A 144,179-nucleotide genomic window follows, 5' to 3' on the forward strand; every position below is an offset into this window, starting at 1 on the left:
CCCTTGGACAGGAATGAAAACAAAGACTGATACTAAGGAGGCCCTCCATTGTTCCCCTTTCATGACTCACTGCTGAGAAAATCCACAGTCCCCAATTTACAACCCTCTTCCATAGTGTTTGCTTCCCCTAGTGACTCACAAGAGACTAAAATCATAATCCCCTGCAGCTGAATTTGTTATTCTTTAGTTTTTCTGCCCTGGGTGGGAAGAATATCAGATTAGATCACCTTTCAGGCTGGAGAAAACATACTTCATTTTTCCCTGAAGCCCTGTATTGGCTGTGTGTAAGCTGTGTATGGGATAAAGGGTGGTAGAGAAGGAAGGAGGGAATGAGGGAAGAAAGGGAGGAAGGAAGAAAGAAAGGGAGGGTGGGAGGGAGAAGAGGAAGGGAGGGAGGAAAAGGAGGAAGAAAGGGGGGAGGAAGGAAGAAGGGAAAGAAGGAGGGAAGGAGAGAGGGAGAAAGGAAGGAGGAAAAGGAGGAAGAGAGGGAGGTAAAGAAGGAGGGAAGGAAGGGAGGGAGAGAAGGAAGGAGGGAGAGAAGAAGGAAGGGAAGGAGAGAAAAAGGGAGGGAGGGAAGGAGAGAGAGAAGGGAGGGAAGGAGAGAAGGAAGGAAGGAAGGAGGGAAGGAAGGAAAGGAGAGAGGGAGGGAGAGAGGGAAAGGAGGAGGGAAGGGAGGGAGGGAGACAAGGAGGGAAGGAGGGAGAGAAGAAGGAAGGCAGGGAGGGAAGGAAGGAAGGAAGGAAGGAAGGAAGGAAGGAAGGAAGGAAGGAAGGAAGGAAGGAAGGAAGGAAAGGAAAGAAGGAGGGAAGGAAGGAAGGGACAGAGGGATGAAAGGAGCAAAGAAGGGGAGACAAAGGGTCTCCAAAGGCTGAAAATATGTTTTTTAGACAAGACTTCTTTCCCACATGCCATGCCTGTATGCTACCGGCTCACTAAACATTTCCCCTTGAATGTCCCTCCAGAACCTCAAGCTCAGTAGGTCAGTTCCAAAACAAAATCTGTGCCCCAATATTACCTTGTATTCACTTCATGTATCTTTAGTGTCTATTTACACATGTTCACATTGTCTCCCCTTATAGAATACAAACTCCTTGAGAGCGGAGAGTGTTTTGTTTTTGTCTGTGTCACCAGAGACCTGAGCATTGCCAGGTACATAGTGCTTTAAAAAGTGCTTAATAAATGCTCTTTGATTGATTCTTTCCTAAGCTTTCTCTCCTCCCCAGCATCCTCCCTATTTCTGTCAATGGCATCACCATCCTCCCAGTTACACAGGCTTGAGATCTTGGTGAAACCTTTCACTCTTCCCTCCCCCTTGGACCTGATGTCCAATGAGCTGATAGTCCTGTGGACGCTATCTCCACAACATCTGGTGATTCCAGTCTTTCCACTACAGTTGCCATCAGGCCTTATTTCATTGCCTCTTCCCTGGACAATCATAGTAGCTTCTCTGCAAATCATCCCTCATGTACAACCTCCACATCTTTGCCTGCTGAAATCCTCCTCTGCCTTCAAGACTCAACTCACATACCTTGTCCTTGGTCCTCCCAATTGAAGGTGATCCTTGCCTCTGAAATTTGTTCAGAGAACTCTATATCTAAATCCTTCTTACTTAGGTCCTTTTGCATTCTACCCTGCATCATATTTGTGTACATATATTATTTATGACTCTCTGTAAGATTGCAAGTTCCCTGAGGGTAGAGACTCTGTCATTCTCCATCTTTGACACCCCTGGACCTGGTATAGTGCTGAGCCTTGCATTTTTTTTTAAACCACACCTGTGATTTAATCATCACTGGGAAATGCCTGGTAAAGAAATCCTGTCCACTAATGCAGATCAGTAATCTCTCAGCAATTTATAGTCTTAGAAACTGCTTGGGGCAGTAAGACATTGTGACCTATTCAGGGTCCTAGAGTTTATATGAGTCATTGGCAGGACTTGGACTCAGCTCTTCCTCACTCTAAAGCTCCCTTTCTACGATACCATGCTACCTTGCAAATAGTATCTTTCAAACATATACTGAATTGAATTGAAGTTTAGATTCTTCATTGACTTGACTTTTGTGTCAGAATTATAGGAAATGGGTTTTTACACTCACGTTCTCTCCTTGTGAAATGGTAAAAGTGACAAGGATGCTGTTTAGTCTGTGTTGACTTTTATTAGAGGCACTATGTGTGTGTGTGTATCTGGGAAAGAGGGGAATAGCCACTCATTTGGGCTATCTCTGTGCATCCAAGTTCAAAGCTCTCTCCAGTCTCCAGAGGGGACCAAAGGAACCGGGGACAAAGTGGGGCTGTGAAACCACAGAGGAGTAGAGAAACATCTAGCAGATTCATCAAGGAAGAAGCCTGGGGCTCTGAGGGCCCTCATAACCTCCATGGCAAGGAGCTACCCAGACCCTTTTCTATTTCCACCGACCAGTGACTTTGGCCTTTCCTCGGGTCTTGGAGCTGTAAGGAAAAAAGCAACACTGAGACATAGAATGAGCTGGAGTGAGCTTCACCAGATGTGGTTCTGGGGAGCAGACAGAGAAGGGAAGTTGGTCCTAAGGAAGGGGGAATAAGGGTTAGAGAAGCTGCATTGAGGGTGAAAGAGGGAAAGGGGGAAGAATCAGGAAGAACTTTGTAGAGGGGGAGCAAAAAGAGAAGCATGTGGGCCAAGAGGAAGGGACAGGAATCATACAGAGCAGATTAAGTAGGAGGGTTGGGAGCGAGAGCAGTGGACACTTACACTTTCTGGTTATCATTGATCCTGTTTCTGAGAACATTAATCTGCAAGAGAAATAGGATTGGGTGAGCAGAGCCTGAGCCCAAACGGCAGAGCCACAGGACCAGAAAAGCCCAGGAACAGGATAGAGCTTGGCCCAATGGAAAAGAGAATAGGCAAGAAGGTGAGCCCAATTGCCCCATATCTGCATTGTCTTGTATTACCTTATAATTAAAGTTCAGCTTCCTCTGCTACCTTGGTGCTGCCTTGCTTTTTAGACCTAATCTCATATTACTTCCCAAACACACGTTATACTCCACCAACCTAAGCAATTCTCTGGACCCCAGACATAGTCTTCACTATCCTGCCTCAAGACTTCTGTTTAGTCTGTTCTGAAACTCAGGTAGTATCTATGATTTCTTTGAAGTGGGAACTCCCTTCTCCAGTGGAGACTTTCACAGACAGTCTTAGTTGCCTGAGGATGTGAAGGGTTAAGTGACTTGCCAGGGTCATATAGCCTAGGGCAACAGGTTACTTTGTATACATTTGGTAATTACCCACTTCTCTATTCCCAAGGAAATAGAAGCTCCTTGAAGTTAGGGACTATTTTATTTAGTCTTCCTTTTTCCATCCCCTGGCACTGCTGGTACAGCCAATTAATAAATACTGGCTGAACTGAACCCAATGACAATAATAAATCCCATGTATAACTTTCTGATGGTCTTCAAGCTGGTTCATTTTGGCAGACTTAAGAGAGGGCATGAGTGAGAGCTATACAGTTTCAGCCACAATCTGCCTTATTGGAGGGGATGCCCATATCCCCATATTGAAGAGATCCCAGATCCAAGGGCGTGGGGAAGGGGAGGTATTTACATACATTCCCTGATTTCATATTCACAACAACTCCACTGAGGTAGGGAGGTACAACATACATTATTACACACTTACACAGCTGAGGAAAATTAGCTTAGAGAGGTTTCTTAGATATCTTTCCCCAGGTCACACAGCTACCTAGGCAAGAGTGGAACCTCCTTCCTCACTTTTACCCACTGACCTTTTACCCCTCTTTCAAATCCCCATTTAAATGCCACCCCCTCTCTTTCCCTCAGACCTACATAGTCCTTGGTTTTGTAACCATGTAATAATACACTCATGTGATATTGTGAATTATGCCTATCCGAGTTGGTGTCTAAATTCCCTACTAGACTTTAAGTTTCTTTAGGGCAGGGGCCATAGCTTAAATGGACTTTTTTTTCTCCCTCAATAAACATCACATAGTACTCTCCTTACAGTGGGCATTCACTAAGTGCCGGGTTATACTGTAAGACTTCAACCAGGTACGAAAGTTGGGATTCTGGGGCCACCCTGAAGTCCAAGGAAGGGTGTCTGGTTTTTTCATATTCACACTCCAGGATTACAGGATAACATTAGACTAAAAAAAAGGGTTCTAATGATAAGCCTGTATCAGGGGTATGCTGGTAAATATTTAATAACCAGCTCTCCATTTAAAAAATTTATATATAGGACACAATTTTGAGTTTAACTCGCATTATTAACATTTTCTCCATCACTTTCTCAAGTCTGGACCATCAACAAAACAATAAATCAAGCCCAGATCTGTAGCATTTGTCAATTTCCAAAGTATAAATGCTCATGCTGAAAATTTAACAGTCAGGTCAGCAGTTGGAGCTGACTTCAGCACACCATTGTATCCACATAGTTTACTTGATGGGGAAGCTTCTAAGTGTGTGAACACAAAGTTCTGAAAGGGCAGGAGTTGGGGGTGGTGGTGGTAAGAGAAGTGGGTTCTATGGTTGTCTGACCCCAAGAACTCAGACTGATTCAGGTGGCTGGGAAATTTTTTGAGATCAGAAGCACTAAACCTAGTCTTCACTTTCGATTCAGGGAATCCCTAGTTTACTTCATAGTTTATCTCAAGGGTTAACTTCTACATAAAGCCTTTCCTGATCCTTCGAGCTACTTAAGGCTTTCCCTGAAAAAAATATTGAATTTATTTTGTATATATTTATACTTATATCTTCTCTAATGAAAATGTAAACTCCTTATGAGAAGAGATTGTCCCATTTCTGTCTTTGTACTCTAGTCACCTAGCACACTGTCTGGTACATAGTGGTTCTTTATTAATTTGTTGCTTGATAGGAGCAGTGCAAATAGCCTGGTTCATTCAAATCATTTACCAGAATTCAATAGAAAAGACATTGACATAGAATGCTAGATCTAGAAAGTGACTGAGTCCAAGGAGTAAATGAACTGAGCCTATGTTGCTCCCACTGCTTATGGGGATCAGCAATATATTCCCAAGGCCAGAGCCAGAAAGAAACTCCATTTCCTTGGGTGGTTAGTGGCAGTGATTCCCAACATTTCATCTTTAACATGCATTTGACTTCACCTCCTATTTGAGGCATCCCACTTTCTGGCCATTCTGTGCCGCCTTAATGTGTCTCTTCTGCTGGGTGGAAGTTCTGAAATCACGTGTCTGTGTATGTGTGCCTGTCAGTGCAAGTGAGGCCCAATTGAAGAGGGTAGTGGCCCCAGAATTCTCCCTGGGCATCACCCAACTTCAGCCCAGGGAATAATTTAGTATTTAATCAAGTCTTTGGCAAGAAAAGAATGATACTAATACCTTATATTTATATTGTACTTTAGAGTTTGCAAATCCTTTACATTCCCTGACCTCACTTGATCCTTAGAAAAATCCTGGCAGTTAGAAAGGACTAGGATAATTCCCCTCATTTTACGAATAATAAAACTGAGGTTCAGAGAGGTCAATACAGCTACTAGTAGAGTTGGAACTCAAACATAAATTTCCTGACTTCCAGGTCAGAGATCTTTTCACTATATCACTGTTATTGGTGATAGTAAGGGGTGAGCAGGAGACTGAAGGACCTTGGAAGGACTTCAAAAAAGGATTTTGAAGAAGATATAGGGGGACTAGATTGGGGGTAATTAGGGGTTGCAGAGCAACCAGAGGGAGTGAGGCATGCTGGGAACTCAGGGGATCAGTCAGGATAACAGAAGAGATGATAAGAACTGGGAGGAATGTGATCCTCTTACTTCATATTTCTGTTGCTTGAATCTCTCCTGTAGGTCAAATTTCTCTGCCTCCAGATTGTAGATTGTTTGCCATAGATCCTTAGCCTTCTCCCTGTGGTGGAGGAAAGTAGGAGGCAGCAGAGATAGGAGGGAGGCAAGTCAGAGCAATGGAGTCACCGAGCCCACTCCTGTGGACTCATTACCAAAGTTCCAGGCCACCCAGAAGATTCTCACCACAACCCTAAGCCAAACAGCAATCTTGATCTCAGGTACCTCAACCACTCTTTCCAACCCTAGAGACACTGGGAATTTCTCCAGTCCATATTAAGGGCCCATTGCCCACCAAGGGGGTCAATGAGCTAATGCTTCCTAGAAGATCATAGAAGGCTGAGCCAACCCTTTGGGTATAAGGTCCAGTCTCATGGCTTCCACTGATCCCAGGTTTAGGCTAACTCTAAAATGTCTCTTAGGGATCTCTAGGAGTGAGGCAGAGTAATAGGGGAAGGCTCCCAGGAGGAAGCACCTGACATAAGCTGGTGGTGGTGACCAGTGGTTCCTTGGGGAGGTAGGAGCCAATGGAATTTCTTAGCTCATGGGGTCACCCCATCTCCTTCACCCAACTCACCTTCATTGTCAGCAGGGATCAGCACCCTCGCTTCAAGGGCTCAAGGGACCCCCAAGTGAATCTTCAAATGGGGCACTCCACATACAACATTCTTGTCCACTTTTCAGGTATAACAAAGGTCATGCATGGGATGCTGCTGCCCCCTAGTGGTACTTGTTGAGAATGGTACCTCCCCAGCTAAATCTACTCAGCTTTGGGTTCCCCTTCAAGCCAGCTTGCCATCTCTCTCACCTCAGCTGATCTTCATTCAGATGGTCGATAGCCAACACCTTCCTCCTCTCCGCCAAGATCTTCTTTTTCTTCTCCCTTTCTGTCTGCCTTTTCCCAGTCTTTCTCTCTGTCTAGAGTGAGAGGGAAGGGAAACCAAAGAGGATCTCAGGGAAGGGAGAAACTGTCATCCCCTGCCCCTCCACTAATATCTATCCCGGCCATAAGGACTGCAAAGGGTCCCTCACAATTCCCTTCTTGGGCCCCAGGCACCTGGAGTCCTTGAAGAAGCTTAGACTTTCTGGAAAGTTACTACTGAGGGAGGGCTCTCCTGAGGAAAAGAGAGGGCATGCGGTACAGGGGGAAGAGAACAAATCTGAAGTCAGAGGACCTGAGTCCAAATCCCATCTCTGCCATCTGTATAGATGGGGGCAAGTCACTTAACTCCTCTGGGCCTCTGTTTCCTTCTCTGTAAAATGAGGCAGTTGGACTAGATGGCCCCTGAGGCCCCTTCCAGCTCTTGATCTGTGATGACATTACAACTGATTTCCTCTTTGTCTTAGATTTCTCTCTACTCCTGTCCCCCCAACTCTGGATCTTTTTCTTTTAATAACCCATTGACATTGGGACCCTTAAATCACATAATATCAGAACTTAAGTGGCTTCAGAGGTTTCCTAGTCTGACCTGTACCTAAACGAGGGTCTTCTCTACAGTACCTTGGCAAGTGGTCCGCCAGCCCCTGCTTGAGTAACTCATGGTGGGAAAGCCATTACCTCCAGAGGAAGGGTCCTCCGGGGTCATTTAATGCAATAATAACCTAAAGCATCAATCCCTCAATCATACCCCTAACCCTGTCTGCCATTATCCTTCTGTGGTCCTTCAGCAGAGACACTTCCTCTTCCAGGGAACATTCCCAGATTTATGAATGGACTTCAAATGTTGATACCTACCTGAGCTTGCTAGACCAGGAAACCATGAGAGAAAGACCAAGAGAAAGACAGACATGTAGACAGAGACCCAAGGGAGATGTAGGGAGTGGGATGGGGGAAGAAAACGGAAAAAGAGAAACACAAGGAAAGGGAGAGAAGGAAAGGAAAAAGCAGCAAATGTTAACTGTTTCTGTCTATTGTGACATAAGTCTCTGTGGGACAGGAATGGGAATTCTCTTTTCCAGAGAGAATGAATGTTAATTATATTTGGGGCATGGGGAACAGGATGGCATTAACCCTGGAGATTGCAGACTTTGGAAATCAGAGAGACAATTTCTCCTGCATTGTGGAAAACAGCTGCCTTTCCCACCCCCTAGACACATGGAAGTTCCAATCCATCAGGGCCTTGGGATGACCTACCCCAATCCCTGGGGCATCGAAACATAGCCCTATAGCATATGTTACTAGATCCTATTAAAAAGTGAGGGTATATTGGGTGGCAACTTAGGGAGGCAGAGCTGTTGCTGTTGTCCTATTGAGTACCTTTAGGTACCTGTTACTATCTATCCTACAAATGTCAGGGGTGGTGGGGATCCTTGGGGCAATGGGGCAGGCTTGGCTTGCTACTATTGGACAAGGAGAAGTATCCCAAGAGATGCCAGAGGCAGCTTCTAAGGGAATATAGATGGCTGAACCCACTGTGGGGTTGAGAGAAGGATATCTATGCTTTGGAGATGTCTCAAACCTAGATGTCTTGAAAGGGTGAGATTTATAACCAGTAAATGGGAGCTTCTTCCTGAAGATCCAACCTAAATCCTTCTAGTCTAATGGAAACTTCTTTCCTCATGGATGTTGCTGACCTATCCTCGTTTATTAATAATGTCCTACTCAGGGACTGGGCCCCTATCTCCATGACATGCTCTTCCTACCTTTTGAATGTAACCACCAAAATGCATCATATTGGAGAGAGCTTTCTTTTTCCGAGCATCATCTTCAGCCTTCCTCCTGTTCTCTTCCTCCTCTCGTCGGGCTTTTTCTTCCTGTGTGGTTGTAGGGTGAAAGGGAATGGAGTGGAATATAACAAGTTAGTAGAGAATCCAGGGAGAAGAAACCAGCTGTTGTCCTTGGGGAAAACATTTGTCATGGGGTGGGAGGTACATGGTTCATAGAAGACCATGGCTGGTCTGGGGGAGTTCCTGAACATATGTTTTTGAACACCAGTACAAATGTTCACATTTATCCCAGTTAAACCACTTGCCCAAAACGTCATATGGCAAGTAATGACTCAAACCTCTTTCTTCTGACTCCCATCCCAGTAATCTTTCCAACATAGCACAACAGAAAGGGCTATGTTACCCTACTATCTTTACCCTTTATCCATGAAACATAATCTCCAACTAAATTGTTTTACCCAAACATCCTGACATGTACATACACACATGTACATATATATGTATGTGTGTATTGCATGTACCTAGTTAGTATTCATTAGAATGTGAGCTTTGCAAGGACAGCAGCTATTTTTTGCCTTTCTTTGTATCCCTAGCGCAGTGCTTGGCTCATAATAAATGTTTAATAAATATGGGTTGACTGACATATCTAGTGGGGTATAGTAGAAATATTACTTGATGTAGAGTGAGGAGATCTGGGTTCTAGTTTCAGCTCTGCTACTAAGAAACTGTGTGACCTTGAGCAAGTCATTTTGATTACTAATGCCCTTTTTCAGCTCTGTGACCTATAAGGCTTCATTCCTTTCCCTAAACCTTAATGAATCAGGAGCAACCAATTTTCCTTCTATCTAGATCCTGGAGGGAGCTTGGACATTGGTGTTTGTGTATTAAGGAGTGCAGCCTGGTCGGAAACAATGTATTATTAGGGGCATACCTGCTGTTGTGGCTGTGGGTCAGACAACAATAGAATGGGGGTGGTGGTGGTGTCGGGTGGTAGGAACACCACGGAGAAGGGGACTATTGGTCACTCACCGCCAGCCGGTTCTGACGCTCCTTCTCTCGTTCACTCCGGATGCGCTGCTGTTCTGCTCGCTCAGCCCTCCGATTCTCCTGCAAGGAAAAGAGTTATGGCCAGTGTGGAGGTGGGGAGGGGGTGGAGAGAGAGAAGGAGGAGCTCCTTCAGCAAGGGTCATCAGGCAGCAAACAAGCACTGGAAAAATGCAAGAGGAGCAAATTCAACACAGAGCTTCTGTCTGATCTCGCTTTCATTTTCACCTTTCAAATCAATCCTTGACCTACATGCCTGATAATTAATCTTCTCTATGATCTTATCATGTCACTCCTCTGCTCAAAAACCTTTAATGTTCACTATTGCCTATAAAATCCTTAGCCTAGGATTCAAGTCCCTCTTGGGGTGCCATTTTTTCTAGCTTTCCTCATACCACTCTCTTCCACGTACACTCCACTCCACCCAAGCTAGACAACCCACTACCCCTTATTCATGTTAAAAGCACACTGGATTTGGACCCAAAAGACATGGGGTTCAAATACCAGCTCTCTAAGAGTAAAAGGTACAGAGCAGTTGGTGATCTGTACTAGTAGAGGGAATTTCCTCATCAGGAGTTCCCTGCATCAGTGAAATCGCAGGTAAGTCAAAACAAAAGCAAAGGAACTAGCTTTTATATACCATGACTAGGTTAGGGCTGCTCTTTCTATCAGTCTGGGAAGGCATCCTGGAGGTTCCAGAATTGACTCATTGGGAGAATGGGATTGAGATGGGCAGAACGGTTAGGGGGGCAGTGAGGGTAGGATGCCTAGAAAGCAAGGAAGAAAAAATAGTGATAGCTAATAATTAGCACTTTACGGTTTGCAAAATGCTTGGTTTGACATGTATCACGTCATCGGATCTGAGTACAAAGTACACCAGACTTAGAAAGATGGCCATTCAGATCCTGGCCCCCATCACTAAGTAGCAACTGGGTGGCACAGTGAATAGAATAGTAGGTTTGGAGCCAGGAAAACCGGGGCTCAAATCCCCTCTCTTTATGTCTCTAGGTAAGTCACTTATGCTTTTTCTGTCTGTAGGTCACTTAAATTTCCTCATCTGTAAAATGGAGATCGTAACAGCATTTAAACTGTTATCTGCCTCAGTTTCCCCATATGTACGATGGGGATAATAATAGCATGAGGATCAAAGGAAATAATATATTATATATTCCATATTTATGGTACTCTGCAAATGCTCGAAGCACTATATAAATGTTATACCTCATTATTAATTGTGAACACTGCACAAATCCCCCAATCTCTCTGGGTCAGCTTCCTCAGCCACCAAACAGCAACAGCAATACTGAGCCCACCTACTTCCCAGGGTTGGTTTTGTAAACTGTCAAGAGCTTTGCAAACATGACCTGTTATTCCTAGCACTGCGTTGTAGGTTGTTAGATGGGATGAGACTCAGAAGTGCCCCAAACTTGAACCCATCACCCAGAGGAACAAGCCTCTAGTCCCCAAGTCCAGCCTTGCAGGGCTTCCCGGAGATTTCCTACTTACAATCCTATCCTTCAGTGAGATGAGCTCCTCTTCTTCCTTCTTTCGATTCTCAAAGTGAGCCTCGATCAGCGTCTGCAGTTCATTCAGGTCCTTCTCCATGCGCTTCCGGTGGATGTCCTGCCAGAGAGAAGGATACGCTCATGGCATCAGAGATTTACCATTGGAAAGGAACTTGGAGGTCATCGAATCCAACCCCTCGTTTTGTAACTCAGGAAGATGAGGTCAATAGACTTGTTCAGGGTCACACAAGTTGTAAGTATCTAAGAGAGGATCTGAACTCAGGTCTTCCTGACTCCCACTCCAGCACTCTATGTACTTCATCAAACATCTAACAAGGCCTCTAGTCCTAAGTTAAGATTGCCAAGCCTGGAGTGGGGATAGAACAGTGGTGAGGAGGGAGACATCTCCAAGTGGACAATCAGACAGGATGGTGGCCAATGGAGGAATCTGACTTTGTCCAGAACAGTCCCAAGCAGATGTTGTCTAGGGACCCTGACACTATCTAGTGGTCTGGGCATGGGTCTGCCTGTACTGGAGGACAGAAGATCATCCCACCCAGATTGACTCCAGCCCATATAGAGCTCCTTTCTTCCTCAAGGAGAAGAAAGAGTTCTCTTGACTTTCTGGTCTGCTCTTTGCAGACTCAATACTTACATCAAAATCCACTCTCTCCCCATCAGGGATCTTTGGTGGTATCAAGTTGGGCATGAATAGCCTGTAAGGAAGAGGGAGATGGAGTGAGTGAAGATCACCCTCATCTGAATCATAAGGTTTGTAGCTCGGGGGGCCCATCTAGTCCAATCCTCCCATTTTACAGATGAGGAAACTAAGACCAGACTAGGGGAGTGGCTGACTTGTCTAAAGTCCCAGGAAGTAAGAAGCAAAGCTGTTTTATAGGAGGCCAGAGTGAGCCAGCAGCATAGAAGACCTATTTCCTTTCTCTGAACTCCAAGCCTCTCCTACAGTCAACTCTCAGCTACAGTTGACAGTTGTCCAGGTTGTAACTTCTCCAACCCCAGCCTTCAAGACCTTTTCCTGCTTGTTTACAGGATCTGGCAATGAGATCAGGGGAATACAAGCCTGTCCAAGGTGGTTATAGGCTCATGGGGCACTCATTAGAGCTGAGAAGGACCCCTTTACATTGTGAACTCATTAAAGACAGGAACTATCTTTTACTTTTTTTGTGTGTATCCCCAGCATTTAGCACAGTGCCTGGCACATAGCAGGTGCTTAATAAAAGCCTGTTGACTGACTGACTGACCTCACATCCCCCTGGTCTAATCTCCTAATTTTTTTATGTGAGTTCTTTGTGGTCAGCTCTGATGAAGGGAATGGAAGGGAAAGTGTCAGAAGCAAAGTGTAGGGAAGAGGTTAGGGTTCTCTTCAGGTTTCAATCAATCAGTAAACATCTATTAAGTGCCCGCTTTATTTCAGGCTGAGGACCCAAAAAGAGGCAAAGGCAGCACCTGCCCTCAAGGAGCTCACAATCTAATTGGGGAGACAACAAACAAATATATACAAAGCGCTCCATATAGAAGATAAACAGGCAATGATTAACCAAGGGAAGGCACAGAATCAAGAGCGGATGAGGAAGGCTTCTTGTAGAAGGTGGGATTTTAGTTGGGACTTTGAGGTTTCTCTATGTTCTTACAGCACAGAAGATAGAGTGCCAGGCCTGGAGTCAGGAAGATCTGAGCTCAAATCTAGCCTCAGACACTTACAAGTCATGTAACCATAGGCAAATCACTTAACCCTGTTTACCTCAGTTTCCTCATGTGTAAAATGAGCTGGAGAAGAAAATGGCAAACCACTCCAGTGTCTCCGCCAAGAAAACCTCAGATAGGGTCATGACTGAAATGACTGAACGACAAAGGTTCTTCCCATACTCCATTACTACCACAGATGGAAAGAGTCATAAGATCTTAACCTCATCGGGTTAGATGGAAGGGACCTCAGAGGCTTTTTAGTCTGACCCATTCACTTTACAGGTGAAGAAACCAAGATGGACTAAAAGAAAGATACTGCCGTTGCACAGACATAAGGAAGACAGGATGATATGGCGGAAAAGGCACTAGATTTCAAGTCAGAAGATGTGGGTTCAGCATCTTGATCTGCTGCTTACTAGCTGTGTGAATTTGAACTTGTCCTTTTACCCAGCTGAACCTCAGTTTCTTTATCTATGAAATGAAAGGGTTGGACTAGAATCCAATATCTAAGAACCCTTCCAGCTCTAAACCCCGGGATCCTATGTCCCTATAAGGAATGAGGATTGTAACTAGGACTAACCTCCATTCATTTTCAGAAGGTCTCACTGAAATGGGAAGAAACTGGAGGAGGTATCGAGACTCTGGCTGTGCTGTGTGTGTTTTCCCCTTCATCCCCCTTCTCTCCATTCCATCTCTAGGCAACTTCTGAAGATGGGTGAGAGTTGAGCCCTAAAGAACCTCTGATCAGGCACCTCATTAAGGTCTCACTTTATGAAGGCTAACACAGAACCCCTGACTTGTGTATCATCCTCACACTATGGAGTGGTCAAATTTCTCCTCCTCCTTCTGCTTCTCCAGGTGTGCCTCTCAGATGTCCCAGTGATCTAGACTGACATAGCCTGGAAAAAATGCTGGTTGGAATGTTCATCCCCTGGAGCCAGAGATTCTACTGCCAGGGCATACACCTGAAGGTGCTCATTGATAAAAAAAAAAAAGAAGGGCTCCATCTACTCCAAAACATTTATAGTTTTTGTGGTAGCAAAGAACTGAGAAAAAACTAAATGCTCATTGATTGAGGAATGGCTTGAATAAATTTTGGTACATGAATGTAATGGAGTATTATGGTACTGTAAGAAATGATAAATACAAAGAAGTGTGAAAAGACTTACATGAACTGATGCAGAGTGAAGTAAACAGTCAAAACCAAAACAATGCACCCAAAGATTACAATGGCATAAATGGAAAGAACAACCACCACAAAGCAGAAATGAATGTTGCAAAATTACAAAACATGAGCTTGGCCCCAAAGAAGGGATATGAGACATATCCTCCCTACAGAGAGATGTTTGTGGGGGGCAGGGCGGTGGGGGAATGTAGGTATGGAATATTACATATATTGCCAAATTTTTTCAATGTATTGATCTGTTTTGCTAATTTTTTTCTTTAAAAAATTATTTGATATATGAAATGACTCTCTGGGAGAGGGAGAGGAAAGGATACAAGGGGATAGTTAGACTTATGTAAAAACAAAATAAAATCTGTTTTTAAAAATAAAATCCTCTTTGAGTAATACCTAGGTGCCCGGTCTTTCCTGTTCCAGCCTCAGCTACAGGGAAGGCCCCTGAACTAACTCTCCCTTAGAACACGAAAGGACTATCTATGCTTTCCCTCTTCCCACATGCTGCAACATTCTACATTTTCTCCACTCCGATCTTTGGGGCAAGACCTTAAATCTCCCATCTTGTATCACCCAATCAAAAGGGTTTCATACTCACTTGGGCTTGGGTTTAGATTCCTCCACTGGGCCATCTAGAGAAGAAAGAGGAAAAACACATATGAGTTAAGAGACCTGGGTTCTAGTCCTGGCCTGCACCTGACCCTTAGAACCTGTATGAGCTTTTGAAAACTGCTTAAACTCTCTGAGTCAAGCTCGGTTTTCAACTGTGATAACCCAGGCAAGTAGCATCGGCTCTCTGGGCCTCTGGGCCATTTTACTCTGACAGTAAAATGAAGGGGCTGGGCCAGTTCATCTGTTTCCTTTTATCTATAGGATTCTGTGGTTTTTAGCAGACAGGGGGCGCTGCCAGCCAGTCACATTAGACTTTTTCCATGATTGCTGGCAGTCTCCCTTTCACCTCAGCAGTTATATGCTCCTCTCACCAGCAGAGGGCACTTAGGGAAGAAGCCAAACTCTCCAGGACTCTCAAACAGTACACAAGCTCTATCTCCTCCTCTAGGTCTCCTCCTTTTATGGGTAGCAGTGCTCACCCTATTGGTCTCTGGATGTGGTCCGTGTGGACTTATCCAATTACTATCTTGACTTGGCTCAGCTACCACCCTCTGGGAGAACTCTGCCCTCCTACGTTTGAGCTGTATAGGCATTGAACTCTAATCATATGAACCCAGCATCATGGAATCAGTCACACCAATATTGTTTATTGTCTGTGATCTTTACTTACAATCGTAGAGTCAAAGGGATAAAAATCAAAATAGAATAGAAAAAAAATTAGGAGTAAAATCAAAATACATTATAATGAGCACAAATGAAGCTTCTCCTATACCCAGATCACCACAGGCTATAAAGCAGCAAAGTATTGATAGACTACTCAGAGTCAGGGTGTGTGTGCGTGTGTGTGTGTGTTTCACTCATGTCTGACTCTTCATGACCCCATTTGGGGTTTTCTTTGTAAAGATACCAGAGTGATTTATGATTTTCTTCTCCAGCTCATTTTACAGATGAGGAAACTGAGGCAAACAGGGTTAAGTGACTTGCCCAGGGTCACACAGCTAGTAAGTGTCTGAAGCTGGATTTGATCTCACAATGAGGAGTCTTCTTGACTTCAGGCCCTGTGCTCTATTCCCTGTGCCACCTACCTGCACTAGAGTCAGGAAGACCTGAATTCAAATTTTACCGTGGGCAAGTCACTGAATAGTCCTCAGCCTCAGTTTCCTCAGCTGTAAAATGGGGATAAAAGCACCTATCTCACATGGTAATTGTGAGGATAAAATTATGTCATGTTTGCAAAGGGGTTTGCAAACCTTGAAAGCGCTATATAAAATATCAAGGAGCCCAAGGGCTCCTTGATACATTTCAGGTGCTTACACCCAGAACATAAGTATAACTCTTGCTATAGTTTTAAGAAAGGGCAGTTCCTCAGATACTCCCCAATCACTAAGGATTTCAATTCCTATTATCTTTTTCTCCTCTAGTCAATCAGAACATCCCTAGAAGAGGAGGAGCAATGGAGAAGTAGGTCCCCATCTCCATCCCCTTCATTACCCTCTCATCCCCAACAGGGGAAGGTGAGCCTGAGTTCCCGTATGAAACGCTGTAGGTGGGTTGGGATTGAGGGTTCAGGGGATCACATGAGCTAGAAGTCCATGGAGTTTTTAATCTTTTTTGTGTCAGCAACTGATCCCTTGGGCAGTCGAGAGAAGCCTATGCACCTCTTCTCAGAATAATGCTTTTAGATAACGAGGGAAATGCTAAATTTTAATTCGAAATTGGTGAAAATAAAGATTTTTTTTTCCTATCCAAGTTCATAGAACCCCTGAAATCTATCCATGGACCTGTTGAGGGACAGGGGTGGGCTATGGACCCTACTTTAAGAACTACTGATCTACCAAGAAATTCCAAAAGACTCCTGATGGAAAATACTATCCATATACAGAGATAGAACTGATGGAGTCTGAATGCAGATCAAAGCATACTATTTTCACATTTTCCATGGCTTTTTCTTTTTGTTCTATCTCTTGTTTCACAACATGACTAATGTAGAAATATGTTTTACATTATTGCACATGTATAACCTATATCAGATTGCTTGCCGTCTTGGAGATGGGGAGGGGAAGGAGAAAGGGAGGGAGAAAAATTTGGAACTCAAAATCTTTCAAAAAGTGAACTGTCTTTATGTGTACTTGGAAAAATAAAATACTATTAAATTTTTTTAAAAAAGAACTCGATTCATTCCATTGATTATAATTCTTCTTTACAACTGGACTATTGTGTAAATAAGTTCAATGTGAAGGTGTATGTAGATCCTATATCAGATTACATGCCGTCTTGGGGGGGCAGGGGGGAGGAGAGGGAGGGAGAGAAAACTTGAAACTCAAAAACTTGTAGAACTGAGTGTTGTTAACTAAAAATAAAAAATAAATTAAAAAAATTAAAAAAGAACTCCTGATCTAGGGCAACCCCCTCATATTACAAATGGGGAAACTGAATCTCGGAGAAGTTAAATGACTTGCTCAAGGTCTCAAAGCTAGTTAGTATCAAAACCAGGATTTGAACCATGAGTCTTCTAACTCCCAGTCCAGCATCTTCCCTCCTGTATCATGTTATATGTATTTAATACTAAGATCCCCAGACTCCCAGGCAGATGTAGCATTGCCCCCGCCACATGACTCCCTACCCCCACTTCTGAGTGAGAGAGATCTTTGATAAACAGCCTTCCAAAGCTGCTACCCCAGAATTCCTCCCCTCTCACATCCCCCAATCTTCTCAGATTACTCCCCCTGGACTCTATGCAGGCCCACAAGGGTGAGTCACCCAAAGCTAGGGCAGCTGCTGGTGATGTTTCAAGCCCACAGTAAGCCTCTGGCCTCTCTTGCTTCCAAACTATCTTCAACACCTGCTTTTTCTGCTAACCCATTCATTGTATATGCTCAAGGGACCACTAAAATGGGCATTGAAGCCGAGTTGCATTCATCAGCCTGTAGATTACATATAGTGGGAGTCAGCTACTTCTTCCCGTCTAAAGACTACAAAATAATTTGAGTGATTTAGCTTAAAGGAATATGAATCCAGAAAAATATTTGGTCTCCCCACACCTCCTCAGCCCCACCCCCACCGCCACCATCCAGATCATCTTGTCTATCAAAGCTGCATAGAAGTGTCTTTTTCATTATCTGCTATTTTGGGTTGTCAGCTATTTGGGACTGTCTGTACCCAGGAGTATCTTAGAAAGGCAAGGGATAAGTGGGTACTGGGGAGACACGTCTTCCTCTGCATGCATGTCCATCCTCCTGTCCTTCTCCTATCCTCAGCTGAATGGAAAAATACTGGCTACAGCTCGGGACTCCATTGGCTTAATTGTGGCTCTGGGAAATCTGGGCCAGCTAGACAGTGCAGTGGCCAGAGTCCAGTCAGGAGTCAGGAAGACTGGAGTTCAAATCTGGCCTCAGATACTTACTAGCTGTGTGACCTTGGGCAAATCACGTCACCCTGTTTGCCTCAGTTTCCTCATCTGTAAAAAGAGCTGGATGAGGAAATGGCAAACCACTCCAGTATCTTTGCCAAGAAAACCTCAAACAGGGTCATGAAGAGCCAGACATGACTGAAAATGACTAAACAACACCAAATGTGAGGTCTATAATAAGGTATTTGGAGTACTACATGGGATCTTTTTTATCTGCCCCAGATTTGATTTATCTATGTGTAACCTGGGTAAATTGTCAGGGATTTGGAAGGTGCAAATATTGAGATTTCAACATCCCAACCATGTGTCTTCCAGAGAGAGTTTGGCCCTATCCGCCTACTCATGCACATCTTTCCTCCTCACTTCACTCATCCCATTTGGAGTCTAGAGCATCTCCCTCAGAAGGAGAAATATAAGCAAAGCTCCCCCTCTCCTTCCTTTCCCAGCTATTAGAAACCTCCTCCTCCCTATAGCCCCTGTCCCTCATGTCCTGGCTCCCCACTGCTCAGATCTACACCACCCCCAAATTACCTTCAACTTCTTTAACTTCTGTTTCTAAAGAACAAAAGAAAAGGCAGGTAATGGATACAGTCCTGAGCTCCAAAAGTCCCACATGAATATAGCCCTTCCCTTGCTACTTGTCTGTCAACCACAGAGAGAGTTCCAGCCTGTTCACTGGACTATCTCAAGCTGTGGTAGGTTATGAATGAGAGACAGAAGGAGCAGCTCCATTCATTCTGATCCTAAAGACCATCATTCCATGGTGGAATTCTCTTTGAAACAAAAATAAGAAAGGGAACCTTCAAAACTAGCCAGGCTATTAAAAAAAAACTTTTAGGTTCATCTAGGTATCTAACTTTCACTTCCCTCATCTTGATTATCAATTTCACCCACCCCTATCCCACTGTCCTACCTTCTACCTTGCTCTCCTCGACCTCTGGCTCAGCCTCCTCCTCAGCAGCAGCCAGGTCTTGTTCTGGATGATGGGGAAAGGGCAGTGAACAACTGAGATTTCTACTTTCCTTGATAACACAGATTCTAGAGTAGACAGTTAGGACTAAGGATAGAGAAAGAACCTTGGAAATAGACTCACAGAGGCACAATCAGAACACAGACAAATTGGAGAACCTATTCTAGATAAAAGAAGCTATTCATGTCTTCACCTAAGACTCCAACCCAGGAAATAGCCAGGTATTTGAGAAGGAACACTTGGAAGTGAATTTTCATTTCATTCATCATGTTCAGTTACAGTCAGCACAATTTTGGGGGGTCAGGTATTAATGAACTACAGCATGGAAGACAATCCAATGGAGGCAGTCAAGGTGGTGAGGAGAATGCTATATAAAATCTATCAAAGGAACAGCAGATGCGTAATGAGACAGGGAGAGAAAAGGACGAGAAGGGAAAGGAGAGGAGAGGAAAGGAAAGGAGAGGAGAGGAGAGGAAAGGAGAGGAGAGGGGAGGAGACGAGGGAAGGGGAGGGGAGGGAGGGGAAGGAAGAGGAGGGGAGGGGAGAGGAAAGGTTGAGGGAAGGGAGGGGAAAGAAAAAGAAGAAGAGGGAAAAGAAGGGAAGGAAAAGGAAAGATCAAGAGAAGGGAGGGAAAAGAAAGGAAAGGGAGGGAAAGAGAAGGCTCATTCTAAAAAATAAATGATTGCTGTCTTCAAACATTTGAAGAGCTATCAGGTAGAAAAGGGATTTGACTTGGTCTGTGTGGTCTTAGAGAAGAGGCAATGAGTAGAAGTTGCAGAGAGGCAAATGCTGGTTCCAAGTAAGGAAAAACTTGCTAATAACTGGGCCTATAGCAAAGTGTAATGGATTGTCTCAATAGACAGTGGGTTTTCTATTAATGTAGGTCTTTAAGTAGAGACTGGATGATTACTTGTCAGAGATTTTGAGAGAAGATTCCTGTTCAAGTATGACTTGGGCTAGATCCAATGCAATTCAACTCAGCACACGTATATTAAGCTTCAACTATCTGCAAGGCAATGTACTAGATGCTGAAGATACAATGACAAAATGAAAAATTCCCTGCCTTCAGAGAAATTGCATTCCACTGACATTCCTTCTGACTCTGAGATTCCATGATTCTGGTATGTTGGGGATAGAGGACGAAATCTGATTTTTTTTGAGTTAGGGGATGGGAGTGCGGCAGGGGCTTGATATCCACTAAGATTTTTCTAAAAGTATACAAAAACTGGAACAGAAAGGTGTTCTGGTCAACACCACAAAAGAATGCTGCATCCAGACTTACATTGCTCTGAGTAGGAGACAGCGGAGAGAGATGACCGCAACATCTCCAACGAGCTGGATTGAACTGGGTCAGTCTGCCATATTTCAAAAAGGTAAGGGAGCAGCAGCTAATTTGACCTTTCCTTCCCCCTCCCTTCCTCAATGGCAGCAAAAAGGATGTTACCAGTAGAATTCAAGTTCCTTAAGGGCAGGACTATTTCTTTTTTGCCTTACCATCCCTAGTGCAGGCCTTGAACATAGTAGATAATTAACAAATGTTTGTGACTTTGAATCAACAACTCCTCAATTTTTGTTATGAAAATTCCATCCATTGACTTGATATCATCTGAAACTATGTACATTCTTGGGCTAGGGGAATGCAAGGAGGAAAGAGGAGTTGTTCCACCATGCAATGCAATTGTCCATTTCCTGTATGAAATTGGTACCATCTTTGAAAGTAAATCTCTTAAGTCTAGAAGGACTTATTCATATGGAGCAGCCATGGTAAGACTGTGAGCCTACACCAGGCCTGCACAACCTGCAGCCCACCAAAGGATTTTGAGTTGCTTGTGAAAAATGTAGAGGAAAATATTTTTCTATGTGGAGGAAATCCTTTGGTGTGCCACAGATTGTACAGGCCTGGCCTACATTGTACTCAAAATATCTGTATGTTTATAAGTATCCAGAAAGTTAGCCAATTATTTCTGTTTTCATCTATATATTTGTATAGAAATAGTCCATCCACCTTAGAGTGGACAGGTGGAAGACCCTGTACCATCTAGGGTAGGAATCCTATAATCTCAATGGATCTATGGTCATATGACCAATGATGGAAATCTCAGCCCTTCCACCTGCTCATCCTGGGTGACTCTTGTCCACATACTCTCATAAATGCACCACCAGAGTCACCCAACAAGATAAGTACTTTCCTCTAGGCTGCTTGCCATTGTATGGACAGCAGTGGAGAATTTGATGTGAAGTATTCATATCCCCCACTCTTCCTAACTGACTAGCTGATCTTTTTATCTCATAATATATCTGATGACATCCTTCAGTGCCACTCCTTCTAATCAGTTTGTAATGCAGCACAATAGCATGGATATATGCTTGTTAGTTACTGATTGATAAAGTAATTGGATTCTTCATTGGATAGAAAGGAAAGTCTTGGTGACTGAAAAAGACTGGTTAGGAGGCTTAGACACAACATTAGAACTACAAAGAGCTTTAAGTGCATTTAGTCCAAAGCCTCATTTTACGGGTGAGCAAGCAGGCCAAGAGAAGTAAAGTGAAGTGTCTATGGTCAGGCAACTAGTTAGGGGTGGAGATGGGACTTGAACCCAAGTCTCTTGACTTCCAACCCAGTACTCTTTGCAATGTATCATTCTGAGGCCATGACCCAGTATTTTAGAAGCTCCTAGCCCCTCTGATTTTCCATGACTATGCAGATGGGCCTCTCTGACTTTCTCCCACAGCAGCAAGTGGAGGGCAAGCTTCTTCTCTAGTAGCATGTATGCCTCCAGCAGTTGGTGACCTCTTAGACCTTGTAGACTGATGGAGAATGTGGGGAATGAAGCAGCTATGAAGTAAAGAGGTTGGGAGGACCCCAATTATCCAGGTCCCCAAGAGAAAGAATGTGGGACAAGTAAAAAAAGAGTGGAGGGCCTTGAAGAAGGCAGAATTCTAGAACCATTATCAGATGCCATGGAAGGGCTGACAGAAAAAGGACAGAGACAGAAAGACACAAACACTCTGATAAACCCCTCTTCTCCTCCCCCCACCAAAAAAAGTCTGGGATATATCACAGTGGCAAGTTGTAGGAAGTGTAGTAAAATGAAATATTGTACTACCGTCCTCTTCCTCTATCCAATCTTCCTCTTCTGAGGCACAGGGAGTGGCAGCAGCAAAGGGGAAAAGTGAGAAAGGTTAGTTTGGCAGCAGAAAGCCAAGGATAAAAGCGGACATTGTACCCTTATGCTCCATTATCTCCTCTATCAGCCAGAAACTCAAAGTCATGATTGTCCCAACCCATTTCAGGCATAAACATTAGTAGAGCTGTAGAAAATTTGTTAGGCCACATAAGGGACAGCTTATGTGGTAGGGTGGAAGGAGCTTTGAATTTGGCATTAGGAGACCCAGTATTCAACCAGCCATGTGGCCAGGGACGAGTAATTTTGTTTCCCTGAGCCTCTGTAGGTTGGTTTGGAAATCCCTTCATGGCCAACATAGCAACATAGCTGCTAAAGAAGAAGCCATTAAATCACACAGTTCTTTGATGCTTCTTTGAGCTCAGGACGCCACCAAACAGGAAAGCATTAAAGGCAAATCCCGGTACACACAGCAGACACATTGATCCCAAAGCCAAGAAACCTAAGCCCCACCCAAGACCCTGCTGTAAAAAGTTGGCACATCTCCCAGGAACCAAGCCCCACGGGTGACCCACCTTACACAGATACTTCCTGAAATGCCAGTGCAGGTCTGAGTCCAGCTATAGCGATGCAAGAAATTCCTCAAACAACTCCCAAAGCACTTGGTGGTATTCCAAATAACCTCTCGCCCTCCTATGCTCACCTCCCCTCTTCTTCTTTACCCTGCTGTCCCCAATTCAGTTTCTCCCATAAGAAGAAATATATATTATCCCAAAGGCTATTTGGCCTGTGAAGTAGCCTGAACAGGGGAATAGATTATTTGGCAAGGAAGGACATGTGATAATTTTCACCTCTGACCCACTCCTAATGTCATCACACAGGACATGACCAAACCCTGAAAAATCCTCCCTCCATAGAAAACTCATTTCCTGACTTTAAAAGCTACATGTAATGACTTAACCAGAGAATTAGCTTGGCCTATAAAAAGGAAAATTGTCTGACTTGGTTTACGAGTATCATAGAAATGCTTTTTCAGACATTCTGATGCCTTGAGGTCCTGCTTGTCATTCGGGGGCTGTGGTGGAGCAAGGGCATCTTATCTCTTAAGGATTTCTATCATTTTATCATTTGAAGCAAACTGAAATGCTAAGTCCTGTGGTCATCCAATGAGATATCAGCACATCCATTTATACTACCTAGATCTCGCAGCTGCAATTTTTCCCCATGCTTTTCTCCCATTAGAATGTGACCTATTTGAGAGCTGGGACCATGTTTTTGCCCTTCTTTGTCTCCCCTGCACTTGGCACACTGCCTTGGAATACAGTAAGTGCTTAATAAATATTTGCTGACTACTGATTCACTGAGGGAGCTGGAAAGAGAATAGTTAATATGTTAGGGAATGGTTATGGGAAAATGGCAGGGAGAAATGGGCAGTTTCTTTAAACAAGAGAAGAGAGGTTGAAACATTTCAGCTAGATCCCTTGGGGAAGCCAACTCTACAAGATTTGGTAGAGGGAGGTTCTTCACCTTGGAATTCCACTACCATTGAAATCACAGGTCCAATCCCTAGACCTAGACCCTACGGATGGGGGAGGAAGGTTTGTGATTGGTCTGTTAAGAATGATGATCAGTTTTGGCTTTCAGATTAGAATCTACCTGGTAGGGAAAGTTAGACTGGAGAATCTAATGGTTGAGAGATTACCGGCTGTCTTGGATTCAAAGGACCCATCTTTCTTCTCCCCATTATGTACTCTGAAATGATTCTAGATACTTACCTTCCTCAGCCTCTTCTATGTGGAGGAGAAAGAGAGAAGAGAAAAAAGGAGAGATGAGTGAGTTTCAAGACAAAACTTCTTCTGGCCCAAAAGATGACAAATCTCCTGCTCTTACCTTCCTGCTCCCTGAAAAGAAAAATGAAACATTCCGTGGTGAGCCAACATATAGTCCTTCACAACCTTTTATTCCTACCTACTACACATATACACATATGCACACATACATGGCACATGAACACACAAACATGCACATGCACATATGCACACAAACATGCCCTGTCTGAGTTTTCTATGTGACTGACTTTATTGGAGTCTTTATTTTTCTGACATCAAGTCCAAACTCCTTACCTGCCATTCAAGCCCCTCAGCAATCTCCTTCCAACCTTTCTTTAATGGTTTCCACCACTTCCCTAAATGCATTCTCTCCCCTAGCTACCCCACTCCCAGGAAGGCTTTCCTCAGTCCCAACTTGGTGCCATTTCAATCATGTTACTTCTCACCGATGCTCCACGCCCCCTAACCTCCAACTATGAAAATGCCTTTCTCTCTTCTCTCCCCCGTCCAAATCCTGAGTGTCCTTCAGGGCCTTGCTTACGTCCCATCACCTCCCTAAAGCTTTCCCTGGTTATTCCTGCCCACAAGGATCTCTATCTACCTTTTCTGCCTACAGTATTTGTAATATTTATCCTACGGTATTTATCCAATAGTGTTTCTATCCTATAGTATTTATGACTCAATTTCCCTATCTGTAAAACTGGGATAATTACAGCACCTCCTTCCCAGGATGGTTGTGAGGTTAAAATGAGACAATACTTGTAAAGTACTTTGCCAACTTTAAAGTGATAAACATATGGTATCAATTGGCATTGTTATCATTAGTGTGGTAGTCAGGGCCACTCGAGTCCCCTGAAGGCAGGAACTGGGTTTCCTACTTCCTTTTCTCCCAACATGCCTAGTACTTTGTAGGTGTTTAGCAAGGTTTTGATTAATTTCTGCTACTTACGTGTCATGAGTATTGCAGGTGAGTTAGGAAGCTAATAGTAACATCCCAGTATCTTTGGATGAGCCTACATCCCAGTGCTCTCATCTAATTATAAATCATCCATCCACCTGCTTAATAGTTCACAGAACATCAGAGCAGGGGCTGTCTTTTGCCTTTTTTTGTATCCAATGATTAGCACAGTCCTTGGCACATAGTAGGCACCTAATACTTGTTGATTGACTGACTTTCATTAAATAGGAAAGAATAATAACAGGCTAGTGGTATGTCCCAGGATCGTTGCTCTCTGAACTCCATCAAAAAACATAAGATTGCTAACAATGATGACAACGCATTTATACAACACTTTCTGGTTTACAAAGTGCTTTCCTGTTGAAATGGGTCTCTTCCCTCTGACTTGTGCTTTTATCTGAGTGAGGAAACTCTCTTCCCCTGAGAGAGGCAGCTGGGTGGTACAGTACACAGAGCCCTGGGCCTGGAGCCAGGAAGAGCTGAGTTCAAATCTAGCCTGAAATACTTACTAACCACGTGACCCTGAGTAAGTCACTTAACCTCAGTGTCCTGTCTGTAAAATGAGGATAATAATAGCATCTATCTCCCAGGGTTGCTGTGAGGATCAAATAAATAGATAACAATTCTTTCATACAGTCCCCGGCACATAGTGCGCACTATGTAAATGTTAGTTATTGTTATTATTATTAATAGTATCTATTTCTCAGGGTTGTTGTGAGGGTCAAATGAAATCATATTTGTAAAATACTTAATAAAGTACCTGGTATACAGTAGGGGCTTAATAAATACTTTTTACCTTCCCTCTCCTAATGCAGGTCAGGAATTCCCCTGTAATTTATTATCCCTGAGAACTGCCGGGGGCACTGAGGTAAGGTCGTCCCTGTTGCCAAAATCTGATTGCTATTAAACTAAGCTATTTCGTGATGAGGAGGTTCTAGAGCCTAAATTGGCAGTCTAGGCTCTTTCGGGATGACATTGCCTATGTAGCTTAGCATGACCCGTTTAACCTTTTTAAGGCTTGGCCTCTCAACAGAATCACGTTCCCCGTTGACTTGGGAACTTGGATCATTTACCAGCCTCTTGCACAGATAGAATGTTTGTACCCTTTCCTCCCCACCCCACCCAACCCTGCCATGATCCTGAAATCTGGTCCTGCCAAACTTCCAAATCCATCTCCAGCCCTAAGACTGGGAATGAAAAACACAGAGAACACAGAAAACCAGGGAGGGGAGGGGGCCCCCCACTTACTCTTCATACTCCTCCACCACTTCTTCTGTGTCGGACATGGCGTCTGCTCCGCCTCCAAAGAGAAAGAAAGTCAGTAGCTGGAAAATAATCAAGCACAGCCCTTCCTCTTTCCTCCTTCCTCACCTCTGTGAGAAAAACTGCGGTGGTGGATGGGGGCTTGGGAAGGGGCAAAGTCAGGGCCTTTTGAGGGTTCTCTCTCAAGCCTCCCATGAGAGCTTCACATGATTCTTCAGGCTCTGCTCACTGCACTCTCCAAGTCAAACACCCTAGGAGCCCTGCTCTTTGACAAGCTTCACTGGTAGCAGTAGGAGTCAGATGATCTGGGTTCTAGTACTGCTTCTTCCAAGAGTTTGCTCTGTGTGTGTGTGTGTGTGTGTGTGTGTGTGTGTGTGTGTGTGTGTTTGTGTGATAGCACTGGATTTGGAGTCAGAGAAACTGGGTTCAGATTCACTTACTACCTGTGTAATAAGTACAAGCCACTTAACCTCTCTGGGCCTCGGTTTCCTCATCTGTAAAATGAGGAGGCTGAATCAGGTGAATGAATTCATAAATGAATGAAGATATTATGTTATAGAAATGATGTTTTATTTCTTAAATTCAGAATAAAATAATATTTTAAAAAAGAAAAAATCACAAGTGTAATTTGTCTCCTCACCAAAAAAAAAAAATAAACACAAATATAACATCTAAAAAAATAAAAATAAATGAAGAAGTGTTTATGAAGCAGGTATTAGTAACAGGCACTGTGCTAAGGCCTGATGACACAAATATAAAAATGGAGCCGATCCCGCCCTCAAAGAGTTTACATTCATATGAGAGAAGATAACATATATAAGGAATTGCAGCTAGCAAGCGAGCGGTAACTTTATAAGAGAAATTATAGGGATGGTGAGTGGAGTCATAAGGCAATTGGTTGATACGTCCTTTTCCAAGAAGAGTAGGTAAACACTGAGTCTAAAATCTGAGTCTAATCAAAGCAGCATTTCAAGAGTTTCCAGAAGCCATGTCCCTCAGAGCAAACAGTAGATGTCCTTTCTATCTCTCTAGCTAGGTGGTGTGATGAATACAAGTGCTGGACCTGGAGTCTGGAAGATTTGAGTTGAAATCTAGCCTTAGACACTTACTAGCTATATGTAACCCTGGAGAAGTCACTTAACCTCCATCTGCTTCAGTTTACTCAACCATAAAATAGTATTCATAATAGCACCCACCTCCCAGAGTTGTGAGGATCAAATGAGATAATATTTGTAACTTAACACAATGCTTGACACATAGTAGGTACTTAATAAATTCTTGTTCTCTTTTCCTGTTATCTCTCTTTCCCTTCATCTCTCTGTTTCTTCCTTCCTTTTCTCTTTCTCTCCTTCTTCTTCTTCATCTTCTTCTTCTCCTCCTCCTCCTCTTCTTCCTCTCTCTCTCTCTCTCTCTCTCTCTCTCTCTCTCTCCTCTTCCCTTTCTACTCTGCTTCTATGTCTCAGTCTCAGTCTCTGTGTCTGTCTCTCTCTGTGTGTCTAGAAAATTTACTTGGATAATGACACATCTTACTCTTGAAATTTGGACCAAGTTTGTGAGCTACCTGGGTGATCTTGAAGACCCATGCATGAGTCACACATCCAGAACCACTGATTTGGGGTGTCCCTTTTCGTGGCAGTCTCATTTGGTCCAAAGTGGTTCCAAGAGAGACTGGTTCCAAATGTGCCACACTTCTGGGTGCTATTTGACTGGCTAAGGTTCCCTTGCTGTGTGTGTGGTATGTGTATGTATGTGCAAAGAGTCCATTGGGCTCTGAGGAGTTCTAGTCCCTAATCTATACTGATCCTACTCCCACCCAAAAAAGCACAGAGAAATGAGCCTAGCCTTGGGAACTTAGTGAGCTAATCATCTGTATATCTCTGGGCATTTGGCCCTACGAGGGGCCCATCCCCATAGTGTGGTCCATCCCCCCTCCCCACCAGCATGAGTTGGAGAAAAGAAGGGTTTTGGGGGGAAATTTGAGCTTTTTGGGACCCCTGAAATGTTCTGTTGAACAGCCTGCCTGCCCCACCCCCACATGCCTTCATGTTCCCTCTGCTCTTTCTGACTGTAGGCCTTAAACATGAGGGCTGTGGGACAGATAAGGGAAAGTCAGGCCCTTCTCCACGTACGCTGGCACCACTATCCATCTACGGAAATAGCAGGCAGGATATGAAGTGGGTGATGGGGTTCTGACAGTCCCAAGATCACAGCCAAGCTAATCTCTCACTGAGGAACAAGACTAAAGGGAGAAGAATGTGTCTAGCAGTCCCCAAGAGCTAGGAGTCTGACCTCCCTGGTGGATTAGATAAGGACCTGATAGAGACAAGGCATGAGGATCCCAAATCTCCTCTATTCCTAACACTCAAGCCACCATCGTCTATAGAGTCCTTCAGTGACTATTGAAGGTCACCCCAAACTTAAGTCCTCCCATCATTCAGTCAGTCCATAAGCATTTATTAAGTGCCTACTAGTTGCCAAGGAAGCAGTGACTATAATTGCCATCATTATCCATTGAACTGGGTGATCAAGAATCATAGATAATCACATATTTTGGTAGCACTTTGAGGTTCACAAAGCCCTTTCCACACAACTGAAAGGTCAGTAGCCAAAGTATTATTATCCCCATTTTACAGACAGAAACTGAGACTTGTCCATAGTTACCCAGCTAGTAAGTGTCAGAGCTGGGACTGGAATCCAATTGTCCTGGTGCACTTTCCTCTACCACATACTGGCAGCAGAACTCCTCCCTGGGAGGGGTGGGTACAGTGAGTTAGTGTTAAGCCCAAGGTTAGAACTCATTCCTCAGGACTCTTAATCCAAAGCTTTTTTCTGCTGCTCAAAGCAGTTTCCAAGGTTCTTCCCAACTGTAAGATATTATGTAATGTTCATTTTTTAAAAATCACTCTTAAAAGGATGTTGGGCGAGGACAGTCCAATGGGGCAGGATTAAAGGGAGTGCGTTTTAAGGAGGTTGGGAGAAGGATCCAAATGGGCTCCAAGAAACACTATCTATGTGACCCTGGGCAAATCATTTTCCACCCCTGGGCCTCAGTTTCTCCCTCTGTGAAATGAGGGTGTTCCAATCAGATATCTCCAACATTGGGTGGTGCCAAGGGGAAGGCACACCAGAAAAAAGACTTAAGCGTCTTTTCTGTCTCAGTCTTTTGCCTTCAGGTTCCTGCTTTGTCAAGTCAACAAACATTTAAGTGCCGACTATGTGCCAGGCACTGTGCTAAGCACCAGGAATATAAAGAAAGTGAAAACAGTCCTTGTGTCACCCCCCCCCTGCCAAGAGCCCACCATCTAATGTGGGGAAAACCTAACATTTATATAGAGCTTTAAGGCTGGCAAAAAGCTTTACATATGTGATCTCATCTGACTCTCACAATGAACCTTTGAGATAAGTGCTCTTATCATCCTCATTTTATCGATTAGGAAACTGAGGCTGAGAGAGGTCAAGTAACTTGCCCAGGGTCACAAATTTTAGTGTCAGAGGAAGGATTTGAACTCAGATCTTCCTGACTCCAAGTCCAACATTATATACTGCATCACCTTGTTTCTCTTAAGCCTGCAGTTGCCCTTCTATCGTACCCACTGCAAGGTTGGAGTAGAAAGTGGTTCAGGAGGGGGAGAAGGGACAGGGATCAAGGCTGAAGTTTAGCTCCTGACCCTTTCAATATCTTGATGCTTCCTAATTCCTTCCCTGCTCTTTCTCTGAACAAAGAAATGGTCCTGTGAGGGGACAGTAGAACGATAGTCAGTAAGACTTCCTATAAAGCACGGAAGGTGAAGACATCTTGGGGTGTTAGGATCTCCAGCTAAGTAGACAGCTAGGTGCTGCAGTAGATAGAGCACCAGGCCTTAGACACTTACTAACTGTGTGACCCTGGGTAAATCACTTAACCTCATTTGCCTCAGTTTCCTCAACTGTAAAATAAGCTAGAAAAGGAAATGGCAAACCATTCCAATGTCTTTGACAAGAAAACCCCAAATGGGCTTGTGAAGAGTCAATTGAAACAACAGAACAACAACAAAAACAAACAGTAGGATCCCCAGAGAAGCAGAAATTGCCCTGCCACACTTATAGTGCCTGGCACATAGTAGGTGCTTAATAGATACTTGTTGATTGAATGATAGAAGTAAACAGAAGCTGACTGACCATTTTCCTGAGATACTGTGGAGAGAATTCCTATATCGGGCAATCCAGAAAGCTCAGCCCTCCAAGGGCTCTATGGACACTAACATTTTGAATACCTTATGTTTCCCAGCTCCCTGAGATGTTTCATCAGTCCTCTAGGAGGATTCTGAGGGGGGAGGGGGGAAGCCACTTGTCTAAACTAAATAAGGGAGTCTCACCAACTGCTACGACAGCATAGACATCAGGAAATAGTTGTGGGGACAGCTGGACTTGGTGTTAACCCCTTCCAATTAATGGGAGAAGACCAAACCTCAAACACACATTATTAAAAGATCTCCCTAGCCTGTCTCCTCACCCACTAAAGTGCATTCCCTAAAACTACAGAAGGGAATGAGCCAGACAACTAATCCCAAGTTGATACTGTCTCCTCAAAGTGTTAGCATGGATGGAAGTTTCAGAGGTCATAGTATAAATCTTTTTGCCTGTGGATTTTTTCCTTTCTTGAGTCACCATGACATTTCCCATGTCCCCAGAAAGAGGTTTGGCACACAAGGATGGAGATGAGAAGTGCTCTCAGGGCTGAGATTTAGGCTTTCAGAATTAAGATTTCACTCCATTCATCACTCCCTCCAACCCCCTTTCCCCCACAGAACTGAAAAGATCTAGGATGGCATATCCTTGCCTAGAGGTGGGGGAATGGATCTACTGAGTCCTGGTGGTCCCTGCCAAGTCCTAGAATTAGATCTCAGCCCTCCTTCTAGAGCTTGGGTTTGCAGTTTCCCACCCAAATGTGGTGACCTTGACTCTGGTAAGTCACCTAAATCTACAACTCCAATCTGTCCATAGCAGGACCCAGACAGACCAACAGCCTTTCTCTGGGCAAAGGTGTTGAGCATTTCCCTCCTCTCCTCCCATCCCTGGTTCTGCCTTCCCCTTTTTAGAGACTCAGGCTTGACGCTTACCTTGGGCCGGCCTCAACAGAGATCCTGGTTAGTGTCTGCTCGTTGGGAACTAGCTGCAGGCGGGGGGAAGGACAAGGTTTTAAGTGGGTGAGCGTGAGAGACCCTGGTCCCAGGAGCCAAGTCCCGCAGTAAAAGGAATGTGTCGACACAGGCAGTGGGGCGGGGAATGGGTTGCTGCTATTTTGGCAGGTGCTGAGGACCAGGCTGGAGGAATTTGTCCCCCACGCCTTATATGCCCAAGCTATTGTCCAGCTGCTGAGACAGGCTATTTTAAACTAGGGAAGATATGGGGAGACTTGGTGGGGAGGTGGGTGGAGGGCAGAGGGATGTGACATAAGCCAGCTGTCTCTCTTGAGAACTCTGATAAGCAGATGCTGAAGGCTGGGGCCCCAGAAATTGGGAAAGCCAGGATGGGAACAGGTTAGTGGGGATGGATAGATTTCAACCTTAAAACTCAGTCACTGCCCTTGCAATCTGTGACACAGCTGGCCCAAGTGCCCTTCCTTTGTTGGGGGGAAGGGTGTGTGCAAGGTTACATTCCTGAGTTCTGTATCATACTTGAAATGATATTATGTCATCTGGTCCTCTCAGCTCCCCCATAACTGGCTGTGTGACCTTGAGCACTCCACTTACTTTCTGGACCTCACCTTATAGGAGTTAGGGTGGTTGACTGATGGATTGGAAGGGTCCATAAAGATCATCTCTTTTGACATCTCATCCACAGAGAAGGCAACTGAGTTTTTCCATTTGTAAAGCTGGATTACAGGGTCTGACTCTTCTGCTGGGATTTGTGATGTGGTGAGGAGTGGGGTCCCCGGGGGAAAGAAGAGTGGGTGGGGAGTGGCTTCTGATGAAAGGGATTGGAGTTTGGACACAGGGGAGACCTTTTGACCAGTAGAAGCAGTTGGGCCACAAGCAGAACAGACAGCTGGGGAGGGAAGGGGTGGGGTTTGAGCACCTGTTTCCCTGAAGGTCTCTACAAAGAAAGATACACAGGATTGTGGTTGTCAAAAACCTTGATGGGGCTGAACAAGAACTCTTTTGTGGAGAGAGGCAAGGACAGGTGGGCGAGACAGGGCCTTTAGAATGATGGGTTGCTGGAGCCCAGCTTTCCTCTCCGTCCTGGCCCATCTCCCTCGATGATCTCTGCCAGAGCCCAGAATGCCAGATAAAACAGTTGCAGCTTGCATCCTAGACCCTATGTTCTCTGTTGCTGGCATTAAAAGTACCTAGCTCAAAGGTAATCAGGGATATATATTGTAGAGTCAGAAACAATTTTATTTCAGCACTGGAAAGACACTCTTAGAGGAATTCTGGGATGATTGGAACAAGGAACCAGGCAGTTTCCATCAAGGTCTGCCAAGTGAGGAGAGAGAATGATCAGAGAGAACAGACTAGAAAGGGCTCATGAGACCAGCTCAAGCTTGGGGTCTACTTCAAATTCTGCCTCCTCCATGAAGGCTTCCCAGCTGGAAAACACCTCTCTCGTCTCAGCTCGCAGCACTTTATATCATTATATTATATCTTCTTCCCTTAGAGGAAAAGCTCAGTGAGCAGAAGAGCAGATCTTAGCTGTCTTTGTAAGTGTTCCCATGCCTGATTTGGTGCTCCCTGCACCTAGATCAGTAGGTCAGGGGCCTGTAACACCTCTGGGGACCTTGGAAGCCAGCTGAAGGCAGGGACCTTCATCACACTACAATGTGCTACAATGGAATAAGAATGGTGGGTTTGGGCAAGTCACAATCTCTTTGGTTCAGTTTCCCCATCTATAGAATGAGGGAAATTGACGAGGTAACTTCTAAGTTCCTGTCTAGTTTAAAATGTATGATCCTCTGATCTCTCCTAAAGGCCCTAGCTGCATCCTAACTTGGGTGTGGGGAGGGTTCAGATGTCCCCTACTAATTCAGCCCAATTCTGAGAGTGAAACAAGGAAAACTCCTCGAGTCAGGCAGGAATACCTCTAGATCTAAATAAACTCCCTTTCTCCCACAACCCAGACAGTCCTGGCATACAATGGACACTGAAGAAATATCTGGGGATAAACTGAATGATTGGGTCAGTTCTGCCCCTGCTTGGCACAGTCCTTGTCACCCAGGGGGTGCTTAGTGTTTATTGCCTGACTGCTTCCACCAGGGCTCTGAGCTGCTCCCAGGAGTCACCAAGGATCCTGGCCAGTTACTGAGCCCAGCACAAGCACCAATCTTACCCTTGCCAATCTAGTCTTCCTCAAGGCATCCAAGGGTTATTATTAACTTTTGATTTTCCACAGAAAGGCACATGAGCCTGGATACTCTAAAACCACAGATAACTCCAAAAATCAATGCCAAAGCATCTGGAAGATGCCACTGGATTTGTAGAAGGCTATAAATTGAAATGAGGCTTCTAAATGATTTTGCTTTCCCTGAGTGCATAGGGGTTAATGTATCAGGTTAATAGGAGTTTGTTGGTTAGCAGTGAACACAAGCTCTAGAGAATCCACAAAGTGAACAAGCATCACAAAGGTCATAGAAACCTAGCATTAAATAACATCAGCTTTGTAACCTGAGCAGGCAGGGGTGACCCTATGGGGTGACTCTGGCCTCCAGGTCTCCTCACAGCAGACAGTGGAAGCGAAAGGGCTCAGCCTACATTTGACTTGAGAGAGAACCAGAAATGGGCAATAATTTAAAGGGCACTGATCTTCCATACCTGGTTTCAATCTTCATAGTTTAAAACTTTGGTCCCTACTTAAAACCAAATCCCCCTGGGAGGGAGAATAGTTGAAGCTATCAGTCACTTATACCTTCACATGAATGCATTTATCAGGTCCTTTGCTGAAAGCAGATTTTGGCAGGGGAGATTAGGGAAAGAGCGTGAGCAAAGTGGGCAGCTGGAGGGATATCAAGGGGCTGCCTTGGGGGTGGGGAAGAAACCAAAGAACGGACATCTGGGCACATGAAAGTCAAAATTCCATTGCTGACCATTTGGCCCTGGGCAGATAAGAGTGGACAGGATGTCTGGTCTTAACAGCCAATGAGGGAAAGGGGGGAAGGGTTTTTTGGGGGGGGATGTAGGGAGAGAGGTAAATCAGAGGCAGGTGGAGTTACTTGCAGAGGTGAGAGGCAATACCAGGGATGCAGTCCTTCCAGAGGGATGGCCCTGCTGGGAACGTTAATGATGAGCCAGGACTTAAGGAATCTTTTCAGACAGGATATTGAAATAACTCCTCTAACCCCTGTGGGGGCTGTTCTAGCTATCTCTAGTTCCTCCCCTTCCCTCCTGGAGTCTCCCCTAGGGATGAGCAGGATTGATTGTCTGCTCTTTGCTAGGTTGGAGGTGGCTTGAGTGGAGTGACAAGGCCTTTGGTCCCTGTCCAGTGTTCCCAAAGGTATCAGAGTGCCTAGGGTAGAATGTAAAGATGTCAATGTGTTCCCGGACCCAATGGCTTCAGCAAAGAAGGAGCTGGGTGAGATTCACCTGGAGTACCCAGCTCTCTCTCCCCTTTCACTCTTTTTGGCAGTGACACTTCTCTCAGGTATTCTTAGGTGTTCCAGGGACTGAGGCCCAATCAGTTCTGAGATTCAGAGGCTAGAAAGGAAGCTTTGCAGGGAACAGTGAGAAGTGAAGACAGCATTGACCAAATACCCAGGCCTGGCATGTAGGCTGCAGATCCAGGCCCTCCCATTTCAGCAAGTCCTGTCAAAGCTGTGGGGACAAAAGTGGTAGTACATTAGAAATGAGGAAGGGAAGGCTCAGAAGAAAAATCAGTTAGTCCTGCTATAGTTGGGGGGGATTTGGGGGGGGGACACAAGAACTTTAGGGTTGGGAGGAAGTACCCACTGCACCCCCAGTTCAATGCCCAAAGATACAGTGGCCAAGAACAACAAAGTGTCTGCTGGGAAGATGTGAAGGGGAATTGTAGGGTTCCAACTGAGGCTGAGAACACTGAAGAACTCAACCAACCATTTCTCTACACTGGCCCAAATCACCCAGACATAGCAAAAGGGGGAAGATTTCTGGATTTTATGTATTATACACAAATAAACATAATGGGAGTAAGTGGTGATAATAATAGCTAACATTTATATAGTGCTTTGAGGTTTGCAAAACTCTATGCACATATTGCCTCATTTGATCCTTACAACAACCTTGTGAAGTAGGTGCTACTATTATCCCTACTTTACAGATGAGGAAACTGAAGCAGTGAAAGATTAAGTGACTTGCTCAGGGTCATGCAAATCATAAATGTCAAAGTAAGGATCATACTCAGGATATCCTGACTCCAGTCCAGCCCTCCATCCATTACATCAAGGTCCCTCTTGACAGCTCTACTATACATAGATACACATGCACATATACATACATGTACATATATACACACACATACATGTGCATATGCACATATGTATATATACGTGTGTGTGTACACACATATACAGACAGATGCACCCCATCCTACTATTTCATTACAGAGAAAAGGAAAGGAGTTTGACTAGGCAGGCACCTGCTTTCCTAAGAAGACCAGGCAAAGGAGAAATCTCCAGCTGAAGCCAGTGAGATCCCAAATTCAAGTGGTCCTAGGAATACTTCCTGCTCCCCCTCACCTGGGTATCTGTGGGAGAGGTGGCTTGCTTTCCCCATGAGGTCTTCTTGGCAGATGCTGCCTCCTTCCTTGTGTTCTGATGAGAGAACAGTGACTGAGTGAAAGAGAAGGATTCTGGACCTGATGCATGCCCTGTGCTCCCGCTATGTGTCTGGGCATCAAGGGTCCCAGACCCAACGTCTTGCTGCTTAGGCTGGTCTTATTGGGAACAGTCCCACCCCCTTTAATTCAAAGCCCATCCCACTCACCCCACTGCATTCTGAATCTTTGCTTCAGCTGTTGACTTTTAACAGAGACCCCGAAGGCAGTGGCTTGTGGGTCACTCCATATTGTGGGTGACCATTACCTGGGAGTCTTGGTCTCCTCCAGTGTCCTGGGTTCTGCTGACCCACAGGTTGAGCCGTGAAGTCACCACACCTGAGAGTCTCAGGTCCTCCTAGACAGAGGGAGAGAGAGAGAGAGAGAGAGAGAGAGAGAGAGAGAGAGAGAGAGAGAGAGAGAGAGAGAGAGAGAGAGAGAGAGAGAAGGAGAGAGAGAAGAAGAGAAAGAAAGAAAGAAAGGGAGGGAGGGAGGAAGAAAGAAAAGAAAGAAAGAAAGGAAGGAAGGAAGGAAGAAAGGAAGAAAGAAGGAGAGAGAGTTCTAGGTCACAGAACAACAAGGTTTAGGGATACTGGGGACAACATATCCAGGCACTTTCAAAAGGAAGCCAGATTGATACAGGCTCTGCCTCTTCCTCCTGAGCACCTGAGCCAGGGCGCTCTCTTTCTCCCTGGCTCTGGCCCAGGCCACACCTGCATATCTAAGCAAAGACAGAATGACTACTTGTCAGGGACCTTGTAGAGTGAATTGATACACGGCTAAACAAGGACCTCCCCCTGTCTCAGATCCTACTTAGTACTTGATTTTGCCCTCCAGTAAACTTGTGTGATACTGTATATCACAGCTACTTGTGTTACTGCTGGACTGTACGATTCATGAGGTCAGAGACAATGTCTCATCTAAACTTTGTATCTTGCCCCAGTGCCCAACATAAGTGCTTCATTTTTTTCTAAATAACAAACATTTGTTATTAGTCCCTCTGTCAATTCATCCTCACCTAGACTATTGTGTTAGCCTTTTAGCTAGTGTCCCTACTTCAAGTTTCTCCCCTCACTAATTACTCCATCCTCCACACAGCTGCCAAAGTGCTTTCCTAAGATATGAAGACCGTGTCACTTTTTGATAAACCTCACTGACTGTCTTTTGCCTCTAGGGCCATATACAAATGCCCATTTGTCATTTAATGCCCATGTCTTCTCAACATGGTCCCAACCTACCTCCACAGGCTTATCATCTATTCTTCCCTTCCATGCCTCTATGATCCAATCAAACTGGCCTCCTCGGTGTTCCTCCCATCTCTTCCTCCTCACATTGACTGTTCTATAGTTCCTTCCTCTTCCTGCCTCTCACTCCTGCCTTACACTCTCTAGTTTTCTTCAAAGCTCAGCTCAAAGGCTACCTGCTACCTAAAGCCCTTCCTGACCCCTGGCCCCAGTAAATTTCTAGCACTTTTCTTCTTCAATTTACCCCATATTTGTTTTGTATGTGTATGTTTTGTTTCCCATGATAAACTGTGAGCTCCTTGAAGGCAGGAACTGCTTCATTTTTGCCTTCCCTGGGGCCTAGCACCATGCCTAGTTGGCACGTAGTAGGCAGTTAAACAAATGTGTGTTGATTGCTTTAATGATATCTGAGTGACCCTTCAACTCTCATATTTGGAGGTTCTATGAAACTGTCACTTGGACTCAGGAGGACTCAGGGCAAGGGCAGTAAATAGTCTAGTAAATAGTTTAGATGGGGAGGAATTCCAGGCTCTCCTGTTTGCAGGTGATACGCTCATTGGGTCAAAGCCTCCCAAATGAGATTCATGATGACTCGAAGTAGTTCAGTCTCCTTATCCATGCAGGAAAAGCCAAATGGATGAAGAATGTTTATTGTGCAGATTATGTTAGTCGATAAGCATTTATTAAGTACTTACTCAGGCAGCTAGATGGCGCCATAGTGCACAGAGCACCAGGCTGAGAGTCAGGAAGCCGCATCTTTGTGAGTTCAAATCCAGCTTCAGATGCTTACTAGCTATATGACCCTGGGAAAGTCACTTAACCCTGTTTGCCTCAATTTCTTCATCTGTAAAATGAGCTGGAGAAGGAAATGGCAAACTGCTCCAGTTATCTTTGCCAAGAAAATCCCAGATGGGGTCAGGAAGAGTCGGACACAACTAAAATGACTGAACAACAAGCACCTGTTATGTGCCAGGCACTATAGTAAGCACTGGGGAGATGAAGAAAGGCAAACAATAGACCCTACCCTCAGGGAGATCACCGTCTAATGTGAGAGACAACATGCAAACAATTATGTTATATATGAACAAGATGTAAATAACATAAATTGGAAATAATCTCAGAGACAAGGTATTAAGATTGAGGAGGTCTGGGAAAGGCTTCTTATAGAACATTATCTGAGCCTTGAATAAATCCAAGAAGTGGAGATGAGGAAGGGGAGCATTCAGGCCTGGGGGACAGACAGTGAAAACAAAATCGGATGAACGGTCCACAGAGCTGACCCATCCATAGCTATAGCTCAGGCAGATAATGCAGATGGATAAGCTGGGCCCAGACCTAAATGGAAGGAGATTGGGCTGGAGTGCCTTCGGAAATTTATGCAGAACTTTCAATAACTCCCAAGCTCCTCTCTGAGATAAAGGCCTATATTTTTTAATACTAATATTCTTCCTGAGTATTTGAGTAGTCTTCTGTGCTGCTCTGTGACTAAGAGTCTTGGCTGGAATGGCACAGTCTCAGAAAAATTAAATTCCCCAAACGTGAATGAAGAGGCACATTGTGGGGATGAGTAGGCTCTAATAGTAGATGTAACATAAAGGACGTGCGAAAGTCAGGATCATAGGAGCCTAGATTTAAAGCTGTAAGGGACCTTAGAGATAATGGAATCCAATTTCTTCATATTATAGATGAAGAACCTGAGGACCACAGAAGTTAAGTGACTTGCCTGAGGTTTATTTCACAGCTAGTAAATGTCTAGAAACCAGAATTCGAACCCAGATCTTCTTGACTCTCAGTCCAAACCTCTATCCAGTTACAGCTTAGTACAATGCCTGGTATATATAGCAAGCTTAATAAATGACTGACTACAGCATGCTGCCTGTACAATGTAGCAAGAGTGAAGTATGACCTGCCCATACACCGCACTGGTGAAATATAACCTACCCCAACACCCCATGGTGTTGACAGGGCTCTAGGTGTTGGGCCAGGGATGGTGTGTCTGGTTAGTGTCAGGAGGATACCTACAAACATATACCTAAGATGATTATATTTTGTGTACCAATAATTAGAACTCATGGTCTGATAAAGGATATTCCTTTTGCAAAACCTCCCTCTCCACGCCTGCCTTAGAATCAGGATTGTTGCAGAATATGCAGGAGGTTTGGTCGCCGTAGGCATACCACCCCACTTTTGGAGTTGTGGAAGGAAGGTATTTCTTCCCCTGCCTCCCCACTCCAGGAAAGAGCCCAGATGGAGGAGAAATCCAGGCAGAGAGAATCTCAGCATTGGATCTTCCTTACCTTCCTGCTCAGAGCTGGCTCAGCCCTGCTATTCCTGGTCTGCTCCTTCTCAAAGAGGCTCCTCTTACTGGCCACCCCAACAGGAGCCACAAAGAACTCAGTCCGGGATGAACCTGGAGTCCTGACAGATTCTGATCTCTGGGAACAGAGAGAACAGAAACCGCTCAGTCACCCTGAAGCAAGGGTGGAGTGGGAGAGGGTTAAAAGGATGGGGAGGGATGGAAGGGAGAAGGGAAAGGAAAATGAGCTCCATAAGTGCCAGGGACTTTGGCGTAAGTGATACCCCCCTTTCTCCAGTTTTTTCCCCACCTGTGTACTTGGATTACTCCTGGGCCCCTCCACCAACAGCTCTAGGAGAGGGCCCTTCCCTTCCCCCACATATCTAGGCCTGTTTCTGCCCACTCACCTGTATAGCTGTGTGGTATCTCTCCAACTTCTCCCCTAACTTGACTGTGTTGCTTGGAAGCCTCACACTGGCACTGGGAGGAGGAGGAGGAGGAGGAAGAGGAGGAGGAGAGAGGAGTTGGTTAGAAGTCCCACCAAGACCAAGTCTCTGTCCTGCATCCGTGGGAATGGGGGATGGAGGGTAGGGGTTCTGCATCAACTAATCCCTCTCCTTCCACCTCCCCCTTCCAGCTCCCCAAGGGGCTGGAACCATTAAGAGGGTAGTTGTATACCCATCCTGCCACCTGGTGCCAGAGATGGGCACTTGAGTGATTCTGTTGATTTATAACTCTCCACCTGAACCTGAAGATGGTATCTGACTCAGCTTCTTCCGGTTGGTCCTCCTCCCTCTGCCCAAGCAAATCTACTCTGAGAACAATGACTACATAGGAAAAAACATTGAGAACAAGGGACATTCTTGGGGGGGGGCCCCACCCAGAGCAAAGCTAACTGTGCTCAGTGGATTGTAGAGGAATCTGTTCTGTTTGTACTTTAGGAGTGGAGGAGAGGGAAGGATAAAGGGAACAAAGTGTCTTTAGCTTTTTCTTTAATGTATGTGCCCATCAGATTGGGAACACCTTGGAAGTGAGGACTGCAATTCCAGCCTCAGACAGGGAGCTTCCTAAGAACGATAGGATGGCCTCCATCAAAGTGGGAATTGTCTAAGAATAAAGGGTCATGCTCCCCCTTATTTTGCATCCACAACTTTCCATCCCTTAACTTGGTCCTCAGTACAGCAGAGTGACTTCCAGTGATCTGTCCTTACCCAAAATCCCAAATCCCATAGTTTCCCAGGACACTTGTCCTTGGGGCAGAAGTATAGAAGCTAGAAATGAATGAATCTTGGGCAGAACTCAGCCATCCTACCTAAGAGTCTTTCCTTAGCTGTCTCTGAGGCTTTACAAAACCTCCCACTCCCTGTCCCATTCCCGCCCAGTTCTCCTCAAAGTCCTCTTTTAGATAAGCCCTCTCCTCTTCCCATTTCTGTCTTGCTCTTCTCAAGGTCTCCTTTAGGTTGACCTCCTTACTGATCAAATCTACGGCCCTCCTGGTCTCCTCCATCCATCAGCCTGAGGGACTGCTGGGCTGCCAACATATGTTCCTCAAGGCAGAACCACAGCCCCACCTTCAAGCCATAACTTATCAAGCCCTTCAGTAAAGAAAGGAGCAAGGATTCTGTCCCAGATGGGAAAGGAAGGGCCCTGGGTGAAGAACATCAAGGCTAAGGAACAAAAAGAATATAAGTGGCAATAAACTCTGAGAATTCATTGGTTCAAGAGGTGCATCTGGTGCCATAGGCATACAAATAGGCTAGCTTTCCTTATTCACAGATCTGTGATTGCATCACTCCTCTGCTCAAAAACCTTTAATGGTTCCCACCTTCCAATGGAAATGAGAAGTCATCTAGTATGGAGGAAAGTCTAAAGTCTTGGACGCTAAAGATTGGGCTTGAGCTCTGGCTTTAATGAGTCAGCCTAACAGCTCTCATCCTCAGTTTTCACATGTGCAAAATGAGCATCACAATAATGGTACATTATGTGACTCACAGAATTGTGAAGAAATTGTATGAACCATGAACTGCTATATAAATATAGACTATTATTATAAATGAGCCACTAGGTGGTGCCATAGTGCAGAGTGTAGTGCCTGAAGTCAGGAAGATCATCTTGAGTTCAAATCCAGATGAAGACACTAGCTGTGTGACCCTGTGCAAGTCACTTAATTCTGTTTGCCTCAGTTTCATCATATGTAAAATGAGCTGGAGAAGAAAATGGCAAACCACCCCAGCATCTTTGCCAAGAAAACCCCAAATGGAGTCATGAGGAGTTGGACATAACTGAACAATAAAATTATTACAATTAAAATCCAGATTTTCTTTCTTTCAAGGCCTTCTATAAGCTGGCACCATCTTACCTTTCCTATCTTCTTTCATAAAATTCCCCTACATGCTCTGGCTACAAGCCAGGGGTCCCTCGAAGTATTGTACAATCCTGGATTCATATGTTTGCTCTCTGTTCTTGGAATGCCCTTCTCACCCATATTCCTACCCATCATTTGAAGCCTGGCTCAGATGGTACCTCTGAATCCCCTCCTCCTCCAAAGTCAGTAATGATTATTAGGATCAAATATTTTTATACCATCTGACAAACTGAAACCAAGTGAGGCTAAGTGACTTCCAGACTGTAAGCCCGTGAAGGCAGGCACAGCGTCTTGGTTAGTCTTCATAACCTCTATAAATTCTAGCACAGTTCTTATACATCCCAGGGCCTTAATAAATGCTTGTTGACATTACTGAAGTTTATTCAAAAAGAATTTCAATGATTTCATTAGTGAGAAAATCAGGGAATGCCTAAGAAATATACTTTCCCTTCAAAGTGTTCTCAGAGAGAACAAGCAGGTCCTCCCCTGCTCATTCTAGTCTGAATGGACCGCTACTCAGATCCAGGGTGGTCATTCTTGTGTTGCTATGTTCCACGGTATTCTCAAGGAGCCACCATTTACCTCTTTTATCCTGTGCTTATTCTGTGACCCTTCTCAAATGCTATCCAACTTTCAAGGCCCAGTTCATGTTCCACCCCTGTGCCCAAAGTCCTCCCAGAACATGCCAGCCTACATTGACCTCTCACCTTCTGTGACTTCCTTTAAGGTTTATTCCCAGAATCCCTTCTTTATCACTGTGAGCTTTGTCTCTCTAGATACATTGTAAAGTCCCTGAATATAGGAGTCACATCCTGGACTTCTCTTATAATCATATACAGAGCTGGGCACAGAGTAAGTGTTAAGTAGATGTAAAAGAGAGGGGCAGACCCTCCCCAAACCCTTACCTACGGGTAAACGTTGTCTCTGGGTTTTCTTTCCTGGTGTTCATCTGAAAAGAAAAATAAAAAATGTTAGTGGGCGAGCAGCCCACGGAAGACTCGCCTTAAGGGGTATGAGTCTCAAACCTTTCCATCTCTGGTAGCCTACCTCTTATTTCCATTACCTATGCATACTACCTCTTTGTTGGAAAGAAAGAAAAACCTGGCTAAATGTTCACAAAGCTTAGCGGGAGAAGCAGCTTTCATTGCCTCCACCTGGGTCCTAGGCTAATTAGAGAGTGAGGTTATAGGCCTTGGTTGGAGCTCAGGCAGTAAGGTGGTGCTGGGAAAAAGTGCTGCTGCCCTTACTCCTTACCTTCCTTGGGTCAGAGAGAGTTGTGTGGTACCAGGTAGGAGCTCTGTGTGTGTTGGGGTGGAGGAGAGTTCTGCGGTGGGGGTTATAAGGTGGAAAGGATCAATGATTTATTTAGAGGCCATCTGGGAAGTATAGGATATAGGGTGGGATTTGTTATTAGCTATAATTAATTCAAGAATTAATAATCCAATTACAGATTAAATTATCAAGCTTGGTTATAAATTATAAAATAATACTTTAGCAAACAAAAATTATTAATGATAATACTTGACATTCATATACTACCCTAAAGTTTGTGAAGCACCGTGCATAATCTCAGTCCCTCGATAAACCAGTGAGGTACCATAGGTACAACTTTACAGATATGAAACTGAGTCTTAGAGAGGTTAAGTGACGTTGTCACCGTCACACAAACAGTGGGTGGGATTTGAACCTGGGTCTCCCTTCATTCTATGTCTGACAGTCTTTGTACTACCATACACTTTCTCATAAGGTACAAGTTGGGAAATATGTGGTAATAGGCATGGGTTATATGATGAGGTTTATATAGTATGAGGGAGAGGGAGTCATGGCTTAGGAATTATATGGCTGTATGGTCCAGGTTGGGAGTTCTGTTATGTAGTGAGGGTAGGAATTGTGTGGTAAGGCTTAGCCTCAGGGAATTATGATTCCTAGAATCATAGGATCATAGATTTAGAGTTGATAGGACTTTAAAGGGCATCCAATCCAACTCTCATTTCACAGAAGAGAGAACTGAAGCTCTGAGAAGTCCAGTGACTTACTGAGGCTCATATATGCAAGTGAGTGTCAGAGGTGGCCTGGTGTGGGTGACAGTCACATTGCATATGGTGGGAATTTGGGGTAGGGATATGGGACTTGTTTGTCCTTTATTTTCTAAGAGGACCCATGACATCACAGGCTGACGTCTTGACTTGTGTGTGAATTGGACTGAAGTGAAGCAGAGTTGCACAAAGTTGTCAGCCTCACTCTCTCTTCCAGAGTTATCACAGTCCAGTGGCAGGACAAAAGTGAAGATGGTCCCAGGAGGCAGTGGATAACCTTGGTGTCTTCAGTGCCTGGCAAGCCTGCTTCAGCCGCCTTCATGGTTGTTGTAACAAATTGTTCTCATCTGCCCATTCCACCAGGCAAGTCTTCACATGACTATAGGTTTAGAGGCCACTTATCTCAACCCCCTCATTTTATAGATGAGCAAACTGAAACCCAGAGTGATTTCCAGACGGAAGATCTTTGAGGTGAGGAGTTGAGAGATGGAGGGAGAGAGAGATGGGGGGGGGGGGTTATGTGATAAAGGATAAAGTCAGCCAGACCCACATCAGCCACCCCCAAATGGGATCTGCTTAGCAACTCTGCCCTTCCTCATCAGGTGTGGCTGCCTGTGTTAGAAAACCCTGTACTTATCACTCAAGTGCCAATTTGGCCATTTAGGACCTCTGGGAGCAACTCATTGCTCATTTCTATTTACCTTAGTTTTTTTCTTTTCTTTTCTTTTCTTTTTGGTTTTTTTTTTGGAGGGGGGAAGGCAGGGCAATTGGAGTTAAGTGACTTGCCCAAGGTCACACAGCTAGTAAGCATGTCAAATGTTTGAGGCTGGATTTGAACTCAGGTCCTCCTGATTCCAGGGCCAGTGCTCTACTCGCTGTGCCACCTAGTTGCCCCTATTTATCTTATTTTTAAAGGGATTCTAGCCCTTCCTACAGTTGCCCAACTTTGTTCCCAACTCTCTCCCAACAGGAAGGTTTTCTTTGACCTTAACCTAACTCTATTGTGCTATTAAAAGTACCCATTTGACCCAGCTTCATCCACCATGCACGTGGAGACAAGTGGTCTGTAACTCTCTGGTATAGAGACTTTCCTCTCTCCCCGACTCTCACCCGAAAGGAGATGGTCCTGGGGCTGGAGCGTTTGAGGGAACTGCTGTAGGTGGCCTGGCTTGGAGAGGTCAGTTCTGTTTCTGTCTCTTTGCTTGGGATCCGCACCTGGAAGAGAGAACAGAAGGTTTGTCTGATCCTAGGGCCCTACTGGACCCCTGTCCCAGATCTTTGAAGCCTTATGTGTGTGCAAGATTGGGTCCCTACAGGGACCCTAGATTTAGCTGAATCCCTGATCTGGTGAGGAAAATAAGAAATTGTGGAGTTTGAAGATGAAAGGGAACTTAGAGATTACTCCCCATTGATTTCCTAGTGATGATAAAAGGGAGAAGTTTAGGGAGAATGATGTAGTGGAGGTGGGAGAGCTGTGGTCCAGGGTGCTCCCACTCTCATCCCCAGGCCAATACTCCTCCAAAAGGGGCAGTGAGCCACTGTGGGATGACCAGCCTCCAGGGCATGGGGAAATTACAATATTATCAGGTCATTAGGAAGACCTTTAGGTGAAGGTGCTCCTAGGTCACAAGTGCTTCTGGCATCAGGGTAACTGTTGGATGTTCCAGATGGAGTCGATGTAGAAAGCCTCAAGGAGAGGGGAGTAGCAGACTCTGGGGTAGGCCCACTCTGCAGCCAGGCCCCCTCTGAATTGTTCTGTGTCCCTTCCACATTGAGACACTCTCAGTCCATAAGAGTCTCTTCAATCCTCATATTGGCTTAGTTTAAAATGTAGTGTAATCTATGTTTTACTGTATTTTTATGTATTTTGTTTAATATTTCCCAATTTACATTTTAATCTAGTCCAGCGGCTGAACTCAGTGCATTTGGTACCTCTTCTCTAAGAAACATGGAGGGGAGAGAGTTCTCTAAGACCAGACCCAATCAGTGATGTCTGAAAACCCTTTCAAGGATTCCAAAGGCCTCTGAGGGAGGATTAATGAACGAATGAATGAGTGAGTGAGTGAATGAATGAATGAGTGAATGAATGAATGAGTGAGTGAATGAATGAATGAGTGAGTGAATGAATGAATTTAGCACTTATTTAGCGCTTACTGTGTGCAAAGTATAGTAATACTGGTTGAAGTCAGGGCAGGACAGGAAGTTATGAGGTGAAGGTGGAGGATGATGAATGGAAGTAAGGACAGAGGTATTACCCACCTGCAGGGTGAAGGGCTGGAAGCGAGAAGTCACTGCCTGAGGTTCTGACTTCCTCTCCTCTCTAGGTTCCTCTGAAGAGGGGGACTTCTCTGAAGCCTCCCTTATTTTCTGCTCCTTCTTTTCTGGTACATCTCTCTTAGAGTCCTTTTGCTCTTGAGCTTGAACTGGGGGCTGCTCCAGGTCCAGCTTCCTTGAGGCCATTACTTTTTCCCGAACTGTCCCCTTCTCTGGGGTCAGTGTTTTCTCCTGAGCTGATGTCTTCTCAAAAGCCAATGCCCTTTCCCGAGTGGATAACTTTTTTGGAGTTAAGGATTCCTCAGAGACTGACCCTTTTTCTGAAACTAATACCTTCTCTGGGTCTGATGTCTTCACTGAAGTCAATATCTTCTCCCCAGCTAATACCTTCTTTGGGGCCAATACTTCCTCAGGGACCAATGGCTTTTCTGAGAATGATGATTTCTCAGAAGCAGATATCTTCTCTGAAGTTAATTTTTTCTCTGGAGTTGTCTGGTCCTGGCCTGGTGTCTTCTCTGAACCTCTTCTTCTTTCTGTAGCTGTCTGGTCCTGGGCTGGTGTCCTCTCTGGCGTCGACACTGTCCTTTGGTCCGGTGTCTTCACATCCTTTGTCTCTCCTCCTTCTGAACTCTCCTCATCTCTGGCCCAAAGTTCCCTCTGCTTCTGGCTCAATCTTCGTCTGGTTGGAGGAACCACATCCTTCTGGGGCACTGGAGGCTCCTGGGTGCCTGACCCTGCACCCTCGCTATCTTTTTTCTTCTCTACCTCTGGCTGCTCCTGGATGGTGGACTGGGAAGCCTCCAGGGCTTGCCGCCGAAGCCGCCGTTCCTGCCTTGTTCTTAGAACTGCCTGGAAATTCTCATCCTCTTCCTCTTTGATGGAGGAATGACGCTTGGGAGCCTCAGCTTCCTCCGGGTTTGGGAGCCTGTAAGAGAGGAAGAGGGGATACTACAGACAACTGGGTCTACTTCTTGTTCCCTATATATGGACTTCTATCTCGTTTATGTGCCTTTGTTCCCTATGCCTGGAAATCTCACCCTATACTTATCTACTAAGCTTTACCCTTTGCTGTATTCAAAGCACAATTTGGGTGTTCACTCTTACAGGCAGCCTTCCCTACTCATCCTGATTGTTAGTTTTCTTTTTACTACAACAACCCTGAATTACTTTGTATTTACTTGGTATATATTTTGTATATTCTTATCTGCACACATGTTTCTCCCTAGTAGAAAAGAAGCTCCTTGAGGGTAGAACAGTTTTTTCCCCTCTTCGTATCCCAAGAGCCTTGTACAGTGCTTGGTACATAGCAGGCACTCAATAAATTCTTGAATTTAATAAAGTGGTTTGGGATGAGACTTATGTGGGATGGAAGTTATGTGATCCCATGGGAAACTGACAACTGTAGACTTACCACTGGGAGCAGCCTCAAAGAGCACCCAATTCCTGTTTTTCTAGATGAAATTGTAAAACTAAGGAGAGACTGGTTAAAGTGACTTGTCCGAAGTCAATCAGTGACATAGCCAGGCCCAGAATGCAGGGCTCCTGATCCTTATCCCTGTACTCTTTTCACTACACTGAGATTTTTGTAATTGGGTCATTTTCAGTTGTGTCCTACTCTTTGACCCCATTTGGGCTTTTCTTGGCAAAGATACTTGAGTGGTTTGCCATTTCCTTCTCTGGGAAACTGAGGCAAACAGGGTTAAGTGACTCACCCAGGGTCACAAAGATAGTAAGTGTCTGAGGCTGGATTTGAACTCAGGATGATGGGTCTTCATGACTCCAGGCCTGATACTCCAACCACTGTGCCACCTAGCTGAGATATTTTTGACTTTACTCTTAATTTTCAATTATGGAAAAGGAAGCAGTTTGGGATAAGATGAGGAGGGGTTCTGTGGAGAGCCTTGGGGCACATTTTCATCACATCAGTCTCACCTCCTTGCTTCCCTCTCTCCTCCCTTAGCTGGGTCATAGATTCTTAACCTCAAAGAGCTAGGGTTGGAAAAGACCTCAGAGGGCATCTAGTCCAAACCTCTTCTTTTAGGATGAAGAAATTGAGGAGCAGAGCGGTCAGTTGCTTTAGATCACACAGTCAAAGGCACTAAATGCCAGAGAGGGATTTAGACCCATCTTCAGACTCCAGAAGCAGTCACCTTTCCACTGCGATTCAGAAGGAAGCTGACTCCCTGCTCTCCTCCTCTCCTCCTCCATCTCTATCCACATGAGCACAGACACATACCTCTCCACTGACGGCTGATCTCCATTGTGGGCAACCTTCGGGGCTTCATCATCTGTGGTTGAACTCAGATTTCGGTGCCGCCGGCGTCGTTCTCGCTCTTGCTCCTCCTCATCCTCCAATGTCCTTTGTCTTGCCAAGCTGCAGTTTGGAAGAGGGAATCAAGGGAGATGAAAGAGGCTTCAGACCACATGAGATGCCAGGTTTGTAGGTTTTCGGGGTAGCCCAGTGGGAAACCCAGTAATAACTAGTTCACGTATAGCAATTGATGGTTTGCAAAACACTTTAAGTACGTTTTCTCATTTCATCTGGAGTCAGAGGGGACCTTATAATCTAACCCCTAATTTGACAGAGCAAGAAACTGAAACTGGAAAAGGTTAAAGGTCTTGCCAAGGCAAAAGACATAGTGGCAAAAGCAAAATTTGGTCCCAGATTCTTTGACTGTAAAGGCAAGGATTTTTCTACATGAGCATCCCAGTGTTCCCAAAAGGCAAATGTTATTATGCCATTTTACATATGAGGAAATTGAGGTTAGAGGGGTTAGGTGATGTGCCCAGGGTCATATAGTTAGTAAGTGTCTAAGGGAGAAACAGACCAATGTTTCCTGGCCCCAAGTCCAGTATCAGGTCCACTCTCCCAGCATCTTTCAAATAATCTGTGACTATATTTTTTGATTCTAAGGTGGTGAATAAAGATAAAATGATCTCTGGGCATCTCTACCCATAAGTGATCAGGATTACAGCTACGTTGAGGAGAGTGAGGTCAGACTTTACACAGAGAGAGCATCATTGTTGAGCATGGTTAAGTAATCAACTTTTCTGCAAACCATGGGATCCCAGAATCCTGGAATGAGAAGAAGCCTCAGAGGTCATCTAGGCCAAACATTATGCAGAGTGAGGAAAGCCACTCGTGAACAATCTAGAGAAATGATCCTCAAGTCTCTGCCTGAAGTCTCCAACAATGACAAAACCACTAACTCCCAAGGTGGCAGTCCATCCTAACTCCAGACAGCTTTCAAAGTCTTCTCTTCCCATATATTTTACCTGTTCCTCTGAAAGTTGTACCCTCCTGGGACAAGTACGACAAGCCTAAGCCTTCTTCCTTATGACAATCTCAAATATTTGAAGGAGGCTATCATGTCCCACCCCTATTCTCCCTCCGTGAGTTTTCTTTTCTCTAGCCTGACATCTTCAGATCCTTATAAATGATTAAGAATAATTTAGTAGGGTATGTGTGTACATGTGCATATGTGTGTGTGCATGTTTGTATGCATGTGCATGGAGCGGGGTCGATATAAGAAATAATTTAATAGATTTTTTACTTATCTAGTACTTTTCAGGTTACAAAGCACTTTCCTTCCAATAATATGCAGTACCCCTATAAGGGAAGTACTGCAAGTAGTATTATCTCCATTTTACAGATGAAAGCAGTAAGTTCCTGAGCAGTTAAATATTGCCCAGCATCATACAACTGGTAAGTAGCAGAGTTGGGATTCAGCCTGTCAAGAAGCATTTAGTGTTTATCATGTGTCAGGCACTGTGCTAAGAACCAGAGATACAAAGCAAGTCAAAAATCTGGCCCCTGCCCTCAAAGAGCTCACGTTATAATGTGGGAGACAATTTTTGCTATTGAGTTATTTCCAATTCTGTGTGACCCCATTTAGGGTTTTCTTGGCAAAGATACCGGAATGGTTTGCCATTTCCTTCTCCAGCTTATTTTAAAGGTGAGGAAACTGAAGCAAACAGGGTTAAGTGATTTGCCCAGTGTCACACAGCTAGTAAGTGTCTCAGGCTGGATTTGAACTCATGAAGATGAGTCTTCCTGATTCCAATCCCAGTGTGCCACCTAACTGCCCCAGGGGAGACAATATATAAGACATATACATAGTAGATGGAAGGTAATCTGAGAGGGAAAGCACTAGCAGCTTGTTCTTCCAACTCTGATCCCAGGCTCTTTTTCTTTTTTTTAAACCCCTTGATGCCTTTCTAATCAACTTTCTTTTTACTCTGTGATTTTACAATAATCCTCTCTAATATAGGAGATGATAGTGTGGGTGAGTGGGCCTTGATGGTGCATTTGGGAGGAATTTCCTCAGGAGGAAACTTTCCTCTAGGAGAAGGCTATCCAATCCCCCAGGGAGGATTTTCACTAGAATATTGTCTAGCATCTTGTATTTGTGAGGTCACCTTTCTTTTTTTTTTTTAAATCAAAGTCTGGAACTTTATATCAGATTAAAGTTAATCTTATTAGAATCACCCTATTGTTAGAGCTTGTCAAGATCTTTTTGTATCCTGGGTTGGTCATTCAGCATGTTATTTTTGTCATCTAAAAACTGGACAAGTGTTCCATCTGTACCTTTATCCAAATTATTGATAAAAATGTCAAGCAGCACTGGGCTGAGGAAAAATTCCTGCTGTACTCCCCTGGGGGCTCCAAGCTGACATTGACCCACTGATGATTCCTTGTTGAGTACTGTCACCAAAGATTTACTACATTCTCACCCAGAACACTACATTTTGTCCATCTGGACACCCCAAGAGGTTTTACCAAATGCTCTGCTGAAATCTAAATACACTCAACTTGGAAAATTCCCTTCATAAACCAATCCCTCAAAAGGAGAAATTACCTTAGTCTGATGTGGCTTGTTCTTGTTTAAATCTATTGGGTTTTAGTGACTAGTTTCCTCTTTCATTTTTAAATTTTATATTTATTCTGAACATAAATGCCAAAGAAAATGGGCATTTCCAAGTACAAAGTAGAATAGAAAAAAGGGGGATTATACATGAAAATTACAGATCTCTCTTATGTATAGCTTGCTTTTCTTTTCAAATATCTAAGTTCAATCTTTAATTTTCAAAGCTATCCTTGTCTAGGCTTCTCTCTGGCATTTCTTTTGTTCTCTTCTCTGTGTGTTTTTTTTAAGATGCCACATCAATCTTTTTTATTCCTTTTTTTCTACTCCTTCTACCTTTTTTGCTATCCTTATCACTCCTCGCCCTCCCACCCTATCCCACCTCCTACTAGAAAAAGAAAAACAAAGCCCTCATAACAATATGGATAATCAAGCAAAATAAATCCCCAAATTGGCCCTGTCTGAAAATGTATATCATATTCTGTATCTTTCTTTAATTTCATTTTGTCTCAATTACATGTAAAAATAAATTTTAACATTTATCTTTTAAAATTTTAAGTTCCAAATCTCTCCCTCCCTCTTCTCTCCCCTCCTTGAGAAGGCAAGCAATTTGCTATAGATAATGCATGTACAGTCATGCAAAACATATTTCCATATTAGCTATGTTGAAAAAGAAAACAGACAAAAAAGAAAGAAAATGAAGAAAGTTTTTAAGAAGTATGCTTTGATTTGCATTCTAACTCCATTATTTTTTTTTTTTTACTAGAGGTGAACAGCACCCTTCACCATAAGTCCTTCAGAACTGTCTTAAATCATCATATTGCTGAAAATAGCTGAGTTATTCACAGTTGATCATCGTACAATATTGCTGTTACTGTGTACAATGTTCCCTTGGTTCTGCTAACTTCACTTTGCATCATCTCATATGAGTCTTCCCAGTTTTTTTCTGAAAACATCTTGCCCATCATTTCTCATAGCACAATGGTATTTCATCACAATCATACACTGCAACTCGGTCTCATATTCTGTGTCTTGAGTCTGTCATCTCTTGGTCAAGAGATAGGTATCATCAACTCTGGAATGATAGGTGTTTATTATAACAATCAGATTTCTTAGTCTTTGAAGTTGTTTGTTTTTATAATACTGGTACTATACAAATTCTTCTGATTCAGTTCACTTCACTCTGCATCCATTGACACAAGTTTTCCCAGGCTTCTCTAAAACTGTCCATTTTATCATTTCCTAAAGCACAATAATATTCTATTGCATTCACATAATAATTTTTTTTTTTACAATTCCCCAAATGATGATCACTCCCTTAGTTTCCAGCTCTTTGATATACTACTAAACAAGCTGCCATAAATAATTTTGTACATCGAGGTCCTTTTCTTCTTTCGCTTCCCAGTTCTAAATGCTCATAAATGTCCTTAATTATGTGTTCTCAAATTTTGCCAGGAATAAAAGACAAACTCATTGCTTATAGCTCAAGACTTCATGGGGTTGTAGATTGGACTTGGAATCAGAGAGACCAGAGTTCAAATCCGCCGTGGATATTTTCTAGCTATATGACTCTGAAAGTTTTTTTTTTTTTAAATTATCTCTGCTTCAGGTTTCTTATTTGGAAAATGAGAGAGTTGCACTTCATGGCTTTGAGGTCTCAGCCAGCTGTAGGTCTGTGATCCAATACTCCACAAATGACTTACCCAAGGTTACATGACAAGTTAAGTGGCAGAACCAGGACTTGAACCCACGTCATCTGATTCCAAGTCAAATCAACAAATATTATTCAAACATTTCCCATGTGCAAAACACTAGGCAAAGTCCCAGGAAAGATATAAAGTTTAGCTAAGACATGGTGCCTGTTTTCTAGGAGTTAACAGAGTGAGAGAAGGAAGAGGGGAAGGGAGAAGAGGAAGAGGAGGAGGAGGAAGAAAAGGAAGGGAGGGGTGAGGAAGAAGAGGAGAAAGGGGGAGGGGAGGATATGTGAAATTTATATAGCTCTTAAAGATTTACAAAGTATTTTACCTGTATTATTTCATTTCACATGACAATGTTGAAAGGTAGGTACTACGATACAATATAGAACCTAAGTTCCTTGAGGACAGGGGCTGTTTTCTTTTTATCTTTGTATTCCCGCTGCTCAAGACAGAGCCTGAGGAATGGTACATGACTAATAAACACTTGTGGAATGAATGAATCACCATTTTCACAAATAAGACACTGAGATTTACAAAGGTTTAGTGACTTTTCCAAAGTCCCATAGCTGCACACAATAGTATTCATTAATTGCATTAGAAAGTTACTTAAAAAAAAAAAGACCTATGGGAGCGGGGAGGTCATTAATAAACAGAGAGATAAAGGGAGGTTTTCTGAACAAGATGGCCTTTGATTTGGGCTTTAAAGAAGATATAGGAGTTCAACTGGCATAGGGGGAAGGGAGATCATCCTAGCCGTTGGAGACAGCCTGAGTAAAAGCATGGAGGTGTAAAGAATGCAATCTTTGATTTCATGGGGACAGAGAGTCATCCTGTTTGGCTGGAATAGGATGGGAATTTAATTACATGAGATAACATTAGAAAAAGAGGGTAGGAATAAGTCATGAAGGGCTTTGAAAGTCAGGCAACATAGTCTGAACTCTATTTGGGAATCCATTGGAAGCCACTTATGACATTTTTGAACAGAAAAGTAACATGGCCAGATATTTTTGTAAGAAAGATTATTCTGGCATCAGTATGAAAAATGGATTGTAGACAGGGATCAAGATGTATGGGGGGGGGGGGGGAACCTATAAGAAGGCTATTGCATTTCACCAGGTGGGTAATATTAATGGATTGAACTGGAGGAGAGAGGTTAGAGAGGAGGAGGCAGATATAAGAAATGTTTCTAAGATAGAATTGGCAAGGCCTGGTATATGAGACTGCCTGTGAGAGGAGAGGAAGAGGAAGGACACTGAAAACCTGGAGTATATACAGAAGAAGGTGCCAAGGACACTGACAGGAGATTGTGCCATGCGATGATCAGCTTAAGGAGTGTTAGCCTAGAAAATCCAAGATTTTGGGGCAGGGTGGGGAATGGGGCTTAATGATTATCACTAGCATTTATTGGCAGACAAGTAGAGAAGTGAATAGAGCACTTGACCTCAAGTCTGGAAGACCTGAGTTGAAATCTTTCCTCAGATACTTACCAGATATGTGAGCCTGGGCAAGTCTCTTAACATCCATCTGCCTCAGTTTCTTTATCTATAAAATGGGGATAATAATAGCATCCACTTCCCAGGGTTGTTGTGAGGACAAAATGAGATAATATTTGTAAAGTGTTTTGCGAACTTTAAATTGCTATTTAAATGTGCTAGCCCAGGGTCACACTGCTAATAAGTGTTTAAGGCAAGATTTGAACTTAGTTCTTCCTAACTCCAAGTCCCACATTCTAGCCACTATGCTTCATAGCTACCATGGTGATTGTCATCAATTAGCAGGTCCGTCAAGTGGCGGAAGCAGGATTGACTTTTTCTACTTGCCTCCAGAGGTGCAGAACTAGGAACAATGGGCAGAATTCCAGTCAGATTTTTGTCTCTGTACAAGAAAAACCTTTCTAAGAATCAGAGTTGTCCAAAAGCAGAAGAAGCTGCTGCTTTGACATAGCGGGTCCCACATCTCTTCATGCTATCCACAATGATAGCATAAGAGGCTAAGCCAAAAGCTTTGCTGAAATCTAAGTATTCCGTGTCTGTAAGTATTTCCCCAATTATCAACCTAATTCCTATCCAAAAAAAGGAAATAAGGTTATTCTAACATGACCTGTCCTTGGTAAAGCCATTTAGGGTTTTAGTACTAATAGCTCCACCTTTTAAATGCCCACAAACCATCCCTTTAATAAGGTATTCTGGAATTTTGCCAAGCTAAAAGTTAAAAGACCTCACTGCAGGTTTCCAAGCATTGACTTAATGGCCACTTATTGGGAATGGGGTAGTAAGGATTTCTCTTCATGTTGGCCTAGGTGAAGGTCCTTCCAAGTCCAAGATGCTGGTTTAAGACAATCTGAAGTTTATAAATGCGGGATAGTGGATGAAGAGTGCTCATGTGGATGAAAGCCATAGACTGGAACTGGAATTTCAAAGGAAGAGCAGCTTTGAAGGAGAATAATAAGCTCATTCAGAGATATGTTGAGTTTGAGTTGCTGATGAGACATCCCAGTAGAGATGTCTTATAGCCAATTCAGGATATGGATCTGGAGTTCAGAAAAGAGATCAGAACTTTTAGATTTGGGAGTTGTCTGTGTTGGGGTTGGTAGCTGAAATCCTGGGAGTGAATGAAATTCTCCAAGGAAGAGAGTAGGGATAGAGAAGAGAAGGGAAGGGGAGGGGAGGGGAGGATAGGAGACGGGAGGGGAGGAGAGGAGAGGGGAGAGGAGGGGAGGAGAGGAGAGGAGAGGGGAGAGGAGGGGAGCAAAGAAGTACCTAGGAGAAGTAGGAAAACATGATGTTTTTGAAGCTGAGGGAGAGAGTGATTGCCCAACAGGAGTGGTCAAGAGTGTTAAACGTTGGAGAGAAGCTAAGGAGGATGTTGACTGGAGAGGGGAAAGGCCATTGGAATTGGCAATTATGAGGTCATTGGTGATTTAAAAGAGAGCAGTTTCGGTAGAGAGCAGGAGCCAGCCATCTGGCAATCAAGGGGTTGTGGGTAGTGAGATAAAAACAATAAAAGAAAACTTTTTCAAGAAGTTAAGGCAAGGAAACAGAACAGTATCTAGAAGGATTAAAGGGAAGGCTTTTTTTTAAGGGCTAGGAAAACCTGGACATTTTTGAAGACAGATAGGAAGGAATCGGCACAAGAATTACTTAAAATACATGGGGGGAAAGGACAAGGTGATGGGAACAAGGTCCTAGAGGAACCAGGAGCAAATGGTATCAAGGGAACAAGTACAGGAATTAACTTGAATAAAGAGTAATGATAGTTGCTCCTTCATGCTTTGCCTGAAGGAGGAGAGAACATAATAATGCTAAGAAAATTTAAGGAATGAAGGATCAGAGACTGGGCAAATTCACAGGTAGATGAATTTTTTTCTTTTTGAATTTTCTTTTTTATTATGAACTCAACAATCTTGAACATATATGAACATTTCAGTATGCAAAGGACTAAAAAAGTCACAATAACCTCTTTTTGCCTCAATTTTCTTATTTATAAAATGGGTATGATAATAATGGCATCTACTTCCTAGGGTTATCGTGAGGACAAAATAAGGTTTTGTATGTAAGGAGCTTTGCAAACCTTAAAGTACTATATGAATGCTAGCTATTACATGAAACCATAAACTACGGTTACATAGTTTTTTAAATGTGAATTAAATTTAGCACAATAGTGATATGGTTACATTGCTTATACTACCTTCTAAATTTTTTCTCTTATGTATTTTAAAAATGCTTTATTAATGTTTCCTTCTTTCCTTCCTTCTTCCCTCCCTTCCTTCCTTCTTCCCTCCCTTCCTTCCTTCCTTCCTTTTCTTTCTTCTCTTCTCATTTTCATTTTCTCTCTTCCATCCTTTTCTTTCTTCTCTTTGTTTCTCCTCTCTTCCTTTCCTGTCTTCTCTTTCTCTCTTCCATCCCTCCCTCCTTTCCCTCCCCCCTTCATTCTTTCTTTTTTCCTTCCTTCTTTTTCTTTTTTGCTTTCCAGCCTCAATCTCAGTAAAATGAAAGGTTAGGTCATTTGTTGCATTACAGAAGGGGGGCAGTAGTTGGAAGTAAGAAGTGAGAAGAAAAGATTTGGAAGCACCCCTGTGGGCTATGAGCTAAGGAACTGATAAGGGAATAGTAGAAGGCCTGGCCGATATCTTTGAGGTCCCGTCTAAGATCATATGCCATGAATCACCAGTGGGCAAAGGCCAGTGCTTTTCCACTGCCGCATGTTGCCTCTGATGTAGAGGAAGAGGAGAAAGCCAAACACAAATAACATTATCTTGTGTTGTGCTCACTGCCAAGAAACGCTGCTGGAGTCCAGAGGAGCAAGAGGTCACTGAGGACTGAGCAGGCTCAGTAGAGGTTTGGGGGCCACAGCATGGAAGGAAGAACTGAATGAGGGATAGGACTTTGAGAAGCAGAGATGGGACAGTGGGAGTGATGAGAGTATTCTGGGGCAATCGAGGTTGTAGGCAAAGGTAATGGGTGGGAGACAACTTTCCTTGACATGCTCAGATTGGAGAGATAAGGCTTGCAGAGGTAAGGCAGATTATGGAGGGCTTTTCCCTGAGCCACTGACTTTAGCTCTCCCAACAACCTCACCGAAATGTGTCCTAAGCCCCTGATTTGGGAATGAGGAGGGAGACTTTCTTTCCTCTTGCCAAGAGGAAAGGGGTGGGGAACCAGCAGCTTTGAGGCCACATGTGGCCTTCTAGGTCCCTGGGTATGGCCTTTTGACTGAGTCCAAGTTTTGCAGAAGAAATCTTTTTATGAAGGGGATTTGTTCTGTGAGGTCTGGATTCAGTCAAAGGGCCGCACTTGAGGAAGTAAAGGGCCACATGCAGCCCCAAGGCCACAGGTTCTCCACCCCATGTGTATTTAGCACCTATTCTAAGACCCTGCCCCTGCTGCCTTTCCTCAACCCAGTTCTCGATCACATTTCTCTCATTTCTCCCCTCCTTAGTTAAGATGCCCACATTTCACTAGCCGTATTCCTGATAAATCTGAGAATAAATCACATTTCTTTAAGCTGAATCACCTACAAAGCACATTTGAGAAGCTTGTGATTCGCTCTAGTGGACCAGTGATAAAGCCTGCATCCCATCTCCTGACAGAAGCAATGGACTCCAGGTACAGTATGAGACCAACATTGTCAGTCATGGTTGGCATGTGGATTGTTTTGTTTGACTCTGCTTATTCAGAACAAGGGAGGGCTTTTTTTTCCTTTTTTTGTGGGGGGGAGGAGGGCAGGGCAATTGGGGTTAAGTGACTTGCCCAAGGTCACACAGCTAGTAAGTGTGTCAAGTGTCTGAGGCTGGATTTGAACTCAGGTCCTCCTGACTCCATGGCCGATGCTCTACTCACTGTGCCATCTAGCTTCCCCGAAGGGAAGACTTTTTAAAAATAAAATTGCAGGTAGGAATTGGTGAGGGAAAGAGGATAGAGATAAGAAGGAGGAGGAGGAGGAGGAGGAGGAAGAGGAGGAGGAGGAGAAAGTCATTGAAGTTTGGGGGATTCTTTATTCACAGAAGAGAAAGACAAGCAGGGCAGCTTTGAAATGATGTTGAATTTATTATATATTTAAAAACAAGCTCTACGTAATAGAGACGGTTTCTTATACATTCCTTTGCATATGGAAGGGCTTACATTTATTGGTCATTTTCAAATTAGAAGAACAAAAAATAAAAACTATAAGACAGCAAAAAATAGAAATAAAAGAATCCTGAAGGTGCATCTTTTGTCAGGTAGAGAATCTTTCTTCAAATTCAGGCTGCAGGATTGGAGTGGAAGCTGGAGCGGGGGAGAGAAAGAGAGACAGAGACAGAGAAACACAGAGCCAGAGATAGACAGAGACAGAAACAGGCAGAGAGAGACAGAGAAGGAAAGAGAGAGCCGCACACTGTCCTGGGAGTAGAGTTCTGATCCCAGTACTATCCCTAACTAATTTTTAGCAGGCAGTCACATTCCCTTTCTATATCTGGAAAAAGAGGACCACTAAGGACCTTCCTCAGAAGCAGTTGCAAGACTCGGGGGGTCAGAGAACTAGACCGGGAGTCAGGAAGATGAGCTCAAATCCCATAGTCACTTAACCTCTCACAGCCTCAGTGTCCCCATCTATAAAAAGGAGGATAATAACAGCACCTAGATAAAATGAGATAACATTTTAAATCACTTTGCATACTTTAAATTAGGTGCTAGCTATTATTAACAATAATAACAGCTTAAACAACTATATAAAGGCTAGCTAACGATACTACAGATGAAGAAACTAAGGCTGAGAAGGGGAGAGTTCCAAGCTAACTTTTTGAGGCAGGATTTGAAACTCAGGTCTTCCTGACTCCAAGTCCAGCTCTCTGACCAACTGTGCCACCCAGCGGCCACCACCACCATCATCATCATCATCGTCACCGCCATCAAGCTCTTAAGTTCTATGATAGGAATGCCACACTCTTCTGCAGCAAATACGTATTAAGTTTGCCAGGCAATGGGAGGACAAAGACAAAAAGGAAATAGTCCTTGCTCTCAAGAAGCTGACATTCTATCTATCTGTAAATTCTTTATAAATACAGACAGCCCCGCCCCATTGTTTGCCTAAGGCAGACAGTAGCTCCCTCTCAGCCTCCTAGGGACTCAGACCAAATATGCAGGCCTTTTTCAGCTCCCTGTCTTACCTGCATCACAATTCCATAAAAATGTGGGGGAATCAGAGCCTCTCAGGTCACCAATGGTCATTGTGTCCCTCCTTCTGCCCTGAAACAAAAAGGTTCTATCCCATGCCATGGAATCTGCCTTCAAAGTTCTCCCATTGTCCCAGGAAGGAGATGCTTCAACTCTCTCCTTGGGACATAGGTCTACTCCTCTCCCTCTTTCCTTCCTCTGACAGCCAAGGAGAGATTTCCTAAGTCTCACCTCAACCCTCTCCATTACAGCTTGGATCCATCCGTCCTTGTCCATTTCAGCAGCTGGACATGGTCACTATCATTTCATCCCCGTAAAACACTTTACATTTGAAGGGTCCTTCAGGGATTGCCAAGGGCTTTCCTCCCCATTACCTCTCCCTGCTTCCTTATACTCACCCTGTGAGGTGAGCAATTATTGACTTAGGACTCTGACCTTATTGGTGGAGGGAGTTCCTGGTGAGGACATTCCCTCTACCAAAACAGATTGACAACTTCTCTGCAAAGGTAGATGCTTCAGTGGATAGAATGCTGGACCTAGAGCCAGGAAGACCTGAATTCAAATCCTGCCTCAAACATTTATTCATTATGTGACCTTGGGTAAGTCATTTCTCCTCTTTTGGCCTTAGCTGCCTCACCTGTAAAATCAGGATGACAATAACATCATCTATCTTGATGGTGTTGTGAGGATCAAATTTTATATATATATATAGATGTGTGTGTGTGTGTGTGCACGTATACATACATACACACATACACACATATATATGTATATGTATACATACGTACACATACACATTTACATTGTTCAGTTAAGCGGCACAAATGTTAACATCCCCCCTTTACAAATGAAAAAACAGAATCAGGGAGATTGCGATATGCCCAGCCAGTAAGTGTCTGTTTCTGGACTTAAAAACCAAGCTGTCTGTCTCCTAGTTCAGGGCTCTTTTTATTACCCCACAACTGTCCATCTTTGGACAATTCATCTCTTTCTATAGCCTGGAAGATAGGAATTAGGTAAGGTTCTGTCAGGCCCTGTTGTTGAGTCATTTTTCAGTCATGTCTGACTCGTCCTGACCCTATTTGGGGTTTTCTTGGCAAAGACACCGGAGTGGTTTGCCATTTCCTTCTCCAGCTCATTTTACAGATGAAGAAATTGAGGTAAATAGGATGAAATGACTTGCCCAGGGTCACACAGCTAGGAAGTGCTAGGCCCTGGTGGTGAGGATTTATGAGCTGCTGCCTCCCTTGAACCTTTAGTTCCCACTGAGGTAAGGGCCAGATCTATGGATCTCTCTGCACAAGACTAGCTGAGGGCCAAATGCTCAATAGAAACATTCCTCTAATGATGTTTTGAGCTAGTCTCCAAAAACCTGAAAGATTATTAATGCAGCTTCAAAACCAAACTAGACCCTGCACATTCATACATATCCAGGGAGAATCTTCTCCATGATCCGTCTTCTTTCCTCCAGACTAAGTAACTCTTAGTTCCCTGGACTTGTCCCTGAGGCTTCTTTCTCAGCCACCAAGCCCCCTTTCTCAGGCCAACTCTGGCTAAGAGGGATGTTTCCCAGGCCAGAGGTCATTGCTCATTCTAGGAAGGACAATGACAAGCTGGAGAGGAGGAACAGACCAGGACAGTGAGAGGACCAGAGAACATACCATTTGAGGCTGAGATTTTGGAACTGGTGATATTTAACATGGAGAAGAAGAGGCTTGGGAGGATATGATAGCTATCTTCCAAGGACTGGAAGGGATGGCAAAGGGGGAAAAGGGTTAGGTTGAGTCCACTTGCCCCCAGAGGGGGGAATCTAAGCAATGAATGGAAGAAGCAAGGAGGCAGATTTTGGCTCCATATAAGGAAAATCTTCCTAAAAATCGAAAGCATCCAAGTGTGGCAGTAGGCGGTAATAGGTTCCTCATCACTGGAGGGGGGAATTCTATCTGAGTTTCAGTAGGTCTAGATGGGTTCCTTTCAACTCGGATTCTGAGACAAGACTTCCTCTTGAGAACAGAGCTAGCTACGTCAAGGGAAAACCCTGCCACTGTCCAGGAAAGTCGCCTTTCCCAGGACTGAGTTGGACTAGAGTCTTCAAGGCTCCTAGGCCCTGAAAAGCCCCACTTCCCACAAGTTCTCCTCCCTAACTGAAGTAGCTTATTTATCCAGCCTCCCCTGGAGCCTTATATGGCATTGGTTTCTTGTTGATCAGAACCTAATAATGAATCACTCTGCCTGGCTAGTCCTAGTCATCTAGGCCCAGGACATCTGCAGCTCCTATTCTCACTTCCCTAGTCTTTGCTTTCATCACCCACTCAGGGGCATGTGCAGACTGATAAATACTGTTCCCCTCTATAAGAATATGAGCACCTTGAGAAAACAGGGAAAGGAACCTACATGCACAAAAATATTCATAGCGGCTCTTTTTGCGGTGGCAAAAAATTGGAAATTGGGATGGGAGGGAGAAAAATTTGGAACTCAAAATTTTGTTAAAATGAATATTTGAAATTGTCTTTACAAATAATTGGAAAAATAAAACACTATTAAAATTAATTAATTAATGCATTAATCTAAAAATATGAGCGCCTTGAGGGTAGGAGTGGCCTTTGATCTTTTATTTGTATCTACAACCCTTGGCACAAAGCTTGGCACATAGTAAATACTTAATACATTGTTGTTGTTTTTAATTTATCCATTCCTCCCTCCTGTGTCCAGCCCTGAAATCACTGGCTCCCTTCTTCTTTCTTCTTCCTAGCAAGATGCCAACCCTAGGAAAAGCGTGATTCCAGAGATGCTATAGACCTGAATAAAAGGAAATGGCTAAGACTCTAAAACCTCTCTGTGCCTCAGTTACATCAAGTGGGCATGTTGGATGAGAAGATCTCCACGTTGTATGCATCTGGCTTAGTGGATGGAGCCCTGGGCCTGGAGTCAGAAGGACCTAAGTCAAGCCCCATCTCGGATATTTACTAGATCTGGGATTCTGGGCAATAAAGCTTAACCTCTAACTACCTCGACTTTTTTATCTGTAAAATGGGAATCATAATAGCGCCTTCTGCCCAGGTTCGTGTTAAGGATAGGGTGAGATGATGTTGTCAGGCGCCTCGCAAACCTTGAAGCATTATAGGAACACTCTCAAAGCTATAATACGCTGAGTGTGCCTCTGCCGGGGGTGAAGAAGCAGGAGACCAGACGTATCTGGCTGGCAAATTAAGAGGCCAGGCAGGGCCCAGCCTGGGCAAATAAATCAGGGCAAGACTCGAGCTCCCATCACAATATTCAGGCCAATGATTAACCCAGAGCCTGGACTGCTCCGTGCCAGCCTCTCTCGGTTCCCTTTATGACCCCCCACGGACCAGCCTTGGCTTCTCCTGCCAAGGTGAGAAGGGAAGGAGGGGCAGAAATAGCAACAGGGCAGCAGAGGAAGCAGCGAGCAGGAACATCCACAGCCAGGCCTTGATGGAACGTGAGGTTGGTCTGTCCTCCCAGAAGCCTCTTTCCCAGAAACACTGAATGCTCTCCACCCCCCTCCAACCCCTTCTTGCTCCATCCAGTCCCAAGATCTCACTCTATCTTCTGAGACCATCCCCACAAGGTCCTGTTTAGGGTCCCCAGCAGCTGGCATAAGATAGTGATAAGAATATTGGGCTGGGAGTCAGAGGACCTGGCTTTGCTAGTTACTACCTATGTAAGCTTGCGTAAGTCCTTTGATATTTATGGGTCTCAGTTTTCTCATCTGTAAAAAAGAACGAACTGATCTCTCTAATTCAATTTAAAAAGCATTTATTAAGGTCCTCTCTATCTCTAAATCTATGATCCTATTAGCAGTTAATATCTGAAGATGCAGCTAAGACCTTTGTCCAGCTCCAGGGTGGTTTCCCCCTTGTCCTCTTCCGAAATAGGCTTGGGCTGTGGCTACACTTGCCCCACCCTCCGTCCTGCCCCACCCAGCAAAGAGCTGGGGGCCCTGCAGAACAAGAGGCTCGGGTTACGGTGATGGGTGACTCACAGATGCTTCCCACTGCTTGTTTTTTTAATACAACAAGAAGCTTCTCTCTGCTTTAGGTGTCTCATTCGGGTGATGATGGTCCACCAGCAACTGCCACTGCCCAGAGGGGGACTGGCTTCAGGAGGGGATCTAATTCCTTAAGGTAGGACAAGGCACAGTCAAATGTAGTGACTGCTAAGCCTGTTATAAGGAAGAGATTCCTGCGCGTTAGTCACATTCTGGAGCATGGAACTTTCATTGAAACAAATGGCAGTCTGACAACAAACCCGAGCCTCACCTCCAACCTTTTAAAGTCCCCATAAGTATATACACATGGGCTACGTGATAGTTGGAAAATATTGGACTCAAAGTCCATGCACCTGGATTCTTGTCATGTTCTGCTACTAACTATGACCTTGGGGCAAGTGACGTAACTTCTGTGGGCCTCAGTTTCCTCATTTGTAAAATAAAAGAGTTATACTAAATACCTTTTAAGGTCCTTCCCAGCTCCAAATACTAAAAATTAAAGTAATTTTACCTCTTAGAGCATCAATTTCCCCAACTATAAAATGAGAGTAACAATACATTGCCTACCCAAGTTTTGTTTAGTATAAAATGCTTTTTAAAAACTTTGAAGTGTTATATAAACTGAAGCTATCAGTATTTTTATAAATATATTCACACATGTAACACAGAACAATGTCATTGAACTGGAAGTCAGGAGACCTGGGTGCTAGTCCTGAAAGTGCCATTAATTAGCCCCGTGATCTTGGATAAATCTGTGAACTTCTCTGGGCCTTGGGCTCCTCATTTGGAGAATGAAGGGTTTGCACTAAATGATCTCCAAGGACTCTTTCTGACTTTAACCTTCTAGCATAACTTTTCTATATGTATGTACATTGGGTCACTCCTTTCCCACACATAATATAGAGGGCGGGGGAGAGAGAGAGAGAGAGAGAGAGAGAGAGAGAGAGAGAGAGAGAGAGAGAGAGAGAGAGAGAGAGAGAGCACCATATGCTGACATACACACAGAGTCCAAGGCCATGGTTCCATTGGCCACACCCTGAGCACAGCCCTTTCCTGGGGCATCTCCACCAGCCCTGGCAGGCAGGGCCCCTTCTCCAGAGAGCTGGTTTCCCTCTTTTTGGGCTCACTGCCAGAATTAGGCTGGGAACTCCTGCTCTCCCACTTTCTAGAGCCCACCAGAGAGCACCTTCTGTATTAGAGTTTAGTAAGGTTAATGAGGGTTGGGGGTTGAAATTGGCCTCCACCCCCCTGAGATATTTGATGGCCTTTGAATTAGGGTCCTGAATCTAGTCTTATCAATGTTATTTGGGCTTGAAGGTCCTGATCCTTTCTGGGCCTTGAATACTCCTTCCCTGAGACCTTGTGGTATCGTGATGGAGAGAAAAAGAAGGATGTGATGATAAATTTCTGAAAGAAACAAAAATGTCAAACTTGACTGGGGAAGGGAACTGGGAGTCAGACAGAACCACCCCCTCTCATCTTCATTGACTGACCTGGACCTACACTGCCCCCCTACACCCCTAACATACACATCAACTTCTATCAGCCTATCTCTGGCTATAGTCCCAGGATCTGGAGGATCCCAGTTCTACCTCTGTTCCTATATCGCTGTGTGACCTTGGGCAAGTCATTTATGATATGTAGGTCTTAGGTTTCCCAGCCTCGAAGTGAAAAGGATCATGTAGATTAGTGCTATGATTGAACTGAAGATATTATATACACCTCAGCAATGGGGTGGGGTGTAGACCCAAAGAAGGTTAGGGAACCTATTGCCCATGCTCCTTCTGGTTGGAAATTCGTCTGAGCTCACTCTGACCCTGGTGTGACTTCATAATCAAAGGGTCAAGGTCCTGAGTCCTCTTGCCCTTTCCCCAGTTAGACTGAAGCCTAACCTGAAGCGTAAATAAGCTTCCAACTATGTGCCAAAGCTATGTTCTCTTCAGGAGAGGTTGAGGGACAAAACATCTATCTCCTAATACACACACACACACACACACACACACACACACACACACACACACACACACACGCACACACAGAATCTCTCCTTTTGGTCATCATGTATCCTAAACAATGGCCCTTATCTAACTCCTGGATTTTTAATTTTCAAAGCATCACTGTGTTCTGCCCAAGAAATGTGAAAATGAATGGGGTTCCACTCCCTGTAATGAAGTACCACCCTGAAGCAATCTGAGGCCATGAAGTCTAAGTATGAGTGACAAGGCCCTCCAACCTCCCTTCACAGACCTCCCCCTTGCTTGCATCCTTATTAGAAAACATTCAGACCATGCAGGAGGATGGTAAGGTTGGCTCAGCCCCCTGTAGCCCACAGCCCCTAACCATAATGGGAGGGGAGACAGGCTACTTGAAGAAAACCCACAGTGGGTCCCACACTCATGTAGGGAGGACCTAAAGTTTGGGGGCATCCCAATTCTGCTTTCCAGATGTGGGTCTGCAAAGCCTGGGAGAAGGAAGCTACAAAGCTGCGTTGGAATGCTATGTGTCTTATGGCAAATCGCTTTACATTTCACCCCTATAAAATGAAGGGTTTGGATTAGATCTTTTAAGATCTTTCCAGCACTGACATGCTAGGATTTTTCTACTCACTACTCAGGCAGGACAACACAGGGCCCCAGGGAGGGGCGACACCTGACCCAGAGTGCTGGATCCACTAAAGTGTGAAAGGGAATCTTTTGTCCAATTCCTTATTCCCCATCCCCAACTCTGGTCAAGAGAAAGGAAGAAATAAGAAGAGACAAAGTGCTGGGGGCCTCTTGCACACCCTGGAAACTTTTGCCTTTCTGGGAGGCAGGATTCCCTGCCCCAGGTCCCTTAGATCTCTCCCTCTGCCCAGATCCACTCACCTTGACAGGGCTGACCAGTTCTTCCTTTTAATAGACATTGTCCCGGGGGAGCTGGGGAGCTTCGTCCCGGCACAGCACCCTCCTCCTCCTCCTCTTCCTCCTTCTATTTGGCTCCAACCACCTCCTACAGGTATCCACTCTGTGCCTCGCCTCACCTGCCCCTGGGTCCCTCCTCCTCGCACCAGCCCAGTGCCCAGGTGAATCACATGGTCCCTTATCTCACCCCCCCCCCCCCGCGTGCTCAGACACCCCCTCTCGCTGGCATTAAGAACTCCAGCCTCTAGGTCACACCTCCTGGGGAGTGGACTCCCTACGCCGAGCAGCGCTGGGCTCCTTCGGACAGGGGGAGCTGTCCTGGGCCCTTGGCTCCAGTGGTCGGGAGATTCCCAGCCCGGGACGGTGCAGATAGACTCTGGGGACCGAGCTGGGGCTGGTTGGCTGCCCCGGGCGAGGGAGGGCGACTTCCTGCTCAGAACCAGTCAGACCAGCTGGGGCTCAGAGCTGCCTCCCCCTGCAGGTGGCGCGGGTTAATGGGGGGTGCCAGGAGAGCGGGGCTGGGGGACCAGTAACCCGAGGATCGGGGTCAGGCTGATCTCACCCTCTCAGCTCCGCTGCCGGTAAACCGACTTATCCCAGAGAAACCCAAGAGCAGGAAGTGAAGCGGAAAAGGTAGAGTGGGTACCGTAATGTCATGTCTAAAGCACGCAGCAGCACCCCCCCCCCCACACACACACCCAATTCCTTGGCTTTCGAACCCTTTCATTGAGCGGAGCATGCAAACAGCTTCCATTGCCTCCATCTAGCTGCGACGCTGGCTTACAAAACTATATGTAAGTTTGGTATACAAGTCATACCCCGAGTAGAGAGCATAGGGTCCCCTAAAATCGTAGAAGATGGGAGTCAGGGGAAGGTGTAAGATGAGGCAAACACCTTTCTCCCAGAAGAAAAGAGGTAACTGGGACAAGTATTTAAAACAGGCATTCGAGTCTGCAGTCCCAGAGTAAGAATAGGATTACAAAAGAAGCCTTAAGAGATTATTTTATTCCAACTTCTTCAGTACATAAGTGAGGAGACCGAGGCCCATAGAACAGGAAGCGACTTTCCCAAGACCTAAAACAAGTAAACACTTGAACCCAGGGCTTCCGGCTCCAAATTCAGCCTTCTTTCTGAGCAATCTGTGTCACCTCCATCACCATCCAGCTTCTATTCAGCATCGACATGCCTGCAACAGTATCCTGGGCCTGGTGAGGTACCAGTTACTTTCTGCTCCGGAGCAGCCTCAAAGTGGGGTGAGGGAAGGTCTGGAGGCTGAGACGCAGGGAGGTCTTATCTTGCCCTAATGACTCACATCCAGCAAGTACTGAGGAACTTCCTGTTCTCTAATGGAGGAGGGAAGTAGCTGAAAGAGAGGCAGCCCTGGATCAGTGAGACATCACTTTGCCTCTCTGGGCCTCAGTTTCCCCATCTGTAAAATGAGGGAGTTAGAGTTGGAACAGATGATCCACTCCAGTTTTATTGTTCTGTGATTCTGTGAAAAATGTAATTGGGTTCAGAAACAAGGTAAATAGGGAGGTAGAGGTACCCTTGCTATAGACTGTGACCCAATTACCACCAACTAATCAATCAACAAGAATTAACTATGGATCTACTATGTGCCAGGCACTGTGCTAGGAGCTAGCCCAGCTAAGAGCTAGAAACACAAAAATAAAAGTGAAATAATCTCTGCCCACAAAAAGCTTATATTCCATTGGGGACTACACTCCACCTACCCACTGGCTAGATCCTTAGCACACCAGGTTACATAAACCTAGTCTAGAAAGTCTTGTATAAGACAAAGACACTGACATGGATACAAATTGACTTCTAAATAAACACTGCCCAAATGGAGAGTCTGCTCCACCACCGTCTTCTCCAAGGAGTATCCAAAATCCCAGCTCCCTCAAGAACTCTTCCTTTAAAGCACATGAACTGATGCAAAGTGAAGTGAGCAGAACCAGAACACTGCGCATAGTAATAGTAATATTGTATGATGATCAGATGTGAGTGAATAGTTTTCTCAGCAATACAATGATTCAAGACAATTCTGAAGGACTTATCCACCTTCAGAGAAAGAACTGATGGAGTCTGAATGCAGATTGAAACATACCTTTTTTTAAACTTTATTTTTCTTGGGGTTTTTTTGGGGGGTGTCTGTGTTTTCTTTTGGAACATGGCTAATATGGAAATGTTTTGCATGACTTCACATGTATAGTCCATATCAAATTGCTTGCCTTCTCAAGGAGGGGAAGGGGAAGGAGGGAGAGAGAGAATTTGGAACTCAACTGAAAAAAAAGCAAATGTCAAAAAACATTTACATGTAATTGAGTGAAAGAAAAAAAGAAAGAAATCTTCCCATACTGTTAGAAGTGACTCGTTTCCTTTCTCTGGGCTTCTGCTGCCTTTTCTGTCAAAGGGGAAGGTTGAATTAGGTCAGTGATTTCCAGCTTTTTTTTTTTAAGATTGAGAACTTTTTTTCAATGGCAAAAATTTTCATAGCAACACCGCTCCGCCCCCCCCCCCATCATGATAACAACTATTTCTATCTGCAGCCATAGATTGAGATGGTACATGATGGGAAAAAGCTATTACAAGATTAGTTTTTGTACTTTATTCATCATATCAGCTGCTACATACGTTTGAAAACTAGATATATAAATGAGAAATTTTGTTTATTTAGAGTAACATGCAATAGGGCTGGACAGGCTGATAGGAACCCAATTTTCTAGGTTGATTACACGTTACTACTCTCCCTCAATCACATTGTTCCAATGAAACTGTCTTACTGGCTGTTCCTTACACACAAGATTCCTTCTTCTGTCTCTTCCTTTGCACAAGCTGTCTGTTCCCCATGCATGGAAAACTCTCCCTTCCCCACCTCCATCTCTCAGGATCTCTAGCTTCATTCAAAGATTAGCTCAAGTGCTAACTCCTCCCTAAAGTCTTTCCTGAGTGACTCCCCCTCACTGGCAGTGCCTCCTTAAAGTGAACGACTCTTCGATTTCTGTCTTTGCATCTCTAGCACCTGGGACAGTACCAGAAACAGAGTAGAAGCTTAGTAAACACTTGTTGATTTCTTAGTTACCTAAAAGGCAATTCATTTTGGCCTGAACGTAATATCCTGGGGCCTCTACCTTCTTTCCCTCCCTCCTGGGCTAGAAAATTTGTAGAAGATCCAGAACTGGAGGGGAACTTATTGGTCATTTTATCTGATCCCTTCATTTTACAGAAAAGGAAACTGAGGCCTGGATTAAGTGACTTGCCCGAAGTCACACAGGGAAGCAATCCAATACAATTCAGCAAGCTACTACATTCCATACCCTATGCTAGACTCTAGAGATACAAAGACAAACAAAACAGTCCTTACCTTCAAGGAGCTTACATTCCATCATGCGGAAAGGACAAAAATTCATATATACTTTATATGTGTGTGTGTGTGTGTATAAAATTTATATATGTAATATATAAATATATATTATACCTTATGCTTTATAAATATATAATTTTGATAATTTAATAATATAAACATCTATATAATTTTGGAAGGATAGGAACAGCACAAACAAATGGAAGGACCTGGAAAGTCTTCCTCAAGGGGGTGGCCCTGGAGCTACCTTGAAGGCTACTAGACAGTGAAGAAGGCAGATCCATGGCTCCTTTCACCTATCATTGGTGGAGGTAATCAAGTCATGAATTAGCTAACCATCATGCTAAGGCTGGGCTTATTTAGTGGACTAATGTGGGGTAGAGAGAGCCATGAGCAGTATGAGACATCTCTAAAGGATGTGTAGGTGCCTTCTTGGATATGACCTTCAGTAGAATCTGAACTTTTTTTGTCCTTTAGGGAGGGCCTAAGGTTCTGGGCCAGGGGCTGGACCCTCTCAATCTTCTGCCTAAGGGAAATATCGTAGGAATGTGCCTTATCCCTCCTCAGTAGATGATCCCACTTTGATTGTGGGAGTCCAATTTGACTGTAATGAATGAATAGAAAAAAGTATTTATTAAGTGCTTACTTTGTTCAAAGCCAAGTACTAAACCTGTGGTGGTGGTTGTAGTTGCTGTCCTTCATAATGGAAGAAAACCAAAATGACATCACTATGTCACGTCCAACATACAGTGTGCCTGACTATGGCTGATTAAACCAATATGAGCCTGGAAGGCTCTACCACTGGTCAGGAACAAATATTCCATATGAATGTTTGGAATGGAAAACATAGGTATACAAATAGAAAAGTGAGGCAGTCCCTGATCTCAAGGAATTCATATTCTAATATGGTTTAGCAGGGGTAGGGAACCTGCAGCCTTGAGGCCATATGTAGCCCTCTAGGTCCTCAAGGGCCACATTTGAAGACCTAGAAGGTTGAAGACCTAGAGGGCCACGTGTGGCCTCAAAACTACAAGTTCCCCACCCTTGGTTTACAGATAGAGATAGGGGAACTCAGCTGCAAATCAGACAGAAAGGCTTTAGCTGACAATAGACAGGCAGATGACAGTGAATCTTCTTTAACATCATTCGCATTGATAAATTTATGCCTATTCATTTGACTGTGCTAAGGACTATGAAGGTGAGAACTTTATTTTATATTAGTACCTGTGACTGAGAGACATATAACCATCCTGAGGACAGGGACTATACCTTCTATTTCTATATCTGTCAAACAGTCCATCCTAAGGCCAGAGACATCACAGGTGCTCAGTAAATATTTGTGAATGATTAGAATTGAGAATGGAGAGAAAACACAATGAGACACATACACACACACCCTCCACAAAGTTGCCATCATTGTATTACTACAAGGAGAGGAATTGGGGCCAGGGCCAGGTTCCATTCCACATGGACTTAAGCATGATCTGAAGGCCTAATTCACTCTCTTCCTCTCTCTGCCTCTGCCTGGATCTGAAGGAATTAAAGAATTTTTTAACCCAAACTCTTCCTTGTGCTATCTGATTTTCCTATAGACCTTGTCACAGTGGGAGCTCCCAGGCCATGCATTGCCTGGAGCCCAAGCCAAAGGGCATCCCAGCTGGGTCTCAGTTCCTTCTTGTACGAGAAGACCCCCAAAGTCCTATCCCTTTCATGGATCACTCTACTGGGTGTGAGATCAGATGGGAAATTCCTACAAAGGGTCAAAAGGGATGGCATTTGTTACTGGGGATTTCCAAGCCAAATCCAGGGACTTTTGAATCTTCAAGATAATCTGTGTTCATCTTCCCTTTGTGATCCATGTTTTAAAGAGTCATAGACAGTACAGTTATCCACAAGGAGGGTCTGAGTCAAGCTCTAGGGGCCATTGTTCTCATCTTCTCCCCTCTACCCCTTCCCATCAGAACTTCAGACAGTCTCTGAGATGCTGAGCTCAGATAGATGGTGGCCTCCATGACACTTGGCAGCCGTAATAGCCACACCATATTGATGCCCCTCCTCCTTTCCCAGTACCACTTTTTGTATTGTCTTCCCTCATTAGAATGTAAGCTGATTGAAAGTAGAGACTTGCTTGCTTATATCTGAATCTCCGCTGCTTAGTTAGTACAGTGCCTGGAACATAAATAATAAAAGTTCTATCCATCCATCTATCTATCTATCTATCTATCTATCTATCTATCTATCTATTGATAGATCACTCAATCAATTGATCTATCTATCCATCCATCCATCCATCCATCTATCCCTCTATCTGTCTATCTATCATCCATCTATCTATCTGTCTGTCTGTCTATCATCTATCTATCTATCTATCTATCTATCTATCCATCTGTCTGTTGGTCTGTCTGTCTATCATCTAGCCAGTTAGCTATTTGACTCTCTGTCTGTCTATATTTACCTATATCTAGATGTCTATGGTGATCAATTTATCTATCTTTAATTATGCATCTATCTTGCTGAGCTGAGATTCTGTTGCTCTGTGAGATCCTGGGTGCGGGACTCCCTACCCCCACCTCCTCTGGCAAGGGGACAGTTCTCTTTTCTCCTAGATCTGCCAGGAAATGAGCTAGAATGGAAAGCCAGGGAGATCCCACCTAATGTCATATCCAAACTGAACTAATGCAGACACATACACAGAGAGGCACATATACATCCATAAGTTTGTCCATAAATTTAATAACTCGTAAATATGCATATGTATACATATATGTGTGCATGTATATGTATGTGTATATGGTCATATATGTAGTGTTTTATATGTGTATTACTGTCACGAAACATACAGGTACGACTATATACTAGCCCAATGATTCACATTTAAATTCTCTATCACACAAGGAGCCAGGTTTGGCTACATTAGTAAGGAATAGAAAGACTTTGGTGGATAGAGAAGATGACTCATGGGAGAAACAGTTCTTACCTGTTGGACTGATAGTTACCTAGATTCCCAAGCTCCAGCTGGCCTCAAAACAGTTTTCTCCCCCAAATATTATGGGTATGACCAACCCATATATAAATATAATGTATGTGAATATATAATAAGCTACATATAAATATACACAAAGATGCATATAGACACCTTCTTTGATGGCCCTTTGCTAGAGGTCTGAGATGAGGTCAGGTGGAAAAGGCCAACAAGGTCCATGTTGTCTGGAGCAGGCTGGTAAGGGAGACCAGTTCATATCCCTCATGCCAGGCTGAGATGCTGCATAAGCACCAGGACTGGTGTGTTACCTGCATCCACGGCCGGGGGAATAGAGGTGAGCTCTCCAACCTGTGTCCTACTTTCCCTCAGAAGGCCTCAGTTAGTCATTGTAATGACGTAAAAAAGAACACTGGGTTGGCACTCAAGAGAACAAGTTTCCAGATTCCAGCTATGCTATTAATTTAATTCACTGTGTCATTGGTCAAATCACTTACATTTTCTGAGTCCCAATTTCCTCATCTGTGAGATGAAGGGGGTTGGACCAGATGCTCTCTAAAGTCCCTTACAGCTGTAAAATTTTATGAGTCTTAGAATACTCCTTACCATCCCCCCCTCTTCAAAGGGAGTCTAATGATTAAGGGTGCTTTGAATCCTCCATGGAAAAGTGCTCTGCTGGGGGTGGGAGGGGAAGCTGTTCCATGAACAAGTCTCCAGGCCTCTGCAGTCTGGTCACCCACCTGGAACAAGGTTGACCCTCAGGCTGACCTGAACATAGCCATGCAGGGAATCTAGCTCCCTTCCTGGGGGGCCATCAGAGCTAATGTTTAACTCCCCACTCCCTCATCTAGCTCAGCACTTTAGCCCCAGCTTCCGGAGAATAGCCCTACCCAGCCCTGCCCTACTATACCCTATACTATCTGGGGCGAGACTCCCCAAGATGACAGTGCAGTATGGACCTATACAGGAGGCTCTTTGCAGGAGAGAGAAGAGGCAGCTGTCATCCAAACCCCTAGACATTCTCCCCACGGGCTTAGCTTCTGGGGTTGTATATACCCGGTCTGCCCTGGGGTGACTGTCTTACTCTGGCCCTGCCAATGAGAAGCACTACAAGTATGTTCCACCCTCCAGCAAAGATGGTGCCCTGCCTGGTGAGCTGTTGTCAACAAGAGAGCTGGTTCCTGAGCAGCCTCCACCCATGCTCCACACCTTTGAGTCCCAAGAGTAAAGACACAAGCTTGACTTATTCGCACATTGCTTATGTCTTTTGTAGGTTCTGCTTTTCTCTCAAGTTACAGAGGGATTCTCTAGCCCTCATACCCCTCCCTTCCTTTCTTCCTAACTCCTCAAGAGGTTCATGGTGCAGTGGAAAAGGTGGTGAATTTGGAATGAACTATTCCTTGTTCTGAATGCTGGTTCTGCCACTTACCACCTGGGCATACTTGGGCAAGTCAACTCTCCCAGGGATTAAACTAGACTCTCTCAAGTCCTTGCCAACTCTAGATCTGTGGTTCTACTGTGCTTTGCCTAGAAAAGTTACTGATTGAAGCCTGGGCCCTGCCATTCATGCCCAGGTTTACTCAGTCCTGGTATGGTAAAAGATTTCTTTCCAAGAAGGAGCCAGTTCTCTGCTTTGTATTCATGTTGGATTTGATACCTAAGTGGCTGCTTAGTGGCTCTATTAGTGAGAAATGTATAAAAGAGAACAGATATGTACTCAGAGGTGAGCCAGTCCATCCCCCTGTCTCCACTCAGGGTCCCATGTAAATCATCCCATAAAGTTATCAATGCTACCCCTAGGGAACTCTTGGGTAACAATTCTATCCTTTCCCCCCTCTCTCATCATTTCCAGAGCTTTATAAATTCTTTTCCAATAGGACGTGAGTTCTTTAAAAGCAGAGGATATTTTAATTTTGTCTTTGTATCTAGTGCCTAGCAGAGTTCCTGGTTCACTATAAGCACTTCATAAATATCTGTCGACTGATTGATCTGTCTAGCTTGGATTGCTCTCAATGCATCTAAGACCCATCTGATCATCTATCTCCTTCCTCAGAGAACATTCAACAACATATTCAATTTTACAAACATTTGTCCAGTACCTGTAACTAGCCAGGCATTGTTTTAAATGCTAAGGGTACAAAACCAAAAGAGGAAAAGCAATCTCTGCCCTCAAGGAGCTTCCATTCAACTGACAGATTCAATACAATCCTTCTGGGAGACAGGAAGAGAGAGCCAATGACCTCAGGAATACCTTTCGATGGAGCCCTGCTGGTTGAGATTCTCAGAGGGTTAGGCAGTGAGAGCTGTTTCCATCTGTCTGTTTGAGTTGGCTTCTCCTTCAGTCCCTCCCTGCCTCCCACAGCCCAAGGCCTGAGGCCCTGTGTTTACCAGGTGTTTGCCTTAACTCCAACCCACGGGTTGGCCTCACAGCCTTTGTACGGCAGGGTGGAGGCTGCAATATGCCAGGGTCCCCCGATTAATGGGCTAGACTGGCAAGGCTGAGATTTGGCTTTTGTGTTTGGGGCTGGGCCCTATAAAAAAGGGCAGGACCTAGGGAAAAAGCCAAGGTAGGGTAGGAGAGGGCTATTCCCTGGGCCCGGGCCAGCTGGGTGGGTCTAAGTGGGGAGGGGTGGGTTTCTGTGGCTAGTTGGGCATAGGGCCCAAACCCCATCCTCTGTAGGCTTTACCAAGCTCAACAGGTTTTCCAGCTTCTTCCTCTGTGTATGTATGTATGTATGTTTGCGTGTGTGTGTGTGTGTGTGTGTGTGTGTGTGTGTGTATGTGAGAGAGAGAGAGAGAGAGAGAGAGAGAGAGAGAGGCAGAAACAGAGAACGATGTAGAGAGATAGGCAGAGAGGGTGGGGTTGGGGGGGGGGGGGAGAGAGAGAGAGAGAGAGAGAGAGAGAGAGAGAGAGAGAGAATTGTGTTTGTCCTTCATTTTCGAAGAGGACCATGACATCAGGGAGAGGGAGAGGAAGAAGGAAAGAGGGAGAGAGAGAAAGCTAGGATATATATAATACACACATACACACACACACACACACACACATCCCATGGCCAGCCCAGTGAGTTGCTTGTGTCATGTCACACCAATCTTAAGAGAGTGAGATGACTTTCCTACAACAGTCTAGGTCCATGTTCAGGCACCAGGCCATAGTGGAAAGTGTCCAGGGACTGTGGTCTGCTGATCCCGCTATCACTGAATAAAGAAGAGGTGTCCTCCAGGCCTAGTGAGTACATGCCCCACTGCCCCTCTTGGGGAGCCTGGTCCTCTTCAGCCAACAACCTTCCCAAGAGTTCACAGACTTAGCTGTCTTGAGTGGTAGGTTCTGCCCTGAGGAACTTGGGCTCTGCCCTTTGTACCTTCATTCTTTCCTGGCACTAATAACTGATAATGCTCTAAGGAGAATAGAGGGCAGAGCTGGGGCCAGTACATTTTTATTTTCCAGAGAGGGAGTGATAAGTCAGGCCAGTTCAGGTGGTATAGTCCAGAGGTGGGGAACTGTGGCCTTGAGGCCTTCTAGGTCCTTGAGTGCAGCCTCTTGAGTCCAAGTTTTACAGAACAAATCCTTTTATTAAGGGAATTTGTTCTGTGAAGTTTGGATTCAGTCAAAGGGCCTCACTTGAGGACCTAGAGGGCCACATGTGGCCTCGAGGCTGCAGGTTCCCCACCCCTGGCCTATAGTCTCTCATAGCTACCCCTGTCTGTGGAACCTGGGGATGACCAGCAAGCTTCAGAAAGCAGTCACAGATCAGGGAATAACCAGCTGCAGCTGTGGCCAGTGTCAAGAGTTGTCACATCCTACCCAGACTTCATCTGGGGCCTGTGACCTTTGGTCTCTCCAATCAGGTGTCCCACTTTTGTCCTGGTAGGTCTGCTTGTATGCTTTTGTCTCTCCTTGCCAATTCTCTTCCTGCCATGGGTAAGAGGCCTCAGCTAACTAGCTAGCCAGGGTTACAGGGAGAAGAGGGGTTGTACTCAGGTGGCAGCAGGATGGTGGGAGAGTCTTTGCCCATAGGTGGAACCTCCAAACTTCTCGGGTCTAGTGAAAATAGGGAGCTGGTTAAAATGGTCAGACACTGGGGTCTCAGGAGGTTAGAACGAGGAATAGAATATGAAGGGGGAAGAGTAAGTATGGGGCGGGGGGAGCGTCAGCTAGGGAGATGGAGGAAAGGTGGTTTAAAAAAGAAAAAGAAAAAAGTCCAGTATACAATGTGGGAAATAGATCTTGCACTGTTGTGATTGTGGCAGGAGCCACCTGGTGGCAATAATGAGAACTGCAACATCTCCCGTTGGCCAAACAGGAGCCCAGATACTCAATTTTACAGAATGGAAAAGTTGACAAGGACTTCATAGGTAATCTAGTGAATTTATACCTGAATAGGAATCCCCTTCAAAACATACAATGGCAAGTGGGCATACAGCCACTGCTTGAAGACGTCCATTGATAAGGGACCCCCAGCCTGCTGAGGTAGCTCATTAAACTTTGGGATAGCTCACATTGTTCAGAGATTTTTCCACAGGTAGAGATTAAATGTGCCCCTCTGCGCCTGCTACCCATCACAATTTGCAAGGGAATTCAATGGGGAAAAGATTCGATTTACAAAACTCGGCTTTGCTAGTGCTTCCGTAACACACTGGTTCCACAGAGATGAATATACATGTATAAACAGGAAAGCCCAAGCCAACCTGTGCTTTGATTCAGATTAGGTGGGAAGCAGTCAGGTCCAGTTACCCTCTGCACAAGGATGGGGTAGGTGGCTGAAAGGTGGTACCAAGCAGGGCAAGGGCAGAAATGGAGTCTGGCTAGGGTATAAAGGGGAAACCATTACACCCTTTCCACTTATGGAGAGTTCTAAACACTAAGTAATTTTTCCTAACACTTAGCCAATATCCACCTCTCTGTAATTGCCATCCATTGTTTCTGTTTCTGTCGTCTTGGGCCAAGAGGAGCATGTCTAATCCTTCTCCCACAAGCCAGAATCAGGGAATAGGAGTCAGAATGAAGGACAGCAAGGGCAGAAATGTTTTCTGGGTCTTGTTCAGCGGTCTCCCATCTCATTTTCATCCTCCAAGTATGACCTCAAAGTAGGACTGCCCACAGAGAAACTAAAAGTACAACTAAACAGCCCAGAGCCACCAGAGAGAGCTCAGAATCTGGGTTGGATTTTCCCATCCCTAAAGGAGAAGACAAAGAAGAGGCAAATGGGGATAGAGGGTAGATTGTCAGAATGACCAGGCCTGGGGGGAAAGGGTTATAGGTCAGTATATTGTGGTTTGTCCTTCCTTCTCAAAGAAGACCATGACATCAGGAAGATGATGCCATGATTTGCAAGTGAATCTGATTTAAATGAGGGAGGGCTGTGCAAAATCACCAGCCTCAATTTCTTCTCTGGAGCCATCTGGGTCCAGTGGGAAGATATAGATCAGGATAAACATGGCCCAGGATGCAATGAGAGACCTTGGCCTTTTTAAGCTGAAGTTTTTCTGAGTTCTCACTTTGACTGAGGCTATGCCTATTCCGTGATGAGGGCCCTTTAAGAAGTGAGCCAAGGGAGGGACTTTTTAATCCCCCCCCCAAAAAAATCAAACTGAGAGGGGAAGAACCTCAGGGTTTCTAAACAAAAGAGAAATAATTTCTGTTTACATTCACTCTGATCCATCGAGCCCCAACAATAACCATTAAATGGTGCTTGGGTAGGGATCTGTTGTTGACCCATCAGTGGGACAGGTATAAAGTCATAGAGGAGAAGGAGAGGGAGCCCTGCATACCACCAGTTCTGGAATATCACCTCTCATCATACCTTAGTCACTGGGCAGAGCTTCTGGGATCAGGAATACAATTAAGAATTTGATAATATAGGGAGACAGTCTGTGTGATGTCACTCGGGAGCTAAGCATGGCATGTAGTAGAGAGAATACCAATCTCTGAGTCAGGAGTCCAAAGACCTGGGTTCAGATGCCCCTTGGATATTTAATTGCTTTGTCATCTTAGGCAATTCACCACCCCACTCTTAGATCCTCATCCACAAAGTGGGGTGGATACTGGTCATTCTCCACACAGTATTCTAGTGGGTCAACAGATTTGTAAACACACAAGTCAGTCTATCTCTATGGCTCTTGATTTTCTCATCTATAAAATGAGGGGATAGATGATCACAGAAACACAGGATTCAAAAGACCTGTAAGCCACCCAATCCTGCCGACACTTGAACCATCATGCCCTCCAAAACATCCCCAACAAAGGGTCCTTCAGACTTTTTGTGAAAGCCTCTGGTAAAGAGGAAACCATTCCTCCCATTCCTCCACAGTTCTAAATGCTAAGTGATTTCCCCTAACATTTAACCAAAATTGGCTCTGCAATTGCCACCTATTGTTTCTAGTCATGTGGGCCTGGGCCAGGTGGAACAAGTCTAATCTTGTGGAAGAACCACAAGATAGCCCTGCCTTCAAATAATCGAAGACAGCTATCATATGCCATCTTTAGGTCCAACCTTCCCAGCTCCTTCAACCAGTCCACATAGTCAAAGCTCCTCACCACCATGATTGTCATCCTCTGCTTATCAATGTTCTTCCTACAATGTGGCACCCAGATGTGAACTCTGTACTCCAGATGTTGTGGTATTTATGGTGTTATCATTCCCATTTCACACATGAGGACACTGAAGCATCCAGTGGTCACATGGCTACCTAGAAGCAGAGGTGAGACTAGAACCTATGACTCCTAAGTCCAGTTCTTTCTATAGGAAAGGTCCTACAAGGCTTCTTATCTAGCCCAGCAGGAAGCTTATGGGATAACTGTCACAGTGTGAGTCGCTGGGGAATTAGAAATGTCAAAAAGTCTTCTCCCATCCCAGGTAGCCAAGTCACTGTATCCTAAATACCTTTTAATTGAAAAGCCCTCCATAGAATCAAAGAGCTTTCCAGTCTTCATACCTAGAAAATGTAATGCATAATGGTAATGGTGATGAGGGATGACCTCAGAAGCTAATTACTGTTTCAATTCCTTCCCAGAAAAGTGAAGATTCCCCTCCAGGCCATATATAAGGAGGCCCTCCGCTCTGGAGAGGAAAGTGGAGAGAGGTAGCACTATGGCCACAGCCCCACCAAATGCCTCCCCACCCTCAGTTCAAAGACTACTACCCTCACACACAAACACACATAAACCATTAGAGTTCCCACATGACCAGGAAACTGTAACATTTAATGGACAGCACATAACTCATTCTGGCCACACCTCATATACATAGAAGTAGGGAAAGGAGACAGTGTGGAGGGTTATAGGATCCATATCAGCCCTTCAGGGGCTAGGTGAGTGCTCTGGGGCCCAAGGGCAGGTAGGAGTGACAGACACATGACTCAAGATGCCTCTGGCCTAAAAATGAGCCCCGGAGATCCACTTAGCTGGGTGTGGTCTGGACCAATGGTTTTTACTTCCTTGATCCTGGGACATTTCCACTTTTCTCCTCCCTTTGGTTTTTATTCAGTTCCCAGTTCTGTAGAGGGTCTTGAGGCCAGGCCCAGCTGTATGGAAGAGTTGGGAGGGATAGGGCTATGACAAGGCTGTGGAGGTCCTCTGTCACAGATTCTGGTGACATCTCTGAAGATAGGCCGTGGGGACTTGGACTTGGACAGGGTTGGAGAACGGGGTGGAAGGTGAAAGGAGCCGAGGGTGAGATGGAGATCCTACAAAACTTGTGAGAGCAACCTGGGGAGACAAAGAAATAGAACGTGGTCAGTTCCCAATTGTTTGTGAATCATCCATAGCACACGTTTAATCATAGGTTGGCTTTCTCAGGCAGTCGGTGTATGCCTGGGGGAGGGCAAACCATACAATCACAAAATCTACATTGGAAGGGAACACAGAGGGCATCTCATCCAACAAGTCACCATCAGCCTGTACATGAAGATCTCCCATGACAAAGAACTCATCATCTCCCAAGGTGACTCACTGGGGGAGGGAGGGAGAAGGCAGAAGTCATTGAAAGGAATGCTGGATTTGGAGTCTAGGGTCTAGGGTTCAAATCTCAGCTCTACACATCATTTAATTGCTTTGATTCTTATCTGCATGACCTTGGGCAAGTCATTTATCTGCCTTTAGGCCTCAGTTTCCTCATCTGGAAAGATGAGGAGATTGAACTAGATGACGACCCTTCCATCTCTAAATCTATGATCTGATGGTTAGAAATTTATTTCTTATATCTGCCACTCTGCTGTTGTTTTTCCTTCTTTCTGAAAAGGACCATACCATCATGACTTGCCATGACTTGCGAATGAATTGGATTTAAGTGAGGGAGGGCTGTGCAAAGTCACCAGCCTCACTTTCACCTCCAGAGCCATCTGGGTCTGTGACAAGATATAGATCAGGATGACTGGAGGTGACTCTGAGCCAGGTGGCAGAGTGGATAGAGCGCCGGAGCTGGAATCAGGAAGACTCATCTTCATGAGTTCAAAACCAGCATCAGACACGTACTAGCTGTGTGACCCTGGGCAAGTCACTTAACTCTGTTTGCCTCAGTTTCCTTGACTATAAAATGGGGACAATAATAACGCCCCCCTCCCAGGATTGTTGTGAGGATCGAATGACATAATGATTGTAAAGCACTCAACACAATGCCTGGCACGTGGCAGTCACTTAATAAATGCTCGGTTCCATCCTTCCTTGCTAAGTCTTAACGTCAGTGTGGAGCTGTCCAAAGAGGCAAGGGGCTGCCTCAGGAAGCAGCAGGCACTCCCTCATGGGGTAACCGTGAGGATGTTGCAGAGGGGATTCATTGTCCAGGTTTAGGCTGGACTAGATGACCTCTGGAGCCCCTTCCATCTCATAGTTTGTGATTCTATGATGGTCTCAGTCCTGTACTCATTCACGTTGTGTTTTACACATTCATTTAGTGGCTTCTTGTGTGTGTGATTTATCTTCCCGGTTGGACTCTAAGTCATTGGAGAGCAATGACTGTACCATTCCACTTGCTGGGAGTGGTGCTGGTGGCACAGATGAGTCCGTGGACAAATGAACATTCGTCTAGGATAAGCATAGTCATGAGAGGATATCACCAAATCTGCTTTAGATCATTCAAAACTTGACCCTTCTCTGATAGCAGATGGTTGTTGTTCAGTCATGTCTGACTCTCCATGACCTCATGGTTTTCTTGGCAAAGATATTTAGAGTGGTTTGACATTTCCTTCTCCAATGGATTAAAGTGAACAGGGTTAAGTGACTCGCCCAGGGTCACTCAGCTTGTAAGTGTTTGAGGCCAGATTTGAACTCAGGTCTCCCTGATTCCAAGTCCAGCACTCTTTCCACTGTGCCATCTAGCTATCTATCCACAGGTGAGGAAACTGAGACAGGTGAGATGATGTGCTCACATTCTGTGAATAAGCCCCATCCCCATTCTGTGGCATCATGCTTTATCCCTGGCCTTGTCTACTTTCCCTCTTCAATCCTCACTCCCCCAACATCATTATCTGGGCCCATCTTCTTGGTCACAGCCAGCTCTGGCCTCATGTCTTCTTACTATTGGGTGAAATATTAAGGATGTTTGGTGACATCACCAGAATTTCTGGTCCCCAGAAACCATGCCATTACATTCTTCTATTGGACCCAACCATCAGGGAAGGCCCTGGGTCACCTTAGGTAGCCAGACTTCTCTCTAAGACTCAACACTCTTCTCCTTCACTACAATATAGAGTTGACATTGTTAGAACTGGAAGGAACTTAAGAGACTATATTGCCCAAGACCCTCATTTTACAGATAAGGCAACAAAGGCCTAGAGAAATGATGTGACTCACCCAAGGTCACACAGCTTAGAAGCCAACATCCAATCTCATGCCTTCTGTTTCTAAATCCAGTATGCTTTCTGCCATGCCAGATATCTTCTAAGCATGATTGGTCTACCCTGAACCTAACATTTCTCATGATTCTTATCCAAACCACAGACCTAGTCCATTTAAGACTAAGAGAGGTGAAGGATGAAGAGGAAGGTGACACAGAACCAGAGTGAAGGTGAGGTCGGGGTAGCCAGGGCACCTGGTACCTTTCACTGGGTGGTCGGAGACTTGGCTGCATCAAACATCTTCTTCCGGCCCTCCATGCCGGACATGGCCTCCACATTCTTACGCCAGTCACCCACCTCCACAGGCCGCTCCTGTAAGGCAGAGACATAGGCCAGAGTTGTAAGAGAAATGGCAGCCCAGGAAGTCAGTCATGAAGGAAAGCAGGCTAGGGGGGAAAAATCAGCTTCTTCAAAAAGCACAAAGTTCCCTTCCTGTTTCCCTTCCCTTTATCTCCAAGTCTGGGAAGGCTAGAGTACAAGGGAAATTGAAGAAATACAGAGATTTGAATGTAGAGGCATTACGGGAAGCATATGTTGGGGGGAGGTTCTCAGTGGTTGTTGTGTTATTTCAGGCATAAGTGTCCCAAAGGCAGGGTGAGATCTCATTCTTGTCTTCCTTAGTCCACTGCCTCTATTCTAGGTCCAGTCATTCATCCAGGATTATATCAATGTTTCCTAGTTAGCATCCTATTCTAATATAGTCCCTTCTGGGCAGGGACTTTACCACTAAGCTTGAAATTCCTCCAATGCAAAAACAACTTCCTCTCAATCCCAGTACTAACCAAGCTAGTAACACGGGGACCCCACAGGATGGTAGGGTTCAGTGATCAGTCACACCCCAAACTCCTAGCATATATCTATACCTTCTCCTTTACAAAGACATAAATAAATAATCAGACTCTAGTCTGGGCCAATTGGACAGTCCATCTGTCTAGCAGGAAATCTGGAAGTACTCCTATAGCTGTGAGGGGAAGTAACAGCTGGTGGTTGAAGGGGTGGGTGTGAGGAGAGAAGAGGCCCCACCTTCTCTGTGTCCTCCTTCTTCACAGACTTGAGGTTGGCCCGCAGGTCCATGGACACCTTGTGCTTTGAGCCCAGCAGTGCCCGGAGCATGGCATCTGCAGAGACACGGACCCGGCGCAGGGGTGGGCGTTTGAACTTTCCCCGAAGATCAAGCACCTTCAGCTTCAAGTCCTTGATCTGGCAGGAAGGACGGAGAGAGCAGCCCGTTAGGAGGGGGAAACCCTCAGGAGGATTCTTCTACCCATAGAGGGGATCCCAGAGCTTTAGGAGTCCAGTCAAAAGGAACCTCCCCCCGACCCCCTGCTCCCCAAGCAGATGACTTATTAGATGTGATAAGGGAGCTCTAACTCATGTGGTGGCCAAAGTTATGTGCCCTTTGACATTTCCTCTAATTCTGATTCTAGGACTCTATGGACTCCACTAACCCTTGGGTCAGTTCTCTCAGGACAGCAGAGATAAAATACTTTGCATAATCCACCTATCGGTTTACCTGAGCCCAACAGGCCAGCCTGATTGCCCAGCCCATAAACCTGTAAATCCCTCAGTGGGGTGCCTTATCTCTGCCCCCTTTTATTAAAGGGATTTGTTCTGTGAAGATTGGATTCAGTCAAAGGGCCACACTGGAAGACCTAGAGAGCCATTTGTGGCCTCAAGGCCACAAGTTCCGCACTCTGCTCTAGACAGAGTCCTTGACCTCCCTATCATTTGTTGTTGTGAAAAGGATGCTAGATTTGGAGTCAGGAGAATCAAGATCAAGTCCTAGCTCTACCAGGTGCTGAGTGTGTGGGCCATGTGTCCTCATGCATAAAATAAATCAAAAAAATTTTTTAATGTATGTGCTACGTACCTCCTAGGATTTTTGCAAGGAAAGCAGTTTTTAAACCTTAAAGTTCTATAAATCGTTCTTATGCATTCACAGTGTTACAGCTTTTCTCCATGTTCTCACCCCAAAACTCCCCTCAGCCTATGGAGATCCTCACCTCCCGGGTGTTATGGTTGCATTTGGCTTCAATGTCATACCTCTCCTCATCCACAACCTCTACCTTAGCATGCAGCTCCCTGCATAGATCCTGAGAAAACACAGATTGAGAGAAACAATGAAATTAGCCAACAGGCCCTGTGAGGCAAGGTTCACACCTAGGCCCTTTGTCTTGTCATCTTTCGCCTTCCCTCCCCACTCCCCCTTCTCCCCCATCAAATTACGTGTTCCAGAAAGAAGTTAATAGATTTATTCACACTAAGGTGCACATGGCTAAAAAGGCTTAACATCTGCTCCTTCCCAGGGGCATTCGGATCTTAATGAGGGATGAACTTTTATCAGTGGAATTTCAGGCAGGCTAGGTTGGGAAGCTTTTCAGGGGGCAGAAGGGACATTTCTAGTGCCTAGTATGAAATCACAGCACTACAAGGTGGGTTCCAAATGGACCATCTTCTGAACAATAAATTGTTTCCCCCTTACACATTCACCCACCAAACAATTTTCTATCCACTGACCACATGTTACATGACACTACCCTTTCCTGTCTTCATTCCTATGCCTGGAATGCCCTCACTCTAATTTTTCACCCATTAAATTCCTATCTATCCTTTAATGCTCCCCTGCAGTAAAATCTCACCTCCTCCATGCCCCTCTGTTGGCAATACTTTCCTCCTTAGACCTCTTCTCATGCTTTGCTGTGTCTCCTCCAATATCCTTACCATGTCATATTATATATTCTAATTATACAGATTGGAGTCTTCTCTGCCCAACACTGTAAGCTCCCTTGGGGGAAGGTCTTATCTAAACTTTGCCTCTTTCCAGATGCCTAGCACACAGCTCAGCACACAGCTCAGCACACAGCAAAGACTTCATTAATGTTTATTAGTAACAAATGTCTCCATCCTCCTCTACCCAAAGCTCACCTGCAGGGCGCTGAGTGACAGGCCTCGGGTCTCAAGCCTAGGAATCCTTTCAGCCAGGTATCTGGCCTTCTCAGCTTCCTTCTCCTCATGCTCTTGCTCCCAGCATTCCTTGGCTTTGGCCAGCATCAAGCTCTAGAGGGGCACGAGGATGTCAAGGAAAACACAGGTCCTGTCTTTCTCATTCTCCCCTTGGCATGTGGCTTTCTGCATTTCCATACTCAGGATAGAATGGGTGTAATTAATTGCAGGGGGTATATGTGTGAGAGATTTTTTTTTTGAGGGGGGAGGCAGGGCAATTGGAGTTAAGTGACTTGCCCAAGGTCACACAGCTAGTAAGTGTATCAAGTGTTTTGAATTTGAATTCAGGTCCTCCTGACTCCAGGGCTGGTGCTCTACTTACTGCATCACCTAGCTGCTCTGAAGAGTCTTCCATGGTGTTTGTTGGTACACAGACAGATTGAGCAGGCCACAAGCTAGGGTGATCCATGCGCCTGAGTCACTTTCCATCAAACCTCCTCCTTCCCTACTTTTAACTCTGCCTCTTCTAGACTCACAGAGCTCTAGAGTAGTGTACATCATCAATACCTCCTTCATCCCAGGGACTAATCAAAACACCTCTCAGGCACCTAGGATGAATTATCTGCCCACCCTTTGTGCACTGGTGCATTATGAGAGACAGAGGGTAGGTTCTGAGTGAGCTCTCCTACTATCCATCTTTTGCATCCTGTGGTAGGGCATCTTTATCCAGACACATTCACCTTCTCTCCTGGTCCTGGCCCTCCTGGGCTTCTGGGGAGTTCCCTCAGAAGAGGCACTGAATCTCCCCTATCAGATGGGGCCCTTCTTGAGGGAAAGAGACTATTCTGTTCCTTTTAGACTAGAGGGTCTTTAGGAGAAAAGACTACTTTCCCCCCATCAAACTGGAAGACACTTATGAGCAGGGACTATGTCTCTCTATAAGATGGGAAGCTCCTTGAAGGCAAGAACTACTTCCTTCCCTGCCCCCGCCATCTTGGAAGATTCCTTGGGGCAGGGACTACCCCTCCTCCATCAGGCTGGAAGCTCATCGAAGGTAGGTACTGTTTCTTCCCCATCAGATTGGGAACTCCTTAAGGGTAAAGACCATGTCTCTCCCTCCTCTGGATTCTCTCACAGTACCAGGTACTAGGTTCTGTGCACATGAGGATGTCAGTCAATGCTGTTAGCTGATGGACTAATTGGCTGATGGGTTGAATAGGCCATTGGGCTTGGAAATGCATATCTCAGACTAGCAGAGAAACTGCACAACTGCAGGATGTAGGGGCAGGAAGGAATAGGGGCTCTCATAGCCCAGAATAATGGTGCTAAGTAAGCCGTGTGCCTTCTATTCATCCCCAAGGATGGGATTCCATCCTCTTCTCTTCCCAGCTGGAAGTAGCCAGGGAAGCTTCAGGTTCAGACTCACCTTGAGCAGGAGTTTGCGGGAAGCTGTGATCTTGGATTTTCTCTGAGAGGGAAAAGAAAGGAAAAAATGGGAGAGGTAGATGAGATAAATATTGCAGGCCTGAAATTCTGGAGCGAGATGAGAGTTAGAGGGGAAATCTTCCCTTAAAAAGCTCCTCTGTTGGACTGATTTGAGAACCGTAAATTCAGGAAAGGAGACTATGTTCAATGGTTTTTACTTAGAAGACAAGAGACTTGGGTTCTAGTCGAGACTAGTACTGTCAGTTTAGCTACGTGACCCTCAGCAAATCACTGCTGCTCATCTTCCTGGCCTTCAGTTTCCTTATCTATAAAATGAAAATAATAATTTCTTTCTCACTTATCTTACAGGGTTGTTGTAAAGACAAAATAAAATGTTGAATATGAAATGGCCTTGAAACGCGTACAGACTTACGGTGACACAAATTATTATAATGATGATATTAACAGTCACACTTCACTTGTCTAGTACAATTTAGGAATGAAATGAGCCCCACAAATTATTTTTCCATGTAACTGAAAATTGTCCTTTTAAATGACATTAATTTAATTTAATTTTAACCATTGGGGATTCAAATCTTTCTAAAACATAAGGCCTACCTTCTTGGTTTTTTAAACAAAACTTTTAAACACAATTTCCATTTTCCTATCTTTGTAAATATCAGTGGCTATCCTAAGACCAGATACCCCTGGGGACTGCTGAGGGGGCTGGGACTATTTGAGACTACATTAAACAGTCCCAGGCTTCTGGGTTTTTTGAGTTTTGTTTCCTGCTTTTTATAATTTTCCTGTCTCCTCCCTCCATGTGAGTCTGTCTGCTGTCACGTCTTGCTATTATCAGCATTATCCTGCCTTAATAACTCTTATTGAAACTTCTAATCAGCTGTAGAACAGGAAACCAGATAAAGAAACACATTAAAATTGTATCTAAAATAAAAGTAAATACACTCCGAGTGAGGGGCTCTCCTTTGAGTAAAACAAATAAGCTTTAAATGTATGGACTTGGTGACGTAAAGGGCGATGGGATGTTGTAGAAAGAGCCATGGATTCGATGTCAGAGGAAATCAGTTTGAATCCTGGCTTTGCTACTTACAGTTTGACCTTGGTAAGTCACTTTCCTACTCTGGGATTCAGTTTCCTCATCTTAAAAGGGAGTGGGCTCTAGACGGCCTCTTCTAGTTTTCGATCTTCCGATCTGTTTTGACAGCTCAGAGGCCCGTTTTGCTTGCTTCCTGGCTCTCACCATACTATACTCCAGACAGGTGAGTTTGCCAGACAAGTGGCTAGTTACCATAAAAAAATAGCCACAGCTAAATTATCCTTTGCGAAATATCCAAGACTGTTTAGTATCAGATTGTGATACCACATGAGAGGACTTAGAAGGAGCAGGGGGGAACTAGACTGAGAGCCATCTCTTTGACTTTACCATTTTATTACTTCAAAAAGATTTGCCTAAGCTGTGCACCCCTTATTTTCTCTGTTTATTTCTTCCCTGAAATATTGAGTAAAGTTTTTTTCAACCCATTTGTCTTCTGTTAAGATAAGTTAGGGGAAGAAGGGGTGGTGTTGCCTGGGTCTGAGGAAGTGAAGAATGGTTGGAACCCCAAAAGAACCCAAGAGAGAGGGGCTAGTGGCAGCTACCAGCTAATTTTCCAAAGTACCCCAGAGAATGAGCCTGGGTTCTTTCTGCCAATGCTAATTCCTTGCTGTCCCAGGGCATTTTCTTATACAGGATTTCCCTGCCACCTATGGCATCTGTGGACCCCACTTCCCTCCATCACCTATCATTGTGGTCTCAGGGAAAACAGGCCTTTTAAAAAAAATTAGATCCCGCAAAATAGGATATAAATCTATAGCCCCCTAAATATCCCTCAAGGCATCCTCAAACTGTTTTGAATTATATGTCAATGCTCTCTTCCAGTAGCATAAATACTGTAATTCTTCCAACCTTGCTAAGCTCTGAGGCCTCTCTGACATAGCCCTGAGCCTCAGGGCTGTGAGGGGCTCAGAATATCCCCCAAACTGTAAGTCTTAATGAAACTACAGTGGCCAAGAGCTCAAAAGTTTCGCAGTGCTAACATCATCCAGGTCAAAATGAACCACCAGAGTCAGGGTTCCCCAGGCTACTTAAGGCCCTTTTCCAGGATTCCCTGTTGGCCTAACCCTTAAGCATCATTGATCTTCTATGGACTGGAGTGGAAGGACCCAGGATCCTCCTCCAATGTTCTTTCATCAAGGAATTTGCTCTGGTTCACCTTTACAAGAACATGGAGATCACCCCAGGGTCTGACTAGTTCCAAAGGGTATTTGTTCACTTGCTAGAGAGGGCAGTAAGGCTTGACCCCCAAACTCTTGTTTCTTCCCTGTCTCCAGCCTTTCTTTTTCAGTGACATAACACAAAACGTCACCAATCTCCATGAGCTCTGTCTTTGGAATCTTCCCCGCACAGGTATCAAATCTGGGGATTACACTGCCAGCCACACCCATCTGCTCTCCTGGTCCTTGTCCACCTGTGCAAACTGAGAGCTCTCTGAACATAAGACTCAGTCTCCCTTATCAGATGGAGGTCTCCTTGAAGGCAGAGCCTATTTTTCTCCCATCAGATTGGGAGTTCCCCAGGGTTAAGGTCTACTTCTCCCACATCACACTGGGAGCCCTTAGAAGGCAAAGACCACACCTATCTCCTCCTTCTTCTGGATCCTATCATGCTATCTCTTACAGGTCTCAAAAACAGAAGGAGTTCAGATGATGTTGACTGACTCATTGACTGATTTGGTCATCAGGCTTAGAGATGACAAGTCTCAGGGAGGCAGAAAAGCTGTGTAGTTGCAAGTATGGAGACAGGAAGGAACAGAGGCTGCCTTTCCCCTAGTTCCACTCCTCTCCTCAAATGCCCACCCCACCTTTACCAGGCTGGAGATTCAATTTGGTCACCCCAAATATCTTACCTCCCTTCAGTCATCCATCCCAGGAAAGGCAAGGAGAGAAAAGATCAGAACACAGAATGAATACAAAGTATAAATATATACTATAACGAAAGCATGCAGACTCATTGGAGAAAACCACCTAAGAGAAATAAGGGCAGTTCTAAAAGAAATCTGACAGTAGAGGTGTAGGGGGGTGCAGGGAGGAAGGTAGGGGCAGGAAAGGAAGCAAGTTAAAATAGAATAAACCACCACTCTCAGTTCTTGTGCTTCTCAGTGTAAGATGCCTCATTCCTTATAGGAGATTTTTCTCAGCCTTGTAAGACCCTGGTCAAGTCATTTCTGGCATACTGTTTTCAGTTCTGAGAGTCACATTTTGGGAAGGACATTAAGAAACCCAAAAGAATCCAGAAGAGGGCAACCAGGTTGGGGAAGTGTCTTTAGTTTATGCCAGATGACGATTGTTTGAAGGAATTGAGTTTATTTCACCTGAACTAAGGAGAAAACTTGGGGAGAATGTGATAGCTGTCTTCAAGTAGGACTGTCAAGTGAGAAAGGGAATAAGTTTGTCCTATTCAGCCTCAGAATCCAGAACTAGGAGCAATGCCTAGATATTACAAATAAGCAAACTTGGGCTCAGTGGCATTGAGTCTCCACAAATGAAGCAGGGTGCCTCAGGGGTCCCATCTCCCTCCTCTCTATTGGAGGTCTCCAAGCAAAGGTTGGATGGCCACTCACTGAGCATATTTTAGAAGGGTTTTTGGTTCAGATATGGGCTAGAAGATATGGTCTGTCTATAAGGTCCTTGCCAACTCTGACATCTTCACTCCTAGGAATTCAACAAAGATTTACTGAATGTCTATTATGTACAAGGCACTATGTTTATGGCTGAGATTCTAGCATTCTGCAGGGGGTGGAGTACTGAGTCATGAAGACCTAGGTTCAAATCCTGCTTCTGACACTTAGCAGTTATGTGACTTTGGGCAGGTCACTTAATTTTTCTGAGGGCTGTCTTCTCATATGAAATAGGTATACGTATACTTCCTGCATCATAGGGTCATTGCGAAAAAGGCACACTACGAGCCTTAAAATGCTACATAAAAAACAGTCCCATCAGTTACTCCCTAATGCCATGTGCCCCGAGTGAAAAGTAAAATACAGGGGCTGAAATCCACTCAGTTTATCTAATTAATGTGAAAAGAGAGACCAGGTAATTCCAACTAACGAATGTGAGTGGGGCAGCTAGGTGGCGCAGTGAATAGAGTACTGGCCCTGAAATCAGGAGGACCTGAGTTCAAGTGTGACCTCAGACACTAACTAGCTGTATGACTCTGGGAAGGTCACTTAACCCCCATTGCCTCCAAAACCGAAAAGAAAAGAAAAGTGTGACTTATTTTAAAGTTCTTACAGTAGTAACCTGGCAAGGTAATGGAAAGAACACAAACTTGGAGGTAAAGAGAGTTCTGGGCTCTTCCTAATGTTGCAAACCTGACCATATCCCTGCCCATCTACCCCACCCCAACCCCTCCTCTTAAATTTCAGTGGCTCCCTATTCCCACCAAGATCAGATATAAAACCCTCCATTTGACATTCAAAGCCTTTCATAGCTTTGAAACCATTCCCCACCTTTCCAGTATCCTCCAGCCCATCACCTGACACCCCTGCCCTACTCTTTGATTCATTGACACCGGCCTCTTTGCTATTCCTCAAACAAGACACCCCATTTTCTAGCTCTGTCCCCCAGGCGTGGTGTGTTTTCCCTCCTCATTTTTGCCTCCAGCTCCTTCAAGGCTTCCTTCAAATCCCAGATAAAAGCCTAACTTCTACAGGAAGTCTTTCCCAATCCCTCTTAATTCTAGTGTCTTCCCTCTCTTGATTATTTCCTATTTATCTTGGACATAGCTTATTTGTACATAGTTAGTTTTGTGTTGTCTCCTAGATTAGACTGTAAGCTTCTTGAGGGCAGGACTGTCTTTTGCCTTTCTTTGTATCTCCAGAACTTAGCACAGTGTCTGGCACATAGCAGTAACCTAATAAGTTTATTGACTGACTGCCTTCTTTTCTTCTTGTCATTTATATGACCTTAGATATGTCCCTTGACTTCCTCAATCACTTCTTCATCTGCTAAATGGAGACAGTAATAACTAATCTTCCTGCCACATAGAGTTGTAAGGATCAGCTGTGGTTAGATGGAGATCACTAGGGAAAATGAGATCAGGGATTACTGTTTTGTTGGTTTTGCTTTTCTTTGTATCCTCAGAGCTCAGCATAGTGCCTGGCACATAGTAGGTGCATTACAAATATTTATTGACTTGACTTATGTTCTGAAAATGACAAAAATGCTATGCAAATTTAAGGGCTCATTACTGAGGGAAGATGATTTCTAATAGCAGTTGCATTGAGGAATTTGGAGCAGTCTCAGATTAAAGGGTTTGGTTTTCATAAAGTACTTGGAGCCCCTCCCAAGAAAGCAACTTGTGATAAATGGCTGTACCTTCAGCCCAAGACTCCAGCCTCTCACCCACCCATCCATCCACCCCCTCAAACACACACACACACACACACACACACACACACACACATATGCACACTCGCGCGCACATGTATATACATTTTTTCCGGGGAGATCAGAATTACTTACGGTTCAGGCATGGTGGCAAGGAGAGCAGCACCTATAACCAACACAGACATAGGCTCATTAGCAAGGCATAATCCTAGATCTGGAGCTTGGGGATGTGTGAGGATTTCAGAGGCCATCTAGTCCAATTGTCTCATCTTACAGATAAGAAAAATGAGGCCCAGAGAGGAAATGACTTGACCAAGATCACACAGGTAAGTGCTAGAAGTAGGATTTGAACCCAGGTATTACCACTACTCACCCCCAACTCACTCTAGCCTAGCAGCCTGGTTGGGCACCTAAGCAGAGTTAGCCTCTTCAGCTCGAGGACAAGAGGGAAACAGCAGGACAGTGAAATTAGGACACAGCCGAGGAGAACCAAGTGAAGGTCCTCATCTGAATTCAGTGACCTGAACCAAATAGTGTTACTCTGGGAGAACGTCCTGGAGGAGGAAAGTTTTAGCTGGGATATTGGCAAGAAGGAAGGACAGCTACATTTCTGGGTAGACTGAACAACTGGCCAAGCAGTAAGATAGGAGGAATTCCAGGAAGCTAATGGTTGTCTCCGGCCTCTTCTGGAATGTTCACTGATGGACTCACTGAGTCCAGTAACAGAGATGGTGGAAAGTTGCCAGAAGGGAACAATTTTCAAGCACATGTTCCCTGGGAAGGGAAGAGAGGGGAACTCTGGTCCTCTTTTATTGATACATTAGCCCAGGCTTCTTGAACCATCTCGATGATGCCGTAGGCCTGGGGGTGAAATGGAGAGGGGGATACAGGGGAGAGCATGGTCAAAGTAAGCTCTGGGTGATGGAGGTCATATGTGGGCATGGCGGGCAGTGATGCCTTGAACATGTTGTCTGGGTCCTGAAGGGAGTGTATTTATTAGGAGATGGGAGATGGCCTGTGTGAGGGAGGACACAAGTAAAATAAAGAACATTGAACTGCAATTCAGAAGAGCAGCCTGAGGGCTCTCTCTTTGACCTTGGACTTCACCTTTCAGGGCTTCTGCTTTTTCATCTATAAAGTAAGGGGGCATATATGATCTAAGAGATCTCTCAGGACTCTTCTACTTCTAAAAGTGCTAGGATTCTGTGAAGGCTCAGGAGTGGGAGAAGATAATGTATGTATGAGATGTGGGGCTGTGGGGAGGTGGGGGTGCCTGGTTAGAATGGGAAATCTGAATTATGCCTTGATAAAATGAGGTCCCAAGTAAGGGGAAGAGCCCTGGACTTGGAATCAGAGGGTCTGGATTTGAATCATGACTCTGACACTAATTAACTCTATGACCTTGGGTACAAGTCTGTTTCCCCATCTGCAAAGTAAGCTAGTTGATCTCTGAGACCTCCTCCAGATCTAGCATCCTCTGATCAAATGGACCTGTGTGAGGTACCAGAGAATCCGAAGGAGAGTCCCGGAAGTTCAAGATTAAGAATTAGGACTTGCTCTAGGAAGCCGTTTCTGAAGAGAGGAGTATGATGTATTTTTTAATTCATTCTAGATTTGCCCCCTTCTTTATTCCCTCCCTCCTGTTCCCCTACATCTCTTTCCTGCCCTCCTTTTATCCTTCATGAGGTATTTACCTCTGATCCCCCAAGGGGAGGAAGTTTTTGTTAGTTTTCACTCTGCCTGACATTACTATCTCTCAGGAAGACCTTTAACCCCTCGCCTTTGTCCCTGCTACTGTCCCTGGTGGAAGGCTAAGGCTCTAGCCCCACAGTCCCAGCTTCCTTCCCATTAGAGGGAGAGAGGCGGAGTCAGTCCTGGGAGACATCTTATAAATTCTTGAAATGCTTGGCTGAAATTAGACCTTTTATGGCTGGCTATTTAATCCACTATTCCCGCTCATACCAAGATTCTGGGCAAGTCCAGAGAGAAATAGGAGCTGGTAAGGTCCCACAAGATCCACTCCCTGGATGAGTTTATCAATATTTGTCATGCTTTCATAATCTCTGTCTCCAGAAGTCAGTTCGAAGATGGACAGTTTTTATATCTACTTTCCTGAGATGGGCTAACACTATGCCAGTAAGCATATGCTAATGCCCATGTGTAAATACAGACTTCATCAAATGCCCACCGATGCTACCACCTCTATGGACCTTCCTGGCTGTATGTGTGTGCCCACAGCTCTTGTTACTAATATGAACCAGAGTTAAACTCCCCCTCACCCATCCTGGGCGCGTCTTTATTCCCTCCTAGTGAGCCCCTGGGGCCCCTTCCCTCAAAGAAGCCACTGATAACTTCCTAGAAAGGAAATCTGGGCCCAGGCACCCCCACTCTGCAGAAAGGGCCTCTCATTTGCTGACAGGCTTGGACTTGATGTGACTGTGTGGTATGCCTTTTGCATGTAAGTGAGGATTGGTATTTGATAAAGAAGGTAGTGGAGAGCAGCGTTGAGGCTTTACTGTATCCAGGATCCCATATTGCCAACCTCAGATGAGTGAAAAGTCCTTCAGGAAATGCATACCTGATTGAAGAGAAAGAGCTGCAAGAACGTTTACAAGTCAGAGTCTCTACTTCACAAAAACCAAGGAGAAAGATCTTTCAAAATGGAACGTTGGGTTAAAAATTAGGCAGAGGAATGTGTGTGTGTGAGTGTGTATGCATGTATGAGTCTAAGAAACTACACTTCTCATGAGTTTTAACAAACAGGGACATTAAATCCTATCTCAATTTTATTTCTACTTCTGTTCTCTCTCCTATCATTCTACCTCCCCGTGCTGACCCCAGACACTACGTCCCCAACTCAAGGCATCCTCTCTTCCCTGATGGAATTAGGACAGTATTCCTGTGCCTATTACTCTGGGTTCTGGGTCACCTCTCCTCTTCTCTAGCTGTCAATAAGAAACGCTTATCTTTTCCCTTCTCTAGAGTTGAACTGCCTGGATGTCACATTTCAGCTCCATTTGTCATTCCAATTAGAAAAACCAGCTTCCGTTGTTCCTAGAGACCCCAGACACCGCCATCCACCTGCAGAGAAGCTCGTACTCATATTGCACTGGATGCATTGATTCATGCACCCCAACTCTGAGCAGCCTTGAGTGATGCTCTCTCTGCTCTCCATCCAGCCCTGCCCTACCCTGTCCCTGCCCCTTTAGCCACTGCTATGCATCCCTTAGTGTCAACAGTGGTGAATTTGGTGAGGAGCATAGGAGTGTGAATTCCATGCCATTTTGGGGTGTCTCTCTGTCCCTAGCTTGTGCTATCAGCTCCTTTCCCCAGGTGCATAGATGATAAAGATATGTCCTTGTCTTCCCTGTAGGACACAGGAAAAAAAAGAGCAAGAAAAATTTCCTAGAGATATCTTTGGGATTGCTCAGTTCCTCCTCCCATCCCTATTCCCAAGGCTCTCAAATTCCATTCTCCACAAATTTCCCCATCTGTCTTCCCCATTTTGGGTTCCTTTGTAATCAATGCATGCTTTGAAGGAGTTTGCAAGTGATGAAACACATATCCTCCCAGTCCAGGTGGAGGGAATCCAGCCTAAAAAAAACTCAGCCACTCTCTGCTTGGAGATGCAACTTTCTCCTCTGACAATTGCTTTGAAGAAAATGGCATTCCTTTGTCCAGGAGAACCTTTCTGGGAGTTTTCTCAGATAATATATTAGACCACCAAACCCTCAATGGATGGGCACAAAATATTCACTCCTTCCCTCCTAGTCTTTCTGAGATCTCCTCACACCCTTTGTCCCTTGTTCCTATCTTACCTAGACTCAAACCCCAGCTGCTCTAGGATTCGCTTTCCAAGATCAGGAGCCAGGCTTCAGACACTTACCTACTATAGTCCTAGCAGAGCTGAGATGGTCTGGGGCTGCTGGAGGACGGCAGACTGCAAGGGGCTGAAGACTGGTGGAGACTATGAAATCTACGGTCCACAGCAACTGGCCAGTAAAAATAGAACAAGCTCTGCTCCCCTTCGGAGCACCCCCACCCTCTCTCCACCCCCTACACTATAGGCACACACTATAGATGCAAGCAGAGTCTGGGCAAACACTCCTCATGCTTCCCATACACACACACCTGCAGTGCACACACTTACAATCACACACACACACACACACACACACACACACATTTTGTGGACACAGTCCATAGACTAATACGAGACCATCCTTGGGCAGAAAAAGAAGGTTGAAGGCCATGAAGGACAGGGAGAAATGAGAGGCTGGGCAGGATCTGTACGAGTGGACAGTGAGATGAGAGTGGAAGACATTAAAAGATCTGGAGATGAGTGTGTGTGGGGGGGGATACATATGAGTGTATGTGTGCATGTACTGTGAGGCAGGGGACAGGTTTTCACGGGAAGCAGTGTGTTGTTGCTAAGCTATGGATTTATTCCTCAGCTCTTTGTCCTTAAGAGCAGACATGAAAATAAGCTCCCAAAGCCCATGAGATCAGAGACTAAATGAAGTCAGGCAGAGGGCCTAAAAGGAATCAGACTGAAATCCTCCAAGACATATGGTCAACTCTGCCTCTCCTTCTTAGTAAGTTTCCCTGTCACTGGTGTTTACAAGAGAACCCTGGGAGTATCTGGGATGGGGGAGATGGTTGAGCTTTATGGGGCTAATGACCGGAGCTGGGGATGGGTAACCACACTGTCAGTCAACAAGCATCTAAGGGCTTACTATGTCCACTGGCAATAGGAGACTGGTATGATCAATAGGGGTGGGTCTGAAGGTCTAGAGATGCTATGAAATCTTAGAAAGATGGGTTTCCAGGAACCTAGGTCACTGAATTCAGAACAAGCCACATATGAGGGTCCCCTTCCCCTCTTTGTTTCTAGCTGGACCACAGATGGGACCGTGACATGGCCTGAACCTCGTGGACTGCACCTGTTCTTTGGTTATTTTTAGGAGAGTTTTTGAACACATAATACCAGACCTATAGTCAGGGAAAGACAATGCCTGCTATGTTAATCCCCAAGGTTATTATAGTTAAGTTGCTAGGCTCAGGCTGGGCATGGGGCTGGATCCCCCTGGAGAGGGGGTGGGCAGAGGGAGCCGTTGGTGATGAACAGGGAGCTAATGGAGGGATCCTTTATAACCCAATATCCCCTTAAGAATTTTTTTTGGCTTTCATTGTTCCTTTCCCCCACCTCCTCACAAGGTGCTTGAGGGAGGGCAGGTATATATTCTAAGACAGGGGCCAAATACATGGCAGCAGATTCACAACACAATGGAGTACAGCCTAAATGAGAATAAAATGTAATTGGGAAATATCTAAGAAAATAAATAAAAATACAATAAAACAGAGATGCTACATTTTAAAACTAAGTCAATATGAAACCAATAGGGATCCTTAGGTAGGGATTAGTGGCCCACTAATTTGTGTTTGACACCACTGAGCTAGGAGACAGAGATAAGAAATCAATCATCGATCAGCACAAACACTCATGGTATACCAAGGTTTGTGATGTTCAGGAACCTGCCTCCTTTTCTCAAAAGCTTAAATTCTTTGTAGGCAAGACTGATTGCCCAGGGAGGCTTGCTGAAAGTATAGTGGGGAGAATGTTGGGCAGCATCAAGGTAGAAGGGATGTCCAAGAAGAAAGGCCGGCATGGGAAATGAGGAAGGCAAGATTGAGAAAAGGAGACCCGGGATCAATATCAAGAGAGACTCCATCGATTTATCAGTAAACATTTATTAAGCACCTACGAAGAGCCAGGTATCATGCTAAAGATTGAAGATAACAAAAATTAAATAATCCCTGCCCACAAAGAGTTGCTGTTCTATGTAAGGGAGTCTGGTAGAGAAGGGATTTTAAGCATAGCTCAGGCCCATCCAATAGATATATCCTCCCCAAAGACAGGAATGAGGCCTACAAAATCCACGGGGATTAATCAGAATTCTGGTCTTCTCAATTCCTTGGTTCACTATTTACTTAAATCTTTCTGTGGTAGAAAAAGTGTTTGATGGTTTTGTGAACCAGTGGAAGACAGTTCCCTCCTTAGGCCTCTTACTTTCTTTTCAGAGGTGACAATCAACAAGCATTTACTGAGTACCTAATAATCAACAAGCATTCATTAAGTGACTAATATATGTGTTAGGCAATAAGAATACAAATACACAAATGGACAGTGCTGCCCTCAAGGAGCTTACATTCTTCCAGAAGATAAATGTTCACAGATAAGTACTTACGGAGAGACACACACACACACACACACACACACACACACACACACACGCACGCACACACACATACACATCACACACATACACAGAAATACAGGGTAATTTGGGTAGTTCAGGACACATTGAGAGTAACTTGCAAGGCCTGTGCAACCAGAAGTTCCCAGCCCTCCCTATCACACCAAAATCTATTGTGGAATCAGCATTGGGCATGGAGTCAAAGGACATGGCTTTGATTCCTAGTTCTGATACAGTTGGGTCCCAATTAGTGCAACTGATGAATCCTGGGATGTGGTGCCATTATTCAACCTCACACTGCATGATTTCCATTGGGCAGCAATAAAAGATCTTATTTTACATGATTATAACTTCAAATAGGGTGAATTTGAATACATGGAACCACTTCTTGGAGTACCATACTTCCTTTCCTTGGACCCTAGTCTCCTCCACTCTAAATGAAAGGGATTTAGAGGATCTTCAAAGCTCTATTAATGCAGAACCATGTTCATTCTCCTCTTGCCTTTCTAGCTATAGCCCCTTCCCTTCTTTTGAAGCATGCCAATCTTAGCAACAGTATGTTTGGAGTGGGTGGCCTGTCCCTGTTGACCTCCCACCCCACCCCACCCCCCAAGTCCCTCTAGTTTTGCTTCTTTGCTGGGGATAGCAGCAGAGTCGTCTGGCGTGGATCCGGAGGCTATCTTTCTGTAATCTTCTCTTCTTGCCTTTGCCTCAGCCCCATAAAGCTGTCATCTCCCTTCTGCACACATCCTGCCCCAGGCTACAGCCACCTTTGTTTTCTGGCCCCAGGGCAGTGACCACACTTTTCTGGAGCTGGATATTCATGTCTGCTGTGTCAACAGAATTCTTCATAGCTGACCGCTTGCTTCTCCTTTTTCTCTTCAATTAAAATCAAATGAATTCAATTCAACAAACTCTTTATTTAAATTACTAATTTTATTATTAATAATTAATTAAATATATTAATAATAATTAATAATAATAATAAATTATTAAATTTTACTTAAATTACTATTTGCAAAGTACCTTGCCAAGTGCTGAGAAAAACAAAAAAAAATTGATGGAAAAAAAGCAACAAAAAAAATGGCATATTCCCTGCCCTCGAGGAGTTTACAATCTAAGGGGAATGAGGCAGCTAGGTAGCTCAGTAGATAGCCACTTAACCGCATTGGGACTCAATTTCCTTATCTGTAAAATGAGGGAGAAGGACTAGCTGACTGTCAAGGCTCCTTCTAGCCCTAAATCTATGATCCTGTGACCCTCCCTTGAATTCTTTTAATGCCATCTAGTTAGAAGCAGGGCCCAATATGTGAGATTTTGAAAGCACCCTAAGATCATAGGCTCATAGAATTAGAGTTTGAAGGGGCTTCAGAGACTAAATGGGCCCTCCCTTTATTTTACAGGTGAGGAACAGAGGCCCAGAGATATTAAATGACTTGCCCAGAATGACACAGCTAGAATATATCCGAGGCGGAATTTCAACCTAGGTCTTCCCTAACATCAAATCTGATTCCCTATCTATTCCTAGTCCTAATTCTAATCTTAACTCCAGGTTGAGCATTTCTGTTTGTCTCACTTCGTTTTGTTTGTTTTTCTATTTATTCATTAGTATATCCACTTATTTAGTTTTATTTTTAATGTTAATTTTTGTATTTTGAATTCCAGATTCTGTCCCTCCTTCCAGCCTCACCCCAGCTCATTGAGAAAGCAAGAAACATGATACCCATTATACAAGTGAAATCAAGCAAAACATACTTCTATATTAGTCATGTTGTAAAAAAAAAAAGTAAGAAAAACAAAGTGACCAAAAATATGCTTTAATCTGTACTCAAAGCTCATCATCTCTATCACTGGAGATGGATAGCATTTTTCTTTTTGTTACATTTTATTTCATAGGGGGGAAGGCAGGGCAATTGGGGTTAAGTGACTTGCCTAAGGTCACACAGTAAGTGTGTCAAGTGTCTGAGGCTGGCTTTGAACTCAGGTCCTCCTAACTCCAGGGCTGGTGCTCTACTCACTGCACCACCTAGCTGCCCCTGGATAGCATTTTTCATCATGAGTCCTTTGGGATAGTCGTGGATCATTGTTTGGATTAGCGTGGCTAAGTCTTTCATAGTTGATCACGGTTACAATATTGCTGTTACTGTGTACAGTGTTCTCCTGGTTCAACATACTTCACTTTGCATCAATTCATATAAATCTTTCCAGATTTTTCTGTATCTGTTCCCTTCATCATTTCTTATAGTTCAATAGTATTCCATTACAATCATATACCATAAGTTGTTCAACCATTCCCTAACTGATGGGCATCCCCTAAATTTCCAGTTCTTTGTTGGGTTAAATTAGGAATTGTACTCCCAGGATGGGAGGTGGTGGTGATGAGAGGCTAAACGGGTTACTCAGGGTCACGTAGTTAGTATGTGCCAGAGGATGGGACTCAAATCCACGTTTTCCTGACTCTAAGGCCAACTCTTTACCCATTACCCAACACTGCCTCTTACGAGCCTCAAACTGTGGGGAGCTGGCTATCACTGTCAAGTATGATGATGGCAGCAATTGAAGGGATATCAGAAGAAACTAGAGAGTGTGGGACTGGCCACACATGACTAAGCATAAAATAGATACCTAAACCCTGGACCTAGCCCTGTCTTGGACCTTGTTATGATCTCTGGTCTTGACTCTACCCTTGCTTCAGAAATATCCTCCTTTGGTTCTGCACTTGGTCTTCAGGGTTTTTCTCACTTCCTCCCTTTGATTCTGACTCTGACCTACCCAGGAAATTTTGGGCTGCAACTTCCATTTTTCTCCTTCTTTCCCCCCACCAAAATAAGGAGGTTTCAAGCAGCACCATGGACATGGTTCAGTTATTCCTCTTGATGGACTGTCAACCATCCCTTCCTTCTGGATATTCTCTCTCTCTCTTTCTTGTCTCTCTCTGTCTGTCTGTCTCTGTCTTTGTCTGTCTCTCTCTGTCTCTCTGTCTCTGTCTCTGTCTCTCTCTCTCTGTGTCTCTGTCTCTGTCTCTGTCTCTCTCTCTGTCTCTCTCTCTGTCTCTCTGTCTCTGTCTCTCTCTGTCTCTCTCTGTCTCTCTGTCTCTCTGTCTCTCTCTCTCTTTCTCTGAGGTCCTACATTCCTTGCATTCTCCTCCTATCTCCCTAACTGCTCCTTTTCTGTCTCACTGACTTCTTATTCTCTTACTGATTTCTAAAAGAGTACTCTCCGGGATTCTGCCCTAAGCCCTCCTCCCTTTTCTCTTCCCTGTTTTCAATTTCATTTGTTCCCATGGACCCAAATATCACATTCCTGCAGATGACTCTCACACCTATATCTCCACTTAATTCAATTCAGCAAGTACATATTAAGTACCTACTATTTACCAGGCATGATGCTAGGTCCTGGGGATACACAGAGAAAAAAGGAATTTTTTCTAGACCTGAAGGAGCTTACCTGGGGGAAACAACAAGTGTACAGACTAAATCTACTCAAAGTGAATGCAGAGTAATTTGAGATGGATCACAGCAACAGGTAGTACAAATACTATTATCCCCATTTTACAGACAAGAAAACTGAAGCTCAGAGAAGTTATATATTTCCAATATCTGTGCTCTAGTTCTGCATTTCTACCTTAACATAAAGTATCCCCCAAAATCTCAAAAAACTGAGATCTTTCCCTCTAAACCTCCTTCTATTTCTGATTTTACTATTTTTGTCACCTCATTTCCAGGTTAAAAAATCTTGGTGTCATATTTGACTATACTGTGGTTGCTTAGTTGTTTTTCAGTCATATCTGACTCTTCATGACCCCATTTGGGGTTTTCTTGGCCAAGATACTGGAATGCTTTGCCATTTACTTCTCCAACTCATTTTTCAGGTGAGAAAATGGAGGCGAACAGATTTAAGTGACTTGCCCAGGGTCACACAGCTAGTAAACTTCTGAGGTCACATTTGAACTCAGGTCTTCCTGACTCCAGGCCTGGTGCTCTATCCACTGTGCCACCTAGCTGCCCCATATTTGACTATCCTATCTCTCTTATCTCCCAAATCCAATCAGTTAATGATATAGGTACAGAGTGCTTTTAAGATTTGAAAAACACTTTATATTCATTATCTCATCTGATCTTTACAACAATATAAGGTATTCCCTCATTTTACAGTTAAGAAAACTGAGTTTCAGAGAGGTTAAATCATTTGCCCAAGATCCTATTACCACAAGGCTGAAACCCAGCTCTTCCACTGTGCCATGGTACATTCCTAAGCCCTTTTGTTTCTCCATCGGTAACACCCTCTCCTTTCTATGCCCATGTACAGGCTCTTATCAGCCACCTAAACAACTGCAATAGCCTCTCAGTCAAGCCTCCACTTTCTCTAGATCTAGCCTTTGCTCATATCACTGCTGGCTTAGGTTTCCTATGCATAGATGTGGTCACTCCTCCTCCTTAAGCCCTGAGCAGATTCTGCAGCCTGTCATTTAAGGTCTTGTACAAGCTGGTGCTTCCCTCCATTCCCAGCCTTCTCTCCCCCTCTTGCATGACACACACTCTACATTCTGGCCCAAATGGACTAGTTACTGTCCCTGTTTACCCAGCCCCAGCCCTACTGTTTCCTAGGCTGGAAATGCCTTCCTTTTGCTCTTTGAACTCTCACTCATCTTTTAAAGCTACATCAACTGCTACATCTTCCAGGAAGTCTTTCCTGACCTCTCTTGTCTTTAACAACCTTTCTCCATTGTATTTTATTTTGTACCTCTGTAATACATTTGTTTGGGCAGCTAGGTGGTACAGTGCACAGAGTGCTGGACCTGGAGTCAGGAAGACTTGAGTTTAAATCTGGCCTCAGACACTTACTAGCTGTGTGACCCTGGGCAAGTCACTTAACCCTGCTTGCCTAAGTTTCCTCATCTGTAAAATGAGCTGAAAAAAGAAATGGCAAATCACTCCAGTATCTTTGCCGAGAAAACCCCAAATGGAGTCACGAGGAGTCAGACACAACTGAAACAGCTGAGCAAGCACAAATATTGGGATCACTGTGTTTAAGATTTACTGTTGCATCTTATGCGAAAATATGTTTAATAAGAATGTATATGTAGAGCCTATATCAGATTGCACACTGTCTTGGGGAGGGGGAGGGGAGGGGGGGAGGGGAGGTGAGGCAGAGAAAATTGAAAACTTATGGAAATGAATGTTGCAAACTAAAAATAAATTAATTAATTAATTTGTAAAAAAAATCTTTTAAAAAAGGAAAAAATACAATTACTGATGTGTGTGTGTGACTGAGTATTGTCTATATTTAGTAGCTTCCCCAAACTCCAGCACAGTATGCACTTAATAAATTAATCACGTTAAAAGAATGTATTTAGCTCCTTCTAAGGGCCAAACACTTTGTGAGGCAGTGGGGACACAAATTCAAAAAGAAAGCAACCTCTGTCCTCAAGGAGAGTACATTCTATTGAGGGAGACGTGTATAAATGAATATGAAGGGGGACTGGCCAATGGCGGCCTGGTCCTCAAAGCATGAACAAGGGGCTCTGCCTTGGTTGTTGGTTTGGTTACAGAAATATAGACATCCCATATACTAAATAAGAATAAGGTAATTTGGAAAGAGAGGGCACTAAGAGATGAAGAGATGATGGGACGTCAGGAAGGAGCCACATAGAAGGCAACGTTCCAAGGAAAGAAGGGATTCTGAGACTCACTGATGAGGAGAGAGGATTTCATAACTGATTGATTGCATTCCAGGCATGGGGTGGGGACACCCCGTGCAAAGACACAGAGGTGGGAGATGGAGAGTTGAGCATGAAAAGCAGGGGGGAAAAAAGGTCATTTTGGCTAGACCATAAGGTAGCGATGTATAAGGCTAGAACGGTACATTGGGGCCAGGTTGTAAACCACTGTATGATAACTGTTTGTTAACTTGAAGTGCCCAGTGCTATGACTAAGACTTAACCTTCCCATGGAATCATGTTGACCCCTTCCAGCTCTGGGCTCCTGCGTTCTATGTATGAGAGAGACAGAGATAGAGAGAGAGAGAGAGAGAGAGAGAGAGAGAGAGAGGAGAGAGAGAGTGAGAGGAGAGAAAGACAGAGAGGAGAGAGGGACAGAGAAAGAAGACAGAGAGAGAGAGGAGGAGAGGAGAGACAGAGAGAAATGAACATACTATATACATTGATAGATATAGATATATATGTATGTGCATGCATGTTACACACATGCATTGTGCATACTTGTATATACAAACGTACATATACACGTGTGTGCATGTGCTTTATATGTATATATCTATGCACCACATACACACACAAAGAGATCCTCGAACTGGATCATGACAGCTGGAATGAACATCGAAGGCTATCCAGTTCAGCCCCTTCATTTTACAAATGAGGAAACTGAGCTAGAGAAGGAGGAAATTTTTGCCCAAGGTGACCCCCGTAGGAATTGGCAGATCTGGGGTTCAAAGCAAGGCCTCCTGCCTCCAGCTCCAGTGTGGGTTTCTTCCTTTATGCCATTTTAAAGAGCTGCACAAGTTGATAATGGATCTGGAAGAATCAAGGGAAGAAAACAGTGAAAGAAGAAAAAGGGAAAAGGTCATAGACAATGGGCAAAAGGAGGAGAGCAGAAGAAAAGAGGACATGGGGAATGAAGGATTTCCAGCTCACAATTTCCCTGGTCTCAGCCGACACCTTCGTCCCCTCGCCACGGCTTTCATGAGGCCAAAGGGAGGGGAGGAGGGAAGTCTTTAAACAGATGCAGTTAAACCTTTATAAGGCCAGGGCCCAGGGGAGACAGGGCCCCAAGCATCTGGCTTGCTGACAGCTGTCAGCCTGTGCCTCCTCAGGGATTGTTTTTGGAGCACAGAGGATCCAAAATTAGCAGGTGACAACTCTAGGCTGTGGTCAACTTCCCCAACATTCCCCAGCCCCCACTGCTACCCAACCCCCACCAGGGGATGTGACAGCAAGCAGACAAAAGCCTCTGCTTCTCCAAGCTCCATCAGCTGTTCTAGGGTCAGGTTTCCTCCTCTGCTGACTTTCTGAGCTGGGAGTGGGGGCTTGGAACAGGAGTAGAGGATTGGGGGGAGGGAGGGTCCAGCAGACAGAAAAGGAACAAAGAAAGACAAGATCATCTGCCCAGTAACATCTAGACCATTGTTAACTCTTTGTTATGTCTGATGGCATTTCCTGATTCTCCATTAGATTCTTCTCATTCCCCCCTGCCCAAAATGGATAAATGAAAACTATCATTTATTCATCATATATACATACATGTATACACACTCACACACCCACACACACACACACACACACACACACACATACATACACATATATTTTTCAATTACTGTGAGTTCTACAGGTAACAGAACTTTGGAGCATACAGACACACACATATTTACATACAGATACACATACATATACATAAAATCATATGTATGTATATATGCTCCAAAGTTCTGTTACCTGTAGAACTCACAATAATTGAAAAACTAATTGAAGTTGAAGAACAGTTAAGGAAGCTCACATTCTCCCTTAAAGCAGGGAAGTGTGGACTTCTTAGTACAAAATGTTGTATACATCGGCACATGTGCTCACTCTCAGATGGTTTTGCTTAATTATTTTTCTTTGTCACAAAGGAAATGTCATTCTGGGCAGGGGGAGTGTGAAGTGACTGATATAGAGATAAAAAAAGTCAATAAAACACATTTTTTTTCATTTTAAAAGAACATCTTTATTTTTTGTCTGAACAGGAGAGTTCATTGGAACTCCCAGTGTAGAAACTTCTTCACTGATACAGATTGGCAATTTGTCTATAACTCATAGTTTTAGATAGTTGGCGGTAGGAGGACTGAGAAGTTAAGTAGTTTGATCCAGGTCATGGGGGTAGAATGTGTCACAGATGGGTCTTGAATTCAAATCATCTTGATGCCAAGGCTGTTGCTTTATCCTCTACACTGTCCTTTTTATTTTAATTTTTTAAAAAAGATTTAAATTTATTTTAAATTTTAATTTAATATTAAAATTTGAACTTTATTTTAAATTTTAAAATTTAAACTTTATTTTAAATTTTAAATTTAAACTTTATTTTAAATTTCAAATTAAAATGAAATTTTAAAATTTAAAATTTCATTTTAAAATTTAATTTAATTTAAATTTTACGTTTTAATTTTTTAAAAAATGTTTCAGGACAAATATGCTATTCAGTGTCCCTAGTACCTAAATATTGTACATACCAACAGGCAAGTTGACAGTCCAGATTATGTTAAGCTAAATTTACCTCAATTAAAGAAAAGATGATATGGAGGTGATCTCTAAGCCAAACCCCATAAATGACTATTTAAAGACATCAAAAGGTCTGTTACTTCACCCAGTGGGTGCTTCCTCTACTATTAACAGGTCCCTTTCCCGAGTTGTTTTGCTACTTCCCAATTCTCCCCACCCTGAAATCTGATGATGATCTTTCTGAACTAAGCCAGAACCTTCCTTGGACAATTAACATACAGTCCGTAACCGGGCCTTATCTGATGCCTTTCCAGCTTGGTGAGGAACTAGTGTTTTTAGTGTCCTAGCATAGCCCTCAAAAAGCCACAGCTTCTTCTGCCACATAATGAAGCAAATGGAGTAGGACTTTAATGGAGGGACCATTTAAGCTATTGATTGTACTGACCCAATAGAATATAATAAGCCCTTTGAGGGCAGGGACTATTTCAAATTTCCTCAGTACAGTCCCTGGCACACAATAGATTCTCAGTGAGTATTTGCTTGATTAAATTGAGATTTTGAGATGCTCGGCAAAATGACAATGGCCATCACCTTCCATTTGATATTGATTGAGGGCTCATGATGTTTGAGTTGCTGCTGGATGCATTCAGTGATGGGAAGGTGGAATCCAACCTTCTTTTTTTGACCCATAAGTATCTGGTTGAAGAGATAAGACAAGGACACAAAAACTGCATTCCAAAGTAGGAAGTGACAATGTCCAGGATTCTGATCTACAAGGGCTCTCTCTGGCTCCCCCAGCCACTCTGTGGGGACTTCAAGGGCTGCTGCAGCAGCTTGAAGAGAGGGGGTGGGGCTCTGAATTAGAAAGTGCTAGCATCTGGAATAGTTTATCTGTCAGATCTATGGCTAAGGGAAGAATTTAGGACCAAAGAAGATATAAAAAGCATTATAGAATGTAAAATAGATCATTTTGATTACACAAAATTAAAAAGTTTTTGCACAAACAAAACCAATTCAACCTAAATTATAAGGAAAGCAGAAAACTGGGAGAATTTTTTGTAACAAGATCTCTTATAAAGACCTCATTTCTCAAATATATAGAGAACCAAGTCAAATTTATAAAAATACAAGTCATTCCCTAGTTGATAAATGGTCAAAAGATATGAACAGACAATTTTCAAACAAAGAAATCAAAGCTATCTATAGTCATATAAAAAGGCTCTGAATCACTATTGGTTAGAGAAATGAAAATTAAAACAATTCTGAGGTACCACCTCACACCTATCGGATTGGCTAATATGACAAAAAGGGAAAATGTTGGATGTTGGAGGGGAAGAGGGAAAATTGGGACACTAATGCACTATTGGTCGAGCTGTGAACTGATCCAACCATTTTGAAGAGCAATTTGGAATTATGCCCAAAGGGCCATAAAACTGTGCGTACCCTTTGATCCAGCAATAATACTTTGGTCTATATCCCAAAGACATCAAGAATATAAAAGGAAAAGGACCTCTTTGTACAAAAACATTTATAGAAGCTCTTTGGTGGTGGCAAAGAATTGAAAATCAAAAGGATGCCCATCACTTAGGGAATGTCTAAACAAGCTGTGGTATATGCTTGTGATGGAATATTATACTATAAGAAATGACAAGCAGGATGATTTCAGAAAAACCTAGAAAGATTCACATGAACTGATGCATAGTGAAGTGAACAGAACCAGGAGGATGTTGTACACAGTAACAGCACTATGATGAACTGCGAATGACTTAGTTATTGTTATCAATACGATGATCCAAAGCCCAAAGGACTATTGATGAAACATACTGTCCTTCTCTAGAAAAAGAACTGATGTTGATTGAATATAGACATGCTATTTTTCACTTTCTTTCATTTTTCTCTTTTATTCTAGTCTTCCTGTACAAAATGACTAATATGGAAATGTTTTACATAATTGCGTATTTGATTGCTTACCATCTAAGGAAGAGGGGAGGGGAGGGAGGGAGGAATAGAATTTGGAACTTAAAACTTTAAATAAAAATGTTTAAAAATTGAGGGGAGGGGCAGCTAGGTGGCGCAGTCAGTAGAGCACCGGCCCTGGAGTCAGGAGGACCTGAGTTCAAATCCGGCCTCAGACACCTGACACATGTACTAGCTGTGTGACCTTGGGCAAGTCACTTAACCCCAACTGCCCTGCCAAAAAGCAAAAAAAAAAAAAAATTGAGGGGATGGCAGCCAAGTGGTACAGTGAGTAGAGTACCAGCCCTGGAGCCAGGAGGACCTGAGTTCAAATCTGGGCTCAGACACTTGACATACTTACTAGCTGTGTGACCTTGGGCAAGTCATTTAACCCCAATTGCCCTGCCTTCCTCCCTCCAAAAAAAACTGAGGGGGAAAAAGTGTTAGCATCACAGGGTTTTAGCCTGCCCAGGCCATTCTGGCCCCTGTCATCTTCTTCACTGCCATAGGTAAGACTTTCAACTTGGTCATTCTTGGTGGGGGTGGGGGACGGGGAAGGTGACACACCCATTATTCCTGGAGGCAAAGCATCCAACTAATTTTAGAGGCATAGAGGAGAATGCATTGTGCATTAACCCTCCCCTTCCCAGCATACACTCCTACGATAGCTTTAATCCATTTCAGCTCCACAAACATTTAATTAACACTTACCACGTGGAAGGAAGTGCGATGGATTCTGAGCTAGTTCACAAAGCATTTTTCCTACACAGCGCTATGAGTTGGATAGTACAAGCATTATTAAGCTCATTTCACCATCGAGAAACTGAGGAACAGAAAAGTGCCATGACTTGCCTATAGTCACAGAGCTAGTGAGTGGCAGAGTTGGCCTTTGAACCTAGGGCTTTTTGACACTAAGCCTAATGCCTTTTCCCCTATGCCAGCTGGCTCCCAACATATAGGGCAGTCTTGAGAGGGGGGAAATAAATCTTAGAGTGTGGGGCTAGAAAACATTTAGTGATTAGAATTATTCTGGTCCAACCGCTTCATCTTTCAAATGATGAAACTAAGGATCAATTACATGGGTAATCATTAGCAGAGCCTGGATTTGAACCCTTTATGAACTAAAATCCAGTGACCCTATTCTATACCACACTGCCCCAAGGGGACAATAAAACAGAGGAAGTCAGGGATGGAAAATGGAAGGAACCCAATCTGCTTTACCTAGGGGAGGGTAGAGGGAGCAAGGAATTCATGGCCTAACCGGATCTGCAGGGGACTTGGGTCTTTTCTAGAATCAAGTGGCAGAGCTGAGTCACTGCCAAGTAGAACCGCCTCCCTGCTCCACCCCAAAGTGCCTCTGCAAGATGCCCTGACTTCAGCTCCCTAGGGGTGGTTCTGGGGAGCACTAGGGTGTGGGGGTACTTGATAGGATATCTTCTGAAACATTCTCCTGGAATGCTCAATGGAAAAACCTTTTTTTTTCCCCAGTGGCCCCAAGGGAGGGGCAAAGGATTAGGAGTAGGGGTCCGCTTGGGCTAGTCTTAGACATTGCCTTGCCAGGACCCGTATGGAAATCAGATTCCTGGTAAGCAAATAGCTAACAAAGTCCCACACTGCCCTTGGGGATGGGAGTGGAGATGAGCCATCTTTCAAGGTCCAGCGGAAGCAGCTCAAGGTGGGTTATGTGATTCATAGTGGATGAGAGTGCCCAAGGCAGGGAGGGCAAGGTGAGCCTGACGGGTAACACTGCCGATTGTCTTCCCTCCCCCCTTTGCTACAGCATCAAATTTGAGCTTTCCTTGCTCTTGCCTGTACCCTCCACCCTTTCCCATCTTAAGCTTCAGATTTCCTCTCTTCCTCTCTCCCTTCTGCCGGCCCTGCCCAAACCTGTAACTTAACCTCTCCCATGGCTTTCCCTTCTCCCCCATCCTGTCCCAAGGCAGCTCCTCCTACAACATTAGGCCAGAAGGCTTAGCCAGGCCTGACCCTCCTTAAAACACTTCATCTCCCAGGTGCATCTCCTTCCCCCTCCCACTCACTAGGGTGAAGCCTTCTGGCTGGGGGGGGGGGGGTGTTGGGGAGGCCAGGACCTCTTTGCGGCTTTCTGCTGCTGCCGCTGCTGCTGTGTTGGCAGCTTGTTCCTCTCAGATGGTGAGCCAAGGGTCTAAGGACCATGTCTTGGCATGTTCCCTGCTGCATGGGCCTTTCAACAAACCCAGGTAATAAGTAGGTGATGTTTGGGGCCGACCCTGTGGGACTTGGAAGTGTGTGGGCTGGGGTGTGGATTGGGAGAGTAGTAAGTCAAGAAGTGGACCCCACCCTTGAAACCAAAGTTCTCACAAATATACCTTGTGTGTGCAAACCTTCACTGGTGGGAATTGGGATAGTAGGTCATGGTAGATCTATTTCAATAAGGAGGGCCGCTGGGTACCTCATTTATGCACTGGACCCACCCTCTATCCCAAATACCATTTATCACCATCATTTGATCTTTCCAGACTTATTTCCCACTACTCCCCTACATGACCTCCTTACCGGACCCCAAAATGTCACTTCATCTCCTGGGCCTTAGTTTCCCTGTTTGTAAACGAGGGAGTTGGACTAGATGACCTCTAATCTAAGGTCTCTTGCAACTTGAAATCTATAATTCTATGAATCCTTCTGATTGCCCATCTTTGGGTCATTTCTCATTCTGTTTCTCCTACTTAGATGTCCTCCCCCACTCTTCTCTCTTTACCTGAATTATATTCATTGTTCTAGGCCCAGCTTATGACCCTCTTCCCCCATGGAACCTCCCTTGAACATGTTCTAAGCCACAGGGATCCCTGCCTCCCCTGAACCCCTATCACATTCTACACTGAGATATCACAGTAGAGAATAGTACTGCCTTTTGGGTCTGAGTACCTGGGTTCAAACCATGATCCTGTGAGCACTGACAAGTCACAACTTTTTAGGGCCTCAATTTTCTCATCTATAGAATGAGGAGTCCAGATTATAATTCTACAGCATTTTAAGGTTCACAAAGAGCTATAGGTACATTATCTCACGGCAACCCTGGAAGGTGAGTACTACAGGTTTTATTATCTCCATTTACCAGATGAAGAAGCTCAGAAAAGTTAAATAATTTGCTATCATAGCTCTAAAGCTGGGTATAAGGAGGGTCCTCAAGATGTCCTCCGAGGTCCTTTTCTGCTGTTGATCAACTATCGCTGTGAGCTTTTGATTTTTCATGGTACCTAGCAAAGGCACCATGGTGTGAGAAAGGCAAGGCACGTAGTCAGAAGACGTGGGTTCCTTCCCTCAGCTCTGCCATTTACATCTATATGTCTTCCCAAAATACTTATCCAAAATTCAGTAGAGCACCTCCCAAGACCAGTCAAAACAGATGAATATGAGTGCTAATGTACTTCTGATGAATCATATGGACTCAAATGATACTGCCAGAAGCAACTTAAAATGTATTGCCAATGGTTGCAAAGCTTTGGGCAAAAAACTGAAGATTGCAAGGGCCCCTGTTCTGTTTTCTTCACTGCCACCCACTGAACACAGATGTCAAGAAGAAAATTATTGGGTCAGTAAACAGTTGGCTAAGAAGGTGATGTCTCAGAAAGGGATTTGGATTTCTGCATCATGACTTAAAATATGTATAACAGTGGTGGTGGCTGGGTGCTGAGCTGGGCTGTCAATCACTCTTACTGTTCCCCTCCACCCGTCCCCCCCCACCAACCTTCTCTTCCCCTTGGGGTATGACTCTAGTTTTTCCCTCTGCCTCCTCCCCACTGGAGAAATAGTTTTCCTTTTAATGTCAGCCAAGCCAGTTTAATGCAACTGTTGCTGACTCATTTGCCCAAAGACCCCCACCTCTCTGCCTTGGGAAATTACAAAAAAATAAAAGAATCAATATCTTTCTTTTTCAGCTTTGAGCCCCCAGCCAGAAATCTCACTCTGGCAAAAAAAATACCACTTTTAAATCTATCTCTCCACCCTTCTAGGGCATTTCCAATCAATCCCACTCAATACTTCAATTTGTTAATCAATAGCTTTACCACATTCAAAAAATTTAGAAGCAAAGTAATAGTTTAAACACTCCCAATACCTCAGGGCAGTTTCCAGGACCCTGATGGGAGATGTAGCAGCTGCTTTCTTAGGACCCAACTGGTCAGTGAGAGCCAGGAATTGAGAGAGTAGCTCCAGAACGCTATGCCTACAGACATATTTATACATATATGTATGTATATATACATATATGTATATACATATATATACATACACACATACACATACACACATATGTATATGCAGAGAGAGAGAGAGCTTTACCAATGTTAACATGCTATATGTGGTAATTATTGTAATTAACCTATGGACTACACTCCTAGGGTAAGTGTACTCTTGAGCGGTGCTCAAGAATAAAATTCTGAAGATACAACTGGGAATAGTCCTAATGAGTGAAAACAACAGCGGTCTGAAGAGACCAAATTCGATGCATGGTGAATTTTACAACCAACCCAGTTCTATAATAGCTAACTAAAGGCCAGTGGGTTTGACTTCAATTCCTGGGGAAATTATAGAACAGATCATTCCAAAAGTGATTAATAAACACCTAAAGAAGAATGAAGTTATTGCAGAACCAACCTGGCTTCATCAAGAACAAGCCATGGCAGCAGAACATTACTTCCTTTTTTGACAGTTCTACTAGCCTAGTAGGTTGTGAGAAGGCTATAAATAGATCTAACCTAGATTTTAGCAAAGTTTTTTTATAAAGTATCTTTTCTTGTGAAAAAGATGGAGGGATATAGACAAGACAATAACATGGTGAATTTGGAACTGGTTAAATAGCTTAGCTCAAAGAGTAGTCATTAATGGTTCAGTTTCAATTTGACAGCTAAGCCTGAGTGGCTTAATAAAATTACCAGTAACTTGGAAAAAAAAGAGGTGACATGGACATCTCATCTTCAGATGACACCAACTTGGGAGGGAGAATTAACACATGGGATGATAGGATCCAAAAAGATTTTGACAAGGTAGAGCATTGGGCTGAATCTAATAGGATACTCAATATAAATAAATGGAAAGTCTTAAACTTGGGTTCAAAAAATCAACTTCGCATGTACAAAATAGGGAAGGCATAATTAGATATACATTTGTCTGAGAAAGATCTGGAGGAATTTAGTGGGTTTCAAGCTCAATATGAGTCAAGAGAGTTTTGGGGAAGCCACAAAAGCTGGTATGTTCTTGGGTTGCATTGAGAGGCATAACTCCAGATTTAAAGAAGTGATGAGAATGGTGTACTCTGCCCTGGGAAGACTATACCTGGATTATCATGTTCAATTCTTGTTGCTACGTTTTAGGAACATTGATAAGCTAGAGAGTATCTAGAGGGAGGTGACCAGGATGATGGTGAAGGACCGTGACTCTATGTCATATGAAGATAAATTGAGGGCACTGGGCAAGCCTAGCCTGGAAAAAGAACTTGGGGATAGGAATGGAAATGATAGCTCTGTTCAAGTATATGGAAGATTTTCTTATGAAAAGGGGATTATCCTTGTTTTGTTTGGTCCCAGAAAACAGAACCTAGAGCAATGGGATAGAAGTTGTAAGGGGGTAAATTTAAAATAGAAGACAGGGAAAAACTATTAAATTAGAAATGTCCCAAAGTGTTAAAAAAAAACTGCATCAGGAGGTTGTAGATTTCCCTTTCATGAAGGTCTTCAAGCAGAGGGTGAATGCACAGCTGTTTTATATGCTTCAGTGGGAATTCCTTTCAGATATGGGTTGGACTAGATTCCAGCTGAGACCTTTTCCAGTTCAAAAATTCTAGCATTATTTTATGATCTTGGGCAAATCACATTCCTTCTTGGAGCCTCCGTGTTTTCACCCATAAAATGGTGCTAATAATGCTTTCACTACCTCTTAGGGTGGTTGGGAAGAAAGTGTTCATCAACTGTAAAGCTTGATATAAATCTGAGCTGTTATTATCTGGCTTATACTCAAGTCCTCCTCTGATGCCTCATCATGACAGAAGGGTGAGCCTGGGTTCCTGAAACTTCTACCAATGAAGTACAAGCTCTAGCAGGTCTGATCAAGCTGGGAAGGGTATTTGTTCCCTGTCTGGGGTGCCCTGTGTGTCTGTCACACAAGCACTAGGTCGGCTAAGCTCAGAGAGTTGCATTCGTTATAGGGTGGGAAAGGGGAGGAGTGCAGGGTTGGACACCAGAGGATGGGAGTTGTGGCCAAGAAAACTCATGAAGATCTAGCTTCAAAGGCGTGGACAGGAAAAGGGGCTGGAAGAGGCATGGAGGGATAAGGACAGGCTCTGCATAGGATGAGATCACAGATTTTCAAATATTTATTTATTTATTTTTAGCATTCACTTAAAAAATACTTTAGCTCTAAATTCTCTCCCTCCATCTCACCCCTAGCCTACTCATTGAGAAGGCAAGCAATATGATGCCAATTATAGCTGTGAAATCACATGTAACATACTTCCATATTAGCCATGTTAAAAAAAAAACAATAAAGAGCAAGAAATAAAAGCATGTTTCACTCTACACTCAGAGTTCATCAGTTCTCTCTCCAGAGGCGGATAGCATGTTTCATCATAGGTCCTTTGGAATTGTCTTGCATCATTGTCTTGATCAGAGTAGCTAAGTCTTTCACAGTTGATCATCATTCCAATATTACTGTTACTATACACGATGTTTTCCTGGTTCTGCTTGTTTCATTTCGCATTAGTTCATGTAAGTCTTCCCAGGTTTTTCTGAAACCATCCTGCTCATCATTCTTATAGCACACTAGTGATCCATCTTAATCATATGCCACAACTTGTTCAGTCATTCTCCAACTAATGGGCATCTCCTCAATTTCCAATTATTTACCACCACAAAAAAAGAGCTGCTATAAATATTTTTGTGCATATAGATCCTTTTCCTCTTCCTTTAATCTCTTTGGGATACAGACCCAGTAGCAACGTTGCTGGGTCAAAGGGTATGCACAGTTTTATAGCCCTTTGGGGATAGTTCCGAATTGTTCTCCAGGATGATTGGACCAGTTCACAACTCCACCAACAGTGCATTAGCGTCCCTATTTTTCCACATCCCCTCCAGCATTTATCCTTTTCCTTTTCTGCATGTTAGCCAATTGGTCACAGATATTTTTGAGGTACTCTTATGTGCAGGGAAGGGCATTTCTAGCATGAATATCATACTCACACTGAGTCCCCTTTAATTTGCTAAGTAGAAGCCAGGGTAAAATTCAGGGGGAGAAGGGGAGAATAAGGAAATGAGAAATATAGAAATACTCTAGAGAAACACGTTGGTCTTGATTAGGGCAAATAATAAATCCCGTGAAGTAGTCATATATATTAAAATTCACGTCATTAGAAGTTACACATTTTTTAATATTTTACTACTTTTCATATAGTTGCATTTATTAACTACATATGTATATATTCTATATTTTATATATACTTATCTCTCCCATGGGGCAGCCAGGTGGTGGTATTGTAGTTAGGAAGAGCTAAGTTCAAATCCGTTGTCAGATGCTCACTAATTGTGTGACCCTGGGCCAGTCACTTACCTGCTCTTAGCCTCAGTTTTCTCATCTGTAAAATGGATTTAATAATTCCTATTTCACAGTATTGTTGTGAGGCTCAAATCAGCTGATGCATGATATGCAAAGGGCTTTGTAAACCTTAAATCACTACAGAAATTCAAGCTAGTGTTATTTTTTAAGTTATTATTATTTTTTTTGGAGGGGGGAGGGCAGGGCAATTGGAGTTAAGTGACTTGCCCAAGGTCACACTAGTAAGTTTGTCAAGTGTCTGAGGCCGGATTTGAACTCAGGTCCTTCTGACTCCAGGGCCAGTGCTCTACTCACTGCACCACCTACCTGTCCCTTTTTAAGTTATTATTATGTAAATTCCTTGTGAGTAGGGATTGTTTCAATCTTTATGCTTGTATCCCCAGAGCCTAGCACAGTGCCTGGCACATAGCAGGTCTTTAATAAATGCTCATTGATTCATTGATCAATCGCTTTCTTCTCTAGCTGTGAGAAGATCTAAGACCCTCTCGAGATGTATCTGAATCCTTTGCTGACACCGCTAGAAGCTAGGGAGAAGTCACCTGCTTGTTCGATGGAGCTCCTGGGGTCAGTATGGGCCTGTAGCCTCTATGAGCAGTCTTTCCATCCTAGGAGCAAGTCGTCACTGTTTCCCTCATCCCCTCGTTGACCTTGAAATAGGTGCTGTTTGTCCCTCCCCCACTTCCTCCCTTCCAACAAAAGCCACCGGAGACAGACATAGAAACAACAGCTGAGCTTTTGTTGGTTTTAAACATAGCCCCTCAGAGGTCACCCCTGAAATATGCCTGCATCTCACTCCACCCCCAGCCCCTGCCCAATCTGGGGGCCATGAAAAGTTAGGAGAGAGAACAATGCCAAGTCAGACAAAGGCTGCTGGGGCCTTTTGCCTGGTGTGGAGGGTGGGAGCCAACCAGCCCTGCCTTCCCCTGCAAGGCCCCTTTTCTAACCCTATTCACAGGTTACAGGATCCTCCCTGCGCCTACTCCCTCCTTATCTAGTTCCTCCACCTTCCAAACAGTTCATCTCCCCCACTGCCAGCTCCCTTTCCTTTCTTGGTCTCCTATTTACTCTATTTTTCACCTCTAACCTAGCCGACTCATGAAGCAAAATGCTTCATGGGAAGCCTGGGAAAGATTTCCCTCCTTCCATCCCACTCTCTTGTTGGGCTTCATCAACAGCCCACTCCAAAGTCATTTTGAGCAACTGAATAGATTTTCTGATGCTCTGCCCCAGGGCCTAGCACTGTGGGAGTAAGGTCCATCCTAGGAGGGTAAAAGGGTTAAGGATTTCAAACTGGAAAATGAGAAGATTATAGATGTATAGTTGAAAGGCACCTCAAAGTAGATAGAGCGTGTAGAGTGCTAACCCTAAAATCAGGAAGACTTGAATTCAAATCCAGATACTAGCTGTGTGACCCTGGGCAAGTCACTCGACCTCTGTCTACCTTAGTTTCCTCAGCTATGTTCAATTGTTTTCAGTTGTGTCCAACTCTTCATGACCTCATTTCTTAGCAAAGATACTGGAGTGATTTACCATTTCTTTCTCCAGATCATTTTACAGAGGAGGAAACTGAGGCAAACAGGGCTAAATGACTCACCCAGGGTCACACAGCTAGTAAGTGTCTGAGGTCAGATTTGAACTTGGGAAGATGAATCTTCCTGACTATAGGCCAGGCACTCTATTCACTGTGCCACCTAGCCGTTCTATACCTATGTAGTGTGCCCTCAACGATAACGTAAGGATAATAATAGCACCTACCTCCAGAGTTGTTGTGAGGCTCAAATGAGATCATATTGGTAAACCTCTTTGCAAACGTTAGAAGCGCTAGTACATACATGCTAGCCATTAGTATTATTACAGATGAGGAAAAGGAAGCCCTAAAAGGCCAACTGATTTGTTCAAGGTCACTTAGGTAGTAAGCTGCAGGGCTGGGGTTTGCTTTCTGCATTGCACCGGCCTTTCTAAGCCATATTGCTCTGGCTGGGTGGTCCAGCCCATTCAGAATTTCTTCCTCTCCCATTCTGTCATAGGTGGGCCTATCCCCTTGACGCTCTCTCTCCACCATCCCAGCTCTCTGACACTTCTCAATTCCCTTTCTCGGAAGATTATTTTAAGATCCATTCCTCATGGCCATAATGGGACAAGCTTCCCCCACCTGGCTGGGCAAATCCTCAGGCTGGGCAGAACTTCAGGAGGGCAGGGTTCTGATATGACAAGAAGGGTCAGTGAGGGAGAGAGAGGCCGCCACTGTTGTACTCCTTTCTCCAGAACAAAGTGAGATCCTGTAAGGTAAGACAGAAAGATTACTGGCTCTGGAGAGAGAGGACCTTGGGTCAAAATCCCATGTCTGTCATTTATTCATGTGACATCGAGCCAATCGCTTTATATCTCTGGGCCTCCATTTCTCCATCTGTAAAATGAGTTACACTAGATGGCCTCTGATGTCCTTTCCAGCTCTCAGTATCTGACCGTGTGATCCTTCCCCCTCAGCCCTCACATGTGCTGTGACATTCTTTTGGCCTCGCAGTCCCAGCCGGAATCCCTCTCCTCTCCCTGATGGCTGCCTTTCTTCTGTTGCGTCCTCTTTCTCTGTCTCCTCCATGTTTGATTCCTTCTTGCCTCTTTTACTCCTTCCTGTCTCTTTCCCTCCCATTCCTGAGGAAGCCAGCGCATTCGTCTGAAGCAGGTGACGGCCCGACATATCTTCTCGTGGAAAGATCCTGAAGCTTTGTTTTATTTAAAACATTGCAGAAGCTGGGATTCAAGGACCCAGAGCTAGAAGGGCCCGTAGCTTGTTGGAGGCAGCCGAGTGGTGCAGTGGGTAGAGATGCTAGACCTCAAGTCAGCAAGACCTGGGTTCAAGTCCCAATTCTGCTACTTACTAGCCGTGTAACTTTGGTTGGACTGCCCTTCTCGTTGTCGTTGAGTCGTTTCAGTCGTGCTGACTCTACATGACCCTATTTTGGGTTTTCTTGGCAAAGACACTGGAGTGGTTCACCATTTCCTTCTCCAGCTCATTTTACAGATGAGGAAACTGAGGCAAACAGGGCAAAGTGACTAACCCAAGGTCACACAGCTAGTAAGTGTCTGAAGCCAGATTTGAATTCAGGTCTTGTGATTCCAGGCCTGGCACTCTATCCACTGTGCCACCTGGCTGTCCCCTTTGGACTGCTGTGAGCATCAGCAAATGGAGATCTATTCGTGAAATAGTCAATGCACATTTCTTAAGCTCTGCCAGGGCACTGCAGAGGATTATCACTTGCCTACCTCATAGTGTTATTATAAGGATTTAATGAGTTGAAGTATGGGGAAATCATCTGCTTACTACAAAATGCTGTATGAATGACAGTCATCACCAGTCAATTATATTCAACAGGCCTTTATTGAGCACCCACTATGTGCAAACCAACATGCTGAGCTCAAGGAGAAACACAAAGTCAGTAAGTCTAATGTTCTTAAAGCCTCTGCTATGTGCCAGGCCCTGTGCTGTGGGATGGAGATACAAAAAAAGGCAAAAGACTCTCTCAAGGAACTCACGGTCTAATGAGGGAGACACAAACAATCATGAGAAAGAAATATCGTGATGGTAAAGTCGACAGGCTTTGAGGACAGATTGGAAATGGAGATTGAGAAGTCATGGATGACATCTAGGTTGCAAGCCTGGATGACTGGAAGGACAGTGGCACAATCAAAAATAATGAGAAGTTAGGAAGATTGGAGGATTTGGGGAGAAAGATACTAAGTTTTGTTTTGGACATGTTGAGTCTAGCTTGAGATGTCTAATGAACATTCAAAGAAATGAAATTGGAGGTGAGGAGAGCAGTTAGGGCTGGAGAAGTAGATTTAAAAATCATCTGCATAGAGATGATAATGAATCCAAGCTGATGAAATCACCAAATGAAATAGCATCGAGAGAAAAGAAATAAGGGCCCAGGAGAGAGCCCTGTGGGACACCCAGGGCCAACAGATATGATCTGTACTAGGCCTACACCCCCAAGGGATCAAAGAAAGAGGGAAGGGTCCTAAAGATATTTATTCCAGTTCTTTTTGTGGTGGCAGAGAACTGGAAACTAAAGAGACGTCCATCATTTGGGGAATGGCTGAAGAAATTATCATTTACAAATTTAATGGAATACTATTGTGTCAAAATGGTGAAGGGTATGCTTTCAGAGACACCTTGCTTAAAATGATGACCAGGGCAGGTAGGTGGTGCAGTGGATTGAGCACGGGGCCTAGAATCAGGAAGATCTGAGTTAAAATCCAGACTCAGATACCTACTAGCTATGACCCTGGGCAAGTCACTTAACCTTGTTTGCCTCTGTTTCCTTACCTGTAAAATGAGCTGGAGAAGGAAATGATGAACAACTCCCAAATAGGGTCATGAAGAGTCAGATGCAACTGGACAACGATAAATTAAGGTGATAAAGAGTGGGATGAGTAGGACAAAATTAAAGAAAACACAACTTTGAAAGGCTTTCTTCTAAGATTATCTCTGATTTATCCTATATCTATTGTTTGTTCATAGATTTTTTGCTTATTGTCTCCCCCATTAGATTATAAGTTTCTTGAGATCAGGGAATATGTTTTACCTTCACATGTATCCCCAGATTTCAGCACAGCACCTGACCTGCAGTAGGCGCTTACTAAATATTTGCTGACTTGACAAGGTTCATGACCTTGGGCAAGTCACTGCTGTATTTTCCTGGTCTATGTGTTCTTCATCTGTTAAATGACTGGTTAGTCATAGGCCTAGATGACCTCTAGACTCTTTTATCAGCTTCAATAGTTTGTGATTCTTTAAGTCACATCATACTTGTCCTGGTCCTTGCTTTGAGCCAGAAACTGGGCTTGCTTATCCAACTGTGAAAAAGAAATTCAGAGCAGGGGAAGATCAGAGCAGCAATAAGGAAGGCTGGCAGACAGGAAGGCCCTTTTGATACCTTATCAGCTGGGTGGGTGGAACCAGGAGAGAACTCTAGAATGAGAGGAAAGGAAGGTTACCCACAGTCACACAGCCCATCTCACGTCAGTCACTAAGGATCAGTCATTCACATAGCTTAGCCACCATCCCACATTTTTCAATTACTATGAATATTTGGTAAATTCCAACGCAATAATAAGTCAATAGGCATTTATTAAGCACCTGCTCTATGCCAAGAAGGAAGAGGGAAGGCTCTAACATTAAGGGGGAAAGTTGCAGAAGGTGAGACTTAAGAAAGCCAGGGCAGCCAGGAGGAGGCGATGGGGAGGAAGAGTTTTCCAGGCATGGGGGACAGCCAGTGACATTGCCTTCAGGAAGTCAGAAGATGGACTGTTCTGTTGGAGGAAGAGCAAGTCACTGGATCACAGAGTACTTTGGGGAGCCGAGGGTTTAAAAAAACTGGAGAAATTTAGGGAGGGGTTGAAATCAGGATATGAAAGGCTTGTTAGTAGTAGAAGAGCCAAGAATAGAACCCAATTCTCATTCCCCGGTCTGGCGCTCTTACTGTAATTAGGAACAATTTTGTGGAAAGAATTCAGATTTTGAGTGGTCCAGGTTTTAAATTTTAAATTCTAAATCTTCTGCTTACTAACTTCAAGACCTTGGGCAAGTCACTTCATCTTTGGGGGCCTCAGTTTACTGAGCTGTAAATGAGGGGAATGAATTTTCCACAGTGGGCAGCGTGGAGTACTGGACCGAGGTATCCAAGAAGGCCGGTGTCCAAATCCTGTCTAAGGAACCTACTACTTGTCTGATAGTTCTAATTTCAAGAGAGTTTTTCCTAACAGTAAGCTGGTCTACCTCCCTCTAATTTCTACCTCTTGGTCCCTAGTTCTGAGGCCAGGCAGAATTAGTGCCCTTACACTTTCTCTTCTCCAGGTTAAAAATCCTCATTTCCCTTTATGAGTTTTCACATGGCATAGTTTCAAAGGTTCTCACCATCCTAGTAGGCCTCCTCTGGATGTGGTCTAATTCAGTGCGTCAATTAGAAATGGAGTCCTATGGGTCACATCAACTTAGAAAACCATGAATTAACATTATTTATATTGGCAACTAGGTGACACAGTGCACAGAGTGCCATGCTTCAAGTCAGGAAGATTCCTCTTCCTGAGTTCAAATCCATCCTCAGACACTTCCTAGCTGTGTGACCCTGGGAAAGTCACTTAACCCTGTTTGCCTCAGTTGTAAAATGAGCTGGAGAAAGAAATGGCAAACTACTCTAATATCTTTGTCAAGAAAATTGCAAACGGAGGTCACAAAGAGTCAGAAATGACTAACCAACAGTTGTATTTTTATTTATTTTGTTAAATATTTCCCAACTAAATTTTTAATCTAGTTCCTGATGCACTCAGGAGCTTCAACGAGTTTGATGTTTCTGATATCAACCTCAGAACTGGACACAGTTCTCCAGAAGTAATCTTACCAAAGAAGAGTCAAGCAGGAACATCGTATCTCTTCGTTGTAGACACTGGTACCTTTACTAATGCAGCCTAAGATAAATTAACTTTAGGGGCTTGTAGGATACCCTGATGACTCATACTGAGCTAAAATCTCCAAGGCTAAAGAACCATTGTCTAGCCACATCTTTTACATGTGTTGAAAGGCTACATGAAGACCGTATTCAGAAGCGTGACTTGAGAATTAAAAGGGGGCAGGTTGAACAAATGTTGTTGCCACTAGAGGGCAGTGAGGAGCAAGAAATAAGTCAAATTTAAAGGGGGTATTTTCAGATTCTTAGAACAAAGTTTTAGGGGATTTTTCGGATTCTTCATGTTAATTAATGACAGGTCTATACCATTCCATCTCAAGGGTAGTACGCTCCCTTCTACTTAGAGGATTCTGAGTTGTACGGTATCCTGGGAGGCAAGGCACTCACCTCTTCATCTATTAAATGAGGTCAGACTAGGTGTTCTCTAAGGTCTCTTCTAACTTTAAAATCCAACGATCTTTCTATCTTTTGATAAAATGATTGGTCAGATAGAGTGGAAAGAACACCAGATTTGGAGTCAAAATACCTGGGGAATTATCAATTTATTACCATATGCTGAACTCAATGGTAACTCTGAGAACTTCCAATGACTGGCCCACTGACCGTGAGCATGGGATCATATACTCCGAGCTAGAAGAAAGATTAGAGACCATGCAGTCCAGCCCCCTGATTTATACATTAGTCTACATTCTGAGATGTTAAGTGACTTGCCTAAAGGCCCAGAAATGAGAAGTCTTCAGAGAATCAGAGATTTAGAATCAGCAAGAACCTTAGAGGGCATGCAGGCCAGCCCCTCATGTTACAAATAAGGAAACTAGTCTTAGTGAGGTGGAATAACTTGCCCAAGGATGATAGAGGAAAGATCTGGCCCCAGAATTTCAGATTCCAAATCTAGGCAGGGTTCTTTTGACTATACCCTGCAGAATTTGGGCTCTGCCACTAATTAATTGTGTGGCTACTTCTTTGATCATCAGTTCCTTTATCTGTAAAATGAGGTCAGTAGAGCTTACACTTCTTTCCCCAATATATAACATGGTCAGATCACTCAGTGGGTCAATAAACATCTATTAAGCACCTACTATATGCCAGGCACTGTGCTAAAGCACAAAGAATGACATAAGACAGTCCCTAACCTAAGGAGCTCCCAATTTAATGGGGAAGAAAACATGCAAAGAATTATGTACGAACAAGCCACATTTAGGAGACATTAGAAATAACCAATGGGGGTAGCAGGATATTAGAATTAAGAGGGATCAGAAAAGCTTTCCTGTAGAAGGTAGAGTTTAAGCTGGGACCTGAAGGAAGCTGAGAGGCAGAGAAGAGAAGGGAAAATATCCCAAGCAGGGGGAAAGCCAGGAAAAATGCCTGGAGTATCTTATTCAAGGAACAGCCAGGAGACCAGAGTCACTGCATCTCGGCATCACTGCAGAGTATGTGGAAGTAGGAGGAAGCTGATTAGAAAGTAGGAGACTGGAGAGGTGGGGAGGCAGATTATGAAAGCCTTTGAATGCCAGCGTTCAAGATAGTAATGGAAGATCATAGGGATGCAGATTTAGTCCTGAAAAGGACCTTAGATGCCATGTAATCCAACCTCTCCATTTTACAGTAGAGGAAGCTGAGCCCCAGAGAAGTTCAGTGGTCATAAAATAACAGGGGAAGGAATTGAACCTGTGTCCTCTGACTCCAAACCTTTACAATGACTGTACTGTGGTGACTCTTCTGTTGCTGGATATCATTAATGTAACCTGAACGTAAATACCTAAATACACAGGTCTCCAAGTCCTACAGTCCCTCCACTGGCCAGCTCACCAAAATCAATTATATAGACACTGTTAGTCCAAAGGGTCCAGGACAGTGATTTCTAGGTACCTTCCATTTGTTTCTTCCCACTAAGGGACAGGTGTTATTTCCATAGTTACTATATCAATCATTCAGTCAGTGAACAAGTATTTATTAATAAGCACTTGCAATGTGTCAGTCACTGTGCTAAGTTTTGAGGATACAAAGAGGACAAGACCCTGTCCCCACCCTCTAGGCCAAGGCTGTCCAAAATACAGCTTGCGGGCCGCATGCAGCCCGCAGTGAGATTTTATGTGGCCCACTTGTGGGTTTTAATTTTCATGAGTGAAAAAATAAAATAATTTGCATGGAATGCGTATTAGATTTTTTAATTTCATCACTAATAAATAATCTCGTTGATGTAATTTTCTTTGGTGTTTTTAAGCAGTATTATGGATGGAACATATCGCATGGAATTTTCAATCAATCTGTGGGATGTGTTCCGTCTGTATGATGCAAACTAGTCAGTATGCACCTACCTTTATACTGTTGTGTCGTAGCTTTGTCATTTTGTGTTTGCTTTCACGCTTCGCACCTTCGCCTATCGTATTGATGACACGTGATCCCCCACTCTCTATTAGTGTACTGTATTTTTTGTTCTGGGTGCGGCCCTCAAATAATTATTTTATTTTAATGTGGCCCTAAGATAACCTAAGGTTGGACAGCCCTGCTCTAGGATATCACATTTTAAATGAGAGAGAGCATCATAAATAATGAGGCACATATAAGATATATACAGAGTAAATGGAAATATGAGATAAGCTCAAAAGGGAAGGCATTAATTAGTAAGTAGCTCAGGGGGCTAGGACAGGCCTCCTAAAAAAGGTGAGATTTGAGCTCAGTCTTAAAAGAAGCCAGGGATTCTAAAATGTGGGGATGAGGAGGGAGAACATTCTAAACATGGCAGACAGCCCGCACCATGGCACAGAGACTGTACCATGCATGAAGTCATGGAGCATTACGTAGCTGGATCATAGAGTGCAGGTAGGGGAGCAAAGGGTAAGAAGACAAAAAGCCAGTTTAGGAAGAGTTTTAAATACCAAACAGAGCATTTTATATTTGATTCTGGGGGTATTGTTGAGTATGTGGGGGTAGGGGAGAGGAGGCATGAGTAGACCTGCACTTCAGGAAAATCACTTTGGCATCTGAGTGGAGGATGGATTGGAGAGAGGAGAGTAGGAGAGCAAATAGAAGGCTAATGTGACTGTCATAATGAGAGGTGATCAGGGCCTAAACTAGGGTTGTGGTTGTGTAAGTGGAGAGAAGACGTATATGAGAGATGTGAAGATAGAAATGTTAAGATTTGGCAACAGACTGTAACTGGCAGCATAAGCTTCCATCCATGCCTATAGTATGGTGGCTGACTTTTTTACGTCCCCATTTCTCCTTCCTCGTAGGGCCCAATAAGGAATTTTGTACCCCTCAAGGTATTATTAGACATTTCTGACTGGGCTGGCGCAAGCCTCAGGCCCCAGGGGAACACAAAACACTCAGACCTACAGGGGACACAGGGTAAGGTATCAGACAATTCTCTAAGAAGGTCGCTGTCAGAGATAACCCAAATATGCCTGGAGCACAGAGTTCTCACACTTGAAAGACATAACGGGGTAGGAGGTGAGGAAGGGGAGGATAGTTTGGGATATTGGGGATAATGGACAGAATGAAAAATCTTTCTGCCGGTTATTTATAGCATATTCTGCTGAAGGGCTTGTGGCTCCACCCATGATTAGCCTAGCTGATTCTTTGATTCCCAAGAGTCTAGCATGGCCCCTGGTGGCTTGAGGATACATAGCTGGGTTCCATTTCTGCAGCATCAGCAAGGCTCATAGACTACAACTTGAATTTAAACCAGGCAAACGAGTATGACCAGTAAATCTAGCATTTGCTACCAAATTTAATTAAACAACTGATTATTAAGAGCCCCAGTAAGTAGAGTTCAGAATTGAGCAGGAGGAGGAGGGTAGGCTCTATTGCCTTTGGGAAACTTTGAAGTTCTTTTAATGCTACAAGGACTAGGTACGTCAATTAACAAGGAAATATGTCTGATAATAAATATTTTCTTTCTCCTATTCGTGCAAATGAACTTTAAGTAATTATAAGTAGATATTATAATTTTACTTTGAAATAAAATTTTCATCCTATGCAACCTTGAAGTATCTTTAAATTACAACCAAAGACATCAATAAGAGCTAACTTTAAATTCTTTTAAAAAGATTAAGGATTAGGAAAGGCTTCTCGAAGAAAGTAGAATTTTAGCTAAGACTTGAAGGAATCCAGGAGGTGGAAGTGAGGAGGGAAAGAGTTCCAGGCATGGGAGACAGCCAGTAAAAATGCTCAGTCAGATGATGGAGTGTCTTGTGCCCGGAACAGAAAGGAGGACAGTGTCACTAGAATAAATGGAGGAGAGTAAGGTAGAAGAAGACTGGAAAGGTAGAAAGGGTTATGAAAGGCTTTGAACTCCCAAAAAGAGTATTTTCTGTTTGATCCTTGAAGCAATAGAGAGCCACCAGAGTTTATTGGTGTGGGTAGAGAAGGGAGGTGACATGGTCAGATTTTTGCTTTAGGAAAACTGTTTTGACAGCTATCAAGCAGTGTAAATGATGTCATCAGAGACCCATGTGATCCAAAAAGAAGATGGGCTGGTTAAGTGACAAAAGCTAGGGAAAAGAGATAGACACGCCCATGTGCCCTGCTGATACCACGTCGTCGATGTCAAGAGAGTTTGACAAAAGCTCCCGGCACAATGGGTGAACCCCCTGTGTTGGACTTCTGGTAGAAGCCTGAAGAAGAGTGGCATCAGATGGAGAAGCAAGGATGGGCTGGAATCTGAATCACTGGAGGGAATGGCCATGATAAGGAGATTAGTCATCCACTGGAGGATGTAAGTGAGTGGATGTCTAGTGCCGTGCTCTTTAGCCCCAGTGCCCTAGGTGCTTGTAACGTTATGGGCACTGATGGAATTTTGGGCGCTCTGAAGAAGCTCTAGGTTGGAATGGCCTAGGTGTTATTACATATGTAGTAATAATAATACATGCTATAATGTAACTATACACATTATAAAATGTATACTATAATAATAGTACCAATAACTAGCATTTATGTAGTGTTTTAAGGTTTGAAAAACAACTTAGAAATTTTATCTCATTCTATGCTGGCAACAGTCCTGGGAGGTAGGTGTTTTCATCATCTCTATTCTACAGAAAAAGAAAAGTGAGGCTAACGGAAGCAAATGACTTGACCAGGGTCACACAGCTAACAAGCGTCTGAGGCTAGATTTGAGTTCAGGTCTTCCTGACTCCAGAACCAGTGTTCTACCTGCTGTGCCAGCTCTCTGGGCTCTTAGTAACTTGGTAGAACGTAAGCCCCTTGAGGGCAGGGAATATTTTATTCTTGTTATTGTATGCCTAGGGTTTAGCACAACGTGTGGCACTTAGTAGATACCTAATAATTGTTCAGAGAATTGTACTGAACAGCTTGCATTTTCTAGTGTAAGGTTTAGAAAGCACTTTCTTTACAACAACCTTATGAAGCAGGCATGTTGTTTAGTCACTTTTTTTCAGTCTTAATTGACTTGGTGACTCTTTTGGGGGTTTTCTTGGCAAAGATACTTGGGTAGCTTTCATTTCCTTCTCTAGTTCATTTTATAGATGAAGAAACTGAGGCAAACAGGGTTAAGTGACTTGCCAAAGGTCACACAGCTAGTAAGTGGCCTAGGCCAGATATGAACTCAGGTCTTCCTGACTCCAGGCCCAGCACTCTATCTACTTTACCACCTAACTGCCCCTGAAATAGGTGGTACACTTAGCATATTTCCACTTAATGGGTGGCCTGTGGAGTATGAACCTCCTGAGCTGTGGCATGGTTAATTGAATTGCACATGACCACACAGCCAAACAGCACAGAAATGGAATGAGCATGAGGGACAATAGAGAGACTACATGAGGATTACATTAATTTCCACACAATATTAAATGTCTGAAGAAGGACTCCAATATGGTCAGCACAAGGGACTGTGGGACAGTGGGGAAGAACCTTCGCTCTGGAGTCCAAGGACATGGCTCTTATCCCACCTTGGATCTTTTCAACCTGTGAGAGATTGGACAAGCTATCTAACCTCTCTGGAGTTTAGTTTCCTCATTTGTAAAGTGGCATGGAAGTGGAAGAAAGAGAGACAGAGAGAGATGGGGAGGAGGAGGGGGGAAGAGAGGGAAAGAAAGGCAGAGACAAAGAGGGAGAGGGAGAGAAAGAGACAGAGACAAAGGGGGAGAGAGAGAGACTGAGACAAAGAGGGGGAGAGAGACAGAGACAAAGAGGGGGAGAGAGACAGAGACAAAGAGGCGGAGAGAGAGAGAGAGAGAGAGAGAGAGAGAGAGAGAGAGAGAGAGAGAGAGACAAAGTAAGGGAGAGAAACAGAGAAAGAGAGAAAGGGAGGAGAGAGAGAAAGACAGACAGAGACAAAGAGGGGGAGAGAGACAGAAAGAGAGACCAAGACTGAGGCAGAGAGACAGACAGAGACACAGAGAGTGACAGAGACAGAGAGAGAGAAAAAAATCTTATACCTTCTTTATATTATATTAGTACTGAATTCTCCCTGGAAAGTTTTTAAATCTAGAGTAGGGTGTCTAAGAGAATAAAAACCCAAGTGTCCCAAATGCCAGGCAAGGTATGGTAAGGGTGAGAATTGAAGTAACCTACTATGGACTTTGAGGGTCATCAATTGCTGGTCATAGCTTCCTAGTAGCGTTACTTTAAACTCCTGAGGTCCCTCTCTCCCACTCCTTAGGACCTTGGAAACAGTATTAGGGAATTATGGCCAGACATTTGACCCTGGATAGCAAAGGAGCTTTCTTTGCTCATCCTTTCCTTTGCGTGTCCCTGTTGACTTAGCAAGATTGGTACAAAAATGGCAATCAATTTGGAATCAGAAGACATGGGTTCAAAATCTGGCTTTCCTCCTTACTATCTGTGAGGACTTAGGCAAGTTAGTTTCTGGAAACCTCGGTTTCCTTATCTGAAAAATGAGGAGGGTTAAACTAGACCTCTCTGGGTCCCTTCTAGATATAAATCTGTCAAAGGTAATGGGTGCGGTGGGAGGGCACTTGTCCACCAGGGGGCGGCACAACCCTCCCTTTTCTTTCCCTTTTGCTCTTCTATACACACATATACACTCTCTCTCTCTCTCTCTCTCTCTCTCTCTCTCTCTCTCTCTCTCTCTCTCTCTCCCCCCCCCCTCTCTCCCCTCCCTCCTTCCTCTTTCTCCCCCTCCCCCTCCCCATTCCTCTCCCTCTCTTCTTCCCCCTCCCTTCCTCTGTCTCTGTCTCCCTCTCTGTCACCCTCTCAGTCTCTCTCTCTCTTTCTGTCTCTCCCCCTCCCCCTTCCTCTGTCTCTCTGTCTCTGTCTTTCTCTGTCTCTGTCTCCCTCTCTCTCTCTGACTCCCTCTCTGTCTCTGTCTCTGTCTTTGTCTCTGTCTCTGTCTCTCTCTCTCTCTCACACACACACACACACACACACACACACACCAATGCCTCAGCAAGCCCACAGAACAGCAACCACATCAGTCTCAAAGAAAAGAAACAATAAGGCAATTGATGCAAACATCCCATGAAAGACAAATTGTTCAGATGATGCACATTCCCTGGCTCCTGCCAAACGCCCAGGGTGTGTGGAATTTCAGGGAAAAGACGGCTGGGTTTGGTCTGTCCAGATGGGACCTTCTGCCTCCCTGACCCGACTCCCTGCCCTGGGCATTTTCCCTAGCACTGGGCTCTACAAGGCTCTGGGTGAAAGACCAAGGCCACAGGCTAAGGGCTACCTTAGTTCCACAGCTATGAAACCAGCTTCCCAGCCATCAGTATCCCAGAGGAGTCTTCCACTCTACAGAAAGGATAGAAATCACATCTTCTGTGTGCATCCAATCTTCAGTGACCCCACCAGGCTTTGGCACCCACTTGCATTCCCCCAGCTCTCCACACTGGGCTAGAGGCAGCGGAATATAAACTGCCAGTGGTGGAGGGGGAAGGAGTTCTGCTCCAGGGAATCAGGAGACCTGGCTTCTTTTGGCTCTGTTACCAATAGCAGTGATCTAGATAAAGCACTTCAGCCCTCTAAAATCTCATTGGACTACAGATTTAAAGTTGGAAGTAACCTAAGCATCTAATTTAATCTTTTCATTTTATTTTCATGTTTTATTGACACTTTTTAAAAAAAATCACTGTCTTTTCCCCTCCTCCCCCATCCCCAAGGAACTCTCTCTTGTAACAGAGAAATATTATTGAGAAAAACAAATCAACACAATAGCCCGATATCTGTTTTATTTCATACTTTTGGTCAATCATTTCTCTGCCAAGGGCAGCAGCGAGGCATGAAATCAGGATTAGATACACGTAAGGGTTAGAATTCTGATGCTGCTTTCCTTTTTGTTAATGTTGATCTCCCCATTTTAATGATAAGGGCACTTTGGCCTCAGAGTGGCTAAATGACTTGTCCAAAGTCAGCCAGGATGTAATTCTGAATCCTCTGATTCCAGATAGAGCATTTTTATCCATTGTTCATCACATTCTCCCAGTTCTTACATCCACGAAACGAGGCAGTTAGACTCAATTATCCGTAAGATGTTTTCCATCTTTAAATTCTTACGATCCTGTTAATAGTTCCTTCTGTGCCAGGCTATTTTGTATTATTGGTCCTGTTGATCTTCCTGAGTTTCCTTCGCCCCCACATCCTCTACCTCTGGCCTCCGGAAGCCACAAGGCTCTGCCTCAGTTCCATGGAAACCCCCAAAAGATTTGGAGCCCATCACAGTGCCCACAGCTCCTGGGCACAACATCCCTGAGCCCCCGCTTCCCAGAATCTGAACTTCCGACCACCTCCAGCAGCTAGGGTGGGGCAGGATCTGAACTCAGATCTATTCACAAGGGCCCATTGTCTAGCTGAGGGAGATGACGTGGTCCTGGAGAAGTCTGCCTCTATGGGGCTGTTTTCCCTCTGGGGACTGATTAGGAGAAAAGCGGAGCCTGTGTTACTGTCTACCCAGTGGGCAGGGAAGACCAACCCCTGCCTGTGTCCTACTGAGGAGAGATTAGGTACCCAGAATGGAAGAAGCCAGTGTTTACTACATGCAAGTATAGAGACTAACAAACAATGGAAGCCTAGCTGGTTCCCCTCTTCTAATCTGGGGCAACTGAAATTTTGAGGAGTCTCTTCTTCTACAGAATCATAGAATGTTAGAGCTAGAGATCATCTAATTTAACTCCTCCATTTTACAGAGAAAGAAACTAAGGTCCAGGAAGAAAAAGTGGGGGAGGGGATCTCTGATCTTCCAGTCGAAGACATCTGGAGCCCAGGCAAAGAGAACTTGCACTACCTGGCAAAACCAAGACTCTAACTGGACGTGTCTGCCATTACCTCATGCCTTGTCTCGAGTCCTGTAAGCCATTTCACTCGTGTCCAGGGCAGGTCCCTCAAATGAGCAATCAGGTAGTTGTACCTCTGGGCATTGTTCTTTCTTTTCAGATCTTATCGTTGCTCTTTGCCAGGAACTTTTTTCCATTCTCTGCAAACCACTAAGACTCCTTAAATCTCTCATCTCCTCCCTCAGTTCCAGGAAATCGAGAATTTTGCCTTGCCTGTTAAGTCTCATACCAGGCAGGCCTTGGACACTCTACTCACTCCTGTGGATATTAGTCGATAAAAGCTTCATCCCAATCCCTTCCTTCTAGGCTCAGATTTATAAAAATTTGGAAAAAGGAAACTGGCTTTCTGTTGCAGCAGGACAGACAGATGTTGGACACCCAGGAGAACTTCTTGATCTGAGGAGAGGGTAGCTGGGATAAGTAATCACTGGAGGTGTCAGAACAGTCCCATCAGGGAATAATGGAATCTCAGAGTTGGAAGAGACCTCATTTAGTTCAATCTCTACTCATGAATTTTATCTACAATCTCTGACAAGTGGTCACCCAGCCTTGTTCCAGCAACGGGGACCTCATTACTCGCTGAGCCAATTTATTCCTTTTATTTGGGGGGGGGGAAGAGGACATCTGTAATTATTAGAATACTTTTTTCTTACATCAAACCTAAATCTGATTCTCTTCAATTTCCACCCATTTTTCCCTCTGGGATCAAGCAGAACAAATCTAATTCCTCTTCCATGAGGACAGTCTTTCAAATATTTGGGGACAACACTCAAGTCTGTATCCCAAATCACCCCTAAACATCCCAAGTTCCTTCTGTCCATGGTTTTGCCTCCTCTCTGAAGCTTTCCTGTGCCCCTCTCCAATTGTAAGGCCAGATCTGAGTTCAGATCCTGCCCCACCCTGGCTGCTGAAGGTGGTCGGAAGTTCAGATTCTGGGAAGCGGGGGCTCAGGGATGTTGTGCCCAGGAGCTGTAGGCGCTCTTATGGGCTCCAAATCTTTTGGGGGTTTATATGGAATGGCATATAAATTACCTTGCACTTGCCTATGTGTGTGCAGGTTACATCCCCTAGTAGAATTAAGGACTTTTCCAACAGGGATTACTCTTTTCTATATTTCTCTTATTTATTATTTATTTTTCTTTTAAGGCAAGTAGGTGTGAGAAAGAGTGTTGGACCCTGAGTCAGAAAGACCTGAGTTCAAATAGAGCTTCAAGACTAAATGTATGAAACTAGACAAGTCACTTATCCTCTCTGTTCCTGAGTTTTCTCATCTATAAAATGGACATAATAAGAGACCGTACCTCTCAGGGATGTTGTAGGGATCAAATGAGATACAGTATTTGTAAAGTACTTTGCCAACTTAAAGTACTATATAAGTGCTAGCAATTATGATTATTCTTGTCTTGGATCTCCATTTCCTAGAAGGGTGTCTTGCACATCTCAAGAGCTCAGTAAGTGTTTGTTGAGCTGAAATGAATTCAATTTATTTCAATAGCTCTGCTTATGGCATGGTCTCCGGGTCCCTCACAATCCTGGTCACCCTTCCCTGTCCACACTCAAGCTTGTCAATATCCTTCCTACAGTGTGATTCCCACAGCATGAAAAGGTAGAAAGAACACCGGACTGACAGCCAAGACACCTGGGAAGGAAAGGAATTTGAGAAATCTTTTCATGAAGAATGAACTAATGAATAAGTGAGTCACTTTTCCCATGAGGTATTTATATTTTTAAAAGAAGACAATTATAATTTTTATATTTTGTGGCCCTTTGCTATTTTCAAAAAGTTTTCATAGATGTTAATTATTTCATTGGATTCTGATGACCGATCATTGTGGTGAGGCGGGAAGGCATTATCATACCTATTTTGCAGATAAGAAAACTGAGGCTCTGGGAAATGAAGGGACTTCCTCAAGAACCTACAAGTAGACAGTAGAAGAGCTGGGATTTAAACCCAAGTTTACTGACTCCCAGTCCAGTACTCTTACTAGTACATCGGGAGATGGAGGTGGGAACAGCATTAACCAAAAGCACTAAAACTTGAATGCTGAACATCAGGCCTCAGATGCTGGTGGAAGATGTGTGGATGCCTGAACCAGTGGGGAACTCCTGGGTTCTTGAAGGCTATACTAGGAGGGATGTAACCTCTGGCACATGCTGATCCTTTCCATAGTTAACAATGTTGGTTCTTGGAAAACAGACTCAGTCTATTGCCAGGGACAGAATCCAAGCCTGGAATACCTTTCCGCCTCACCTCCACTTCTTAAAAACCTTAGTTTCCTTCAAGGCTCAGTTCAAACACCACATTCTCCATCGAGTTTCTCCTGACCCCCAAAGGCGCTAATCCTTACTTCCCCCCAAAATATTTATTTTGCTTGTATGTATACCTTGTATGTATTCCTGGTACAATGTTAGCTTGAAACCAGGGACTATTTCACTTTCGTCATCTGTTCCTAAAACCTAGTATAGTGTTGGGTGCACGGCAGTCACTTAAATTCTTACTGATGTTTGCCACAGGGGTTTGGTTTGGTTTTGTTTTGTTTTTCGGTGGTAGGATGGGTTAGAGGTGAAAGGGCACTAGGGATAGGGGAAAGAATGAAAGAGAGAGAGAGAGAGAGAGAGAGAGAGAGAGAGAGAGAGAGAGAGAGAGAGAGAGAGAGAGAGAGAGAGAGAGGGAGAGGGAGAGGGAGAGAGAGAGAGAGAAAGAAAGAGGACCATTAGGACATAATTTTTAAATGAAGAGACAAGACAGCTTTGAAAGCTACAGGTTGAATTTATTATACACTGAAAAAGAAAAGGAAGCTTTACATGAAAGAAATCTTACAGTTTCATGTGCAAACCTCTTCTTTGTTTTCTATTAAGTATATGCAAATGTCTGTTTTCTTTGCCGTTTGTTAAGTTCAAAATAAAAATAAAGCAATTTTTAAACACTTACTGATGATTAATGGACTATTTTGAATGATAATTGCCTGGAGAACAGGGTGTGGTATAGTCCTCGGCAAAACTATGAAGTAGGAAAATTTCAACTTTGAGGTACCTCACACACACACACACACACACACACACACACACACACACACACACACACGCACACACACACACACACACACACAATATCCCCAGTGCTATTCGCTGGTTCTGCCTCCTCGCCTCAATTCTTTATTTCCCATTCCCCTGCCCACTAGGACTTGCCTAGGTCATCATCTTCTCACTGAAATGTCCTTGCCCTGGATCTCATCCCCACCAGGCTCATCTGTTCTCTATCTTAGTGAATGAATCTGACCAAAGACTAGCTGCACATCTTGGCCAAATGACTAACCTTTCTGAGCCTCAACTCCTTCATCTATAAAATATGGAGACTAGTCCCTGCTCAGCTAACGTTATAGAATTGTTGTGAAGGTCACATCAGGGGAGTGCTCATCTGGGCACTTTCTACACTGAGCTTCCAAAGTACTATATGAAAGTATAGCCGTTCCAATGCTTCCTTCCTTCACCATCCTTCTCTGATACCTCATCATGCCGCAGTCTTGATTCCGGGTTCTCTTGACTTTGACAAGGATGCACAAGTTTTGGCCAGCTCAGTCAAGTGAGAAAAGTTTCCATTATCAGCCCTCCATGGATGGTCCATGATTTAATCATAGTTAATTCTGGGAAGGCTCTCTCCCAGACATGTGGGCCACCTGGGGATGAATTTTTTCAACAGAAGCAACATGGGAAGACTGTCTACCAAGACGTGGAGAGGTTGTAGTCTTCACCAATGCAGGGAGAGCCCTCACAATTCAATTGACTTCACTGGCCAGTGATCAAGCACCCACTACATTCAGTCCAACTAGAACTGGGAGCATGGAGTTGGAAAAAAAGAAAACTCAAAGTTTCTGCCCTCAAGGAGTTTGCAATCTACTAAGTAGCAATAACACAAACTTCTATAGTGTTTTAAGATTTCCCCACAAGAACTAGGTAATGCAAGTTTTATGTCCATTTTACAGATGAGGAACTGAAGTCTCAAGAGGTAGGTTACACAACTAACAAACTGTGAGAGCAAGGAATCAAAATCAGGCCTCTTGACTCCAGGCCTATTGTCCTTTCCACAGCACCATATGGAACCATACTTCCTCAGAGTGTAAAATCATTCCAATCACTAATACACTAAGTAAATACAATAAATAAATGAGAAAGCCAAGCTATATTTTTTAAAGTGGCCTTCTGGAGACAATGTCTCTGCCTCTACTTCCTTTACCTAATCCCTTAGTGATTTTCATGGTGGCAATTTCAGGGAAGGCCAAGGCCACCTTCATGACACATCAGAAGGGAAGATGCTTTAGGGTCTCTTTCAGTACTCCTCATGTGGCTAGTTACCCACCAGGTCTATGGGCATATTCCCACCTCTATTTAGTGTTGATTAAAGGGCCTTTGGATGCTAGTCATGATGGAGGAGGCTCACGACCTTAATAACCTCTTTGCTGCAGAAGGATCCTCCCCACAAACCTCACAAAGGGTTAACTGGAGCCTGGCTATCTTCCCAGCAGCCCCACAATAAACAATACCAGAGCTTCCTTCCAAGGATTCTAGACTGTTTGGGAAACATTGTGCATTGGGGCAGAAGCACCCTGTTGGCCCACTGAATGACCCCCACCCCTTTCTCACTCATACTACGTGTGTTGAAGATAACAGGCCCAAGTCCAGAAGACCCAGTCAAGAGGCAGGTCAGCAGCCCTGGAAAGGGTTAAGTCTGCAAGAGGCACCCTGGACCCAGCTGTCTCCGTGGGCGGTGGATTTACAGTTATCCTCCAGCCCAGTGGGGTTGCTGAGCCCTGTGTGGGAGAGAGAGGCTCCTGCTGGGGTCGGGGGAAGTTTATCCTTCTTGCCAAAGCCAGATTCCCCTGTCCTTCAGCCAGGGCCTCCCACACAGGCGCCTAGAGTGGGGAGGGGGAGCAGGCAGGGGGCTGAGCAGGATCCAGGAAACCCGGGTGGGAGAAGAGCTCAACCTGGTCCATTGCCCCTGACTCCCTCTCAGCCTCAGACTAAGCAGGAAGGCTTGTCTGGTACAAACTCCTGGGTTCCGTTCCTGACCGTCATGTTGGTATTCTCCTCCATGCTTCGGTTTCTCTTTCTGAAGAAATGGAATTGGCACGGTGAATAGAGCACTGGCACTGAGTTCAAATCTGGCTTCATCAATCTGGTTTATACTCAACACTTACTAGCTATGTGACCTTGGGCAAGTCACTTAACCCCAATTGCCTTGCCTTCCCCCCTCCAAAACTTAACAAAACAAAACAAAAAGAAATGGAATTAAGAAAAAGTTTGATCCTGAGGAATATGGGACAATCTTTGGATTCTTTCAGGCCGCTGGTATCCTATTAGGGAGTCCCCTCTCCTCCGTCTTCTCTGGATTGTTTAAAAGCACTTTGTTCTTGACCTCATTTTACCTTCAGAATATCCCAAAAAGTAGGGCAAGGTCAGGAGTGTTCACAGTCCTAGGATCATAAATCTTGAGTTGAGGTGACCCTAGAGGTCACCTAGTATTATGCTGGCTTAACCAATGCCCAGCCAGGCTACGTGACTTGCCCAAAGTTAATGTAATAACAATGACTGGTGTTTATATAACATTTTGAAGTTTACAAAGTACAGCTCTCTGAGGTAGGTAGCACAAATCTTATTGTTACACCTAGGAAATATCAGGGCAGGGTTTTGAGACTAAGTCATCTGACCTTCCCTCTTTCCACCCCAATGCTCCCAACACAGCTGAGCTGAGAGCTCAACCACCAAGCTTCCTTTGAACCTCTTCAGTGCTAACATCTGACCTGGAAACCGGTTTATACAAATGTCACACAATGAAGTCTATTGTGAAGTCCAACCTTGCCGGGGACCCTAACTTCCCAAACTCACTACTCTTGCAGTCTGCCCTAGCATAAGAGATGCCTACAAGGATGAGATCCTGGATCCTTGAAGTGTGGAAGAGTCTATAACTAGGGAAGAATTATCCCTGTTATACTCTGTAATGATAATGTATTCAGTTCTAGGCACTATATTTTACTGTATTTTTCATCAATGCCTTTTGTTTTTATATCATATTGTATCTGAATATATCCCTCCCTCTTATCTACCCAATGAACCTTACTTTGTTCCCTGGGGGATGGAGAAACAGCTAAGCAAAAACATCCAACTTATAAACTGTGTCTGACAGTATATGGAGTATGCTATACCCATGGTTCCCCAACTCTGCAATAATAAGAGACAGGTAGATCTTCCTAGCTCATTTCTGGAAGAAGCTCAGGCATAACTACAGAGTATTTAGGTTCATTTTATTGGGTTAATTTTCCCTTTTCGTTGTGGAAATCGTTGTACTTATTATTCTTGGTTCTGCTTGCTTCACTCTGTATTGGTTCATATAAGTCTTCTCAAACTTTACCTGGAATCCTACTCTGTGTAGCTTGTTTCTACCTATTTCAATCCATGTTGTCCCCCCATTAGAGTTTAAGTTCTTTGAGGGCAAGGATTATCTTTGTATTTGTATCCCCAGTGCTTAGGACAGTGGTAGACACATAGCAAGCATTTAATAAATAATTCTTTATTTTGAGTGTTTGACTGATCACTCCTGGTCCAGCCCTTGACCACCCTTCTTTATACTCTTTTCTCTCTCTCCTCTCTTCCCACAGTTCAGAGCACGTCGACCTACAATGAGCACATTCCAAGTCACAGAATCACGGAACTTCAGACTTGGAAAGTACCTTGGAGATGATCTAATCCAACCCTTCCATTTTACAGGTGCCCAGAAAATCCGAGCAACTGGGCTAGGTCACACAGTGGGTCAAATGACTTAGTCCTGACTGGAACCTAGATCTCATGCCAACTCACTATCAAGGTTACATCCACTCCTCCTCCTCCTCCTCCTTCTTCTCCTCCTCCTTCCAAGGCAGAGTGTAAAGACGGAACGAGGAGCTGCAGGCATTATAGACTGTCAGAGCTGCATTTGGGGGACTAATAGCATTCAATGACTCTCCTATTTCTTAGAGGCTAAATGTCTGAGAGGGTAGTGAGAAAGGTCACAAAGAAGGCATGATTCCTATAGTTCTTGGTACAAACTTGCATGCTTTGGGGCCTAGAAAGAAAAGAGGTAGCAGTTCTTTCAGCTAGGCGGCTCAGTGGATAGAGTGCTAGGCCTGGAGTCTGGAGTCAGAAAGACTTGATTTCAAATCTGCCTCAGTTTCCTGAGCTGTGGAATGGGAATCATAATAGTACCTATTTCCCAGGATTGTTACGAGGATCAAATGAGGTAATGTTTACAAAGTGCTTTGTAGAGTGGCTGGTTCACAGTAAGTGCTTAATAAATGCTTATTCCCTTCCTCTTCTCCCTTTCCTAGCCCCCAGCACAGTGGTATATATACATATATAATATATATGTGTGTGTGTATACATGTATATATATGTATGTATATGTGTATATATGTATATATTTATATTCATGTTTACATATACATATGTATACATATATACACATATACATATACATCTTCAGTATAGAAGAATTGGTAGATGGTAACAGTTGTAGATTGCCAAGGGTTTTAAGGTTTATAAAGCACCTCCCCACAGTCATTCTTGGAGGAGGAGGTAACATGCTACCTTAGAAAGAATGTTGATTGACGTGTGATCAAGAGTCTTGAGTTCAAATCCCATCTCTGATCCTCCCTAGCTGTATGACCTTGGACAGGCCACTTAACTGCTTCAGGCCTCAGTTTTCTAAACTATAAATAAGGAGGCAGAACGAAATGAACTACAACATCTCTTCTGGCTCTAGACTTATGATTACATGAAGTATAGTGCAAATGATGTTATCCCAGTTTTACAGATGAGGGAATTGAGGCAGAAGAGGAGGTTAAGTGGTTTGCCCAAGATCACACACACCGCTAATAAATGTCAGAGCCTGGGTTTGCACTCCGGTCTCCTAACTGTGAATCAATGCCCTTCCACTCTCCCATAGTATCATTCATTCATTTATTCATTTAGCAAACCTTCATTAAGTTCCCACTACATACAGGCCCTATTATTTCAAATCCAGGTCCTTTCTACTACACCACGAATCACTGGGCTAGGGTGTGATGGACAAAAAGGAAAAATGATGATCTCTGACCTCAAAAAATACAATCTAGTTAGGGTGAGTGGGATGGAAGTAAGATTTGTTTTAGTCATTTCAGACTCTTTGTGACCCCGTTTGGGGTTTTCTTGGCAAAGATGCTGCAGCAATTTGCCATCTCCTCCTCTAGCTCATTTTATAGATTAAAAAAACTGAGGCAAACAGGGTGAAGTGACTTGCCCATGGTCACGCAGCTAGTAAGTGTCTGAGGCCAGATTTGAACTCAGGAAGATGAGTCTTCCTGACTCCAGACCCAGCACTTTTCCCACTGAGACACCTAGCTACCAGGGGAAATAAGAGAGCCTAGATAAATATAGTGCCAGAGGGTGCCATCAGTGTTCAGCTGTTCCACTTGGGCACTGATAATTGCTACTTAAAAATAATTCTCCACGTAATGGAATACTATTGTGCTATAGGAAATGATGAGCAAGCAGATTTCAGAAAAATCTGGAAAGACTTACACAAACTGATGCTGAGTGAAGGGAACAGAACCAGGAGAACATTGTGTACAGTAACAGCAACACTGTGTGATGACCAGTTTTGATAGGTTTATCTCTCCTCAGCAACACAATGACCTAAGACAACTCCAAAAGGCTCATGGTGGAAAATGCTATCCACATCCAGAGAAAGAACTATGGAGTCTGAATACAGAGCAAAGCAGGCTATTTTCTTTCTCTTTTATTTTTGGTTTTTTTTCCTCGTGGTTTTTCCCTTTTGTTCTGATTCCTTTTTCACAACATGACTAATGTGGAAATATGTTTAATATGACTGTACATATGTAGCCTATAGCAGATTGCTTGCCATCTTGGGGAGGAGGGAAGGAGAAAAATTTGGAACCCAAAATCTTTTAAAAGTGAATATTGAAAACTATTGTTACATGTAATTGGAAAAAATAAGATACTATTAAGTGGGAAAAATAAATAAATTTTTAAAAATAAAATCCCACCTTTTACAAAGAAGGCTTCTACCACCCTTTTTAATGCAAAAAAATAATAATATTAATAATTCTCCAATCAGAAAGACACTTGTCTGGCAGGATAGATATTTCTCCAGTTGGTTAACCCATCTTGTTAATGAGCCTAAAGTCATGGGTTGAAACTGCCGATGAGACTGCCATGTGAGCCAATTAACTTTGCTCTGTTATATAACCACTGACCTAAACTCAGTTTTGGCTTGTCTAAGAAGTTGCTGAAAGGGTTAGTACACAATTGGGTACTCCCTCTCTCTTATTCCTCCCTACCTCCCCTTCTCCATGACCTATTTTGAGTTCTCCAGTATTGCTCCTGATTCCAAGGATTGAGAAAAGAAACTGAACACTGAATCTTGTGACTAGCTACCAATCTGGAACAGATTCCAATCAGTAGAGGAAGGTGGGGGTGGCACACTCCACTAGCAGCTTGTCAAGGACAAGAGAGATCTCCTGGCTCTAGACATTTCAGCAGGTGATTGGGAGACTGAGAGAAGAGAGACAGGTTCCTCCCACATCTTTCCTCCCTGGCTCCAGCGCACACATCCATGCATCATAATTTAAAAATAATACAACCTCTCCCTCCTCCTCCTCTTCCTGGGACCAGAGCTGACACTTAACCTGACACCTTGGCTTTCAGAAAGGAGCTTACTTTCCTTTAGATATATTGGGAGAAGATGACTGGGGAGCTGGGTCCTTTGGATCTTCAATCCCTAGGTGGCCCAGTGGTTTCCATATGTATAATTAGAGAAGGGTTAGCCAGAAGGATTTCAGGTATTTTTTGCTCTTACTATAGAGTGAGTTCTAATGTCAGTTCAGTCACTTGTCTGGCAGAAGTCAGACCTTACCTCTTTGGGCCTTAATATACCCAACTGTAAATTACTGGCAAATAGCCTCTTTTGTAGGAATGTCCACTAAAGGAAATAAATAGGTTTAGCCTGAAGAAGAGAACACTTGGAGGGATGATAGCTGTTTCCAGTGTTTGAAGAGATGTCATGAGAAAGAGGGATGAGATTTGTTCCAATTGACCTTAAAGGGAAGAACCAGAAACATCAAGTAGAAATTATAGAAGTGGGTATAAATGGGAAAACTTCCTAATAAATCAAGTTATCCAAAAGAGCTTTAAGCAAAGGTTAGATGGGCCCTTGGACATAGTAGGAGGAGAATCTTGTTCACGTATGCATTGGACTCCCCTGAAGTCCCTTCCAACTTGGAGAGTCTGTGATATGTGAGATAACTTTTTCATGATAACACGATTCTGTGAGATAACAACATTATATGGAAAATGTATTAGAAGAGAGTTTGCAAAACTGAGTCCTATGCAAAGTGAAGTTAGAAGAACTGGGAGACCATCATGCACAGAAACAGCAATGTTGTGAAGATGATCAGCTGTGAAAGACTTGGCTATGCTGATCAATACAACGATCCAAGGCAGTTCCAAAGGACTCATGTTGAAAATATGCTACCCACCTCCAGAGAGAGAACTGATAAACTCTGAAGGCAAAATGAAGTATAGTTTTCTCACTTTCTTTTTCTTCCTTTTTTCTGGAAATATGGTCAATATGGAAGTAGGTTTCGCATAATTTCACACATATAATTAATATCATATTGCTTGCCTTCTCAGTGGATGGGGGAGGAGGTTGGAAAAAGAAAAAGAATTTGGAACTCAGAATTTAAAAAGAAAAAGTGTTTAAAATAAATAACATTTTTAAGTCCTATGTAAGGTTCAAAAAGGAGGGGGCAGGGACTGAAGGAGAAGGTGGAAAAACAGAATGAGCCAGGCTGGATAGAGTCTGGTGGGGGGGGGACCACCCAGGCTGTGAGAAATGCTAGGTGTATGGGTGTGTGATGGTAAAGGTTTGGGAAAGGGCACGATGGTGGGAGGAGGGTAGGCTCTCTTGGCACAAGTATCTGAAATCTAAAAACCATGGTTTGTAACAATTAGCAGCTTCCAATGTCTCTTTAGGGTTGTTGTTTCACCTTGGTTTAAATAACTTGAGTAGCAACAAGCAGTATCTGGAATCACATTGCTTGTCACCAAAAGTCAGCCGGGGGTTAAAATGCTGGACTATATGGAAATTTGGAGCTTTCCTCCTGGCTCAGCCTATGACAAACTGGGTGACCATTTGTAAGTCACTTAAGCTCTCTGGGCCTCAGTTCCGCTTGAGCTTTTGATGAGGAAAATTGTCCTGGCCCTCTCCCTATTACATAGGGAGATGGTTGAGTTAAGTGATATCATGTACCTTGAACTCCTTGAAAGAGAATCCTACAGAATTATGATCTATTGATGTTAATGGTATTAATTACAATATAATTTAATCTTATAAAATGACCATAATCCTGACTTAACCCTGGCTTGGTTTTTGCCAAGAAGTAAGAACAAGGCCAGAATAAGAACGAGGCTGTAAGGTGTAATAAAAAGAACACTGTATTCTCATCTGATCCAGCTTCTGCCCCTAATTAGCCGTGCAAACTTGGACTTCATCTCTCTGATCCTCAATTTCTTCATTTGTAACACAGAAAGGGGATAGGATTAGACTAGATGATCATCCTGAGTTTGGAGTTGGGGACCCAAGTCCAAATCATGGCTCTGCAACTTGCTATCTGTGTGACCCTGAGGAAGCCAGTAACATCTCTGGGCTTTGGTTTCCTCATCTATAAAATAATGGGGTTGTACTATCTCTCCTCTAAGGTCTTCATCTATAGTCTTATGATTCCTAGGATCCCTCCTGGTTCTAGTGTTCTTTGAATTTTTAAAAATAAACATTTATTAAGAGCCTACTGTGTGTCAGGCACTGTCCTAAGCTCTGGGGATATAAAGGTAAAAGACAGTTCCTGCTCTCTAGGAGCTCACAGTCTAATGGAGAAGACAACACACAAACTGTATGCAAACAAATTGGATAATCAAGAAGTTGGAAATAACCATCAGAGGGAAGGCACTAGAATCAAAGGAGATGGGGAAAGGTTTCCTACAGAAGGTAGGATTTTAGCTGGGACTTGAAGGTAGCCGAGGAAGCCTGGAGGTGGAGATAGGAGGGAGAGCATTCCAGGCATGGAGGCAGCCAGAATGCAGGATTATCTTTAGCTATGGTGAAAGGAATCTGCTATAAGAACCTGAGACAGAAGAGCAAGGGAAAGACATCATTAGGATTAAAGCTTATGAAGGAGAAGGTGAAGAAAGGGAGGA

The 144,179-nt window shown here is 44.0% G+C and overlaps 3 protein-coding genes and 1 long non-coding RNA gene across 5 annotated transcripts; 1 reads left to right on the forward strand and 3 right to left on the reverse strand.

Moving 5' to 3' along the window:
• Positions 1 to 2,133: 2,133 nt before the first annotated feature.
• TNNT2 (troponin T2, cardiac type) lies at positions 2,134 to 31,376 on the reverse strand. 2 transcript variants are annotated; one of them, XM_036755269.1, is made up of 16 exons: positions 31,172 to 31,376; positions 26,058 to 26,109; positions 23,913 to 23,923; positions 23,798 to 23,812; positions 18,841 to 18,903; positions 18,459 to 18,482; positions 14,505 to 14,538; positions 11,678 to 11,738; positions 11,024 to 11,140; positions 9,503 to 9,580; positions 8,450 to 8,560; positions 7,542 to 7,550; positions 6,615 to 6,724; positions 5,780 to 5,870; positions 2,729 to 2,769; positions 2,134 to 2,448 (listed from the first exon to the last, which is right to left on the reverse strand). In XM_036755269.1, exons 2-16 carry the CDS (start codon positions 26,093 to 26,095, stop codon positions 2,403 to 2,405), a joined length of 849 nt encoding a protein of 282 aa, XP_036611164.1. In that variant the 5' UTR covers positions 26,096 to 26,109; positions 31,172 to 31,376; the 3' UTR covers positions 2,134 to 2,402. The 2 variants fall into 2 exon arrangements, with proteins under 2 accessions (XP_036611164.1, XP_036611165.1); XM_036755270.1 differs by lacking the exon at positions 18,459 to 18,482 and having other exon boundaries at positions 31,172 to 31,375.
• A 1,057-nt stretch (positions 31,377 to 32,433) lies between these two features.
• Positions 32,434 to 66,337, reverse strand: LAD1 (ladinin 1). Its single transcript, XM_036756807.1, has 10 exons — positions 66,138 to 66,337; positions 48,283 to 48,420; positions 46,032 to 46,971; positions 44,883 to 44,987; positions 42,642 to 42,685; positions 39,779 to 39,851; positions 39,373 to 39,510; positions 36,100 to 36,189; positions 35,755 to 35,829; positions 32,434 to 34,855 (listed from the first exon to the last, which is right to left on the reverse strand). The coding sequence occupies exons 1-10, from the start codon at positions 66,173 to 66,175 to the stop codon at positions 34,850 to 34,852; spliced, it is 1,647 nt and encodes a 548-aa protein (XP_036612702.1). The 5' UTR covers positions 66,176 to 66,337; the 3' UTR covers positions 32,434 to 34,849.
• LOC118848071 lies at positions 49,701 to 62,092 on the forward strand. The gene is made up of 2 exons (XR_005010237.1): positions 49,701 to 49,752; positions 62,014 to 62,092. It is a non-coding gene; the product is annotated as an uncharacterized LOC118848071 (long non-coding RNA).
• Positions 66,338 to 80,172: 13,835 nt separating the features above from the next.
• On the reverse strand, positions 80,173 to 92,316 carry TNNI1 (troponin I1, slow skeletal type). The gene is given in 7 exon segments (XM_036756808.1): positions 80,173 to 80,228; positions 82,556 to 82,666; positions 83,378 to 83,554; positions 84,358 to 84,447; positions 85,280 to 85,411; positions 86,724 to 86,765; positions 92,302 to 92,316. Coding segments are annotated over 6 exon segments (564 nt in total). The 3' UTR covers positions 80,173 to 80,228; positions 82,556 to 82,558.
• Positions 92,317 to 144,179: the final 51,863 nt, after the last annotated feature.

The sequence above is a fragment of the Trichosurus vulpecula genome, chromosome 4 (genome assembly GCF_011100635.1).
Source record: "Trichosurus vulpecula isolate mTriVul1 chromosome 4, mTriVul1.pri, whole genome shotgun sequence".
NCBI classification, from domain to species: Eukaryota; Metazoa; Chordata; class Mammalia; order Diprotodontia; family Phalangeridae; genus Trichosurus; species Trichosurus vulpecula.

Coding starts and splice junctions, on each gene's coding strand:
- LAD1 (XM_036756807.1), bottom strand. CDS start 66,175: ATGTCTATTAAAAGGAAGAACTGGTCAGCCCTGTCAAG. Junction 42,686..44,882: donor CCAGGACCATCTCCTTTCGG/GTGAGAGTCGGG, acceptor TTTTCTTTTCAG/ATGAACACCAGGAAAGAAAA. Junction 35,830..36,099: donor GAGGAGACCAAGACTCCCAG/GTAATGGTCACC, acceptor TTCTCTCATCAG/AACACAAGGAAGGAGGCAGC.
- TNNT2 (XM_036755269.1), bottom strand. CDS start 26,095: ATGTCCGACACAGAAGAAGTGGTGGAGGAGTATGAAGA. Junction 14,539..18,458: donor AGAAGTTAAAGAAGTTGAAG/GTAATTTGGGGG, acceptor TTTCTTCTCTAG/ATGGCCCAGTGGAGGAATCT. Junction 2,770..5,779: donor TCAAGCAACAGAAATATGAA/GTAAGAGGATCA, acceptor TTTCTCTTGCAG/ATTAATGTTCTCAGAAACAG.